The 124,520-nt window shown below is 41.4% G+C and overlaps 4 protein-coding genes across 7 annotated transcripts; 1 reads left to right on the plus strand and 3 right to left on the minus strand.

The window, feature by feature from the left end:
* Positions 1 to 5,034: 5,034 nt before the first annotated feature.
* LOC119028820 (sentrin-specific protease 5-like) lies at positions 5,035 to 14,552 on the minus strand. The gene is made up of 10 exons (XM_037115121.1): positions 14,412 to 14,552; positions 10,801 to 12,606; positions 9,828 to 9,933; positions 9,392 to 9,539; positions 9,166 to 9,213; positions 8,855 to 8,932; positions 8,263 to 8,400; positions 7,263 to 7,346; positions 6,853 to 6,903; positions 5,035 to 6,531 (listed from the first exon to the last, which is right to left on the minus strand). Exons 2-10 carry the CDS (start codon positions 12,320 to 12,322, stop codon positions 6,421 to 6,423), a joined length of 2,286 nt encoding a protein of 761 aa, XP_036971016.1. The 5' UTR covers positions 12,323 to 12,606; positions 14,412 to 14,552; the 3' UTR covers positions 5,035 to 6,420.
* A 289-nt stretch (positions 14,553 to 14,841) lies between these two features.
* Positions 14,842 to 63,377, minus strand: anos1b (anosmin 1b). 3 transcript variants are annotated; one of them, XM_037116109.1, is made up of 15 exons: positions 63,336 to 63,377; positions 44,175 to 44,222; positions 31,571 to 31,633; positions 30,710 to 30,917; positions 29,417 to 29,601; positions 27,709 to 27,838; positions 24,299 to 24,392; positions 22,877 to 23,120; positions 20,001 to 20,139; positions 18,482 to 18,718; positions 18,270 to 18,364; positions 17,297 to 17,459; positions 16,714 to 16,946; positions 16,120 to 16,263; positions 14,842 to 15,967 (listed from the first exon to the last, which is right to left on the minus strand). In XM_037116109.1, exons 1-14 carry the CDS (start codon positions 63,360 to 63,362, stop codon positions 16,123 to 16,125), a joined length of 2,007 nt encoding a protein of 668 aa, XP_036972004.1. In that variant the 5' UTR covers positions 63,363 to 63,377; the 3' UTR covers positions 14,842 to 15,967; positions 16,120 to 16,122. The 3 variants fall into 3 exon arrangements, with proteins under 3 accessions (XP_036972004.1, XP_036972003.1, XP_036972005.1); XM_037116108.1 differs by lacking the exon at positions 63,336 to 63,377 and adding an exon at positions 57,299 to 57,675; XM_037116110.1 differs by lacking the exon at positions 63,336 to 63,377 and adding an exon at positions 57,114 to 57,143.
* A 411-nt stretch (positions 63,378 to 63,788) lies between these two features.
* swt1 (SWT1 RNA endoribonuclease homolog) lies at positions 63,789 to 88,485 on the plus strand. Its single transcript, XM_037113963.1, has 17 exons — positions 63,789 to 64,129; positions 64,572 to 64,644; positions 66,588 to 66,661; positions 66,790 to 67,873; positions 68,025 to 68,154; positions 68,736 to 68,837; positions 69,170 to 69,361; positions 70,427 to 70,520; positions 70,980 to 71,209; positions 71,638 to 71,798; positions 71,913 to 72,051; positions 74,424 to 74,563; positions 74,677 to 74,810; positions 75,132 to 75,278; positions 79,273 to 79,339; positions 79,480 to 79,547; positions 86,499 to 88,485. The coding sequence occupies exons 2-17, from the start codon at positions 64,576 to 64,578 to the stop codon at positions 86,596 to 86,598; spliced, it is 2,931 nt and encodes a 976-aa protein (XP_036969858.1). The 5' UTR covers positions 63,789 to 64,129; positions 64,572 to 64,575; the 3' UTR covers positions 86,599 to 88,485.
* A 1,433-nt stretch (positions 88,486 to 89,918) lies between these two features.
* On the minus strand, positions 89,919 to 103,386 carry ivns1abpa (influenza virus NS1A binding protein a). Of its 2 annotated transcripts, XM_037113964.1 has the most exons (15): positions 103,178 to 103,385; positions 98,318 to 98,613; positions 97,998 to 98,131; positions 97,234 to 97,403; positions 97,051 to 97,126; positions 96,743 to 96,916; positions 95,481 to 95,606; positions 93,921 to 94,031; positions 93,230 to 93,371; positions 92,858 to 93,082; positions 92,352 to 92,473; positions 91,979 to 92,105; positions 91,710 to 91,841; positions 91,257 to 91,430; positions 89,919 to 91,108 (listed from the first exon to the last, which is right to left on the minus strand). In XM_037113964.1, the coding sequence occupies exons 3-15, from the start codon at positions 98,106 to 98,108 to the stop codon at positions 90,846 to 90,848; spliced, it is 1,953 nt and encodes a 650-aa protein (XP_036969859.1). In that variant the 5' UTR covers positions 98,109 to 98,131; positions 98,318 to 98,613; positions 103,178 to 103,385; the 3' UTR covers positions 89,919 to 90,845. The 2 variants fall into 2 exon arrangements, with proteins under 2 accessions (XP_036969859.1, XP_036969860.1); XM_037113965.1 differs by lacking the exon at positions 93,921 to 94,031 and having other exon boundaries at positions 103,178 to 103,386.
* Positions 103,387 to 124,520: the final 21,134 nt, after the last annotated feature.

The following is a 124,520-nucleotide window of genomic DNA, read 5'->3' on the forward strand; positions in this document are numbered from 1 at the left end:
CGACAATCATATGAGACTTCATTAAGTCTACCAAGAGGATATCCTCCGAAGTTACTGTCTTTTTACTATGTAAATCCCCTTTTGTGCTTCCTTCACCAGCATGGGTGGAGAGAAAGTATGTGTAACACCAGAGGGGAAGTTTGGACTAAGTGTCCACTTGTTTTGACGATCTCAGACCGGCGATGCCTCATATGAGCATCGGGTCGACTTTGTATTTCTGCACCAAAACAAGCAGCAGCGAAACTGCCCGGGGATCAGATCTTTTTCAACAATCAGTATATGAACGGGAGGAATGAATATGTGTCACTAACCCTGTTTGCGTAAAATCTCAAGGCAATTTTCTTTGTAGAGTATGCTACGTGGCTTCATGTCAAACGTGGTGTGTAAAGTAAATCACAAGACAAAAACCACCTCAAGCGAGCAGCAAATAAGAGGAAGTTTCCATAAAATGTCTTATTCACTTGTCTTCAAAATGTGCATCAAAAGTGCTTCATGGAAACACGGTCACTGTTTATATGATCAGCTGATTGTTGAAGGCCAAAATGACTGAATTGTGTATCTACTGTATCCTTTGACATGATTAAGTGATTTGGATGTCACATGTCTCTCGGGTCCTTCATGTACCTGCTCGTGTGGGGTAATGTTACAACTTTGCGTTTCTTCAGGTCAATATTTTTAACTCCAAATGGTTCAGTCACGCTTATGCTCTGGTTAGGTTTGGGCACAAAAACCACTTGGTCAGGGTCAGATGAGATAATGATCTCCCTTAGTAGAAAACTGTTGTGGTCGCCACAAACACAGCTGGAGATTGTACCAAGGTCTCCTTAAATTATCCAGTGGTTTCACTGGTATGACTGATACTGAAGTGGTGACATGAAAACACAGCAAGTGATGTTTTGTGTACCTGTTGAAAACTGAACTCCAGGAGCGTTTAAGAAAACATAATCATTCTGTGTGCATTGCTGGTTGTTCGCTGACTATAAATTAAGCAAAGTTGAGACTTGGACACACACACACACACACACACACACACACACACACACACACACACACACACACACACACACGCTGTAACTGAATATTCCTGTAACTCAATCTGACTTTCTCATCATTAAATCCTTATCCATGTTTTACATAACTACTTCCAAAGTCTTATATCCACGCGGAGCCTTTCGGCTAATAGCTGTGATTAGTGCATACTTCCTGCTGCACCGACCTCGTCAGATCTTCCAGACCGTCCATCTCTCTTTCTCATCCCTTAATCTGACTCCTTCAGCACTTACTATATCCATCTCAGTGTCTGCTTAATATCCAAACGCTCCCTGCTCTGAGCTTTACTCTCCCTTTCTGACCTTCCTTTCAACCTCTCCAAAATAAATCCCTCTGTTCGTACCCACTTCAATCCACTCCCTCTGCCTCCCTCCCCCCTTTCCCATTCCTTCTCTGCAGAGAAGTTTCACTGAAACTAATGAAAGAAATCAATCATCAGCCCCAGTAATCGATAAAATAATCAAGGGCAGTTGTATGAGTTGATCTGTATGAGTAAGGCTCTTGCAGCTCTGAAGGAAAAACTGGTCCGCTTCCTTTTTCAATACAGTTGTTCAGAGGGGGAACCAAAATGTTGAGGCGCCAGGTCGAAAAGTCCTGCAGGGCTGCTTCGACTGTGTGGACTCATTTAACGAGCTGACTGTATGGCTGCATCACTGACTGTGTGACACCTGCTAGGCAGTGAAATGCACGACGGGCGCCTATGATAGGGGTAATAACATAATCTGACAGGATGGTTTTACCTCGAAGCAGCTGCCAGATGAGCTGAATCGTTTTTTATCTGAGAGTCAATACTTCTATTCTCCTTTTCTTTTCCCCCTCCATGGACGCCATTTCTGTGATTTTTCCAAGTGTGCTTCTATAATGGACGTGAACGTAAAATTATGATTTCTTTTTTGGTTATTTTTTTGCATGCAAGAACTGATTTTGCACATCTGCTCTGTTGCTGGCTGCAAAGACCGGCATTTCAACATTAGGCAACATGAAACCACAGGATATTTTTAAAAAGATGAGGGCAAGATCACAGAAATGTCCCCACAAGGGGATATCTACTTTGGAAAATATTCATGTAAGTGTGTGCAGGGTGTACATACAAACTAAGCTAATGGGGGGATGAGGTGCAGAGGGAGCGAGGCAGAGAAACACAGGTGGGGGTAATGAATGGAAAAACAGGAGCTGGAAAAAAAAAATTACAGGGAAGATGGAAGAGCCGATGAAGGAGATGTAGTGCGGGTGTGAAGGGAAGGCAGGCCGAGGAAGCACTCGGGTAACAGGGCTGGGCTAATCAAAGCAGACGCAAGACAGCCGTGAAAGGGAAAATCAGGCTGGTGAGGAGCAAAACAAGAAAACAGGAGGGAAGACGGAACACTGAAAAAAGACAAAAGACAGCACAAAAACAGAAAACACACACACACAGAGCAAAGGTACCGGACAATGACAGCCGGGGGGGAATACAGTGCTGCAGCAAAGGAGAGTTTTTGAGCATTAAAGCATCTAGACCTATTCTAGTAGTGACCTGTAATAAATTTATGAACCTGCAAATATGCATCAAATGTCTTTTTTAAGTGCAACAGGGTTTTATATACAGACTTCAGAAAGTTCAGGATCAGATCAGAGAATGTGCTCTCATGCTAAAGCAAAATCTGCCCCAGTTCCAAAAACACGAGGTCCCCCTAATCATGTGCTGGATGCAGCTAAGATTCTCTGTTGGATTTGAATCTTCCTGGTTACAGTGAACAGGGTCTAATAGTGAGCCTCCTGTCAAACCTCCGTCCACATGGACAAGCGGAGCAGTTCCATCAAACGAAGCCCCGAAGGACCTGACATGACTGTACACTGTTCGGAGCAGGGCAGAATTGTCTTCGGGGAAGTCATTAAAATCTTGGACATGCCTCTCAAGAACCATAAACTTGCTAAAACCTTTTACTGTTACAGATTCACGGTGCCCAAAACAAAAGCAAGGCATGCCAGAGACTCCTCGAACAGACTAAATGTTTTAATGTAATGAGAGATGGCTCCAAGCAGTTGGCACTTCACCCTGTAGCACTTTACTTCGACTCGTTCTTTACTGTTATGCTTTTAAAACTTCAGTGCAACTCCGAGTCAGTGGCAGGGGTTCTATTTATCATTAGTGATGACTTTATTTTGGCCTTGCTCAGTTATTTATTTGAGTTTTATTTTGGTGTCATTGTCCTATTTGTGGGATGTTTTAATACATTTTGTTTTATTTGCTTTTTATGAGTATTTATAGCACTGGCGGCAAACCAAATGTCCCTTGGGACAATAAAGCTGAGGTTGAAGTTGGGGGCTCCAGACAGATAGGCATCAGATAGACCGGAGGGATTTTTTTAAAAAGGCAGACAGTGGCCAGTGCAGTGAATCCCGGCCAACTCTCGCACACAGGAAAAGCAGCTTTCTCCAGCCTCTTATCAGCTCATCCTATTATAGTTTCCCCACATTAGAGAGATAAAGCAGAGCTTAGCAGCACTTAACCTGCCTGTGTAGAGCTCAATTAGATTTAGGCGGGAATGGAAGACGGAGACACCCAGTACTGCACGTCCTTCTCACCATTACAGCTGAACCTCCGTGATGTTGCTCAAACCAAAGGAGGCATGGCTGAGTTCTTACATCAGTGGTGCAGCTCTAAAGATCAATATGGCACTCGGCTGGTTGGTTGGTTGGTTGGTTGGTCAGCTTTGGTCCACAGACCTGTTGGATGGATTGATTTGAACAGACACTGGCCGACCCCGAAGGATGAATCCTTATATGACTTTGATGAACCTACAACCTTCAATTTAACCCCATCATCAGGTCAAAAATACGAATCTGCCACTCACTGGTGAATGGATCTGACTGCATCAGAAACCATGCAACAGTAGCAACTTATCAATCACACTGGCCGCGCCCAAAAGCATGCCCAGCTCGGCGTTAGTAAACTCTGTGTACACAAACAATGTTCTCAGTGCTCGTGTTCATGCGCAGAGACCCTGGTGATACGACGAGCAAAGTTTCATGTTGTGTCGAGCCTTCTTAGTGTTTTAAAAATAGTGATTTTGATGCTATCGCTAATTTGCCCCAAGCACTCCCACTGAAAATTAGTTTGACCCAAAAACGGAAATACAGTAAATCTTTAAAGTGCCTCTTTCGTCGTAATTATGCTTTTACACGAAGGTTTGACTCATATATAGTTGCATTTAGGTTGCATTTTGGCGAGAGTTTCACTTTAAAGGTCAAAGAAGCCTGTGTTATACTAAGTATGATATCAAAGTACATCATCCATCCCCCCCCCGGTGTCCCTTCTGAAGTGCCCTTGAGCACCACACTGAGCCTCAATCCTGCTCCTGGGCCACTGACATTTGTATGACCTTGTGCTGTGGATGGACACCAAGAAAATAGTAAAAGTTGACCATGCCAAGGTGATGATTGCTGATATAGGCCCCCCTCTTGTGGTAAATATATAGTAATACAGCATGAATTAGGCCCTTAGCTACAGTGCACTGACACTCCTGTTGACCAGTTGAGATGCTTTAAAATTTTAATCACCGGCAAATGCAGAAATTTGAGCACAAAAAACTAAACTTGTGATTTCGATGCACAGATGACAGAGGAGAGAAGGAGATCTATCAAGTTACTCTCACACATCTGTAGAGGAAGGGAAGATTTTAAATTGAAGATCCCTGCCCTCATCTGCCAACTGTATATACAATGAGAATTTACTGTATATCCCCCCGTGTATTACTGATATCAGAACTCCTCTCCTTTCTCATGGCAGGGGCATTCATGTATTTTTTTTTAACTGATTCTGGCTCTCAAGAGTAGATATATAGGAGGAACAGGCACTCCTGGATAAATGTGGTATAAAATGGTGATAAATGTGTAGTGATAAATCAGAGCATGGGACTTGGTTTGAGGGGATTTTTTAAAATTTGGTTAATCACATCAGCACATTGCTGATTTAAAACTAATCAAGGAAAAGGCTGCAACAAATTTCCCAGCAGTATTGGCCTTTTAATAACAACAATAAAAACAGTTCAGAAACAATTGTGGTTTTTAAGCCAAAGCAAGCATGTACAGTAGTAGGCTGGTAAAAGTACAATACAATCTGTAAATACACATAAGTGAATATAACAACAAAATCCTGGTTGGACAGAAGATTTAATCAAAATAACTGAGGTCCACTTGGTTCTCCGTCAAGACGCCACTCTCCTGTGCTAATGCATCCATGTGAAGAAGCAGGCCTCGACAACATAAAGTCACCATGGATAAACTCCTTGGCTAAAATCAAAACACGGTGGTCTTCGTATCAGCAGCAAGCTTTGAAGCTTAACATGAAACTTACCATCAAGCATGAGAGGCTAGTTCAAACTCAAAACTGATGGATTCAAATGTAAAATATTATCAAACGATGACTTTCAGCTGAAATGGCTGGAAAATGCTTGTGCAAAACCTACCAAAAGGATGCGATCACAGCAAAACAAAGAAAAAGCATGGTGGAAAAACTGGAATTTTTTTTTTAGTAGGAAATTATTTGGAGTAAGGAATCAAAAAAAAAAACCTGATTCTTTAAACAAAAACTACCTTGAAAAATTATATCCCTGTTTCAAGCCACAGCCGAAACGTGCCTGTACGGTGGTCGAGCTTCACCCTGCGAGGCAGCCAGGGGTAACATGATCGGTACATTCAGATGATTCTCTAAACTCTTCAATGGGTGGGTCTCTAACCGTGCAAATATCTGTAGTCCAAGAGAACATACCAACTCAAACCTTCAAGTTTTAAGTGAACAGTTGGTCCACTGAATCTCACATCCTAGCATTATTAACATGTTAGAAAACACGCATGTGACTGTAAGAATGATACTGCTGTCCAGCAGAAAACTAACTGTTAAAAATGTCGTTCAGATTAAAATGGCCATGCAGGAGGTAAGGCCACTCCATTTGGGATGGAAGGTCCGTCCCATTGGTCCAGGCTGGTCCAACACCTGTGTCTTCAGTCCAAGTCAGAGCTCCCCTTGTGTCCTTAAAGGTGGCTATTTGGCCATTTGGTTGAAATCCACTGGGGATGGTAAATGCAGAATGCAAAGCAACCTGAAGGGTATGGGTCCAGCATTTTTTGTGGGTCAGTAGAGGGGGCCACATCAGTAGTTCTTTGCATGTTTGCAAGTAGAATTCTGCTTAGCTACAGACTATTATTGAGTTTCAAAAGTCACCAGAAATCCAAGTGACCAGCCACTCAGCTGTCAGTCCGACAGGCAGTTTGGGCTCCCTGGAATATGTTGTCTTAGCTTATGTAACAGGCCGTCTGGCAGACTTGGACAGACCATCTCATGTAACCCAGCAAAAAGTCAGTGAGAGAGGGCGACCGTTATTGAGTTGTTCAGTCGTCGAGGCGACAGTCACACAGCTCCTTGTAGATCCGCTTGCGGATGCGAGGCATGTCCTCCTGACTGAACAGCAGAGGCTGCTTCACAGACAGACAACGGCAGTACTGACAGACCAAGACAGAAAAGACAAGCAGTGAGGGAAAATGATCCACAACCACAGCTACATTAAATGACAGAATCTTCTCTCCGGTATCTTTAGCCCCCCTTAGGGACCTGAGCAAAGATCAAATTGTGTCGAAACCCGGGGCAGGAGAGCCGCTGGAGACACAGCTCCAGTTTATTTATTTTTTTCTGCCAGGGAACAGACAGATAAAACAAAGACAGGAGGCAAACAGTGACAAGATATGGGGCAAATAATACGAGAAATCGGTGATGAACAAAGGGGCGGAAGACAGCTGTAAAGGTGGGAAAGAGTAATGTCTCACCTCGAGGACAAATACTCCACAGTCGCTGTCGTTTTTCTGCTGAGGAATACCCTGAGGAGTCAACAAGCCACAGTCAAGCAGGGAGCCCCAAAAACAAAGAGACTGTTACAGCTTTAGGACCGAACAGTTTACGTCTCTATGTATTTACTGTACCTAAATTCAACTGTATTATATGCCTGACTGTGATGTATTGTCCAGGGTTCATAAGCTGATTGAAGTTAGTCCAACTACAACAGTAACAACTAGAAAAATGTAATTTTGCTGTCATTTGCATTCATGTACAACGTTTTCAGTGTCCTGCAGATATGTTTTATGAGTCTTCCATTTATTACTATCAACTTCGTAATAATACAGCAGCTTCCACTTTTACCATCTGATTAACATCCACTGTGCAAGACAGTCAGCGTTACCTTGATGATGGTGATCTTCCAGCCTTTCTGAAAAGCTGTCTGTTTCTTTTCTTTGGCTTCAGACAGAAGGTACTTCATAATGTTCTGATAGAGAAGCACACACACACACACACACACACACACACACACACACAAAGCTGTTGGGTCAGCTATAGTAACACTCTGCTTGATGGTTTCTACTTGTTAATGGTGTCGTTGTACTGCTGGTACTGACTTTTCTTCCACAAAAACCTTAAGAGGAACCTCCTTATTTTGGGTCAATTGTCCAAAATGGCACATATTTGTAAATAGCTAATTATTTTGATGGAAGGGAACTCAAACTCAAGACTGTACAGTCGTCTTTATAGCATAGCTATAATATATGGAGATAGTCATAGTATTGAAACCCCTGTGACATTCAAACTCTTTCAAGCAACATTAACAAAACACAACAATCAACAAGAAATTTCTCTTTGAAGCATTAATCAACTAAATAACTATCACCATAATTATCTGGTTCAATACACCTTAAGAGGAAAACCTGAATTTCTACAGAAACCCACTGGTACATTCTGACTATTTGCTGTTGCTGACATCAAACCATAGACTGTATAAAAGAAGTGGACGTAGCTGTCTGGTCTGATAAGCTAAGACAATGCTGAGGGTACTTAAAGCTGCATTCTTTCCGATGGCCAGCAGGGGGTGACTCGGTAAGTACTTAAGTCAGTTTTTGCTAACCAAGCTCCTCCGCGGCTCTACCCTCTCATCCAAATATGGTCACTTCTGGCTCCAAAACACCAAGCTGGTGATAAGTCAAAAATGTGGTAGTTCACTTCACATGGGTGATGTCACAATAGCTATCTCCACTTCTTTTACACAGTGCAACAAACTGAGAAAACTGCTGATGTCATGATGTTGATGAGTGGTCTTTTTGTCTCATATTGTTTGCTTTACAGAGATTCAAAATATAATATTCAGAAACAAAAAACCTGAAGACTTCATCATGCACAGAGGCACTCACATCTGTTGTGTGTCTGAAGACGATGCCTTGGCTATCGTAGTAACTGATGGTTTTGGTTGCCATGGTGACCGTGATGAGAGACCAATGGATTTCTAAATGGATGGGAATTAGCAACAGCCACTTGGAGAACAGGTCAACCTGAAATAATTCAACAAATTAACATACACACCAATTAGAGATCAGATTATCAGAGAGATATAGTTTTGTGTGTGATGGATACCTTCCAAAAGCCACAATTTGCAGGATAACAGATTTATCAGCATTTCAGTTTGACGCTAGATAATTATTTTACTTCCTTTACTTGCACAGCTCTCTGGAAATGGTGCTTTTAAGAATTTAGGAACAAATTTCACATGACGGATAATTAATTTATGTAGTTAGCAAACTGAATTACGACTGTTTTCCCACCAAAAAAAAAAAGTGTCTGGCAGTAAAATCTAGTTTCCTGCTGCAACTAAGCAACTGCTACTTTTGAGCCCAGATTCTGGGAATCAAATTAAAAGCCAGAAATGAAAGTGCAACTGTGATTTTAAGGTTCAGCTGTTGGAAAACTGTCAAAACCACTGAAAAATAATTCAAACGTCCTCCTTACTTTTTTAGTCCATCTCTTCACGCCTTCATAACCCTTGGCAACCAGCTGCTTGTGGAAAAAGCTGTTGAAGAAATGAACCTGTGAGAGAGAGAGAATAAAAGCATTACCGCATTACGCCATCAAAATGTCATGTATCTGTTAAAACACAGCAAAAACACCTAAACATAGCTATTATCTCAACAGTCTTGAAACAATACATTTGTTAGACTTCTGCAGTAATCCCTCTTTTTAATTGTATAAATTAATTTCTATATCATTTCAGACTGAATGAAAAATCTGCATTTCAAGCCTACAAACACACCCTCACTTACCTTGTGTTGTGTCGCCTCCATGATGAGTTCTCCGTACATGTTGATGACCTAACAAAGAGACAAGTTTCATGAAGACTAACCAATATCACCAACACTACTAATGTGGTATTTATTCTTCCTAATTATTGATGGATTCAAGTTTTGAAGTACATTTCTTATTAGAAGGCTTGACAGACTGAGAAGAAGTGTGATGGAGGCAAGAAAGCCTCTCATTCTCCTTCCCTACCTGGTCATTAAGCCAGTTCTGTTCCTCCAACGTGCTCAGGTCCTCCAGGCCCAGGGTGTGTTTGTTATACGTGACCATGAAGCATGCAATAGGAGCAGAGGCCAGCCCTGCCCTGTACCGAGTCATCTCCTTTTTGATGTCAAGTCCACTAAAACAAAAACATCACAAGGAGAAATGCAGGAGAAATTTTAGACAAACCTCTAAAATATGTATCATCTCCTCAAGGACATTTAAGAGAATATGACAAATAAGGAAAAGGCATTGCCACAGGCTCAAGGATTAAAAATAACACTGAAAATAAAGGGAAGGATGCAAGTCTTTCACAGAAATGAAACTGCTAGAATGTACTTACATAAGGAGCCTTCTCGTTATGCTCACAGAGAGTCTGTGGCTGAAAATAAACATGAAAACGGACTGCGGTTGTGTGTATACTAACGTCTGGCTGAGGTCAGAGTTGCCTTTCTTCTTCAGGTATTCCAGGACATCAGTCTCACTGAGAGGAATGAAACCGCCGTACTTTAAGTAGAAGTTCTCAAGAAACTCTGAAAGAGAGGAAGTGAGCATCACTGAATCGAGGCGTTGTTCAGAGGTTGAGCAGTTTTGTACTTCTGATGTTAAAAGTCAAATTCACAGCACTGATTCTGAATCCTTTGTTGACGATTAAAGAATTTGATCATGTCAAGATTCTGTGCTTATAATTCTAAGCATTGTTACATGTTGCAGACTTGAGTAATTTATACACTATGATATCTGTACATACTTCACCACTTAAACAGTTTAGGCTTTGTTTGTGTCAAACCCGCAGTTCTGTTTATTTACTTGACCTGTAAATCAAGGCCAAGAAGAGACTGTCCCAGAAGAAAAACCCCAAACATTAATCAAACATGACAGAACTAAGTGTGTGCAGGGATGGGCCTTGTTTATTAATGCCGTCTTTTGAAATTGTAAATAAGAGAAAAAAATCTGATTCAGGAAACATGCAGAAACATGCAGACAACAGTTAATACCCATGTAAATATGTTGTTGAATCAGGGTCGATCTTAAATTAGAAATCCGTCCTGGAAGCTAAAACATCTATTGGCGCCCTCGACTATTTGTTTTGTGCAGATAAAAGTGGAACTGACCATGAAATTAAAATAAAACGTGAGAAAAATTTGTGCATTTCATATTGAAAATGGTTTGACCACAGATACAAGTTTAGATCAAGTCTGTGTATGTAAACGAGGCCAGGTGTTTTATGAATGTCATATGACGGAACGCATACTCAACACATATTTCTGTCAGTTTGTGTGTAAAAAGACCCCAATTAACCCTGATTTATTGTGCTTGGTGTTAACACAGTGAGCTGATGATAACTATATTCATGAAGAGGGACACACTAGTGTTGTGACTTTAAGATCACATCTTACCATGGATCGTATCAGTGAGCTGCTCCAGGCTTTCTTCCTCATCCTGCATCTTTCCATCAACATTTCCTCCAATTTTGCCCAACACTTCTTCCATCTGCTCCTTCTCCCAGGTTCCAGGCTGACAGTACAGTCTGTGGTCCCTCAATGCCAAGCAGTGCTGCATGTTGGATACTGAAATAGGGCCCTGGTGTGAAGGAACAACCGCAGCCAGACGAGTAGTTTCCACCTCCATAAGTGAGGCGCAGTGGTCCTCATTTTTTAGTGTGGTGTTGTTTCCGTTGGACAGAGTTGCTGGTTGGGACACAGAGTCTGTCCTGTCAGGATTCTGGTCCACCTGCATCTCAGAGTCGAGGTCCTCAGTAGATCCTGACCTTGAAGCAGGACCTGACTGTCCATTTTCCACTTCACTCATGATCAGGTTGTACTCCTTTGTGTCCTCTTCGGGTTCGGTGTCAGATAGGTTTACAGTGTCTCCGTTTCCAAATGGAGATTCAACTGTGGTAGGGACAGTCTCCTCTCCGTGGTTCATCTCGGCAACATGGTTGTTTGCCCGCTGCACTAACATTGACCGAGGTAGGCTGTATGTTCTAGAACTGATGAAAACACCGCCTAAACCTCCCCTCCTTAGTCCACCTGTTACCTCTGTTTTTGCTGCAGATATTACTCCCACCATTCCCCTCCCTGCTCTACCTCTACCTCTAACTGCTGGTGTTCCTCTGCCTGCCATTCCCGACAATCTCATCTCCACATCCCTGCTGTCACCACCTCCTTTCCCACCAGCAGCCCCTGAACCCTCTATCAACATCTCCTCCTTTTTCTGTGCATCCTCTTTCTCTAGTGCAGCAGAGTTCCTCATTGGTCCATCCTGCAGGGAGACTGTGACAGGGAGGGCAGCAGGTGTTTGTGACCGAGTATCAGCCACCACTGCAGTTGTTTGCACCCTCTCATTACTGTTGTTGTTATCCTCCACTTCCTCCACTGTCTCCTTGGTCAAATCAAGGTTCTTGACATAGTTCAACTGGCCACCCGTTTTCCTTTTTGGGGTGTCCGGGAAGTCACTACAAATCCTCCCTCTCCCTCTACCCTTAACTCTCCCCTTCCCTCTGCCTGAGGTTTTGTCATTGTGTCCTTTACTGTTGGGGCCACAGCAGTCACAGGCCTTAGGGGTCCTCTTCCTGCCTGACGAACGGCCATTGACGATGCTTTGAGCAGGGGTCAGTGTTGGTGTCGAGGACTGGGCTGACGCTGGGCTTGAGTTAGTAGCAAGTACTTTTGCTGGAGTTTCAACATGTGGCTCTGTACTGGCAAGACTCGGAGTACAGCGCTGGGTCAAGTCTGCATTGGAGGTAAGGTCTGTGGTGAGGAATTTGGTTGGGGTTTTGGTTAGGTCCTGATCTGTGATATCTCCAGAAGGGGGCACTAGAGGAGCTGCTTGTAGAGGAGGTGCAGTAGCAGGAACAGTTAGATGAGGTGATGCTGATGGTGTTGTTTTCATTGGAGATGAAGAGCCGCTGTGAACCATGACGTCCTCTTTTGGCTCTTCAACCCCATCCCCAACTCCCCCTTGCCGCACTCCTGTCCTCTCCTTTCCTTTCCTTTGGTCCACTGAATTTTAGGTGCTGAGGTTTGTTCTTTCCCTGGTTATTATTTTCTGAAACTTCCTTCCAGGTTTCTTTTGCCGTGTGGAAAATAAATGGTTCTCAAGCCTTTCCCACCATGGAGGTTATTGATGATAACAGACTAGAACATGGCAGGTAGTGAGTGATGAGTAGACTCTGTGTGGAAGAGTATCACCACCATGGTCTCCTTATTAGAGCAAGTGTGAAATGTGACGAGGAGAGGAAGAAATGTGAAGAGAGAATAAAAGTCAATGGCAGAAATGTTAGTGAGCACCGCTCAGCTAGCTATAATATTTCATTCCTGTGGTTTAAATCGTACAACGCAATGATGTAAAATTAGACAAGGTGGGATTTTAACTGTGGTGGATAAAATAAAACTAACATCCAAAATCTGTCTTCAGCAACTTAATTCTGATGTCTGTCTACTTCACCGTCTGAGACCACTGCAAATATGTCAGTTCTGTGTTAGGATTTCTATGTTTCAAGTTCATCTCAAAGACTTGCCCGTAAAAAAAGAAAAGAAAAAAGGAAGTCAGTATTTTCTCAGCCCCCTGCCAATGGAATCAGTTAAATGTTCATAGTCCAAAAACATTTCTGGAGCTCCAGAGAATAACAGTGTTACAGAATTCTCATAAACAACTGAAATAGATGGGGACGTGCTCTTAGATGGGGGGAAAAAAAAACAAATATCCCAAACTGATTTGAAAAGAAGTTATTTACCCCCCCTTTAAAGCCAGAATCATCACTAGTGCACACTGTCTGAAGTGCATGCAAGATCCTGGCATCGCGTTGAGGGTGTAAATAACAGATTTATGGATTTCTAGGGACTTGATTTATGCTGGACCAGCAGTACAAAGTTTTTTTGGGTTGTATTTTAACATTTTAATACAAGTCTACGTCTGCTTCAGCTGTTAAAAGAGAATGCTGTGACACTGCTAATGTGATTTTCTGGAAATGTTTTGTAGACTGTGAAACTTCACTCGACTTTCCCATCGATATGAGGGTGAGTAGACAACAACTGAATCTTCATTTTTGGGTGAACTCATCCTTTGACATGTCCCAATAAGATTAATTTAGATGTGAATATCTACAACATTAAAAGTGTTAACATGTTAACATGACACTGTCACTCTTTATTTGCTGCTGACTGTAAAGGCAGGCCTGTGCTTACTAAAGCAGTTTAACCGGCCAGAAGAAAACATTAACAACATATATGTTTATCAATAATTTTTCCTTCTGCTGAGACAACATTCATCGACTGTGTGAGACCAATTGCAGAACTGAAGTAGCAGCAACAGTAATGCTATCTTCAATTAACAGGTGGATCACTGAAATGTTACACGATGAGAACAATCTTTTTAAGTTTGTGACAAACTCCCTCTCTGCATAATGCACGTTTACAGAGTTTCACTGTCATGCTGTGCTGCTCATTTTTCAGAGCAATTTCAATGTCACCTTTTAAGAGATGTTTTTACGAAACTCACATTTAGCTAGCGTTAGCAACATGGCAGCGACATCTGACAGCCACTGAGCTCCGAATATTCAGAGTATGTAGATAAATTAGTAATTAGCTGCTTTGCTAGTTATCAGCATATCTGCAGGTGTCCACCAGAATTCGCACAATCAATTAAGTTATTAAGATAAAGACAAAGTCCGTTAGCTACGCTAATCTAAAACTGGACAGCGGGCTACTGGAGCATGACCACACATCGTTTGAGAATATGACGTACTGTCAGATAATTTAACGAAGTCAAAAATTACATATGCCAAAGTTTTGCTTCAGTTAGTCATCTTCAGCTAGCTCTGCTAGCTAGCTGAAGCCAAAACATAGGCGAAAACACAAAGCAGCGACTACACACATTTCCTCCATTTTCAGTAGGAAGTTGGAGGCGCCTACACACAAAAAATGAGCTGCGAATAGGTATTATAAGAGATATGGCGGACAAGCCAGAAGCATGACGAAAAATGAGAAGAAGCAACATAATACAGTACCTTGTTGAAGAAATAACAAACCGAGTTTCGTCTAACCACGATTTGAAGAAACAACAATCCAAGTTGTCGTCGCTCGTTGATTACGTCACGGCGTCGGGATCAGCTTCGGTCGAGTCCGGATATTCCCCGAAGTAACCTTGAGGTTCCTCCTAATATCATTTCATCCATCCACGCAACATCGCAGATTTTGATTTTGTAATGGGCAAAAGGAAAACTTTCAGATATATACCTGCTTCACTTTTTAAGTATCAATTTGCTTGTGTTTGTATCGCCCTCATAATGTCTCTGTGTTGCCACAGCAAATAAAGCAAGTAGCTGATTAAGAGAAGGAGAACAATGGCATCTAATTCAATACATAGAGTGGAACATGGTCTTATTATTACATTATAACTCCCAGATCATCACTGACACAACACAGTTTTTTGATAATCTTTAATTACAAAAGTCTAAGACAGAAAAAACAATAAATAAAACTAAAAGTCAAAAAGTAAAGGAATTAAGTACAAAAGTATCAACAATAAAATGTCAAAAAAAGGGGGTTACATAAAGAGAACATTAACATGATAATAACTGGTTGCCTAACACCAGTAGTTTCCAACCTTTTCAAAGTAATGCCATTACTTCTGTAAAACAAAGAAATTTACCAAAGATTTAGCTGGAAAACTGTGTAAAAATGTCACATATCATTTAGTGAAATGGGGGTGCCACTAAATAAATGAATGTTGCACAAGGTGCATAAGACAGATTTGATTGAAAAATGTGCTTTGAAAAACATACAAACAAAATATTAAAATATATTTGAGCTTATTTCGAGGCTTCAGCACACCAATGAAGACCCCAAAGATAATGCAACAGATTATGCATTGATATTAACACAGTCTGATGCTATATATTTCTATTTGTACATATGGTCAGTGCTATATTTTCTCTACTTGCATGATCAAAAACAATACATAATATGTCTCTTTACAAGTGTCACCTGGCTCCAGTGATGTCAGGTGGTTAGAAATAAACACCAAACATTTACTGATGCAGCCGTGCAAGGAGTCTTTCATTTCACATACATGTCTTGCAGGGCTGCACTGTGGCACTAATGCCAGGAGGAATCTTGGAAAATGCTGCATAAAAAAATGTGGTTTACAGATACATATTACACTACCAGACTAAATGCAAGTACCTAGTGTGGCATCATGTACAGGTACAGTTATCTTCTTTACAATTTGTACAAAAACAACATTGGATGGACTGTAACATTTGGACGATTGACTGATTAGATGAATTATTAATGTTTATTTCCAGAATAGCAAGTCTACAACCTCCCTGATGTTTGAAAAGTGATAAAAGTGAAAGAGAAGCAGGGCTGTCAAACAGAGTAGGACACACTTGTGAGTGATCCACTTTACACAGAGGAACTTTCTTTATTTTTCCAGCGTTGGTCTTGTTTTCTGCAGCTGAACTGCAATGAAACCATGTTGTGCTGTGGAAGACAGTGGAGAAGTGGACGTAGATAAAGAAGACTGTGCTGCTGCAGGCGGTGACAGCGGCAGAGTTTGAGCCTGGAAGAGAGGATCAGGGGAAGTAAGTGAGCAAAAGATAAAAACATTGTATTGCAGAACAAATTGTGCTTTTTATAACGTAAAGTGGCGTAAAATTACTTTTTCATAGAGCTACACAGAAAATCAGAGTATTGGCGAGAAAGCATAATTACCTCTTAAAGTGTGGCATTGAGAGCTGGGGAATGTATGGTCTTGGAGACAGCAGCGCCTTTGCTGCCCCCTGCTGTTAGTACCTGGAGCTTCAGCTGGTAAACACTGTCAGCCTGAAGACCCCGAACAGACACCGACCGCTGAGACTGTTGACAGCGAAGCACGGTAAGTTCACAGTCATACACATACACTATTCTTCCCTCACAGTATATCTTAATTTAGTAACACTGATGAAGGATTAAAGGGTATTTCTGGTAATATTCCATATTATTCTAATTTTCAACAAACGTTTTACATTATTTGATTTCCATGCCCTGTCTTTGTCAACATAAACCATAAAAAAGTGGGTCGTGATTTTATACTTTGAGATTAAAAAATGCTGAATAATCTTCTAAAACAGCTGGTTACTGTCATTCTTAGCAAACATTACTCAAACAGGAGTAAATAGCTGAAGACTACTTTCACCCACATTCACCCTCATTGATGTGTTTTAATACTTTTGAAGTAAGATATCAGGATAAGGATAAAAAACACTATTTGGTATCAATTATATATGTATTTTCCACACAATGCTGAAATCTCTCCTCATGTCTCACCGGTGCAATTGTCTGCGTCTGGGAGATAAGTGTGTCTTCCAGCCTTTCTGTTGTCGTGGTAACCCCTGATTGCAGGGTCCAGGTGAACTGGAACCCCTCCACAGCTGCCGGATCCAGGGCCTGCTGGGACATCCTCCAGCGAAGCGTCATGAGCAGGGTGCCGTTGATCTGATGAAAGTCTGTCGTCAGTCGCTCTGGACGCAGTACCACCTTCCTGCCCGACAGGAGGCGCTCTGACACAAACAAAGGGCAACAATATTTCCCTCGGTTATGACAGAACACTTTTACAGACCTGCTGTCCTAAACAGTCAGTCAGAGTTCGATTAGGAAGGCTGTCAACTGAAGTGCATTTAATAAGTAAACAATAAGCATGTGCTAACATAAAGTGTTTCATTGTATAAACGAATGTATGCTCAGTTTTTGTCATCATTTTTAGGTATTACTTTTCCACCCCCCAAAAAAGACAAGAGAAACACTTCCCTGCACACTTTTAGGGTCTTGTATGATTAATAAAGATCAATGGAGTGTGTGTGTTAATGTAAATGGGTGCACGTGCAGAGGTGTGCATGTGTCTTATTCTTACCCTCTGTGTTGCAGGGCAATGCTTTGCCTCCTCTGACCCTGATGGAGGAGCATGTCGGGGTCGTAACCCAGGCAACAGCCTCTGACCCTGGGTCAGCCTTCAGTGCCACGGCAACCCGGTACTTACAGGCAAACAGCAGCCCTGTGATGGTGTGATGGGTGCCCTGGAGTGAGAAAATTAAGTCAAGTTAGAAATAAAAACAGAGACATTACAGTGTAAGCTGTACACGGCTGGTTGTTAAAACCGACGTATGACAAGGCTCCTTAAAATATACATATTACCTCGACTTTTGTTTGGGAACCTGTCTCTTATGAGCAGCTCGTTTGCTCCATGTTAAAATAAACACTGCCGCCTGAAGCGGTACTTGGCAGCTTTGTAGGTTGGCGAGAAATGGCTTAACCGTTTAAAAAAGGCTGAACTTCAGCTAACAGAAATCACAGTCAGTGACCTCAGCAAATTGCACACAGCACTTTGATATTTATCAAACAACTGGGTCTGTGATCCCTTCAGATAAAAGGTTACCACTGGGACGAGATCTAACGTTGGTGAGTCCAGTTCATTTTGTAAACTAGACTCACAGAGCTGCGGGCAGGCATCACACAGCATACGCTCTACCAGCCGATCCTTTAAAAAAAATGTGTCCCCTCTGTCTCAGTTTCAGTTCATGATTTGTTTTATTTAAAAGAGGCATTAAGTTGCTATTTGTTTTATTTAATTTTGATGACACGATTAATGGTCGGTGCTCATTGCTGATGTGATTCTGCAAAACGCATCCTCAAAGATGAGTCGTTTCAGTCTCTGCAACACTCGCAGGCAGACGATGGCAGGGAGACAAAGTTACACACAGACAGCAGATGAGCGCATTCCAGGCGGATCTGAGTTATGGTGATGAAATCTGATCTCTGATACACACATAACACACGATGCTCATATAAAGGGAGACAACTGAACACAACTTCAGGAGTAGTTTTACCTGCACAGCTGTTGTTCTCTCTGTGCTTGTGAAGTTAGCAGTGCAGGTATGTGGACGCCACCGCAAAACATATGGACCAGGGTGTCTCTGTCTGCCTGTGAGGTAGAAAAAGTAAAGAGAGAGATTGACACACAATACATAAGTGATGAACAAATGTTTGAGTGTTTTGATTCATTAAGTGCAGTCGGTAAGTAAGTAAGCTGTCTACTCACCATGGTTCGGCCACTTCCAGAACACCTTGACCTGCAGCTGGTCATCGTGGTAATGTGGGGCAGCCACCTCCAGTCGCAGGTTGCCAGGGGTGACGGGAGGAAGGAGGGATTCAGGGTGAGGCAGAGAGGAGGAGTGGGGGAGGTCAGAGGAAGAAGACAAGGAGGATGAGACGGAAGGAGAGGAGGGGAGAGACGATGAAGACAAGGATGAAGGGAGCTCATTGGAGAAGTCTTCGCCTTTGGTGGAGGAGAGGAGAGGAGAGGAGAGTGTTACCATTGGCCGATTTAAAGTTTTTCTTTAGATTGTAAAACGTGGAAACAAACATACCACAATGATATTAAATGGGTTTTTGTGTCTGTCTTAAAAAAAAATAATAAATAAAATAAAATATTCAACAATTTTTTGTTGTACTCCTACGATAGCTGCTCTGAATAACTGGCAACATCACAAAAACACATCACATGAATGATTGGCTGTTTGAAACTTTTTATATGGCATGTCAAGTTTATAAATGTATTATATTGTGCTGGGAATCATAATGTGGGTATGAGAGTGCAGCTGGTAGCAAGCTTTCCCGTTCATTCATTCACTTAGAAGCACTAATTGGCTTTATCTGGCCTCACTGACCCTCATTAGCATTGAGTGAAGCCAGACCAATACAGACTGTGTCAAATATTAATACTGCTAAATTATAAATGGCAATATGTTCCATATAAAATTGTTGGTATGTGGTTTGATAATTGAGCTGCAGCTGGCTATAATCCTCTGCTGGGCTGACCGACAGGTCACCTATAAATACCTCTGTTGCCTGGACGACTATTAACATCACCACTTTCCACAGTATGTGAGTGTTTAAACGGTACAGCTGTCGGGAGGCAAAATATGCTGACAGTCAGCAAACGCAGCAGCTCTGACTAATAATAATGTATGGCTCTGTTAACGAACGGGTGCTGTGGACCATACATACAGTGTGTACTAAAGGCACAGCAAGTTAATGTACTGTTTTTGAAGAAAACAGTGTTCTTGAGGTAGTCTCTATTTGAGGTAGGGTTACTTCAGGAGTCTTTAGGTGGCTGTATTGTTGAATCACAGGGACACAAACAGCACAGCTACAGTTTACACTACTTGTGCAATAAACCTCTGTCTACTGAGCTTTATTTATAGCCTCTTATTTTTATGTGCAAGACAAAACTACAAAAAACCTACGGGGTGTTGATGCCCTCCTAAAAACTATTTATTCACTGTACATGTATCTAAAGACATGATCATACAAACTGAGAGCTGGATTCATTGTTTTTAATGAAACTGCAAACATTTAAATTCCAAATAATTACTCCTAGCGGTGAACTACAGCTGCTGTGATAAAGCAGAGCTCATCCAAGAGGCTTGCCTCCTAGATGGAATGGAAACATCTTCAGGAAATTGAAAAGGTCCAATTGCCTACAATATGGCTCTTAGAGTTAACATGACCAGGATGGCTGAGAATCTTCACCAATCTATTATGAAGAAGATATTTACCTGTATGAGTTATTGTGGTGAAGACAATTTGGGCTCTGGGACTTTTCAACCTCTTCTGACCCCAGTAGGCCACCGTCTGGACCGACAGGAGGTAGGAAGTAGCAGGCAACAGACCCTGCAGCCACAGCTCACACTGCGCCTACAACACATCAAAAAATGAGAAAATGAGAATCATCGTTTTATTTGAACGGTGGTTTATTTCCTTCTTCTGTCTGTCAGTCTGACAGCACCAAATGAAACCAGTCAGCTCTTGTTAACTTGTGTGAAAAACATCCTAAAATTCAATCACCGCTGTAGCCAGCACAGTTACTGCAGCCATCTTCACCATCCTTCCTATCTTCATCATCATGCTGAGTGTTGTGTGTGCCCTGCGCTGTGACTGACAGTCCCAGACCTGTTCTGCATTAGCCCACTGTTTGACTGACAGCTCATTAACAGGCTCTTAGTCAGTCCGGTCTGTCTATCTGTGTGGATTCGAGCTAGTCACAACAAAGAGATGCTCGGACGATAACAAGTCTGCATGTGCGTATGTGTGCGTGTGTGAGTGTGGCTCTGTATGTGTGTACACTTAAGACAGAATGAGACAAAAGCAAGTTAAAAGCAGTTTCTTGGTGACCTGCAGACAAAGTGGGGTTGAAGTATTTCCATTACGCTCGAGATAGACAAAACATATGGTCTGCACAGCTGTGTGTGTGTGTATTTGTGACACACATACAGTGAGAGAAGCCTGGATTTCTATTTTGGAGTGTAATGTCAGTGGACATTATATATAAGAAGCTGATGTATATTTAAAAGCACTGATTCAGCAGAGGTTTTTTCCATGTTTGAGAACTTCCTCCAATTTCCCCTTTTTACTTCAGCTTTAAAGGCTTAATCCCTTCAGTCCTGCATACATTCCTGATTGACAGGATATAAGCTTTATACACATCTAGGGAGTGTATTATGGAGTGCTAATGGAGAGCAATAAAATATCAATGCCCTCCGTAATATGGGAACTATTCTCGACAGCGTAGAGATGTTATTCTGGCTCCCTGTCTACCTGTTGTGATGCCGCTGCTGTCTCTCCATGTGTGTCTAGATGCAGCTGCAAGTAGGGAAACACTAGTTAGGGGGCCTCATTTAAATTCCAGGCCTCCCAACCAAGCAGAACAGAGGAGCAGACTACAGATAAATGGCTCCACCAGGCTCAGTCTGGGATCGCCATCACTATTTAGGATAGCCAGGTCCATATGAGAGCACTCGCATTCAAACCTTGAAGCTCTGATGTTTATGTTTTTAATTTTTTAACCTCAGAGCTGAACATTTGGAGTGCGTGTAAGCCGAAGGATCCTGAGCAAAGGGAGATAAGATGTTCAGTCACTGCACAGGCAATCATAAGTGTTGCATCAAAGCTGTAATATCTGCATTGTTAACTGTGATTATGGGTATTTTGCTGCTGATGACTGGACTTAGGTGCATTCTGAACTTATTACATCATCCTCGCACCTATAATCATAATAGTAAAATCCACCCTCTTAACTGTTATTGTTGTATTAAATATAAAGCCGCTGCATTTCTCAAGAAGTTCCTCCATGAATTGAGCAACAGCAACAGTTCCATCTATGACTCTGTAGAATAACTTCACATCCCGTCATTCTCTTCTATGGTAGCTGATACGCCCCCTCACTACTGCCCTCAGTGACTGGCATGTTGTCAGTACATTCCCAGATGCTTCGACTTAAGTTAAACGCGTTATCAGAGCGCACGAAAAGCCACCCCTCTCGGTTGTAAGTCAATCTACATGGCTGAGCTGTTGTGTCATTTCACCGCTGTAAAGGCCTCACTCTAACAAAGTTATGTCCCATGAAGATAATGGTATGTCTGTCTGACTGAGGAACATATGCACACAACGTCTGCAAAAGTAAGAGGAAAGCGGGCCCAACAGTAATGTCCGGGTGAGTATGTCAAAACCAGATCTGAAGTGGTGAACATTTTAAAATAGTTTTGGTAAATATATCAGCATGTTACAAGATGAAAACCACATCTAGAAAACCTTGATTATGTTTTACTTCGCTAGTGGGATGTAAGCTTTAAGTACAAAAGTTTAGCAACTATGCAGAAAAGCAAAAGCAGTTTTTTTCATTGCCTCATTTCTGATCATTTCGGACATTTTCTCTGCCTAATTCCTGGATGCAGGTGGTTTGGCAGGACATTCGTTAACTTGAGAATCCAGTATTTTTAAACCAGGGCCCTATATCTACATGTTTTGGTGTGTAAATATTTTATACTTTCGTGCAAATATGGGAGTGTGCAAGCCTATTGACAACGTGAAGAAATCACAATACAATTAGATATCAATTCTATCAATCAATGCTATACAGCGAATGTTGAGAACAGCATGATTGTAGTCATCCAAATGTATTTAATCTCTACAGTATTTCCTTTAATACAATGTAATTAAAGTGTTAAAACATGATTTTTGCAGAAAAAGTATAACTTCTACATTAAAATCCTTAAAATGGCAACTATTCCTTCTCCCTAATTTAAATGATAGCAATGCAAATATTTTTTCATTTAAAAGTTTTACTTCTGGACAAACTTCCTACTGCACTGTTAAGTCCATTCTCAGTATAGCTGCACATGAGGCTAAACATTTCCACATCACACTTGTCTATGCTGAATGTTGGACCAGGATTGGCTTCCAAACTGTTTGGGATGTCACATATTGCACACAGAGCAAATGTACACTTTCAGCACTGATTGTGAAAACAGCATTTTAGTGTCGACGTCTGCACATTCATCGTTCTGCACAGTGAGGCTCAAACATTCAACAGCAGGAACAAGAGGAAAACACATATTCTAGACTGAAGGGGGAGTTTATAAAAATGTTTCCTTACCCCCTGAGTCACTCTGCTGTTGCTCTCCTTTTTACCCTGTTCCGGTGTGCGTGACTGTGCAGGGCGTGTGTGCATGTTACTGTTCACTGTATGTGTGTGTGCATGCAGAGTGTGTGTGTGTTTGTGCACTGCGTGTGCATGTCGAGGCATCCAGGTGACTCTGTAGTTGTGGACTGGCAGGTCTCCCTCTCTGGGGGGCTCCCAGCTTAATAAGACCGCCACTGTGACCCTACTTCCCCTCGACCTGAGGAGAGACAGCCGCAAGTCAAACAATGTCACAACCTGGATGTAAACAAATTCATGGTAATGAAGCAGAAAGAAAGGCGCTTCCTCAGAAGTTTAGACGGAAATGTTTTATAACACTTTGCAGCAAGTGGCAATAAAACAGATTAAATACTTGTGTTAAGTGTTGGGTTAGCTATCCCTCATTTATTCTATATCTGTGCAGTATAGCCTCAAACATTTATGACCATGTTAAACAGAAGCTACAATTTAAATCCTTACCTCTGTTATTAAATGTGTATTGGAATTTCTCTGCTGATCCAAGACATGGTCTGAACTTTATATGACCTTGTTTAGCATTACTGCACATAAATAGAAAACACACTGCAATATATGATTGGACAAGGATGCACTGTAATTTGCATCAGTCGGATAACGACTATCCGCCGGACCACATTTTATGACTAATTGCCCACATCTGCAGCCTGCAGCTCTGAAAGAATGCTTAGCAACTAACCCAGCAAGGAAAACAGCAAAGAAATTAATCTATTTAAAGGGGACTTACAATATTTTTAAACATGGGCCTTATATTTACATGTTTTGGTGTGTAAATGATTCATATTAGCCAATGGTTTTGGAATTGGACCAGCAGATCTCACTGGATGAGTGGACCTCTGCTGGGAGCTGCAACACAGCTGCACTGGCTGCAACACGATCCTTTGGGGCAACTATGACTGTCAGAGGGACGTCCACTGCAAGTGCTTGCCCCTGACAGGCTGAGGTTGTTATTCAAAGTGTCTGCCAGCATTACAGAAACTATTCCAGAGAAAATATTTTTAAATATTTTTTTGTAACTAGAAACACAAGTCTCATTCAAGGAAGAGTCTTGATCTGAAATGTCGTCTCTCATCTAGATGGTCAAAATCAGTTAAATATTCAGCAGTGACAAGGGAAATCAATCCTTGCAAGCAGCTCATCAATATTCATCTAGTAATTGTTTCTGTAATGTTTTCAGACACTTAGAATAAAGATTACATTGCAGCCATTGCAGCTGTGTCACGGCTGTCATTTGAGGAGATCTACTAGATTATAAAACTTTTGGTAAGTACGAATCTATTACAAAACATATAAACGTAGGGCCTAGGTGTAAAAATACCAGAATTCCCCATCAACCATCTTTAATCTGGTGGGATAGCCTACCTTTCTGTGAACTGTGCATCTGGTGGTGAACCCGTGTAGTCTAAAGTCTGGTTGCTCACTCTGACATTATTTGGATGTTCTGGAGGTGAGGGGTCTGCAGAAAGAGATGGTCAGAGAAAAAGTTGTCAAGAACGAAATGGCAGAAGTTACCATCAAAATAAAAAATGAAGCTTGTTTTTCAGCCCTGCATGTCTCCACCATAAATATATTGCATGCAGACAGCCGGACAGAAAGAAGTCTGCAGATCATGTTGTTTGTCATGTATTGTCCCAGTGGCAAGGAAACATTAAGACTATATGAAGATTTTGTGAAGACTGATTGAGGTTAGTATAAGTATTCCCACAAAGTCCAGGCCGTACACCAGCTTGACTGAATTGTCTAATAACTTGATTTTAATGTGCTGCAGTGGAGAAAATATGGAAACCATTCCGGGGGGCTAATTTCCTCCTGGTCGTATTCAAGTCTGCAAAGATAAGATTAGATTAACAGCATCAAAGCTGAGCGATACCAGAGAGCCTTGAAGCTTCCATTTTCAGTAGCTACCACAACACAGACCAAAGGCGACCACCACTAAGTTATTGTTGCCTCTGAGATTAAATCCGGAGGTCACTCGCTCTTTCAACACTGGCTCTGTATCTCATAACAACCTCGAACCCCAGCCCTTTATTTGATTAAAACTACAAAATGCATCTGATTAGGACTACAACCCCCATGGCAGGCCTCCCACAGGCCACGGACAGCGCTTGGCTGACCCAGCTGCAGAGATCAAAGTTAGGGCAACATATCAGGGCTGCAAGACCTGGCCTGCATGTGTGGTTTTCCTTTGGACCAAGATGGGTGTCTCTCAGTGCCAACAGTAATTGAACCAAAGTCGTTCTTCTCCGAAGCCTTTTTCATTATTTGCATCTCCCTCAATCAACTAATTCCAGTGCATTGTTTCATGAGATGAAGACACAAAGATGAGTTTTCAGATCCAGACATTCCCTCCTAATTACTGCTGGCAGGTCGTGTGCAACCCCAACATCTGAATGAGCAGGAAAAGAGGATTTTCAAATTCAAATTCTCTCTCTGGTTCAGATCAGGTCACAGTGGAGAAACCTCAACCATCCTGACATCTGCCAGCTTCCTGATTTGTGACCCCTGACCTCCAGCCCCTGACTAATCAGCCCAATGAACTGGAAACACAAGACTCTGACTCCGATCAGATGGTATTTAGAATGTCAAAGTGTGTCTTTAACCTTTAACCCCAGCCTCAAATATGTACAAAGGACACACATGCATATATAGACACACAAACTTAAAGGAATAATTCAATGTTTTTTGAAGCTTTCTTGCTCCAAAGGTGAGAATAGAGATTACACCAATAATTGAATGTTACTACTCAAACACTATACTAAAGTACAATTTTAAAGTCCTTTACTTGAGTAGCTCCACTTTCTGCTAATTTGTAGTTCTATTCAACAACTATTTTGAGGGCAAATATTGTACTTTTTACTCCACCATATTTATTTGACAACTTAGATCCAATGGTCAATCGACCAATAGTATACTGTGTAGATACATATTAATAAATGTATACTTTATTTGTACAATTGATACTTGAGAAAATGTTGGGCCAAAAAAATTACTTTTGACACTTGCATATTTAATATTAGATATTTTAAGAGTTTTGGTCGAGTAATATTAGCACTTTTACCAAAGCAATATTTCATCTTTACTTTTACTTATCATGACTTTTAGATACCACCCGCATTCCTGTCTGCTGCACATAAGGCTACAGTTAGCCAGCACCCAGCTAGCATAGCTTAAAAACACTCAAGTGTGAAAACTACAGTTTGTAGTTTCTGTGAGGCAGGTTTTAAACTGGTTGCTTGCTTGGTAGCCAGCAGTCAACTAGCCTAGCTTAGCATAAAGAGACTGGAAGTAGGGGGGAAACAGCTAACTTTCCATTTAAATGTAACAAAATCTGCATCTCAAAGCATACAGGAGGAATTGAGTTTGCCCTCAGCCTAAAAACAACAACATCATCAACATAATAATAACAATAATAATATTAATAACCCACATAAGCCCCTGTATAAAGCACAAACTGTAGCTTTCACAATTTGTTATTCATGCAAAAATAAGACAACCGGCTACTGGTTAAAGCCTTAATGTGGTGCTTCTGGTGGGTGTTACAAGTAACCTTAGGCCACTGACATACACACTTCTCAAATCTGAACTACAGATCAAGCAATCTATTTGGTTGATCCAGCATCTTATCTGGAAACTTTCTCGAGTGTGGGTTTACATGTCAGAATAGTGACACTATTTCCACAAGTGATCATCTCTCAATCTCTCATTAAGTGACTTACATTTGCCGATCTTATAATCGTCCCATCTGTTGCACGGATAGAGTGTTTTTTTTCTTTTGTCAGTGTTTTCTTTGGCTGCGTGTTATAACCTGAATCTTCAAGCACAAAAACAGACAATTTTTGTATTCACTTAAATGGGAGGAAGCCTTATTCTACCTTTAAAGGTCATGAGAGTGGCGCCAGTCTTTTCATCTAACGCTCAACAATAACACCAATGAGATTTTTTCACAAAAGGTCCAAATGTTTCTTTAACAAGTTGCATATTATCTAAACTCCATTAGAAGGCTGAAGAGTTTGACTTTTGGTGTTTTGTTGAAGACGGTGGAAAATGCTATCTCAGACACCTCTTCATAATCTCCCATAAGTGCTCAATTGATAAAGAACCTTTTTCCAAAGCTCAGTCCAACCTGAAGTCATTATTCACATACAAACATGCTTTAGCCAATCCTGGCAGGGGATTCATATCACTAGCCAATCCTGGCGCAACACCAATATGACCTAAGTCTGCTAAGCATTAGAGTGAGGACCTCCTACAGTGCGTGTGTGTGTCTGTGTGTGTGCGTGTGTGTGCGTGTGCCTGTCTTACTCTCACTTTCACCCTCTCTCACTGACCCACTCCAGGGATTTCACTCTGGCACTAAACCGATGTGTTCAGTATATGCATGTGCGTGTCCGTACACTACAGTATGTGTGAATATGTGCTTGTGCAGTTATGTGTGTATTTTCTGTTTCCTGTCCGTGTTTTATGGACTGGCTGATGGTTCTCCTGCTGTGTGTACCTTATCCATCAACCCTGAGTGAAAGAGAGAGAAAGAACAGGGAAGGACAGGAAGGGAAGGGTTCCTGAGTTTCAGACGCTTCCTCAGAGGGGTGTAATATCTCTCTTAAAATGACACAAATGGAACGCAAGAATCTGTGTTTTGCTCAGTGTCTCATGACAGAATATCAAAATTCACAGACAGGTTACGGGAACAAGCAGAAGGAATCATCACTCTCTGAGAAACAGTCATAACAGCCCTCTGAAGAAAATTAGTGCATGTGTTCAGGCTGCTTTACCTTTACTGGAGATGTAGTGTTTGCTGGGCGTGGTGAAGCCTCTGCTGCCGTGGCTGTTGATGGCTGCGACTCTGAACTGGTACCAGCGCTGAGATCTCAAGTCTGACAGAACCACGTCCTCAGACAGGGTCTGTCAAATGACACGAAAATACTTTTTGTTAAAGATTTTTGTACAGATTTGAGAGTGCCATGAACCATCTCATCTATCTTGGCTAGAAAGCAAATATTCATACTTTCTGTTTTCATTTCTAAAGGAAAACAGGGTCATAGAAACTGGTATGGTTCGTGCATGTCCTCGACAGGAGGGCTCCACAGCTGATCGTTAAAACCGATCCAAGCATCATTGGTACCCAAGCTGCCCATCTCCAAGCATCAGTTATATTGGTGAGGTGAGATGTCTGCACAGAGCCCAAAGTGTCAGCCCAGCCACAGCCTGTTCACCCTGCTACCATCTGACAAGAGATCCACAAGTATCTGCTGCCGCACCACCAGACTACGAGTAGCTTCTTTCCTTAGCATGGGAGACTTTTCTTGTCCTCCACAGTCCATCATGAACAATTTGTTTATATGACTTTATTATCAATTACCAATTTGTTTGTATCATTGTTTTTTGTGTGATTGCAGCTTACAGCTAGGCTTTTGTAATTTGTCTTTTGTTTTTACATTGACAATTAAATTAATCCTATGACTTGAAATCACAGTTATTATAATTATATTTAGCTATAGAAAAAAGCTTGTTTAAATCCAAACAAACCTTTTCCGTAATGTCTCACAAATTCATGTCATATCTTCCTTCAAAAAGGATGACACAGCCTGGTGTACTTTTACACATATAAGTTTCAGAGTCAATGAGCTGGAAAGTCAGATGAACACAGTCAGACTGGAATCCCGTCTGATAATAGTAAAATTCAACAATTTGCCAAAATTATGGTTAAAACTGCTAAACATTCACATGTTTTGTCTAACTGACAGTGCAAATGTAATCACTGCTTAAAATCTACTCATCCACACACACACACACACACACACACACACACACACACACACACACACACACACACACACACACACAGACACGAGCTGCCATCTATTTAAGTCTATAATGAGCGTTCAGTCATTCAGACTCAGCCGGTGGAACGACTGTGGCTGCCTGTGGTTCCTTTTTAAGCTCTGCTTATTTACCTAACCTCACACAGGCACACACACACGGACGTACGGTGCACACACACACACACACACACGTGCAGATGTACGGTTTACCCTGGCAGAATGGGAGACTGGCTGGGGTGGAGAGGTTTAGACAGCAAGGCAGCAGACGGATGAGGTGGAAACAGAGTCTAACATCCATCTCCATAGCTGAGAAGTTTCATCATTCGAGGCAAATTGAGAGTTATGAGGTAAAGATATGTTACAAACTTTGTGGCTGTGCTCCGCTGTTAAAGGCACAGGGAACCATCTTTACAGCTTCAGTGACTCATGGGACGTTGGTTTCTTCTAGCAATTAGCCTCCTGACATCAACAATACTGTACCACAGCTAATACCTCCCAATAACATAGAGAGGGCGGCATTAACAGGATGATAAAGTATCTCTCCACAAAAAAAAAAAAACAGTAAACAGTCACTGTACGTTTTCAATATCTCAAGCCTCCAAAAGATCAAATAAGGATGAAGGATAAAAGGTGAGAAGAGGCTGGTGAGTGTAATTACCATGGCAACGGTTGTCCATGGAGAGGCGTGGTCTTCACTTGGATGAATCCCGACGTTCCAGCGGGACTGCAGCATGTAAACGATTGGCTCCACACTGATGTTGAACTTTGACACCCAGGCCACCTTCACATGACCCTCTGAGTCCTCCACGAAGCTCATCTCTCTGCGGGGCTTCAGTGGAACACCTAGTGGAGAGACAATTTCGCCAATCAATCAACTTTGCCCAATCTCAGCCACACAGGCGTCTGAGGCAGTTTGCCCTCCTGTCTAGATCCATGCAGGCTTTAGCTGGAGCTGTTAACCACGCCAGGGCTGTCTGAGGCTTCAGATTCAGTCAGGCAGGCAGTATTTAAGGATCTTTATTGCATTAAATTCCATTTAATTCATTTAGCAGGCACTTTTGACCAAACCGACTCACAATATTTACATTTAAACACCATAGGAACAAGCTAGATGTCATCAAGCACTGAAGGAAGATCCATCCCAGAGAAACAACTCAAGGCCTGCTCAGTGTTTTGAGTACTGCAACAAACACTGGTGGTCAGTCAGAGCATATCAGCTAACAGTGAGTCTGTTATGCTTGTTTTTTTTTTTCGCCTTTCCTCCAGTGTTTTCTAGAGGTCCTTGTGCATTTAAAAGATCTTAAAAAAGGTCAAAGTCCGCACCAATAGAAACTCCTCTCTCCCACAGAGAAACACTGATCCACACTTTGTCACCATATCACACATTTGCATGATCTAGTTTGGCACATAGGAATTGTTTTAGCGCAGCTGCTCTGTTGTGTCTAGTGGTGCTGGCTCAGGTGTTTGTGAGCTGACCAATCAAAGCAGACTGGGTATTTGGAAGGGAGGCCTTAAAGAGACAGGAGCTTAAACATAACGTTGCAGACAGAAGGGGAATACCGTGCTGCTCATTTTCATGGCTTTACGGGGAGGAAACCCTCAGAGATGACAGAAAACGGGTTGAGAGAGAGAGGGAATGTCATGCAGCAAAGGGCTATAAGTCAGATGCCAACCCTGGGCCGCTGCAGCAAGGATAAAGCCTCTGCACGTGGGTCCCGTGCTCTACCAACTTAGCTACTGGGGCACCCATGTAAACCTATTCTAGTAGTAACCACATATAAAATTATGAACCTGAAATGAGCATAACTAACTTTGATCTGCCTGTTGTCATGCATACTGGAACAATGAAACACTCTTTCAAACTATTTCCATCAGCTTAGCAGCCACCTATAATAGAGCCCACAAGAGGTTATAAACAAGTCCTAACCAGCTGCGAGGAACATGCCTTTACCTTTATATAGATTGGCCGGGGCTTGGCAAGTGTGTCCACAGCCATTAGAGCAGCATTTTCTGGGGGAGGGACAATGCTGGTCCGAGGAACAGCTCTCCACACAGGCGGCAGCAAACCCAGTGGCTCGCTGAGGCGGAGGGCAGTCTCCCTGACGGGACGACCTCAGAGAGGTCAGAAACTCCCTGCTGGTCACACACTCTGTCTGCTTCTGAGGGAAAGAACAGGGGGGAATTGTTATTACTACAGTTGACACATAACGGAAATAATACGTAATGTATGAACACACACATGAGGGCAGAAAAACACACAGAGGAGGTGAAAGTGTTTCCTTTGGTAAACTTCTGCTGACTTTTAAGGCAGCTCTTGAGATCTGGTCTGAAAGGGGGTGCATGTGTGTTTAAACATGTGTGTGTGTATGTGTGTGTATGTGCGTGCGTGCGTACATGTGCGTCTCTCAGTGTCTCTGCACATGGCTGCAGATCAGCAAAAATGTAAACACAAGCTTTAGCTAATAACTCTGAATTACACTGTGTTCCTAACCAGCCAGCCAGTCATCCGTCCAGCCAGTAACATGCTTCAGCTATTGTGATGAAACACTAATCTGAAGACCACAGCGACTGGCTTCACAAATAATCATTTAGGGGCCACACACACAAAATACACTCAAAAATGTATACGTTTAAGAGCTCACAAACATGTTATTCATAACACAAGCTTTCACAAGCACACACGGGAATGCTCGGGAAAAAAAACTGCTTCACAGTGCCAGCAAAAAGCACGTTTCTGGACCGGATGGAGTGACACCGCCACCGAGGGTGTTGTGACTAACACACACACATACACACACTCTTTCTGTCTTACCTCACAGGACTTTGGAGAGAGAACCTTCCTGGTTTCCCACAGATCTTTGCACGGCTGGAGGCACTACACATAAACAAAAACGAAAAGAAATAAAACACGAGTTTAGTTTACACTTTTCATCACACGTGAGCAAAAAACTAAATTTGTGCATCAACACCTCTTGGTTAAACATTCCTTTAAAATTGCCATATATTTTGTTTTGATTCACAACAATTGTGAATAATCATTTTCACATCACTATTTCAATTTCAAATCAAAATCCAAATGATACGACATTTGCTTTTCTACAATCTTAATCAAAGACCTCGAAAAAACAGTTTGATTCTATCCACTCATATAAGAGTGGTCTCAATCTTCTACACTCTACACTTCAACTCTACGACACAAAGCAAAACTAAGCATATTTCCCAAATTGTCTGACTTTTCCTTTAAATAGCTGGGGAAAAAAACCTGTTAAAAGAAGAATAAACGACAAAGCGACAGCAGGTTTTAGACTAAGCTTTTAGCATTCAAGCAGGTAGGGAACACAAAGAAACACATACTCCTAAAAGCACACATGCACACACTCATCTGGTTTGCCACCTCAGTGAACTGGTGAATGATGGCTCTTACCAAATTAAAACCAGACAACATATAAAAACTGTGGTTTCACCCCCAACCTCCTCCCCCCTGCTCTCCCTCTCCCTCTGTCTGTCTCCCTCCATGTGCCTGGCTTCAATCATTTCTACAATTTATTCCATCGCACTGATTCCAGGGGAACAAATGGAATCAACAAAAAGCCATAAAAGCTTCATCTTTAAACAAATAAAGGGCTACTGTTGGATGACAGAGTCTCCAAAAGCTGCGTTAAAAAGGCTCATTTGCAGACTGACGACTATAAATATTCCAAATGTCAAGTGTGGGCTTTTAGGGTTATCATCCCACTTGAGCACCGCATTTAAGACCACATAAACGTTCATTTTATGTACAAAATGAAGTGCAAATACTACAAAATTGTCACTGGAACTGTACAGCATCAACAAACCAAAGCCAGTGAAGCCACATGTGCTGGTTTTTAACCTCTGGGACATAAAATGGAGTCTCAGCGAGAAGCGTGATAGCTGTTTAATGTTGTACCATTGGTTCATTAGATTCAAGTCATGGAAGAAAAAGTTTTGAGTTAGCTTAAAGTGATACTCCACCCTGAAATCTCTCCGTGGAGTATTAAACACTGATCTGTAGGTCTGAAATGTGGGTGTAAGATGGTTGTAATTTGTTGGAGGAACGGAGGCTGTGGTCAGCTTAGGTTGCTGTAGGTTGCAATGGATTCCAACAGTGATGACACACCGGAGAGAAACTGAAACTCCTTCTATACTGTTTATCAAGATTATCACCACGCTTCACAAAACATACGTTTAAACCAATATCAACACACATCTGTGTTTTCTAATATTTTTTCTCGGTTGTATAAACTTTATTTGTGGGTACTGCAATTATTTCACACTCTTTCACATACTGCTGATGAACAGGAACATAAAATAAAGTTTGCTGTCTTGCTGTGACATAATTTACTTCCCTCTGTCCTCAGACATTAATCTGTAAAAGCTGGATAAGCACACATTTGTATTATGCAACTATGAAACATAGAAGTTTATGCAACAGTTTCATATATAGTGTCTTCTGAATGAGTCACAGGTGGACTGTGGTATGAAATTATGACCAGATGTACGAGTCAATGCACAATACACATCTAGAGCTGCAGCGATTCCTGGATTCACTGGTTAGTCAATTGACAGAAAATTAATCAGCGTATATTTTGATAATAACGTGATCATTTTGAGCCATTTTACAGTAAGAAATGCTGACAATTCTCTGGATTCAGCTCCTCAAATTTGTTTTTTAAAATGAATATGTTTAAGTTTTGGACCGCTGGTTGGACAGCACAGCACATTGAGATGTCGCCTTGGGCTCAGGGAAATTGAGACTGAGCATTTTTCACCATTTTATAACACTTTATATACTGAGCAATTAATCGAGAGAAAAAAATGTAATGATGAAATGAAAATGATCATTGGCTGCAGCTTACAAACATCGTATCACATGTCAAACAGGTGCCAGAATGCATAACTCCATCCATCCATCCATCCATCCATCCATCTTCTTCCTCTTATCAGGGGCCGGGTCGCGGGGGCAGCTGTCTGAGCAGGGACACCCAGACTTCCTTCACCCTGAACACCTCCTCCAGCTCTTCCGGGAGGAGCCCAAGGCATTCCCAGACCAGCCGAGTGTCCTGGGTCTTCCTCGGTCCCAAAGTTCATGACCATAGGTGAGGGTAGGAACATACTGTAGATTGACCAGTAAATCGAGAGCTTCGCCTTTCGGCTCAGGTCTTTCTTCGCCACGACAGACCGATACAACAACTGCATTACACTCAATAATGCAAAACTCATTGAAGAAAATGTGATAAAACTGATGTTGAGTTGATGCAGTCAGTTTGTCAGCTTGCCAATGTGGTAGCCAGGTGTGGTCTTTAAGGAAGGACAGCAATGATGTGCAGCTTTTTTTTCATTTATCTACATCTTTTACAGGACAGCAGAACAGAACAAGTGTTATGATACCTCATTCAAAAGATACAATCACTGACCCCCTCTTTTTTTATTGAACAGACCCAACACCCAATCAGACAAAGCAGTGTATAACCAGAGTCCTTTTGGTAAGACAGTAAGTCCACAAACACAGACATTTCTTTCCTGCAACTGACCCAGACTGTGCACAGCTACTCAATATAGCCTCAACATGAGATATAGCCCGAGGACAACACAAAACTCCAGTAAGAATAAATAAAAAATGTGCCATGAGTATAACAGTTACATCTGAATCAACCGATCTACCAGGTGCCAGGACAAATGTAGTCAGACATTCCCTCTTTAAAGGCCAGAAAGGAGCCCAACACTCCTTGTTTGACTTGTTTGAAAATATTCTCTCCCCATTACTCATTTCAATTTAGCTATTACTTTCATTGGCCCAATCTTTTTCCTTAAAACAGCGTGGCGCACTCGCAAAGTTTCTATGGGCTTGTCACATTAGGATCCATTAAAACTGCAGAGCTGACCGCAGCCATTGTTCTCCCTGAACAAGGAAATTACAAACCTTTTACAGCCGCCTTTGAAGCTTTTGTCTGTAAAGGATACAATTTGAGAGAAGTATCACTTTAACTTATTTTCCTTTTCTCTCCTCTGTAGGTTAATTATGCATTCCTCAAGGAGTCTGGGTATGAGGAGACAGGGAGATAATACAACACACACACACACACACACACACACACATACACACACACGTATACACGCACACATAATCACACAGCATTGTAACCAGATCCTGAAGTGTGATGTGTTTCTTCAAGGAACTCTCGTGGGTCTCTTCACTCGACCATGTGCTGCTAAGTTGTCAAAATCTCCCCCAGAAACACCTCACACACACACACACACACACACACACACACACACACACACACACACACACACACACACACACACACACATCCAAACCCTGCCCACTCTGCACTCCCCCTCTTCCTCCACCGCCACTTTGATCAGTTACAGACATGTTTAATTTCTCACTCCTCTCCGCTCCTCTCATCCTTCATCCTCCCCAATTCCTCTCTCTTCCGCCCTCTTCCTCCCGTCCCTTTCTATAATCCTCTGTTGTTTTTGTCTCCTGTCTTCACATTATCACTCTTTTTCTTCTCCTCCTGACCTCTCATCCCTGTGCTGCCTTCCTCTACTTCCTTCCTTGCCTCAGCTCAACACCTTTCCTATCCTTCTTCTTCTACTCTCCAGCCCTCTAAGGCTAAAACTACCTAACCCACTGAAGGTCACAGGTGAGAGCTACCCAGTCTGGAGGTTTTGTTGTGGTTAGAGGCACTCGTAGAAATTGTGCTTACATGTAAATGTGACACTCTGGTACATTCATCCTGTTATTAAACATAGAGCAGTGTAGCTAGAGTGCTCAACAAATCCAAGTAAATCATCATAATCAGGTGAAGGAGTTGTGTTCCATTAGCACTGAGATGATTTTTATCAGAGAGTAGGTTGGGTGTTGTGGTGAATGGAGGTATGGGATGCACACTATGTAATTACACTATCACAGGTTTGAGTCTTTTTCCTGTCCTTGTCTCCACTGGGTGTTATCCAGTCCAAACCCCAAAGACCAGCATTTATTATTTTACATGGTCAATAGAACAGCAGGGAGAGAGAGGTGGGGGGGGGTCAAGGCTAATAGATTTAAGATAAAAACACTTGTGATGTGTAGAGGGTACACACCTTACACTCTCAAATATCACCTGGATGTTGTAAATCACTTAAAGCACCCGCACTGTATTTGTGTAACAGGAGCTGAGAGACGGACGGACAATTTGGCCTTGAAGGCGACATGATGAGTTATGTGTGTGAGAGAGACACACAGCAGAGGTCAGAGATGTTACTGTTTAACACACCAACACACTGTAACAACAGTGCCCAGATTAATGACCATGTACGTGTCTGTGTGTGTGCACAGTGTGCACTGGTGCTCCTCAGATATCTGAATAATAATCAATCACACACACATACACACACCTTGTCTCCGGGGCCCCCTGTGGCCTCCCCTGCTGTTTTATGGCCTCACCTGCCACGATAGAGGGATGACAGCCACACTCAGCAAGAGGGAGGAGAGGAAATGGGAGCGGGAGGGGAGGAGAGATGCGGTTTCGGAGTGGATAGAGGAGGGAGAAGAAGTGAGTGTCAGTTGAAAAGGAGAGAAGAGATGAAAGACAAATAGTGAAACAGGTCCAGAGAGAAGGTGGAGTGAGAGAGAGAGGGAGGGAGACAGCGACAGGCCAGATGTGCTCACTCTCCACTCACAGTCACCAGTTCAGTGGGTGCAATGTGAAAAACTATTTATGATAATTTATGTATTCAGCTTGTCATCAGTTCAGAGCTTCGTTTCTATATTTTCTACCCTGCAGAACATATGTGCAGCATTCAGGACTGGATGTACTATTCTTTGATTTTTTGTGCCAAAAAAGAACAGCAGCACCGATATCAAACATTTTAAAATGCTGTTTTCAGTTCCGTGAATAGAGAACTCATCTACAGCAACCTTATCTTTTTTACATAGGAAGTCAGAGTAATTTAACTGTTAATCCTTGGCTATACAAGCTGATACAATACAATTGTGTACAACCTGCAGTGTTAAACGTTCAACAAGGAAGTTCACCACGGGCTGCCAGAATCAACAAAATATTGAAGTCCCTTATAGCTTCTTTACATGATGTATCAATCAATCAATCAATTAGACCTAATTAATTGAATCCAGCTCTCTGTCCTTGAAAAATTAAATCCATAACAAGCAGGTATCATGGCATAAGTCCTATCCGTGGAAGCATTTTTAAACATCTTTCTGTAAATTTGAATGAACTGTGATGTCTCCATGAGTTATAATCGTGGTGGAAAGGTTAGAGCTGTAAAGATGTAGCTATGACTGCATGCCTCACGGTGGTATCAGCAAGTACATCTCTTGAAGGTGAGACCAAATTTCAAATAAACCTTGTTGCAATAAAATACTTTTTTTCTTCTGTAAAAAGCAGAAAATAACTTGAAAGTAATTTTCCACCAGCGTTCCACCTTCAGCTATTTTGAGAACCAGAAAGCTCTGTCTGAAGTGAAGAACAACATCCTCTTCATGTTTTCTCCTACAAAGTTATTCAGCAGATTTCCTGCGAAATCTGACCTGGTGGCCGACATTGTAACATGCAGTCCAGTGGTTGGTGTCAAGTACTGAATGTGAGGTTAAAGCTGTTTTTGTAGAGATGATTTGTTGGTGCTACAGTGCTACGTTCACCAGTGTAACACTGCCACTGTAAACCGCATATGCTGTATGTAAGATGGATCATTTTTTTTCAAAATCACAACATGTTCTGTTCAAAGTCTAGATTAAATGAAAGTGTACTTTTATGCAAAATGAGTTCCCACAGAACATCTCCGAGGACATGAATACGATTTTAACTACTTTTTGAATAAGCACACGCACACACACGCACACACACACACACACAAACACACACACGTGCATATGCCGTAGGTATACACACTCACACACTTCAGGCTTTGTGGTAGATGAGTGAAAAGTAGCGGAACAAATTCCCCAAAATCCCTCTGAAAAGCATGTTAGACTTTAGCCAGACCTTTGGAAAAACATGAAGACCAACCAGAGCTAACTGAAGCCGGCGGCTTGTGGGTGGAGAAGAAAGGCTGAAGGAGCGAGAACAGAGGGAAAGAAAAAAAGAGATCAGGAGGGCGATCATCAAGACAAATGCTTGGAGATAGCTCAGTGGTTAACTTCCTCACCTCTCAAACCACATGTGCCCACAGTGACTGAATTCCCACCAGAGCTTTCTCTCCCTCTCTTTCTCTCCCTCTCTTTCTCTCCATTTCCCTTAATATTATTTTTCTGTGCTTTGTCTCCATCCAAACTAAAACTACTAAAAGATGATGACTACTATATTTTGGACATATAAAGGAAGAAAGTATGGACAAGAATGAAATGATTATGTTGGTACAGTACCAGGTGGTGGACAAACTGCCCCATTTACACGAGGTCTGTGAACATTTCAGATGGTAAAATAAAAAATAAAAAAAACAGGATCGGATCTGAGAACCTGGTATATTCCTTCAAATGCCCTGCGAGCGTGAGCTGGCATTTCTGACAATATTTTTGACAGAATTGGTGGTTACGGTGAAGTAAATGTTACAATTTCTCAACCAGACATTATATTTAAACACCGGACAAGTTTGAACAGCAGAGGGGATGGAAATGACTGTGGGAAAAGGAGGAGAAAGAAAAGGAATTAAAATTGATGTGTACGGATAGAGAGCTGGTGTTTGCAGCTGTTGAACTGGGTAATCCAAATGAATGACTGAGATACTTTAAAATCTAAGGAGGAGTGCCCGATTGTTGAAATTCAACATATTCCCCTTCTATCATTTCCGTCTACCTTTTTATTTTAACAATGCAATTAAAGGGTGGCTAATCTGTTGATTTTGGATCATGATCGATCTTAAGGCACTTCACAATGTCCTCTCTCCACTATTGTCTCTTAATTTCACATAACCTTGTTGATGAGCAGATATGTGCTAGGTGAATAATCAGAGTGGCTCTTCCTCTTGGGTGTCGTATTGTAAACACTTGCAATATGGTTATTTCAAATCCGCTATAGCCAACAGGGCATTTCAAATGAGGCAAGAGTCAGCAGCAAGGTGCTCTGCTGGAAAACACGTATGATGAAGCAGGGCGGTTTGGTACACACTGCAGTAAGTGTTGAACCAAACTGTTGTGTTGAAGCTCCAACTTTAATGTATTGTTCTTGAACTGTGGGCGGAGATCAAAAGAATAAGATTGTGGATACAAGCAGCTGAAAGAAATTTACTTTATGGTTTGTCTGATGGCCACCTGGACATCCCAATGGATTTACAACAAACATGTGCGACAGGGAGGGAACCCGAGAGGAAACCAAGATAAGGAGGGGTTAAAAAGACTGCATATCCCGTTGTGTGTGTATATGTGTGTGTGCGTGCGTGCGTGCGTGCGTGCATGCTGAGGATCCGTCATTGCCAGGTAGGGAGGATAAAATGATTCAGGACAACAGTCAGCAGCGGGGGTAAGATGGCAAGCAAGTGAGACAAGAGACAAATGTCAATAAAGAGGAAAGACTTGCACCAAGTTGAGCGAAATTTAGAAGCATATTTCTGTTTCTTGGGATCCTGTTTTATCCATTTACAGTGGCGACCTGAGCAGGTGGATGGCTTGAGGGAGCGCAGGAACAAGCGACACACGTCGGGTAGGGGTCATATGGCACCGGTACCATGACACAAATCCCGCAGGAAACTTAGACACTCCCATTTAAAATGGTTTCACCATGACAATTGGGAGATTCAGGGGGGAAATAACAGATTGGGAGCACAGCGGGAGGACGAGTTAAAAATAGGGAGACTCGCTCGAAAATTGGGAGTGTTGGCAGGTATGGATCCTGAGGGAGAGGGGTGGAACAAGACTTACTCCTGTACTCTTTATGCAAGAGCCAAACAGCCTCTAACAAACTGTATGTATTAAGACCATAACACATACATGTATGTACTTAGTTTAGCAAAGGTTGACTCAAAGGAAGGGTAGTTTAGTTCGCTCAGTTACCCATTCAGTGTCTTGCTCAAGGGACACACTGTCATGTGGCCAAGAGGCACTAGGGGTCGAGCCGGCAACCCTGCATCAGTTTCTGCAGCTCTGCCTCCCGAGGCACACTGAACTATTCCAACTGCTATTACAAGTAATCTGAAGCTCTTCAGAGCAGATTATGAGGAATGAGGAAAAAGAGGATGATAAGATGAAGAGCAACAGCGACTTGATCGCTCTGCTCCTTTGTTCTGCATCAGAACTGTTTGTTAGTAGACATCCCGCTGATGCACGCACACCTGGTACACATTACTCTGTCTACTCTGTGTGTGTGTGAGAGAGAGAGAGAAGGAAAGAGATAAAAGAAGGAGGAGATGGACAGATGGAGGAATTGAGTGAGGGCTGTAGTTCAGTTTTAGAGAACTCCCATGTGTGTTTCCATGAGAGTGAATTCACTGATGATGTGACACGAACCATATGTGTTGGGGCAACATCTGCCCTGTGTGTGTATGTGGGGTGTGTGTGTGTGTGTGTGTGTGTGTGTGTGCCATCACTAGAGAGGCTGTTGTGTAACAAAGGCGCAGATAAAACAGAATGAAACAATGCTAACCTTTATCTATCGTCTCATTTCTTTCATGTCTGTTTCTCCTATCCTGTTTTATTTGTACTGTTAAAGATGAGTCATTTTAGAGAAATGATGCTTTATCCTTTGTTAAATTCTTCTTTAAACATTCATGTATAAATAACTGTCTCCTTGAATGAAAGATTTCATACAGTTTAGAAGAAGAATATGTCCTCGCAGAGTATTTGAATGACGAACTTTACAGTCACATCAAAATTTATATTCACTTTTTATATCCAAGTTATTCTGTTTTTTTAACAACATGCTCCTGAGACGCAAAGACTATAAATTATGACAGAAAAGGGAATTGAAATATCTGAAAATACTATATCTAAATACTTGTGAAATAATGGATTGTTGCAAGCTTTCAGCTTCTTAAGTGAAATCGATGACATGGGAAATTAAATAAATCCCTTAGTTTCACAGCGCACCATTCTGTGTGTGTGTGTGGGTGTGTGACTTGAGGGGACAGATTGACTATGTGTTACAAATGTTAAAACTCAGTGAGAACAACCTGGTTCAGCGCCGCTCCAAGTCTGAGTAAGGACCCAAAGAAAGGAGTCAGGGGGAAAGTAATACCAGTCCCCAAATTATTCTGTAAAAATCTCTGTCAAAAGTTATTGAGTGTGTTACGCTGCCAAAAGCCTTTATGAGATCCTGCAGTGGAATGTAGGCTGAGACACATTTTGTTAGATTTGCCTTACTAATGGCTCTAAAATTGGGTTTATAAACATATGAAAAATGTAGCTCCCCAGAGAGAAAGTCTGAAAATCAAACTGCGCAGGAGAGTGTTTTTCCTCAAACAGATCAACAGCTCAGGACCAGTTGACTCACTACAACCTCCCCTCTGACTCTCAGTCTCGTTCTCTCTGCGCACAAAATGGTCCAGACGAGGGCGAGAGTATTAAACCATTACAATGTTTTGATCCCGAGCGATATCGTCCGGTACACGGATTAACAAAAACATCAGCAGTGAGTGCCTGGTCAGATTTGATGCTTTTTTTTTTGTAATTTCTCTTAAACTGTACTATATCCAGAAGTTTCCTGGGGAAATTAACGGGGAAACGTTTATGGGTGATACTGCCAGTGCTCGGCATAACTTCTGTAAGCAACGACGTATGATGACGGCACTTTCAAGGCTAAAGAAGCTTTAGCTAAGTAGGCTAAGCAATTATTTTAGTATTAGTAGCATTCACTGGATGTATTTGCTAACATATAAACTTTCATGAATGAATGACAAGCCAAAGCAATCACTCTGAGTGCCGAGACTTTTCATGTAAAACCACAGGTGGCCCATATCATGGTGGAGGTAGAACAAGTAAGAAGCAAGGAAAAAGTCAGTTAATCATAGTTACATCTTGTGGGAACCATGAATGATGTCTGTACAAAATACGATGGTTATCCATTCAACACCTTGGATACCATAGATATTTCAGTCTTCAACAATGTGGTGAACAAACCTAAGATAAGATAAGATAAGATAACATGTTCCGTTATTGATCCTCCTTGGGAGAATTTCACATGTAACCTACAAACACTGCCATCCTTTGTGCCGCTAACCTGATCTAAATATTCAAAATGGACCGACCGTCCATCTCTCTGTAGTTCATTGTATCCCGTTGTTGGGATCTGTGCTTCTGGTATCAAACATGTTACCAGAACAATGTAGAACAGAGACAAGTAGAAACCAGGGAATATTTGTTGGCCTAATGAAACAATAATAAAGTGGACTGCACTCATTGTTTAAAGCTCCCTAGATGCACAATCAATAAAGAAAATAGCAAGGCCTAAACATCTCCAACACATCCTCCTAACAAATACACACACCATGGGAGCATTCAACAGTGTTGGACCTCCTCCACTGTATAATTCATTATTTTGACTAATCTTGGCAATTATTGCTCAGGACTGGAATATGTGTTTTTCTGTTCTAATTTATTTTTGTTGGCCTGCTGCGGTCACTCTTACAAATTGGGCTGTAGCCACTTTCAACAGACTGTAAAACGGTAAGAATTAATAACTTTGCTATTCAAACAAGCAAGAAGAGACACAGCGTATGTCTGTGCAGTATCAGGCTGTCTGAGAGGGAAAATTGCGGTTTACACAGCGTCAGCTCCCACTGGCCAGTTTCAAAGACTGTTGTTGGACGTCGGTTACAGAATAGTGCCACACTGCATTTACACATGTACAACATCAAGACATAAGCCAAGGTAGTAAAGTTAAGACATGGTATTAAACCTGAAAATATTTTCCGTTCTCAGCCTGTTTCTTTGTTGAACTCTAAAAATCAGGAATAGAAACGAAGGAAGGGAGAGAAGGAAGGAAGAAAGGATATAGAAAGGTTTGGTTAAGGTCAAAGGAGCCGCGTGTGTTTGTGTTTTTTCTGCGACATGGTGAGGGGGGTTACGTAAAGCTGGAAGTTGAAGTCTGATGTTTTGCTCAGTGTGGTATCCCCTGCAACGGTGGGAGTTTTTTTTTTTTTGGGGGGGGGGCAGGCATGCCCTTAGCTGTTGTTGACATTAACCCCGGCTGACCTCTATGTGCACACACTACTGATATACGCACTATACGGGAGGAAAAGCTCTCTCTCTCCCACGCCTGTTGCTTTGCTTTTCCTTTTTCCGACTGTCATGTGAATTTGTGGCAAAGCTTAGAAATGTTGCCATAGGTAAAATACGATTCAGGTGTGCTCTCAGCTGGGATGAGGCTTTTAAAATGGGCCTGAACCTGAACGGTGAGTTCAGAAAACACATCAATAAGACACCAGACAGAATCTTTCAAGAAGTCGTTAATACTGAGTAAGTTAAGGTCAGGAAGTAAAAGGTCACGACGGACAGATTATTCTACAGACATTTTGAAGCTGCAGGTTACAGAGCATCAGTATCGTCTTATTTTTATATTACTGCAGAGGTTTTGATGAGATTCTCATCTTTTTAGCCTTTTCACGATCATCTGCATCAAAATATGGAGAATCAGTTTCTGTCTTGTCCACGTCTAAAAACACCTACAGTGACGTCCAGAAATCTGTAACAAGCAGGAGCGGCTGCAGAGTGGACCGACTGGCAGCTAAAAATACACCACATGGAAACTCCTCTTCAATCAAACAATGAATTAGCATGCTCACACACACACACACACACACACACACACAGTGAACCCTTCTGGCAGGCAGTGTTAAGTGAATAAACAGGGGATATAATTTTTGCTCCAGGGTGGAGGGATAATGGGGATATAGAGGAGGACGTTATTTTAACTAAAAACACAACCTTTGCTATTACAGGAGCCGTGCGGTGGCTATAAAGATTCCATACCCAAAGAAAGAGAAAGACTCTCTCTGTCCCTGTAACAGTCTGCATTGCATTGTACTGCTGTTTTGTCTGTTTGGCCACTTACTACAGTAAGAAAGACAAGATTGGTTCAAATCATCATCCATGCATCCACTTTAAATCGAATTTTGCATAAATGTTACCAAACTTTTAAAGTGATTTTTAAATCAGATTTGATCAGTTGCAGTTTTTATGATCCAGTGATCATTTAAAGTGAAGTCCTGGCTGTCTTTATTCAGATATGGCATGGTCTCGTCAGCCTGGGGCTGTTACCACCCAAGAAACATGGCCAACTGTGTCAGAGTTACTGTTACTCTTTACTGCAGCAAAGATCTGGTTTTAGGGTTAACATTACTGTTGTGAGGTCGGGGTGAAACACAGGGTGATTAATGTTTGGGTAAGCCTTCTGGGAAGTCATTACAATGTCTCTGGAAATGCAGCGGTGCGAGTTTGTGTGAATGTGTGTATTTACCTGCGCGCAGCGTCTGTGGTTTTCACACCAAACCAGAACGTGGTCACTCTGGAAGAGACAGAGAGGATGAGGAGCATTAACACAAACACACACAGAGGAATAAATCTCTCACAGACAAATCCTGTGTTTGACGCATTCTGCCCACATTCGACCCATTCATGTGAGACTGCTGTCTGACAGAAAGCAAAATATTGTCAGGAAAAGGTCAGTGACCAAATTGATTCAGACAGACACACACTCAACCTTTCTCTTATTTATATAATTATTCTCAGGGTGCAAAATGACTTCACACACTGTGTATGTGGCTTCTGAACCAGACAGAGGCCACGTCACTTGGTGAGATGTATGTTTTCATGTGTGTGTGTGTGTGTGTGTGTGTGTGTGTGCGTGCGTGAGATTGTGTGTACATTTATTGTGAAGTGAGTCAAGACCACCAGTAAACATGCTGCTATAACCACTGTGACTGAGGAAGACGTCATCTCATGACCACAGGGACAAAAATACAGATTAACCAAACCAAACCAGCCTTGTGTCCTTAAATCTCAAATTGTTTTTCATCCACATAAAAACACCACCTGAAGGATCTTTTGTCACTATTACATCATGGCAATCAATCTGACATCATTACCATATACAATAATACCAAGTTCAAGACAACTGGTAGCCTCTATGTTTATGAACGTCTGATTATTTTGATTATCAATTAAAGATCCAGTGTGCAGTTAATGAAAGTAAAAGAATAAAGTGGACATATAAAGGAAGAAAGTATGGACAAGAATGAAATGATTATGTTGGTACAGTACCAGGTGGTGGACAAACTGCCCCATTTACACGAGGTCTGTGAACATTTCAGATGGTAAAATAAAAAATAAAAAAAACATAATAAAGCAATTTTACACTTATGACAACAATACGAAAATAATTAAATACCATTTATGCCAATGGGTCTCCCTAAATTATCCATGCTTGCTCATTTTCAGGTTCATGATATTATTTTGGCCAACTAAATCAAAAGGTTTACATGCTTTAATGTTCAAACTCTGCAGATGTGTGATATGGTGACATAGTATGATGTCATACAGTCACGGAATTAAAGACGAGACTACAGACGAGGTGTGTCAGGAGAAGTGTTTTCTGTGGGAGGGACGAGCTTCTCTTGGTGCGGACTTTTTAACCTTTCAAGATCTTCTACATGCACAAGAAAATATTCAGTATATACAGGTCTAAAGAAAGTAAAGAAGGAATATAATCAAATGTGGATGATATCACTTGTTTCCCGAATCCCGGATTAAAATTTTAATTTTAATGGTTAAAATCCAGACTGAAAACCCTGTCAGCTGTTTTTAACTTGAGAGATGGAAAGACAGTTAGTGTGGCAGAACTGCTGCTCTTCCCTATGAAGTGCTGTGTCATCCTCAGCACAATCACGATGCCATCCTTCAACAGCAAAACAACTATTAGACTACTGGTGTGTGTGCATATGTGTTGAATATGTGTGTGTGTGTGTGTGTGTGTGTGTGTGTGTGTGTGTGTGTGTGTGTGTGCCAATAGGGAATAGATGTGTCTCTAGTGTGTGTGTCTGTGTGTGTATGTGTGTGTCATAAGCCCTCTTAACGACTCCTAAACCCTCTTCTAAGCGCGCTGTATTTAGCCTGAACCAAGCTCATCTCCTTACACACACACACACACACACACACACACACACACACACCGTTTTCAGGCCTCCACCTCTAAAAGTAGCCTTTGTGCTTCTGTTATAATGAGGCTAAAGGGGTTAGAGTTGGGGTAACAGTGCATAGGTTAAAGGTTAGAGATTAGGGGTTAAGGGCTTTCACGGCACACAAGGTGCTGAATTGACTTGTTCACTCTTAACATTCAAAACAGATGCATATTGACAACTTTGATAAAATAGCTGCTAAAGCAGCTAAACAGGACTTTGAAGTGAGAGGATGATGGCTTATTTATCTTATGAGCCCTGTGGCGATGCTGCATGTGGCGACTAAGAGAATTCACCATCACCAGAATAGCTGAGGATCTTTATCGAAGTAGAGGGCAAAGATTAAGGCCGTGACATACTTTTAAAGAAGCGCTGCAGGGATAGTTTGGTTAAAAGCTTCTTTCAGACTGTAAGGCGAGGAGGCGCTGCCCCCCACAATTTCTGTAAACTTCCAAATCTGACAAGCCATCAGTCACGCTGGCCTTCTGCAGAGACCGGTCATTGAGCATATGTGTGAAAATGGTCAGCGCTCCAAGTTCTCCTCAAATTTTGTTCGCCTCATTCCTCTCATACTCTCACCCCTGATCATGTCCACTGCTACAGCTGCACACTATTGCCTCGGTTGTACAGCTGCTGGGAGCAGTGAAGAAGTGGTTAGTTTTTAACAAAGTTCTGAACAAATGAGCAAAATCTCACTCAGAAGCGCTGTCTGTGAAACTACCTGATCTTGGGTAAAAATGTGTCTTTCTCTCCAATGCTGGTATAACTATATATAAGTAAACGAGTATTGATCGGGTGGACACCATTGGTTTAGCAGTAATCTGTACTAGCTGTTGAGGGAGATTATGCTTGGGCTACTACTTAACCAGCCTCCTATACAGATAGATGAGAGAGAGAAGAAGAAGAAGAGGATAGCATTGGAGCATTAAAGTAATGGTTAAATCTCTGATGAATAGATTAGTCACAGGTCTGTAGGGAGGAACGGATGAAAAGAGAAACAGAGAACGGGTGTCATGGTATCACTACAGAGACTGAGAAACATCTTCCTTGTCTCTCTGCACACCTCTTCCCTCCTCTAATCCCGTTTTAAAGACACATTCTGACTAAACAAAACTGACAACGCCCAGGTGCTACCTATTGCATCATAAATGACCATGTCGCCATGGATACAGGTCTTATAATAGCAGTGTAACTCACACAAAAGCAGGAGGCCCTTGAATTTCTCAAACATCTAAGCAGCTGATACAGCTCAGAGGTAATCACACTCCGCTTCTACCGATCCTGACAGAGTCGTGAATGTTAAACAGACCCGTCTCTCCCTCCACATTTTCACTTGTGTATTCTGGATCCACTGGTAGTTTATCCAAAAGAAACATGAAACTGTATTTTTTATGACCTGGTCATGCTGTAAACGGGCTGTATGTCCAGGTTGGTGAAAACATTTTATAGGTTAAGGTGACATTCTAAAACATCTGTCATCATACAATTAAAGGTGACCTGTGATGTTAACTTCACCACAACTGGATGTATGTACATAGGGTTAAAAACCCTGTGACTGCATTTCCTTCCTCATAATTAATTTGGAAATCAGTTCAGTATCAAATCGGTACAAATCAACATTTTGAGACCTGCATCATAAACATTCCCTTTTCCACCAAATTAGCTCTCAGTCCTGAACCGGATTACATTCAGATATCAGCAGATAATTGTGGTCAAGGATGTATTATCAAAAGAGGGCTTTGCACCTTTTACACTGACCTGAAAGAAAACTGACTCACCCAGTCAGGTTCCCAGGTTAGGTATTTATTAGTTCTTTCTAGGAACCAACTTTTCTGGTTCCAAATTGATGTAATATTGGTCGAAATGCTCCAAATGGTTCAGAGTTAGGTACAAGAACCAGATTGGACTGGTTCCATGCTGGTGGAAAAAAGGAACCTGTGTGTGCAAATGCAGACCAACAAAACTAAGATCCACTCAAAAGGATTACTCCGTAGCACTCAAAGTGGTCATAAAATTCAAGAGGGTCCCTTTAAGATACGTAAGTGCTGCACAACTAGCACCCTGGGGTGCAGCAGTGAAAGAAATTTTTCGGCATACGTTTGTGATGGTCAGTGAATTTCTGCAGGGTTTTGTTTAAGATCAACTGCCTGGGCCTCCATCAGAAATTTCCTGCATTTACCTGAATATCCTTCCAACTGAATGTGCCTGTACTGGTTGAGGTTTTATGTGTGGTGAGCTATGATTGATGATGATTTTTTACTTGACATGATCAAAAAAATCATATTGCTATCATTTTGACATGTATTTTATCATAATAAAATGTAATTCATGATTAGTGGTGTAGTCATTTTTGCATCAAAGTTTTCATTTCCACCCAAAAAACTAATCATATCACAATGATGTGGCTTTTGTTGAGGTCTGCAAGTAACAAACATGTCTTCTTATATTTGAGGAACTGGATTTGTGAGGCCTGGACATCTCAACTGCACTCATTAGAATGCTGTTTTGTCACACATTTTTCTTCTATCAAAAGAAAAAAAAAAATGCAGTTTCAGTGATTTGGATAGCACTTTCATGTGCAGTCCCACCTGATTTATTGCAACCCTGTCCATGTTACTCTGAGTAGAAGACTATCTAATCACTAACCACTTGAAAAATATATAGTCCCTGTCTGACAACTGTGCAGTGGAGCAAAATGATAAATCGATTCAACAGAATAAAGAAAAAACGAACCAAAAAAACTACATGACTATCTGTATTAAGTCTAAATATTTCGCTATGGTTTAAATATTGTCTCCTGACTTGCAGGATGCATTACAATTACGTGAGGTCATTTTCCGAACTATCCTGCTCTAGCTGCGTGATATGACACCAACTGGGTTTGAATCTTAATCATATCCTCATTAATCATAATCAAATTCACAGAGCAGTCCTAATTAATTCGCAAACTTCCCAATTATGTTGATGATTTCCAGTGTCCGGTATCCAAGGTATCCAGTCAAAAACATTATGATTTTTGTGTTTGGCAACGTCGCTCTGCTCTGTCCCACTCCTAGATGCTTAATTGAAGTAAGTTGAACATTTGTCCTCCAGGAGCAACCCCTCTCTTTCTTTCGGAGGAGAAAAAACAGATACAGAGAGCAGGAAAAGGACAATGCACACACACACACACACACACACACACACACACACACACACACACACACACACACCCTTTACATTTCCTCTTCATCCCTCTGCTTATACACATCCAGAACAGCCTCCTTTGGCCTGTCACTCTCTGCCTTTCATTTGTACCCTCCAGCTCTTCCTCTCAGAGACCACATTGCTGCCAACTCCTGTAAAAATGACCAGAGAGGTTTTGAAAATGATGGTGATGATATACTGGAGATGCTCCACTCAAAGAACTGAGGACGGTGCAGAGGCCAGTTAAACATCTCCAGATTTCCACCGAGGAGATATAAAGCTGCTTTCCCCCCTGCTGGCCTCACATCTTCATCCCCTCTCTTAATCTTTTTCACGCTCCCTTTCTTTTTCTGTCTCCCCTTTTTTTCTGCCACACACACATCAATGCACACACACGTGGATGAACACATACACAGACACAAATCCCAAGTCAATTTCATGCGACATATTTGCTGTCAGAGCCAATCAGGGCAGTTTAGATGGGCCTGTGCGCCGTATGGCTATTAAACGGTGGTCAGAGTGGGGTTTCGTAGGGTCTCGGAGTGTGTGTGTGTGTGTGTGTGTGTGTGTGTGTGTGTGTGTGTGTGTGTGTGTGTGTGTGTGTGTGTGTGTGCGCGCGTGCGTGTGTGTGCGTGTGTGTGCGTGTGTGTGTGCGGCAAAACAGCTGCACATGTTGAAAAAGTCGGGGAAAAAAGAGGAGGATTGGAAGAAGGTGGCTGGAAGAAGAGAGGAGAAGTTGGATGTGGGAGGCAGGGAGGAAGTTGAAAGGACAGAGTGAGGCAGACAAAAGAAGGTAAATTATGGAAATAAATATTAGCTAATAGGAGCAGGGAGGAGGCTGGCAAGGAGTAGTGGATACTAGTTGTGAAACAGGACGCAATAAATTTCGGTGACTGCTGTTCGTCTGGCTGGAATTTAGTTTTCAGAGCTGTTGTATTGAAGGGAAGCCAACTTTTTAAAGTGTACTTTCATCCACAGTGGAGGAAGGTTTTCAAATGCATTTATCGTGGCATCGCACTTTTGTTGATGGATGATTTTTAAAGGGAAAGTCTGGCATTTTTCAACATGGGCCCTATAGTTTTGGTGTGTAATTGACTGATTCCAAAACTTTTGTGAACTACAAATCATTTACACACCAGAATATATAAATACAGGGCCCAGGTTTAAAAAATACTGGAATTGCCCTTTAATACCCATGTAAAAGACCTACAAAACTCTTTGGTCCAAATGCTTTCGCGCATTTTATGTTTCAAGCACCACAGTCTTGAAAACATCCTGCACACTGCTGTTGCTCCAGATATGTTAATTTTACTGATGTTTCGGTCCCTCTGGACCTTCCTACAGGGTGTCGAAACGCAGGTTCATTGGAAAGTATCACTACCTTGTTTGGATGCGTGAATATCTTCTTTGAGCAATATAGTTCATGCACTGAAAAAATTCTTACGCAAATGCTCAAGAGATACTTTGCATCAAAATATCAAGAGAATTTCACTTCAGCTCACTTTATGATGCATGACTTTGAACAAAAAATGTGCAGAAAATCCCATTTCAATTTTAATGATGGATTACCACATGGCTGGATTTCATACTAACAGTAAAAATCGCAGGGTCTTATACTTTTTTCCTATCATGGGATCCACAAGAGAAATCTGCCTGAGACACGAGAGACCCGTCAGAAACAGGACTGACCCAAAGACTGAGAAACACTTGCACTAAAGGACTTCCACATGGCTCTGACGGCTGCTGAGTCCACAGTGATCACTGCTGAAGAATAACAACCTGATATTACTGGATGCAACAGCAGGAAAGAAGCTCACACACACACACACACACACACACACACACACACACACACACACACACACACACACACACACACAAACACTCACATAGAAACATGCACAGTCGACATGCACACGCACAGCTGCACACACCCTTCGGTGTTTGAAAAGAGAGTGAGATATAAATCACACTTCTGCCAGATGCAGCGATAAAAAGTGAGTGTGTGTGAGAGAGAGACAGAAGGAAAGAGTGTGTGTGTGTTCATATTGTGTGTGTGTGTGTGTTGTGGTCAGTGTTTTGCGGTGGGGCGCAGTAGAAAGTCTATTTAACACGAGGCATTAACTCTGCTAATCATACCCAGATGACCAGAAGCAAATGCAGCCACGGTGTGTGTGTGTGTGTGTGTGTGTGTGTGTGTGTGTGTGTGTGTGTGTGTGTGTGTGTGTGTGTGTGTGTGTGTGTGTGTGTGTGTTGTGTGTGTGTACGTGTTGTTTGTGGGAGTGTATCATGACTAACTTCCACTCAACACAATATAAAGTTCTTCCAAAAAAGCCCATGTTGAGGTCTGAACTTTCCCGACAGAAGCACCCAATTAGTGCACGTGTGTGCGCCTCTGTGTGTGTCTGTGTGCGCGCGCCCGTGTGAGTATGTGTGTGCTTCCGTGAACGTGTGTCAACGTTAGTGTTTGCGGTGCCCCACATCCTGTAAACAACAAGCGTCACAACATAGTGGCTGTTATATGGCCCTGAACCTTGCCTCATCCGATTATTACGTCGGCATCCGTCTGTCTGTTACGGTTCAGTTCCGACAGCAGCGTAAGGAAACTCTGTAATGTAAATATTCTTAAGGATCAACGAAGGAAAAGTTCAACATTTTAGAAAATAGGTAGATAGTTAGGGGAGAAGACTGATACCACACACATCCTCGATGTTTTTTGTTGATTTTGTAATTTATTCCTTTTTTTGCAAATGTGTGCATGAAATCTTATTTTTACTTTTTTTAAAGTAACTCTAGACTTGCTCTAAGTTAAGAGTTTTTACAGGACTTACATACTGGTGGCTGGGCTGTAAAGACAAGTTGTTCATTAATTTCCGAGTGCAAAATTGATGACAAGCATCAGATGAGCATTGACCACTGCTATCATCGATGTCGTCTTATTTGCCAACAGGCCGACGGCACTCAGTAAGGTGAACATCGGCCAATAAATCTGTACACCCACTTGGCAAATTGTTAATTTTTAGGTGGAAAGTCCAAGAAATAGTCTGACCCATAACTCACTGTCATTGGTCATTTTAGTCTTTGGTTTTTGTATATTTTAAACAAATTAGGTATGAGTAGGGCTGGGTACCGAGCTTCAACACTTTTATGGCACCGCCCTAATTGTCTCGATACTATCGAGTATAAAAAAAAAAAGACAAAACTTAAGGATCTCATCAGGGTCACTTGATAAACCTGCAGCATACTTGCTATGCCAAGATCTAATACTGCTGGTGATTAGCTGTGTCAAGGCATGCAGGAAAAACACTAGGTTACGCCCAGAGATGGGGCTCACCATGTGTACCTGCAATTAGATCTTTTGTTATAACAGATTTCGTAAAATTGATATAGAATAAAAGCATTATTCAGGAGCCAGTATCAAAGTAAAGGTATCAGTATCAGTATCAGTTTCAGAAACGGTATCTGTAATTTTCTTTTTACAATAGCCAGCCCTAGATATGAGTTGATTTACCAACTTTATGGGAAAAAGAAGGGATCTGAAGGCTCAGGTATCAGATATAATATGTCGTCATGGTTTTGATGTGGTTTTGAAGAGTCTTTCTATCTGACTCTTTCTCTGTAGCTGAAAGAATAAAGCCGCGCCGCTCCAAGCTTTGCCATTCCAGCTGTGATTTACTGTTGTGGAATTTCTCGTCCTGGTTTCAGGTGAGAGTCGCTCCTACGCCTCCACAACTTTATCGCCATCCATCCCTGGTTCTGCTGATCAAATGACGGGGCAGTCACAAAGCCGCAGAAAGAGCCTGAATCTTTATCTCTGAGGTGGATCAAACAAGCCTTTGTCTCCCCGCCTGTCTCTCTGCCTACCTGTCTGCCTGCACGTCACTCCACTTTTGAGGCTGTATATCAGTTTTTCAGCCCGTCTGTCTTCGCGTCTGTTTGTCACACCTGTCTGTGCGTCTACCTGCCCGCTCACCCTGCCTGTCTTCTCGACCGCGTCCGTCTACCTGCCTTTATCTCCCTGTCTGTCTCCATGCAACCTGACCTGCCTGTTGTCTCTGGTCTTTTTCAGAGCGTGACTGGTTGGCTGACCGACCTTTGGGCTGATTAGAGTTACCTACCGCAGAGCAGCTGGGGCACACATGCACGCACACACACGCATAAACATGAATGCACAGGCAGCTCATTCAGCCTCGCACTGGCCCTCGGCCCTGGCTCGAACCGCTAACCATCCGCTCATCAGCACCACAGACTTATGAGTGTTTAAGACGCGCAGTCTAATCTGATCTACTACGTGTGTGCACAAAGATCCAGCCTGGGCTGCACTTTTTTCCCTTATTTTTAGGAGTTTACATCAAAGAGGAATTTGGGGATATGACAACATACCAGCATATATATGCTCTTGTGTGCACACACAAAGAGCTATAATTACACTATTACACCATACAAGGGAAAGTAGTGGAAAACCCAGAGAAGCAGCAGAAAGCGAGGTGTAAATAGAAAACTGGTGACTCACATTCTGGTGGCTACACACTTAGCCACACACACACACACACACACACACACACACACACACACACACACACACTGAGAGAGAAAGAGCCAAAAACACAGGGTTCACCCACATGAAGCCAGAGGAAGCAATATGTGTGTGTGTGTGTGTGTGTGTGTGTGTGTGTGTGTGTGTGTGTGTGTGTGTGTGTGTGTGTGTGTGTGTGTGTGTGTGTGTGTGTGTGTGTGTGTGTGTGTGTGTGTGTGTGTGGTGACAGAGGAGGATGAGTAAAGCTCCATTTGCCCTCACTGATGTTATAGTTACTGGAGATGTTATCAAAAGGGTATTTTACGTTTTATGTTCTTTAAATGAATGAATGCTCTAACACACAGTCTCTCCCACCCATTCATCACTCTGAGTTCTGCTGCTTCACTGTCTGTCCTATAATAGGTTCAGGGAGTGATGTTGTTCCCCAGGATGTGGCTGAGAGGAAACTTGTTTCCTTGTTTGCTCAAAGTGTAGAGGCTCTTTTTAATTCAGTATAACACACACAAGTTTTCACTGCCCCTTTATATCCAGAAATGTTTCTCCCAAGTCAAACATTGACATGGCCCTTTCCTGTTTGTCACTGTCCTGGTAACTGGTAATGGTGTCATTGCCGAGTTCTTTTTCTTATACTAGCTACTAACGATTATTTCCTTATTAATCAATCTGACTGTTGATTTCTCCATGAGTTGATTTGATGTCTATAAAATGTCAGAATGTGATGAAAAATTCCCGCCACAGCTTTCCAGAGTCAAAGGAGACATTTTACAAGACAAAATAGCATCATCATTTAAGTAGTATCCTGTATACTGTAATCTGAAAATCAAAATAGTTGCTGATTAATTTTGTGTCTGTAAACTAATCAACTAAAAGCAAAAATTCTTTTAATAAATCTTGTGATGTGTGGTTGTATGAGGTACTTATCCCTCATCAATGTGTTACCTGCAGTAGATGACCATCAGCTCTTCCCCTGTGTGGAGTAGCACCAGCAGGAAGCAGAGCATTGTACTGCTGCAAATCTAACCAGCAAGACGTTCTTGACAAAGTGTCGGCTATGTTTTGAACATTGCTGGCGCTTCACGTGGCTGAAAAAACAGACATATCCTTTGGCAGTCCATATTCCTGCACACAAGAGCAGGTGTACCTGCCACACACCATATTACGCCATAAACACACATATCGGAAGTCCTCGAAAACCTGTTACTCTATTTTTGGTGCCAGTATGGTTTGGGCTATAATAAAAATGGGAAAAGGGGAATATTATATGTATTATATATTATATTATATTTGTTTAAGTACAGTGAACAAGTGTGTAGACTAAATGTGGTTTTCCCTTTTCTTGATTCTGGGATATTTTCTCCACAGATGGCTTTGTCTGTTTGAGGATATCAGAAATGTGAGAAAATATTCATCTAAACACAACATGGATATCAACTAATGCCACAAGTATGGCAGAAAACAAAGCTGCATAAGAAATTAAAGAGTTGTAACAGGAAGGAGTGCAACATTTTGATATTTTTTACAAATCAAACCTGATCTGAAAATTAAGGTTTGACCTGTTTTCTATGTCCCAGTGGGTCGTTCTCATTTCCATCACTGCTGTTTGATGCTCAACATCTGACTACTGCACTCCACTTCATAAAGTTTAAACCAAATGTTCCCTTTCTCACACCTCCATTCCAGAAACCACACACACACACACACACACACACACACACACACACACACACACACACACACACACACGCATGCATGCACACACACACGCATGCATGCACACACACACACACACACACACTGCAAAAGAGTCATCCAGGGGCCACCCTCATTACCCAATGCACAGGTGCGGGGAGTCTATTCTAGATGGACGAGGACCAGACCAAACCTTTAGTTTTATACGTGAACATATGCAAACCCACACACACACACATATATATACATTCACACACTTTCTGCTACACACCTCAGAGCCACTGGGGCTAAACTCTGTGGTTAATGACTTTCCCACCCACTACACAGCATGCACATGTTGAAGCCGTTAACGATAAGTGGCTTTTCGAACTTGGTAACGTCCTAATGTCCCCGTTAATCTCACATTCCTCACTACAAAGGGCCACAGAACATGGGCCAGCGATTTCACTGAGATGAGTAATTTTGTCAACAATTGTAAACCAGAAACCAAAGTTCTTTCTTCTGGGCACCTTTTGCCTTCCGAGCGCTGACACAGGGTGACTTCAATCTGAAAAACTTCCCGATGAAAGCCACGTTGGACACAACTCGCCGTTTCACACGGTTTCCTTGGATTAATTATTCAGGCAGTGAGTGCTCCACTGTGCTTTTCTGCCCTTGTGTGTAACAACACCTCTTAACTGATCTAGAAACACTACACAACATGGCATTGTGAGGCCATTGTTTCTGAAAAGACTGGAAAGAATGGAAAGACTTGTGGAAAGATTTGGACGAGAACCGCACAATTGTGCATTTCTCCAGCAGGAAGCACAGCTGTGACAGAAGTGACACATCTATGACAGCGGTCGGTGTTGACGTTTATCTGATGTGGCTTCCTCACCAATAAGACCGGAGCACAAGATGTTTCTGTCTTTTTTTTTTTTTTTTCATGTTTTCTGTGTCTTAATAAAGTTTCATGACGTAATTCGCCTCAAATCACCCAGAGTTCCAGGGTGTGACTATTTTGGTCGTGCATGCACCCAAAAATCTGTCAAGTAAAAGCAAACATTTGTGTGTAAATGAATCAAATTAAAATGTATTACTGAATTATGAGCTAATGCACCCAAATAGAAAAGTTGGGCGGACAAGTGCGGCCAGCGTGAAAACTCAGTCTGGAGCCCTGTCATTTCTGTTCATATCACACTTTTGTATCTTCCAGTGAAACATTTCAGGGTGACGGGCCACTATGATACTAAAGGTCTGCTACGTAGTTTTGGGGAAGAAATCTTAATCAGAAGAGAGCGATCCTCACTGACAGATTTTCTATGTCTAAACAAACTAAATGAACAAACTCTCTTTGTTTTCACAACTGAATAAACCGAATAAACAAACTGGCCTTAAAGGACAACACAGTTTCATACTGTTTCACTATGTGGCGGACCCTGCCACATATCTAGCTTCAAACAGTGGTCCGGGACCTTATTTTCCTCTGAGAACAGCTTGTTTAGTCAGTACTGGAAAAGATGAATATTTTTTTGTATTTGTATTATCACCTTATTAATAATTTAAATATCAAAATTCTCAGTTTGCCTTACACAGCGCCCCTCTCAAGTAAATCACCTGTATTCTGTTTGATAAAATAATAACATTAAGCCAGAAAATCAGGACAATTATGGCTTTTCTATAGAGTGACTGTTAAAGGTATCACAAAAAATATAGCTGAACTATCTGGATCAAAACTGTAAAACTGCAGAAAACAGCAGTCATGCAGCTTTGGAGTCATAAACTGTCTAAATTTGCGCAACCCTGTATTCATTTCCTACAGATTACTCACCGGTGAGCGACACATTCATGCGTCTAGCATCGAACCCCTCAGTCGTGGCTGTCTGTTCTTTCATTTTATGATTATCTAATTTATTCTGTACACACCAGTGGTCGTGTGGACCGCTGACCGGAGGTCAGGTTTGACCTCAGGCTGGGTAAACACTCTTGAATAAGACACAAAGTGGTTCTAGGTACCTGGAGGTGTCTGAAGGCAGCAGTGAGCTGGGTCATGTGCAGAGTAAGGCACCTGGACGTGCATCTGGCGCTGTTGATTTTCTCCTCCACATCCTCCTGCTCCGGTGAACTCCTGCGGCCGCGAGTCACCGCCAACACCGCGCACAAGAGCACCAAACCGGCCCGACAGGCTGACATCACACCGGGAGGAGAAGAACACGAAGGCAACGCAACCGCGGATATCAACGACTTTTCTTGTTGCCCGTGTCCGCGGCTCGTCAGCGTCCTGCTCTCGCGACTCTTTTAACTTGAGAATGAACACATGTGCGCGCCGCTCCTGCCTGCGCGCGAGCTGAGCGGAGCAGCTCTACCCTCCTCGCGGACACTCCCACCGCCGCCGGCACAAGTGCGGCCACGCGGCGTTACTGTCGTCTGCACCCGTGAGCTTCTTATCTTCATCCTCTGCACCTCTGCGATGCTCATCACTTCCTCCTCCAGTCGGTCGTCCAGTCACCATCATCATCGTCATCATCACCACTTTACCTGATTCACCTTCACCATCATCATCATCATCATCATCACTTTACCTGATTCACCTTCATCATCATCATCATCATCATCATCACTTTACCTGATTCACCATCATCATCATCGTCATCATCACCACTTTACCAGATACACCTTCATCATATCATCATCATCACCACTTTACCTGATACACCTTCATCATATCATCATCATCACCACTTTACCTGATTCACCATCATTATCATCACCAATTTGCCTGATTCACCTTCATCATCATCATCATCATCATCATCATCATCATCATCATCATCACCACCACTTTACCTGATTCACCTTCATCATCCTCATCATTATCATCATCATCATCATCATCATCACCACTTTACCTGATTCACCTTCATCATCATCATCATCATCATCATCATCATCATCATCACCATCAACACTTTACCTGACTCAGGGCAGATACTGATTATCAGAGACCAAGGAGTCTGAAAACTGATATTTGGGGCCAATATTCATTTTACAGTAAAAATGAAACACTGCGTCAACATTTCAGCAACCGGCAATGAAATGAAAAAAGTTCAGTTCAAGTGCTGTTCTTCAGTGCAATTTCAAGGGAGCTTTACTTGAGTGTTTCCATTTTGAGCTACTTTATACTTCCTCTCCACCACATTTATTGTGATAAATTACTGCAGAGTTACACGTTACTGTGCAGATTCAGAGCACTCAGTGTTTATAGGCTGTTAACTGTGATTTGCTACCAATCAGATAGTGTTGTGGGTGGGACATTGTGTGAGAGGTAGTTGCATGTCCTGTGTAATCCAAGTCTCTGGAAGCCCCAAGATCCCAAACTGATTTGAAAACATGTTATTTACACCCTTTTTAAACCGAAATAAGCTGTTTAGAGCCATTTTAGGTTTCGGCTGCCGGATTACACAAAATCTACTGAACACCTTCTAAATTGTCTTCTTTGTCTTCTCTTGCTCACACATCATCACATCATCTTCATCCAACTCATTCACTAACCTTACCTCCATCATAACGTTGATCTTCATTATCATCATTATCACAGTCATCATCATATTTACCCTCGCAGCCTCACTTTCGCCTTCATCATCGGATACGTTTTCTCTTGGCTCATCTTTATTGTCTTAAAGGTGCATTATGTAGTTTTGGGGAAGAAATCAGTAGAGAACCATCATCAGTGATTTTTTTTTATGCCTAACTTAACTTAATAAACAAACTCTCTTTGTTTTCATGACTGAATGAACTGATTAAACAAACTGACCACAAAGGACAACACAGTTTCATCCTGATTTACTTTGTTCTTATGTGGTGGACCCAGTCAACTTTTTAGTTTTAAACAGTGCTCTCGTGACGTTATTTTCCTCTGAGAGCAGCTTGTTTATTCAGTCATGGAAAAAAAGAATATTACATATATACAATTGTAACTCATTAACATTGTAAATATTAATAATTACCATCTTTCCTTCCATCATCATCATCATCATCTTCATCCCAAATAAACAGATCCACATGGCAACTAAAGCTCAAAGCGTTTTGAAAAATCAGTAACGTTTTGCTGGAGATCAAACTGCCGCTCTTGATCAGACATGAGGAGACACAATGTGGTGAAGTAAGAGACGGCATTTATGCCCTAATAGTTTGCATGGCAGGCTATTGTTTTGGACCCATTAACACTTTACTATTCTGAAAAACAAACTTCCCTTTATAGTCTGTGAATTCTCTCCAAGGGTATTTATGAGAGAAGACTAATAAAAGGGCATGTATTAATGGGAAAGAGACCTGAAGAATGTGTTGAGGTAGGTGTGTGTCACAGAGCCAAGCAGTGTGTGTTAGTCACCACCACTTTTCACCAACAACTGCAGCGCCATGCAAGGTTTATTAGATCCAGGGCCAAGTCAACATGTTTAGGACACATGGTTGAAAGCCTAGTTTGTCTGTATAAAACTGTGACCCAGCAGAGGAGTCATCTCTGCTGGCACTGAGATGTAGAAAGAATCACCTATGTTCTGATTTAGGGAATATGGCAACCTATAAATAATGAGTACTGGCAGGACTGTTCTTGGCCTTGCAGTGGAAACCATCAGTCTGTCATGCAGAGAGGACTGCACAGTGTAGGTCAGAGTAATAGTCTGGCCTGGTGACCTAACTCCCCCACCCTCAAAAATATCTAAAAATATCTAATAATCTGACTGTATCTAATGATTATTTTTGTATTATTTTGTTTTTTAAATGCCTGATAATTTCCCACAGCTGACACTGATATTTGTAGATGGCAAATCAAAAAAGAAAAAATGACTACAGCAATTATTCATTATCAAGAGTGTTGCTGATTAAATTTCTGTTGGTGGACTTACTGATAATTAACAAATTGTTGATTGATTTTCATACATGTTTTGATTATGAAGTAGTAGTAGTAGTAATAGTTGCTATACTATGAAAGCATCAAAACACTCACTCCACATAAAAATACACACATCCTGTACTCAAACTGTGCATGTTAACGTGTTGTGCTTGGGTTGTGATGTCACAACTATTCAGTCACCACCCTCAGCCACGCCCCTCGGCAAGGCCATGATAACAATACACTGGCAGAGCTGTCGCGAGAAGATTGAGCAGTGCCCGCTCAGGCCTGTGAATGCTGACCAATCACAGCAGACTAGGCGGAGCCCTAAAGAGACAGTCATTCAAACTGAGCATTGAGACAGAGGGTGAGTAAAGGTGCTGCAGCAGTGGGACAGCATGAGAAAACAATCTTTAACCTTAAAGCATGTAACATTTCTAGGAGACACCATGAAGGTTAGAGCCAAACAATGATCAGGGCCTCTGGCCTCAGTGTGGACATGACTTTTGAGGAATTCAACTAAACACGATATTTCCTCTCAGATTCTTTAGTTCAAAGGACTTTCACAGGCAGAGAAGGATTTCCAGTAAAATAGCAAAAAACTGACACAGTACATGTAATTATGTGTCGGAGAAATATTTCTTATCCTAATAACTATCATGTGACACCCTCAGATTCATCTCGGGAGTAACGGAGAGGCTCTTATCGACTGACATCGTGAATGCAAGAGTCAAAAAAAAACCAGGCCTGGACTTCATCATGATCTGTTCAGAACTGCATCACTACTACAACAAGAGAGACAAATGTGAAAAGGTGATGTACACTGAACGACACTTGTATCAGTCAGTGTGTTCAAACATGTGTGTGTGACCTTAAAGGACCTTGGCAGTGCTTAAATCGGAAAGCATAAAATCAATTCTCACACACATCCATACCACAACCTCCTCTCTCACGCACACACACACACACACACACACACCCAGATGGACACACAGTAGTTGCCCATTATCTAAATGACTGAAAGAATATTTTCACATTTTCGTAAAACACCCTGCTCAGGTTTCTGAATAAACCATTAGCGGAGCAAAGACCCTCCCCAACACATACTCAAAGATCACACAGTCTCACACACACACACACATGCAACAGAAGCGTTCACCGTCTGTCCAAATCTGCTCGCTGATTGAAGCCAAATGTCTTTGAATTGCATGGAAAGAGAGAAAAGAGAGAGGTAAAGTGGGATAGATAGAAAGAGGAATGGAGTGAGAGACACGGAAAGAAAGAAAGAAAGAAAGAAAGAAAGAAAGAAAGAAAGAAAGAAAGAAAGAAAGAAAGAAAGAAAGAAAGAAAGAAAGTCTGACAGACAGATCTGCAGCTAAAAAAAAAAAAGCCAGAACGTCAGCTGTTAATCAGTCAGTAGAAATCACTCAGAAGGCAACTGAACACCAAACCGTCTCTCTTCTGTTCAGCGTAACTACTCCTCTTGAGTATGTCAATGCTCCCTGTCAGCGCGCGTGTTTTGTGAAGTATGGATAAAATCAGCTTTGTGTGGCTGTGCTGTCTAGTCTAATTCTCACAGAATGACATAAGGAGAGATTTGTATTTGTGTAATGGCTCTGTTCCTTTAGTGTTCGCAGACAACTCTGAGTTTCATGATCCGTGCTGGTAAAAGAACCTCTACTGCCAAATGTGGCCCTGTGATGATGAAACCCCCTGAGCTGATCTGTCGGACATCTGACTTCATCGCAACATACCACATAAACACGTTTTAAAGCCCACAGAATTAACCATCTCTGTGAACTACAAAACAGAGTCTGTTTCCAATCTTTAAGTGGACTCCTTGTGTATTTAACATGTCACTGATCTAATCCAAACTGTGTCATCTGCTGAATCCCAATCCGTTTAACTGCCTCTGTCACAATTCGTACATGTTGTTATCATTCCAGCCCAAGATTATTGATGTGGTCGGAGATTATTCCCCCGCAGCTGCTACTGCTCACAGCTCATCTGTTCGTCTTTCTGATTTTATTTCACCTTCAGAGCCTTCCACAGAACTGTTTGTCAAGCTATGGTCCAGGGACCCACAGGAGGCTCACTGTGAATGCTTGGAACAGTCAGTGTACATCACAAGCAAAAGATGGCAGGGTGTTCCTGTAAAGGGCTGCAGTGTCACTATGTGGAGTAAAACAGCAATTGCAGTTTTGTTTCATAAAGGACTATACTGTAGAAATTATTGGTCTCGTGGCAGGAATCTGTAAATAACTCTGTAATTTGGAAATGAACTCTGTATTCAGTTGCTGTAGTATCAGGCGGAAGAAGTATATTGATCCTTTACTTACAGTTATATAAGTACTAATAACACGTAAAATAACACATAAAATACTTTGCTACTCTGTTTGCAGGTCTTGGGGAGTACTAGTGCATATATGTGAAAGACAGTAGTATAAAGCCTGTTGTGGCTCCAGAGGAAGCTGCATGTTATCTGATGAACTGCCTCCAGTGATGTCACTCAGTGGGTTAGTAGCATAGTGGGTAAAGTTTTGTAAAGCAGTCCACTGGTCTGACATTACCTGTTAGACTCTTTTATTGTTGAATCTGCAGATCTTCAGTTTTTTGGGAACAAACTCACAACTCTTTTCTTTCTGACATCTTCCTCATTATTTCTGATGTCATTTAATTTGAATTTTGAATGTCTTGTCATGTAATTGTATGCTCCTGCAAAGCACTATGGGTTGTACTGTGTCTGAATTCTGCTGTACAAACAAACTTGGTCAAAATCGACACACAGAACCACAGATACTGCCTTTGCAGTCCACCAATTCTTCTTCCTTTTCAAAACCTGGTGTCTACATTACCCAGTGTAGTGAGTAAACATCATCATAAAAATGGATGAAAAGCACTCAATGCAACAAATTGCCCCCCTGTGAATGATATCATCAGGCTATTATTCCTTATGCATTGATATACAGCAGGCTTTTACTGTTTTTAGTTTAAGTGGAGCTCATTTTGAACTATTTTGTACAGGACTGCATCTGATGATTACTTTCATTATGGATTCATCTGCTGATTATTTTCTCCATTAGTCAATTGATTGTTTGGTTTGTAAAAAGTGGATAAAATGATCAAACAGATGACGTGAGAACGAAGTATAATACTCACCTCCAAAACGTGGTGGAGCGGAAGCATTAAGCTGCAGAAAAGGGAAATATTCAAATAAAGTACAAGTATCTCGAAACTGCACTTCAGTGAATTCACTTTTATCACTGAATTTGACAATGTCAGTGTCTTTTCTATATTCTACCTCATATAAAATTAGTAACTCGCTGCATTACTCTTGGGTTGCTGTTAAATTTAAGGTAAGAAGTTTGTTCCTGGGAGCAGAAAACTACTGACTTCATTGCTACAGCCTTCAGACGTGGTGTAACCTTGCTGATAAAGTGTGCAGCTGTGGTAGAGAACAGTGAGAGTGTGTCATGAGAAAAGGTCAAGAAGACCCACAGGTGCTCGCTCCCTCCCCCACGACCTTGTGCTGTCTCCTCCTCCCTCTATGAATGCCCACGTTTGTCTTCAACTTGAGAAGACACACGTCTTTTCACGCACTGTGCATCTTCTCCCAGCACGGCGCACAAAAGACGCTCCCGAGGAAAATTTTGCTCGTCACAAGAATCAAGTCCGCGCCCTGTCTGTCCGAATGGTGGCGGTAATGTAGCAACCGGAAGAAGAAATAGTCGCCGTAGAAGAAGAAGAGGCGGAAGAGAAGCGGATGTTTTGGAAAGCAGTCGGCTTCACTTACTTAGTTACTTGACTCGGATCTACACGGCTAATCCGACAAGACGTGATTTATTCCGCTGAATTAATTTACGCGGACCTTTCAGAGGACAAACAAGACAGTCAGCCTGTACTGCTGTGGTCTTCTTGGTTTTAATGAGCTAATGTGAGCGTTAGTTTAAAACGTAATTATTCAACTTACTTTCTGTGGTTGTGTGGTGAATGTTTCCTTTCAGTTTACAGTTTACATTCTATTGTGTTACCTTATAAATTAGTTTGATATGGATATTGCTAAAACTTTGTGTAATAGTCATGTTTGTGTCATTACACTGCCTCTGTGTGTGTCATGTTGCTGATTGTAGTTTTCACTTTGTCAATAAGTGTCTGTGAGCGTACAGGTGCCTGCTAGCTTTGTAGACATGGCATTTAATCATTTAATATTCAGTGACATTCACATTTCTTAGTCTTTCAGTAAGAGAAGTTTGATTCGGTTGTTGTTAGACATGGCTAGCTCACTTGTTACATCTACTTCGAGAGCTAAAGAAGGTCCTGATGATCAACATTGATTGTGCTTTTAGTTGTTGGGCCCCTTCTGACCACATCTGCTATTTCATATCTCGCTCATAGGAAAATGGGTAAAAAGTCAAAAAAGAGAAAACGCAAGAAGTTGTCGTCATCCTCAAGTGAAGAAGATGAGAAGGTGAGGAGGCATTCAACACTGTTCACTGTTGTCTGTAGGGGCAATGTTCTGATCACATTATATATTATATAATATAGCAAAGATGTGTCTTTTTTATCTTAAATTACAAGCTGCCATAAAACAGACATTTTTATTGGTAACAGCCACAGTATGAACATCAACAGACTGCAGTAATAACTACGTAATCTCGTGTAGTTCTGCAACTGGCATTTCAAATATTGTACATTACTGTCATGGCAACTGAAAATCAGTCGCATCTCTAGTGCAGATGAGAGTTGGTCAAAACACCAAGTTTGACCCAATATTTCATTTCTAGAAGGTCTTTATTGCTTGCAAAGCCTGAGTCACACACCAGCAGCACATAGATGTTGACTGAAGAGAGGCAGTCTCTCCTTGTAATAACCCAAAACAAGAATGCATTATTCCAATCATTTCATCATCCGCATCATGATACCCAGAAGACTTCTAATACGCTTCAACCATTGTTGTGTGACATACGTCAACCTATTCTCAGAGCACAGATCCACAGAAGAGGCTTCAAAAAAAACCCTTCAGGTTGAACTCCTTACCTAAGTTCCTTTATGTTGATTTACGGCACATTTACCATATACAATACATGCATACATCCATTCATACTCTGGAACTAGATTATTATCATAAGACAGAGCTCAAGTCTGAAGCCAACAGACAGAAGTTTTCACTTAACAATATAGATAAAATGTTATTATGGATGTAAAGTTTCATATGTGTGAGCAACATATCAAAATAATAAGGGATATGTGAGAATTTTTTTCTCATAGTCACTCTGACAATTGTTTTTTCTCAATCATTCAATTTATAATTTTCTATAGAATGCCAGAAAATAGCTACAAATGTATATGCTAATCCACTATAATTAGATTTGGAGGGGTTGGATTAGGAGTTGGAAGCATGAAACCTGTGTACTTTTGCTCATGTATAGGTTTGAATAATACCATAAAATATATATAATTCAAGTTTCTATTGGGTTCCAAGTCTGTCAGGACTAGGGGCTGATCAATATGACTTTTTAATGGCCAATATGGATATTAGAAATCAGTGTGACTGAAAACCACTATTTGGGGCTGATACTCATTTGCTATAAGAATTTAAATCTTTGAATCAAAATTTTCGAGTACAATTTATTCAAATACTGTTCTTAAATCAAATTTTGGGGTACCCTTTACTTTCTCTCCACTACATTTATTTGATACATTTGTTACTTTGCAGGTCCAGATTATTCAGTATTTATAAGCTGTAAATTGTGTCTCGTTACCTCTAAGATATTGTTGAAGGTGGGAAATTGTATGAGAGGATGTATCAGAGCCAACGTAGCACATTTTTAAATTAGTTTATTTTATCGGCAGTCAGACAGAAAAATTGCAGAGACTGATAATCAGAAAATGCTCAGTATCAATCCTGATAATCAACCAGGGCTGATAATTGGTCTGTACCTATTCAAGACATGACATTTTGTGAGGTTATTATAAAGCATTTGTTCAAATTATAAGACTTTCTGTTTTCATTCCTTTTAGGATCATTCTAACTAATAATAATAATAATGATCATAGTTATAATTACATAGAATTTTGTTACTGTGAAACCATGATGTTTTCTGAGATGGTTCTCATACTGTGCATATCTTGCACAAAAACTATAAGCGACACATTCATTTAGCTTTTTTGTCTGACCAGTAGTCCAAAACCTAAAATGACATTTGAGAAGCTGAAAATGTTCGGCGTTAGTTTTTGAAAAATAACTAAAACTGATGAATCAGATATTTAAATTTCAACTTTTTCAGTCTCACTGTATATACTGTCATATTGGTCTGTATGTTTTCTGTCAGCAGGTGTTTAATCTGTACTCACAACAAGCTGTTCAAAAGGGATTTGATGTTTTTTTTTTTTTTTTCTCCATGTTTTCAGGAATCCAAGGAGCGAGATGTTACCAGAAAATGCAAAAGTACCAAGAGGGAGCCAGATGGAAACAGACACGAGAGGTTAGATACAATACACTTTACCTTTATAACACTTAATGCTGATAATGTTTAACTGATCATCATTAACTTGGTAGATGTGTTTTGAATTAACTACGATTGCAATGTTTTCTCTGTTCTTCTACATTTAGCTCTGCATACAAACAGGAAAACTCTGCTTCTCCTACCATTAAAGATGTCTTCCAAAGCACCCGTCACATTAAAAAGCCTGTCTACAGACTGCCAAAGTCACAGGCAGAAGACCGGAAACCTGTTAATAAGGAGGAGGAATGTACAAAAACAAAAAGTGTCTCTGTGGCATTCCATGGGGAAAATTGCTCTAGTAAAGCAAAACATGATATTTCAGGGAAATGTTATTCTGCCAGTAAGAGCAGGACTGTGGAAAGGGAGTCCTCAAAACACTTGAACACCCACAGTGACGTTAAAGTCCCTCAGAGACCAGAGGGACCGTCTAAAGGCAGCTTAGATGAAACGTCTTCCCAGAGGAGCCAATCCAAATTAAAAGAGCAGCTAATGAGTCCCTTGCCGGTTTCTGCTGAACAGAAACAACAGAATATACCGAGGAGGAAGAGCAGCGCTGAGGAGACGCCAAGGACGGGAAAAGACAGCGATGCTATCAAGACCAGAGAACCAAGCAAGACCTCCTCCATCTCTAGGGATTATGCACGGCAGCAGAGAATAGAGCTTGTCAAGGAGCGGCGTCAAAGGCATCCAGAAATTAACCTTAAGGCCAAATCGAGCCACTGTACACAAGCAAAAACTCCATCCACATTTCCCACAAAGCAATCTTTCACTTCAACCAAGCACACTACCTCAGTTAGCAGCTCAAATGTGGAGAAGAGTGCAATTTCAATCCCAGGGAATGTCACATCGGTGTCACAGAGCGCAACTAAGTCATCATCTGCTCAGCAGCAAATGCGACCACTTGTGTGTTTTAATTTTAAGATACCAAAAATTCTTCATCCAAAGCCCATAGACAGCACCAGTAAGAATATAAAAGCTATCTCTACAAACATAAATCTCAAACAACAAACTGATCTTACAAACTCTGGGGCCTTAAAGAGTGAGTCCAAGCAGGAAGCTGTCCAACAAGCTCATAACCGTTTGGATGTTACTCCTAGTTTTTCATCTGAAGGACAAGATAAGAAGTCATCGCTGTCAGGCCAGCAGCTCCCAGCTACAGTTGATGCAGTCACCGAACCGTGGCATGATGAGGTATTAAAAAGCATAATGTATTTCATCTGGAAAAGTCATTTTTATGATCGAAAAGATTGTTTTTTGGTCACCTTGCTTAACAATATATCAGTCTTTTGTTGTTGCGATGGTTCAAAAGTCCAAAGTGAATTTCAAGTATGTTTTTCTGTAGATGCAAGTGGTTGAAGAGCTTCATCTTGCCCGCTCTGAGAAGAGACTGGAGGTGAATGTAATGGAGAGCTATGGGGAACTCACCTGTATGGACATAGACCCTCTGGAGGGGATAAATGCAGACGCACACTGTAAGTTTTATTGTTTTCTTTCGAGGATGGGAAAAGCAGAGAGATCTTCAATGTTGTAAACTCATCACAAGTGTAAGATATAAACTCTTTGTGAAATGTTGTCTCAAATGACCACATGTTCAAAATTATATTTCTTGTGATGGTCTAAGATTTGCTAATTTGAAAAACTTTTGCTTTGCCTGGAAACTACATATGAAGATTAACAACTGACTTGTCACTTTATGGCAGTTTAATCTGTGGTTTGGTTCTGCACCAAAATTAATTAACCTATAGAATAATCTAGATACTTAAATTAGATTCTTGTCTGGTTTCTGGACTGTAGTCTCCCAGTATAACCTGGAAATTTGTGAATTTTTAATCAAACATTTTAGATGAAGCGTAGCCCCACAGAAGTGTATGAAAAAAAACATAACAGTGTCACATAGAAAACATATGTTGATAGTGTTATGGCATTTCATTGTGGCATATAACCCACACAGGGACTATACTCAAATTGTGCTGGTATGATTTGATGTATTTTATTTGGATGTTGACTTCAACAATGAAAAAAAATCACTATACATGAATTTGTTTTTTTACAGGCAAACAACCCGCTCAGCAGGACTTGATCCTTGTTTTGGACACCAACATCCTCCTCAGCCACCTGGATTATGTGAAAAAGATGAGATCTCATGGCCTTGGAGGTGTACAAAATGATTTTTATGCTTGATGTTTCTTGTGCAATGATTTGGCCATTTCATATGCTATATGAATTGTATTGTCATTATAGGAGGCATTCAGTTAGTTTACACTCCCAAGCTTGTCTAGGTTTAAACTAATTGTAAAATGTTGTATATCAATGGTGGCTAGACTGTTAATACGGAGAGGAACCACTAAGATTTCAATCTAAAGAACATGTCAAGTCCTGACACAATGATATTTTTTGTGATTCATTTTTATTCACAATTAAATGTACTTGTAAAATATTGATTCGTAACTACTGTACTCTCTTTCTCCCCACTTCATGGTCTCTTAGTCATGGGCTTCCCTGTGGTCCTGATCCCCTGGGTGGTGCTTCAGGAGATGGATTCTCTAAAAAGAGGAAAAGGCCTGTCAGGTTCTGTTGCCCACCTGGCCATCCCTGCCATCTCGTACATTTACAACTCGTTGAAGAACCGGGAACCTCACCTGTGGGGGCAGTCCATGCAGCAGGCTGCCGCCAGCAGCAGTGAGTGCTGATTTTAAAAAAATGTTTTTTTAATTGCGTAGTGCTAGTTGTCAAATGTTTATCGTCTCCAAAACCTGTCTATGAGCCCATATCAGATTAATTCCAGGGATTGTTGGGTGTAATCTAATATAAATGTCAACACTGGTTACAAAAGAGCACGCACGCACAAACATGACGGAAACTGCAGGTGGAGCAATAAACACTTAAAGGAAAACTTTATGCTTTTCTTTGTGGATATAAGCATCAGACTTGGAAAAAAAAAAACATATTTTATATCAATATTCCAATTCTTATAATTGAATTATTGAATTCAAATATGCCTGCATGGTTTTTAACATAAACTGCTGTTTTTTGTGGTGTATTATAGTGTTCAAGCTGTGGGAGATTACAGCCTGCTATTACATTAATTAGTAAATGCTTGACTCTGTGCGCCACGTGTGCACTACAGTGGCCTGCATCTCATTCACTCACACACACACACCAGCAGCAAAGAATGCCCAAGGACACTTTGGCATGGGGAAACTGATTAGTGACCCGCTGTACCTTCTGAGTCACAGCCAACCCAGCACTGAACGTAAACACCAGGTGGCACTATCGCTGAGCTGGTCCTCCTGAATTCATCTTCAGAACATACAGTATACTGAGTGCATCTCAAGGGCATTTTTCACCTTTGCATGAGGTAACCTACTGCTTAGCTGTGTATGATACAGACCAGACATTAATTTTTCAATAGTAATAGGAGGGTCTCTTCAAGAATGTATGTGATTAATGAGAAATGTTTGACTATTTCTAAGTATTTAGGAGCACATAAAACCACAGTGTGTAGTGTATCACGAGTGTATCACATCCTGTGTTCTTCATCTTTGAATCCTCCTCCTCGTCTTTAAAAGACAAAACTTCATGCTGCGCTCTGTTGCACAGTACTGTGCGTTAACACGCTTACCATGAGCTCACAGCATCATGAATTAAACATGAATCTTTGTCTTTATATGGGCCGTCATGTTTCTCACTCTTTCCTTCCTCTCCCTCTCTCTTCCTCTTCTCTTTGTACTTCCTTGTCCCCAGATGGTCTCAGTGCTGAGAATAATGATGACAGAGTGCTGCAGTGCTGCCTGCAGTACCAGAGTCTGTACCCAGAGTGTGCTCTCATCCTGTGCACGTGAGTTCCCCCTCCCCCCTGCATATACTGCTGCTGCTGCAGAGTGTGTGTCCTCTGCAAATAATGCACATGCATGTGACTATGAGTGGGTCCAGCCAGATAGTTCCAGTTGGGATGAGGGGGCCAGACTGACTAATTGAGCAAGAATAGATGTGCTGAGCAGGGAATTTTGAGTTCAGTTCAGGCCTTTTTTGGCTTGCATAGTGGAGTGGCCATTGTGTTGATTCACCTAATTTTTCTTTTGACCTATTTCTTTGTCTGCCACTATTTACAGATCCTGTTATTGCCAAATTAAAGGAGAAAAATAGTGGGCGGACATTGCATTAGTCAGATACTTGTGTATGCTGTGTTACCAACCAAACCTCCCACTCCAGGCTGCTGCAAAATAAATGTGACTGAGTTGTCTTAATGTTGTGTTATCATTGCCACATGAAGTCTGATCCGCTCTTTTCTTCATAGTAATGACAAGAACCTGTGCAGTAAGGCCCTGCTGAGCGGGGTGAAGGCCCTCAGCAAGAATGATTTGGAGGTAGAGGCTAGGAGATCTGCACATGGCTTTCGTCCTCTGCAAAACATTAAGCCTCTCATCAGCCCTCAGGTCTCATCACCAATGCTGAGCACGAACTATACATCAGTCCAGCCTCACAGTCAAGAGAGAACAGGCCTTTCTGTAGGACTCACAGAGAAAGGTGAGCCAGGGATTAATGTGTTCTTCTTGCAAAACAGGAAATCACTTGGCATATTGCATCACAGTCTACTAGTTCACTGCACACGCACTTGCCACGTCTGTATGTCGCTTCCAAGTTTACTTTGCTTCACTCAGTCTGTATTAGGTGTTCAAGTTAGGTAACATTATAACAGTTTTAACATTAAAATAACTGACAGAGAGATAAAAATAGAAAATAGAGTTCTGACCGACACACACTCACAGGACCGTTGGTAGTACGCACACAGGCTCCATTACACATTTGAAGTATACAGCGGCCATATTATCTAGTGTGTATTTTGTGCTGACATATGTTTATGTTCTTTCTCCCGGTACACAATGAAGCGTATCTGTTTATTTAGATCTGTTTATTTTGTGTGTCTGCTCATACACAATATGTGTGTATTCCAGTTATCACAGATGACAAGAGGCTGAACAAACAAGAGGATGAACAGAAGACAAAATGCGACGTGAGCATATGTGTTTCTGAACTAGAAGACTGCCTGCGAGAGGTGCTGTCTGATGTGTTAGAGGTGGAGATGAAGGCCGCATATGAAGACCTCTGGTTAGAGGTAAAATTGTGTTTTGGAATTTCACTATTGGTTTTAGACTATTTTAATCTGGTTTACAACAGATGGGCCAGACTGTTTATGTTGGCTGTTCGCTGTGTCTTCTTCGGTTCACAGATAGTTTATCTAAAACCACCCTGGACTCTTCAAGATGTGTTGCGCTGTTTGAAAAAGCACTGGATCGCTGTCTTTGGGCACATTGCCCCTCGCAGGAAGGAGCAAACTGTAACAAATCTCATCAACTTCTTTAACTCAGGTATGTACGTTTGTAGGTCAAAGCACTATTATTTATTTCACTGTTTTTCAGCAGTCTTCTAATGAACAGAAAGTCAATTTTGTTTGTTTAATTATATTTTACCCCAGTTAAAGATTTACTGTTTTGTTTTGTTTTTTCTGTAAAAATATATTACATTTAAACATGATACATATAAACATATAATACAAATATGATACGTAAAACAGATGAGAGTCATCATCTGGTCAGGTAAATGTCTCTAAAAGTAGGTTACTGTAAACAGTCTTGTCTATCTGTTGGCCAAAGTCCAAACACAGTACTGTGATGCAGTGAACAGTTGTTTGATAATTTGAGAAATATAACCCAAATACCATAGACACTAGTATAAAAATGAAAATGTTACCCTGTGAGGAAATTAGCCACATTGTTCAGACAGCTAAATCAAGTCAGTTAAGAAATCAGGTATTTGAGAAAGCCTGATGACATCATATACTACAGATGCAGTATTTGATGTCGCTTTCCTCCAAGCTGATTTTTGCCGTCTAGATTCTGAGAAAAACAGTAACTGTAAAAACATTAATACTACAATTGATTCGAGAGCATAAATATTTATTTCTGTGAAAATGGCCGGGCTGCGCTCCCTGAGGTGTCTGAATGCAAATGTATTCAGTTGTGTCGATGTGCTGAGTCACGCTCCGGATAAAACCCCTACTCCACTGGGGGATGATGATGCCTGCCCTGCACTGCGCTAGAACCCTACAGAACTACATAAAGAATCAGGTCATCTGCTAAAACGGGACACACAAATGTGTGTCAGAAAGCTGCTGAGTCGCCTACTGCAGCAAATTCTTCTTCTGGATCTCACCACTGGATCTAATTACTTTATGCTTACAGTGCTGAGTCCGTGTGTGACTGTCTCAGCATCTCACTCAGTCTCTCTGTCCACCTGTGCGAAGGGGGCTGCTACAAAAACAACACAATACTTTTTAATCCTTCCAAGAATGTTAATAGCTTAAACAGCAGAGTTTTGCCCTGTGTATCCTTGATACACTGGCATGATTTTGGATTCCTTGGTACCACGCAGCCTGGCTCTTTGCCAAAGCTGTGAGAGTAGGATGAGGAGGAGGAGGAGGAGAGGAGGAGGAGGAGGAGGAGGAGAGGAGGAGCAGGGAAGGAAGGAGGGAGGGAGGGATAAACTGTACATGAGAACACAGTCTAGGAGTGGAAAAGTACTGCATGCAATTTTCGACTCTCCCTTGAGCGGGCAGCAAGTGTGTGTGGCTATACTTGTGAGGACAAAGCTTTTACAGCCTCCCAAAAAGTGACTGAGTTTTAGGTAGGAAATTTAGGTCAAGATGAGGGAATGGTGTCACCCGTCATGGGACCCAGTTGATTTATGACCCAATGCAGGTCCAAGTTACATGTCATAAATACCAGGGCTTCATTTATATATCAAGAATGTTCTTCGATTTGTATTTGAACTTCAGGTTTCGGATCATTTTCGACAACGTGCTTCTGTTCGATTCATAAAAGATGCTGTGCATAAACAACCTTTCTTAAGCAGGTTCTAAGAATCTCATTTGTAGTTTTACACACCTTTGATCTGTAATTCTCAAAGCAACTTAATCTTATGGCTCCTGCTGTTCCCTTACATAATGCCGGCACAAATGAGGGTTTGTGCAGGAACAGTTGACTGAATAGTCTGCTGACAAACAAAACCAAACGCACATTTTTGGAGTGTAACACGGCAACTGAAATACCCCTTCATAACCATCATTTACATTATTTACACATCAGCATCAGCCAGTACTGATGCTGATGTGTAAATAATTGAGATTATCAAACACTTTTTTTGCAATGATCACTCAAACGCAGTTATCAAACAGAAGATTTGTAACAGAAGCAGGATATTTTATAGTTTAACATTGATTTTATAGAGATAGAGTAAACATCAAAGGGAATTTAACACTTACCCCAAGCATTTTTTTCTGCATTATATTCTTCTTATAAATGTGTTCATGTCAGGCCATGTCAGACAAGATACACGCTAATACAGATACATGTGTGATGGGCTAATATCGGCCGATTCAGTATAGCAAAATTAAGTTGTTTTGAACAGGGTTGTGAAAGTCTTGGAACATATAATTGGACACAGGCAACACACATACACACACACACACACACACACACAAAACCACACAAGCTCACAGGCAGTCAGAACTTTGTCACCACAGTTTCTCATCGCCTGGCTGTTTTGTTTTCCATCTTTGTCCTCACAGCACTCCTCACAAGGTTACATAACTAACATAACTAACTGTTTTATAAATTTACTGTATATGCATCGACGTGCACACATCTGGTGGCTCAAATGTACCCCTCATGTGTTTACTCAGGTAATACAGAAGAGCGTAGCGCTACTTTAGCAGCCCTCCAAGAAGCTAAGGAGCTTGTGAAAGCGTTCGGAAAGAGTTCGAGCCGTGTTGCCAGTGCCTTCTCTGTCATGGACGACATTTTCAATAAGCTGCAACCACAGGTCAGCCAGGGGCAGGTTTTGAAGTTTGAGAGTATTTCATGATCCACTCCGTTCATGATGATTATGTAAATGATGTAAAGATATACAAACGTTAAGTCTACGTGTGTGTGCAGGGTGAACCTCCCGCCAGTGATGTTGTCATGAACGATGACGACGATCAAGACAAGCAACCCACGTCTGCTCAGGTCTCTCACCAGGAAGTGTGGGCCCTGTTTGAGAACATCTGGACTAATGTGTGTCAGATAAGGTGGGTTTGATTGATGCAGTGCTGGGATGATTAACAGCTGAGAATGATGTATTTTACCATTTTTCACAAAGAAAATGCCTTGATTATCTTAAAGGAGCAACACTGTCTTTTTTTTCACTTAGACTTCACGACAACATAGATTCAAAAGTCGGCGTATTCTGGTGCAAAAAGATCCCGTGCCGTACAGTGAACAATGTCTCTTACAGTAGACAGCAGAACATGATTCACAGGAACGTGAACGACACTGTTTGATCTGATATTCATTATGTTATTTTTCCACTCCACTGACCCCGAGGGTCATTTTTTTCTGTCGTGTTTCAGCTTCGAAGTGTTCAAAGCTCTGGGCTTTGACCCTCACACTATGCAGAGCGCTCAGCCAGTGGGAGGCCCTCCGCCACCACAGGATGCCTTGGACTGTTTGCACAAACTGTCCTCCATGGTCTCACAGCTGCTCCAGGCCTTCAGCAGGTATCTCGGCCCACTCATATCACTGCTGTCAGTCTGCACACACAGACGGACATTCTGCTTCTCTGCCTTTCAGCCGCTGCAAACTCTGAGTCAGTTTTATACTCAGTTTGATCGCTTGTGGTCGTGTTTTTTATATTAACAATGAATCACATGACAGCTTGCATGTGAAGGGAAGTCTCTTGTGGTGATGAACGCAGAAAGAATTACCACCGACTCTGCAGTTCCTATCAGTGCATTGTTTTAGTGTCCAGCCGGCAATTTTACTGTTTTGTTTCACTCACTGGTCTCATAGTTTTGTTTTTGGCCACAGAAGGCAGCTGTTTTCTGCAAATAGGCTTTTAAAACCGCAACTGAAGAACCAGAGCTATCCCTCCGGAGTTGGAGGAAACCAAAGTCATAGCTAAAAGGATTTAATTTTGACGCACAGCACGACTTCAAATCAACAATAACGTTGCAAGATGTGTAAAAAGGTCACTGTTTGCTGCCAAATTTCAACTTCAAAGGTGATGATATGTCAGTTTACACTGCTTTGTTCCATAGTGCCCAAGTGTCAGAAAAGTCAGTTGTTGCAGGTTAAAGCTTGTACATGGCATCATTTTGTACTACTCTCACTTGCAGCTATTCCTTGTATACAAAACATAAATTTGATTGCCATGTAGAAACTGTATCCATATGCAAAACACACATACTTAATCTTTGGTGGGCCGAGCATTGCAGTTTGAATAAGTTTCAAGAGCGTGGGACTTGAAGCATGTGAATACGTTTAGAAGAAAGAAGTCTAAAAATAAGTTTCAGGCATCCATGTGGCACCTTGTGCAACACGCTTCATGGCTATTTTGTCCATCTCTAATCATCATCATCCCCACTTGTCCATCTTCACTAAAATCCTCTTACATGACCTCCCTCATCCCTTCATAGGTGTGTCTTAACTTTGTCTAGACAGCCAGACCCTCAAAGAAGCCCCCTTTAAACTGTCCTTCACCTGTCCTCAAGCAGCCTACTTACTGTGTCCTGGTTTTGCGTGTGTGTGTTGTATGCCTTCATAGATCTTAGGCCTTACTTGGCATGTAGCCAAGGCCCTAATCTGCTTGACCTCGTAGCTATGCCTTATCACCTTTTCCCATGACGCAACAGACAGCTCCACACTGTAGTCACGATTTCTCAGCGGACCTTTGAGGAGAAAAATGCTAACAGTCACCCCTGGTAGACTCTGGAAATATTTGTGCTTGCTTGCCTTTCACATCATCCAGCAGTCACAATGTGAATCACAGAGGCAAAAGAGCTAAGCTGTTCTTTGGTTGAGTGTAATGAGAGATTTCCACAGTGAAGAATTGATTGGCTTGGTGTCTGTGGTCATCTGCTATTGTCTTTGATGGTATCACCGTGATCGTCAAGCTACTCTCAGCTGCTTGCAGCCACGTCGTTCATCTTTTTAACCATTAAGTTGCCGATGATTCGCATTTCTTTCTTGGCAGGTGTAAGAGAATATCATACAATTCACAAATCTTTAGAAAGATAGGTACACTTGATTTATGTGGTTACTCAAGTGTTCCAACTATTTCTGTCCATTTCATTATTTTTCAGTCTCTTTTGCTCTCTCTCTTTTTTTATCACATACAGAAAACATCCCAACATCAGGCAAACATAAGGTTCAGTCTGAGTCCAGTACATTATTCATTACCTGGAGGGGATTCACTGTGACATTTGGCTCTTTGAGGGCAGGGAACAAAAGACTTCTGACATCCAAATGTCAGAGTGTCTGGTGATCCCTCTGTTTCACCCATGTGTCTCTCTGAACTCCCACTCAGCAGGTCTAAAAAATACCAATATAGAAGTCTTTTTTTCTTTGAATGTGATGTGTTCCTGAAAATGACTTTCAAGTTATTAGACCATGAACTCCCAAAATTAAATTGGCATTTTTAATTAGTGTGTCACCTTGTTAGTGCATCAACAAAGACTGAATATTTGAGGCATCAGCTCATCACTCAGCTCTATAGTAATTCCCTGTTTTTTCCATGCTGTGGTTTTAAAACTGATCACAATACATGTGATGCTTTATTTTCGATGTTATGGGTCCGCTGTTCTCTGATTTGTTGTCTTGCAGTCCGTTGTGCTCCACTCTGATTCTATAGTACACTTAAAAAACCTTAAAGCACAGGAGCTGTTTGATCAATTAAGAATGACGATAATAATTTCTGTTGAACTACTAGACAAGGTTGTTTTTAGGTATTCAGCTCTGTAATGGCGGGAGAAGGAACGGATATTGATGCTTAAGTCGTGCAGAGTTTTCTCAGCTCGGTGGCTATAAACCAGACAGAACAGGCCTCTCAGATCACGAGGCAGTAAACCCTCAAGTGCACTTTATTACCACTTCAACCCTCTAGGCCTCTATGCCTCCTGTTTATTGTCTTTGCCAGACAGTATTTGACAAATACGATGGTACTTTATTATCGGGTGTTTGGTTATATCTGAGAGATGGATGTTTTGATAAGATAGCATGTACTTACTGTGTGGAAGGGTGTAAGGCTATATTTTTCCATCATTTTAATGTTGTTGCTGTCTTGCTACAGAAACCTGTGCACCTGTAGCTGCTCAAGTGGGTCTTTGTGTGATGTGAATCAGGCAGAAAAAGGGAAGTGTCCTCAAAAAGTCTGTAGTTTTTTTGCGTGTGGAGCAGTGAGTGTGAAGACTCTGTTGTTCTGACACTGATATCAGGTGCACCATCAATACCGCATGTTTTCTCTGCACAAAAACTGCTTGACAAGTTCTGCCACAACTGCATCCTCTTTCAAAAGCAGATTCTTTTTCAGTTCTTCTTTTTTTTTTTCTCAGCCGTGTGTGTGTGTGCGTGTGTGTGTGTGTTTGTCTTTTTTCAGTTCAGTGTGAAAGTACGTGTACATGGATTGATTTACCCTTCTCTGTGAAGCACTGACTGAATTTGTTCAGTAATGTGCACATTAATATGTGCTACACAGGTAAATTTGACTTCACTTCATTTAAATGTTTGGCTACAGGGGGCAAAACAACTCATATAGGTGTTCAGAGCATGAATAATTGGTATAAAGTGCCATCATTGTGCTAATTCATGTATGCAGTATAAACATGGAAGCTTTGCAGTATTCTTTAAAAATAAGTGTTACCTACAATGCAACAATTTTATTTGCAGGAATCCTGGTACATTGTGCATACTTATGTGCGCCCATCTTTTGCACCGCTCACATGCACATGTGTACTGGGCTGCTCTGGTACAGTTGCCTAGGAGACAGCCCAGAGTCATTTTTACATGTTGGAGCAGAGCTATGATTCATTCTATACAGGCTGTCTCAGTCCCTCATTCTTCTCTTTCTGTGGACACTGGATATGGATAATTTAGCACTCTGCTCCTTGCCATTGTCTGTTCCTCATTCTTCACTCCTTTACTGTCCTTACTTGCTCTCTTTTGTTCCGCCTCTATAATGAAGTTCTTGACAGTGGTGTGTGTGCGTTTGTGTTGTTTTGCATGTGCGTTTGGGTGTGCGGTGACGGAGGAATGAAAAAAAGAGAGCGTCCAGGTGATGCGTAATCATTTTGTTTACAGCTCGTAGTGTGTGTACTGTAAACATGTGCCACAGCCTTGCATGTATACTTACATCCCATCAGAGTATTTCGCATACACGCTTTAGTATGATGTCTTAACAGAAGTGGTTCCAGGGTTGGTGGTAGAACTTTTAAATGCATCATTAAATGTGTTCTTTGAATGGTGTCAGTAGGTAAGAAGTTATTTAGCTCTGATTCACTGAATAAAAAATGAATTAAAAAGTATGCTGACATGGGTCGTCAAATGTACTCAGACAGCTGTTAATGTACCTGTGCCAGGTAAAGTCTATGTGTGGGAGTCACAGATAAGCAAATGTTAAGGCTACGCTACGTTGAAAACAGTACACCACTGCAACCGTACCTGAAAAGAGAAGTCACCTCTCAAAGTTGATTTTTTTTTTTTCTTTCTTCACGCCAGTGTCCTGTCCTCAGCGCCTGGTGTAGAGGACATCCAGACGCTGCTCAGCATCATCCACTCTAATAAGGTTGGTGCCATTTCACAGTTATTGCTATAGAATTAGAAGGGTACCATCTGATTAAAGTCATGTGACCTTTTTTTTCACCACACCGGTCTTTTTCTCTCATTGCTCATTTTCAGCTCAGTCTCATATGTATTGTGTTGCAGATTGTTGATGTGGATTCCAGATTCACAGCCAAAGACCTTCTCGATTGTTTCTCACAACAAGACTACAGGTAGTGCACACACATACACATACATTATAATGATAATTGTGTATATATTATTATCATTATAATGTCATTTCATTATTTTAAATGCTTACTTCTTTCTTTTTGGTAAATCAGATGGATGTCATCACTGAATTCACACTGTCACGACTTTTGGAGGTCTTAATTATTACGTTCAATTTGAATCAAGTACGTTTTAACATTCAGGACAAGCCTAGAGCACATTTTAGCACTTTCCTCTGGAGGTTAAGCACATTTAAAAGAGTGAAATAGAGCCAGCACTGCCTTAATTTGACATGTACTCCCTGAATCTCGCAGCCACTTTGCTCTGACCAATCAAAACGCATCAAACTTGCCCACTTTGTCTAAGCATGCCCAGGCAGGTATGTGTGTTGTTTATCCGGCGTTATGACCACGAATCTGTCATAAGAGCCGTCCTCACTGATATCCCCCACGGAGCTCTCACAATAGTGGTGACCATGTCAACAATTCCAAAAGTGTGACGCTTGTAATCAAGACATTTCTTTGAAGGGCTGTTAAATAATATCAGTGCATTTGTTACCTATACAGCTTATAATGGGACTGTGATGCCCCTCATGCAGTAGCCTGGATCCCAGTTCAGTTCTTTGTCAGCTGTTGAAACATAATCGCACACACATTGTCTTGTAGGGTCAGGATTTATGAGTTAATGATGGTTTTGCACTAAGACGTCTCTTTTAAGTAGAAGCAGGAGCGAGAGACAAATGTCTAGCAACCAGATGACTTTATTTCAGATCTGCTCCTACATGGACTCCCATAAACGCTAAAGTAAAGGAAGAGTTGAATTACCAAGATTAGCTAGGATCACAGCTGAAGTGAGTCATAACTCAGGTATCGTCTGTCTGTGATCTTAAACATCTTATTTTAATCTGTGGCTTTTATATCATTATTTTTAACTTGTAAATTATGAGTATCTTTAAAAAGGAAGGGGAGTTCCAAGGATATTAGTCAAGGAAGTTCCTAAGACTGATTTCCCTGGTGTTTAAACAGAAGGTTAAACTTCTAAAAGTATGAAAATACTCAAAATTAAGCAGAATTTAACCTGTATGGTTAGACATTCTCTGAAAACAACACTTTCTGATGAAGGCTTGGTGCTTGGTGTTTGTTTTTAAGGTGCAACATGATCATGCTGTGACAGTAAAACATTTTGATAGTTTAATAGAGAATAATCTCTTTGTAGAGTTTGAGTCGCTCTCCAGAGAGCACCTCTCACAAAATTCATTGGATTCCAGGAAGCACTGCCTTCCCTTACATTTTTAGCATTACTAGTATTTCGTGTGCCAACCGATGAGGGTAGCTTTATCGACTCACTCATTGTGCCATCCCTGATTTGTATACAGCACAAGAAAAAAATGTGCTAAGTTTAAGACTACATATGAACTTCTACCCTTTCTCTGACTGTCTTATATGACACAAAACTTAGATTCTCGTGTCTGTCTTTAAACGAAATGTTATCACATACAAACAAACATTTATTATTGTTAATCTTGGCTGGGTTCTTTGTCCTAATACGACGTGCTTGAACAGTGTTTGCCTATGCTACAACCGATGTTTGGGGATTTGTTAACAGCTGGGTAACGGATACACTGACTGACATTGTGGGCTGGTATACTTCTTGTTTTTTTTTGTTTTGTTTTTTTTTATTCAAATGTGAAATATGATATCATTTAAATGCCATTAAACTGGTTAACATTTGCATTGCTGAAATGATTATTGGTCACAATTTATATATATATACGATCAAGAGAAATTGAATCATTAAAAGTCTGGTAAAAATGTATCAGTACAAGTCTTGATTGGATGTAACGCATTTTTTTGACACTTTAAAGACCGGACAATAACGAAAAAATTAAAACAAATCAATGTAAAAATATATTACTTGATGATATAAGTAATGGTTTGTTGCAGCTCTTAATATTTGTCTAAGATACATTTAATTTTGTACCCACAGTACCCTAAACGTCCGCAGCAGAATGTGCACAGCAGAACAGAATACCTCAGTCCATCATTATATGGTTCTGAAGCTAAATTGCTGCTACATTTATGAGTGTAGGTTGAACCCAACAGTTGCCATGGAAACGAGTCCTATGAATTCGGCATATTATGTATTTTCCGGCCATTAAATGTCCTCTCTTGATGCCCCTGCCTTCTTACTGATGATTTCATGCCCACATACAAGATATTGATTTTCATGAAGAGAATAACTGTTTATATAACGCTTGCTGTCAATTGTTCCTTTAGAAATCACCGGAAAAAAATCAGAATAAGTGTTGTGGATGTTATCACTATATATGGCCAATGATTAGTTTATTAAGATGGCCATTAAGTATGAGCAGATCAGATATAACCATAGGTCTATTTAGAATTAAAGACAACATCTGCTGTATCACTTTGTGGAGGAGCTTTGCGGGCACTTACCGGTCACGTCATCCCAGCTTTTGTTTCAGCGGATCAGGTATAGTTAAGCTTACTGTGTTGTGAACATAAATGTTTTATTCATTACATTCACTGTGAAGGGATCTAGGCCTTTACTCGGTGAGTGCATTATGCTTGGTGTTTAATATTTGATTCTGCGTTCATCGCCGTGGTGTGATGTCATGAGTTATATAAGGCCTCAGGGGAGGCCCTCTCCAGGAGCGTTCGGTCACCGACAGGCTGCTGCTGGTACAAGTGGGCTTCAACAGCAGATAAGCTGAGGAGTTTTGGAGATCAGAGGTTTCAGATTAAAAATTGTACTCTGTGTTGCTCAACCTGCTGGCCGTTATGATTAACATTATAGCATTATCAATGTACCCTCAGTTTAAAAATCCACAGATGTAGCTGTAAAATCTCACGCTCTTACTCAGAGTCTGTGACTGAACTGTCTGTCTTTAGATACTTTGGTCATTTATATGCATGTTTCTCAAAGGTTTTAGCGGTTAACTTGCTATATTTGTAAGCATTGTTGCCGTATGCATACAGGAAGGGAGCTCTAATGTGTTTTATTCGTAAGGGTTCAGTATATGGAGCTCTCTGAGGAATGGTCAGCAGCACAGTTTTTGTTGTGAAAGACATGCAGGGTCTTGTGTGTTAATAGAGGTGCTTCTTAGATTTTGATTTTGAAGAATGAGAGGGAGTAGAAAAGAAACCAAAACAACACACTGTCGTTTTCCAATTTCTGAGATCAATTTCTCCTCTGATACATTTAAATCCATTTGAAAATGCAGCCTTGCGTCCCCTCCACACGGGTGTCTTCAGGTTTCTGCGTTTTTTAGTGGTGTTGTCTGAAGGCGAGGGGAGTTAACTGTGTGAGTTGGATTTGCCCGATATTGGAAAAAACTGATATTGTTATATTTTGGTTTCTGCAATATACTGTAGATGGTGGTATGAATCATCGCCAGATACCTTGAATAGCTATATTTGGAAATGATTGAATAATGGCGAGTGATGCAGAATAATAAAGAATGACTGTGATTGTTGGTTTGCTGTGCATGTGGAGCCCTGCATCAAAAGAGCTGTTGTAGTTTTCCTTGTGACTTCTGAGCATGTGCACATTGCAGTAACAATGCTGAAAAGATATATTGTGCACTGTTGACCTTTTTAACACCAGGGCTCTTTTCACCTGTGGATGTGTTAACAGTGATACTCGGTGGCTACGATCATTTACAAAAATCAATGAAGATGAAGGAAAACCTTAAAATGATTGTCTTTGTACTGCTTTAAATCGAGTATATGTCAAAAGGGCTGGCAAATTATCACATTTCGTTTAGTTTTCTTTTTTTGGCAGCAGAGTGGTAGCTTAGCTTTCATTGAGAGCATTGCCTCAGTTCTAAGATATGACCTCTCTCTGATGTTGCATGTAAGTAAAGTCAAGCTCACGTGTTAGCATCGGTGTTGAACTTGCATATCACTTCTTACGTAATTAACTGACTCAGACACACAACCTTAAACACCGGCTCCTCATTCAAAGCGGTCACCCCTTGCAGCTTTATCTTACATCATAATATTTACACATTAGTTTTATGTAACTCGTCAAACAGAATGGCCAGGGGGAAACGCCGGACTGCTGTTTGATAAAATTAAGCAGTCTACAGAGAAGAGTACACAGTTGAATCAAAGAAAGCCTGCAGCCTCGCATCATCTCTTTCTGTTAAAAGCTACGCAGAAGAGAAACTAATTGGTATTTGATGAGACAGATCATACATTTTAAATGAAAATAGAATTACGGTAGACAGATACAAGCTTTTTTTTCCATTTTCTATTACATAATACAGCTTAAGTATTAAAAGTGTTTGATCATTTACTCACTTGACTGCATCAAAAAAAAAGCCCTCGCAAGTGTTTGCATGTCAAACATTTATGAGCAACCCAGTGCCACCCTGTTATCATTAACTGGCTTTCCTGCACAAGACTCTCTGTAGGACTCAGTCTCATTTGTAAGGTCAGTGTTTTGCTTTATGTATTTTTACACATTTGCAAATGGAAAAAAAAACTGCCTTTGTTTTACCACAGCATCAGACTGTAATAAGATGACAGCAGCAAAACCATCTCAGCTCCATTTTTGTGCAGTACTGTTGATGTTAAAGCGTAAGTTCATCGAAAAAAAGGAAAGTTCGGTCATTATCTGCTGACCCTGCGTCGATGGGAGGACAAGTGAAGTTTGGTAGTCCATAAAACATTTCTGAATCTTTAAAGCAGAAGAGTGTGGAAGTAGATAACTTGCTTTTAGAACAGTGTAGGTTTGGGGAAGAAATTTCGCACAGAAGAGAAACATTTTCAGTGATGGAGTTTTATGTGTCTAAGCAAACTGAACAAACTCTCTTTGTTTTCATGACTGAATAAACAAACTGAGCTTTAGGGACAACACAGTTTCAAACTGTTTTTCTTTGTTTATATGTGGCGGACCCTGACACTGTTTCAGATTCAAACAGTGTTCTGGGATCTTATTTACCTCTGAGAACAGCGTGTTCATTCAGTTTTGGGAAAAAAAAAGATTTCCGAGTTTGTTTTATTAACTCAGTAATATTGTAAATATAAAAAATGTGAGTTGGATATATTTCTACAAAGCCGGTACCCCTTTGAAAAAGGATGTAAATAATGCCTCTACAAATCACTTTGGTATATCTGGGCATCCAGAGACAAGCTATATGGAGCATGTTATTAATTATTTATTTTTTTGAACACACTTTGAACCAACTCCCCAGCTACTTCAGTAGTTGAAAATGCTGCAGCTTTTTCACTCTGAAGCTCCACAAAGTGTTTTGTTGGCTTAGAAACTCAACTTTCTCTCCACATGGGATTCAGGAGATAATGAGTTTTGAGGAAAGTTATCCTTTAACTTGTGCATAATGGCAAAATGCTTAAATCCTACATTTGATTAAAATACAGAAATAGAGAGAAAATCTCAAACATATACAAAAGTCCAACCAAAAACACAGCTTATATTTCCAATAATAATCCATAATAAATGGTGACCTCCTGCACATTTCTGCCTGCTATCATTCTTCGTTTTCTTCTTATATTGCGTCGGTGGAGACGATCCATGTGTCCATATTGGTTCGAGAGAGAATCTAATTAGTGGCTCTCTGTTCAGCTTAAAAAAGGATTGGCTCGAGGATGGCAGCAACGTATCATGTGGTTCAGTTCAGTGCTCCTGGGGATGTCCATTAATTACCTGTCAAACAGGCTGTTATGTAACTCATAGAACAGCCACTGCTCTCCCGTGCTGTGTATACATTGTGGATGTGGGTCAGTGACATTCATGTGCGTCACTGACTTCATTGAGAGATGCTTCATGCAACAGCTCGGCGTGACCGTTGTGTCACACTATTGAGGCAAACGCATTGACTGGCAGCCTTTCACACAGTCCCTCTGTCCGCGGAGCATGCTGGAATGCTAAACCAGATGATTTGTGGCAGACCCCAAAAACATTCTGGAAGCAGACAAAAACTCCCATTTCCACAGGTTATGAAAACACGCAGCTGCACTATTGGACGGAGAAGGGGAAGTGGATGGAAGGATGTAGGGTGAAAACAGGGGGGCGGCGACAGCCAGCAAATCCTGCTCTTTCTTTCCTCCGTCTCTCCCCCGGCAGTTACATAACGTTCCAATGGAAACAAAGCAGAGGAGGAAACAAACAAGCAACAGGCTCCCTCAGTGTCTCCGCTGCTAAGCAGCCGTTGCCAAGTGTGTAGCCACTTTGTGCATGTGTTTGCACTCACAGGGGTGATCACTTGTGGGTTTTGTTTTTGCATTTGTTGCTGCATGCATGTATGTCGTGTTGGGGCCAGAAAAATGTAATTCAGCTGGAGATAACGTGTGCGTAAATAGCTGCTATTGAGAGCCGGGGCTTCTGGAAGCTGCAGCACCACAGAGGCTCTTTTGTCCGTCATGAACATTCTGTCCTGAACATTATCAGCACGTAGAAAGTGTGTGTGTGTGAGTGAGTGTGTGTGTGTGTGTGTGTGTGTGTGTGTGTGTGTGTGTGTGTGTGTGTCACTCGGGTCCATCCACATGGTCGGAGTTGTTACACAACTCTCCATCGGTCAATTCGTTGCGAATTTTAGAGCGTTCCGCTGCTAATACAAATGGATTCTTGTGGTATGAGGAACACTGAGCTAAAACCAGAGTGTGTAAGCTCAACAGAAACAGAAATCACTGCATCTCAAATCATTCCTGTGGCAAAGCGTAGCTCACCAGAGAGTCTGTATATGAGAAGTCTTGACACCTGTGGCACGCAGTGAGGATTCTAAATATCTGATGAGGCAAAACTATTAATTACTAATAACTATGTTGGTAACATGTGCAAACAAACCCACAACTGTCCACCTGAGTCCAGCCCACTGAAAAGACTGAAACTCCTCCAACTGTGGCTTGAAATGTTTGAATACTAAAGTCTTTGAATGCCTTTGTATCTTAATTTATTTCTTGTTTTCCCAGGGAGAGGCTGACAGTTGGAGGGAACCAGTTAATGGAGCTGAAAGGGGCCCTGGATCGCTGTGTGGGGATGACGGGTCAACACACCACCTTTCCCACGTAGCCCCGATTGGACCAGAACCAGGAAGTGTGCACATCAGCCAAACAGACGCCCTGAATAAACTGATTACTTGAAGTAACAATTGTAAGTTAAAGAGGCGTCTGGTCATACGCAGGAGCTGTTTACCTTTTTTTTATCGTGTACACAAATGTTACCCGTGACACGGTTGTTGTTCCGTTCCCTGAATGAATTGAACCTATGAAGGTTCTCCATCGTTCTATCGTTTACAGAGAATGACCTGACTCCTCACAAGAGGCTCTTTTGCATTTCAGTTCAGTGGGTCTATGAACATTTATTTGCATAGAAAATGGCATTTTTTTGTCAGAAGGGATTTATTCATTTTTTTCATAGTTCAGTTTATCAGCTTTTGAAGTGCAATTGGTGTAACAAAACATTTATTTTGTGATATTTATTTTGTGATATTTTTTGGGCCTTTATGAAGGTGTAATGTGCAACAGTGTGTGAAGGTGCCCACTTTTGTTATGACAATGATCAACTCTATTCTAATGTCTGCTCACCATTTTTCAACCCAGGACCTGGTAAGCAGTTGTTTCCCCATTATTAATGATCGTTCAACTTCAGTTTCAGAAAGCTCATTGAAGCTTCTCACTGGTCTTAAAGGAAATTATACATTTTGGCAAATAATCTGGCAGAGAGTTAAATGACAACAACAATATGATTCTCATTGAATCTATTAGATATGAAGCTCAAGCTTGGAGACAGTTAGCTTAGCTTAGCCGGAAAAGACTGGAAGCAGGGGAAAAGAGCTAGTCAAGCTCTGTCCAGATTTTAAGAATGACCATCTTTGATCTGAAGTTTTGTCTTTTTTTTCCAGGCAGAGTGACTTCTGAGAGTCATGTCGTCACCCATGATGTTGATTTTTGTAAACAGACGCCTGTCGGGTCATGCACATGTTATACCAAAGAAGATCAAAAAATTGATAATTCCCGGCTGAGAATTAGACAGCAGGTTACATCTTTGAAGATATTTTTGTGATCTCACTATCCAAAAATTTTAAAAAGGCTGCGGAGGTAACGCTATGTGACGGAATCACACAGCAATGTATGGAGTGCTGAAGTCACAGATGACTTCTGGCCCTGAGAAAGGCCAGCATGTAACCACCATGAACCCAAGCACTCTTTTTAACCATTTGGTTTTTGTACAGATTAATTAAACGAGACCTAACGTGGTAATTTGTGAGCTTTGGAGGTCCAGGCAGGTGATTTTTGTTAGACAGAGTCAGGCTAGCCATTTACCTGTTTTCCAGTCTTTGTGCTAAGCTAACTGTCTTCATATTTATCTTACAGATATGAAAGATGCATCAGTCCTCTCACCTAACTTTCAGCAAAAATGTCAGTAGGTGTGTTTCCTAAATTGTAGAACTATTCCTTTAAAGAGAGTCCAGCGAGACACATTTTTTCAGCTTTTAAAAACTGATCAATATTGATTCCAAAAATTCTGTTTTAAATCATATATCATATATCGTTTTAGACTTCCCACTTACGAATGTTTGGTTGGACATCCAGCAGACTATCGCTTGAGCTTCTTGTTTTTCAGATGATTTTTTGAAAGCCAAGATTGTCCAGGTGGGCAGTCTGAATATCTATTCTATAATATACAGAGTTTTTTAAATATATATGTGTGTGTGTGTGTGTGTGTGTGTGTGTGTGTGTGTATATATATGTATATATATATATATATATATATATACACACACACACACTTTATTCTTGAATGATGGGACAACAACTTGAATCCAACCAGGGAACATTACGTTTTCAGCATACTTGTGGTTGAATTTTAAGTTAAAATGTAAATAATTTGAACATGTTAGATTTTATGTGAAAAAGTTAAATATTTACAACACAAAATTAAATATTTTGGTGCATATTTTCTCATCGACATCATTTCCTTCCTCCACTGATCCCCCAAACTCGTTCAGCCTCAGTAATGTTGCGTAACTGCCGTCCTTGTGGTATTTCCTGCCGTTTTTAGGAGAGGCTTGGCCGTGCAGTACAGTAACGAGTGCTGGCAGTGTGGGTGCATGTGGCAGCATGTGTGTGCATGCATGGTGACTAAGGGGATTAGACTGCTCGTGACACCAGCAGACAGAGATTACACCTGCTGCTGTGACACACAGAGAGGCTAAAGCATCAGACGTCATGCAGTGACAGGTGGAGGGAGGGGACAGATAATGAGCAGGACTTCCTGTCTCAGTACATCATTTCAGCTTCAGACACTACGAACCAGCTCTTATTGAACATTTTGTTTGTCTCAGACATTGAGTTTTTTGTTCCAGACATATCTCATTTGTACCGTCTTCATGAATTTTAATGCACACTTAATTTTTTCAGTCTGTGCCAAAGGAACTCTTGTGTTATTTCAAAGCTTGCCTTGACCGAGAGGGACCCGTATCTGCCTGTCTTCAGATACTTATCAAGTGCCTGGCTAATGTGGAACTGCTTTTATCTAAATTTCTTCATCTGAAAATTCCCTTAATTTCCTCAGGGGAACATGTTTTATCTCCTCTTAGATTGTTGTCCATCAGAAAGCTTCTGTCTGAATTTGGTTCCGAGTGCTGGCTTTATATCATGAGTGAACCGTCTGCATGCTTAACTGCATTTACACTTTACAGCACGTTCTGCCTTTACTTTTATTAATTTAACACTTCTGTGATTCAGCCTCTGCCTTCAGCAAAAAGAGGAAGCCAGCAAAACTTTCTCCCAATTAATTGTAAGGGTGACAAAAGTGGAAAACTAGAGGACAGGCAGACTCATCAGTGTCCAAGTCCTTGATTCCTGTAGCACGTGGCCCATATGCAGCTTTTTTTTTTTTTTTTTTTAGCCCCCCGTGACTGTCAGGTGCATCAGAGATTATCAGAGGCTACCTTGTGAATGGGCACAGGGTAGGGATTTAATAAACTGACTGGCAGCCGGTGATGTCTGAGGTCATGCAGATGTAGCCAGGCTCAACACTCGCAGAATGACGGCTGTCGTTCCCTTCCTGCTGAGGTCTGTATGCCAGCTTAGTATAATCTCTCCTAAAAGACACTTAGAGGAGCAGGGAAAAAAAAAACCTGGCTTACTGTGTTAGTCCCTGAGGAAAATGGTGGCAATGAAAGCTTAGACGGCAGTGACCAGCGGACAGTAATTACTCAACGTTAAGAGCAGGATGAGAGGGAGACGAGGTGGCTGCAAAGTCTAAATTTAGCACCCGCTTCATACAACCATAAGCAGACGTCTCAACACCGGTAAACAGTATTTTCAGTTTATGCCCAACATCACTGAGTAACATACATTTAGGAAGAAGGTCGAAGACAAAAATCAGATTTAAATGATTTATTAATTAAGAAATGTTACAAATGTGATAATTTTCTCGCTTTAACATTCCTTCCAGAAGAATCTGCCAATGCCTGACACTTTAAACACAAAATAAAAAGAAAAAGGATCTTCAGTAAACTGCATCTCTACGTACATCAATTAGTTAAATCACAATAACAAAAGTTTGGTTAGCAGAAGCAAGGTTTGTGCGTTTGTGTGGTGCATGTGCACAGAAAAATTAACTAAAACTGGCACTGGTTAGATTCATTGACTTAAGCTGTCTGCTACTACTTTATTTTTATCAGTAAATCAGCAGTGTATAAAAAATATAAAAAAGGCCATCATTTAAGATTCAAAAAGCAATCCAGCTTGTTTAAAATGACACAAAAAGCCATGACAGGTGTTTATCAACTCGCACTCTGAGTAAGGCTTCAAACCACTGACCTTTAAATATGTGAGCAAAATTACATTTCCACAACAGAAATATTCTTAAATAACAACTTGCAAAAGTCAACTGTCACCACTCCATACTGCCACATTCCAAGTGACCAATAACTGCGAGCTCATCTGAAAACCCTCAATGAAAGTGACAAACTCTTCAACTCTGAGAAAAAGAAAAGCACTAAATGTGTATTAAATGTTGGCATATGACAAAAAATGAGGAAGAAATAAAAATATGTACAGCACGGAAAACATTGTATGCAATATGCAAAGGCGTCATGTTGCTTTGGGCAACAACCCCTCCATCCCCAATCACCAATTATAAGCCAGTCTTCACTGAAGACCCCTCATCCCAACAATCCCCACCCCCACCCACATCCGCTCATACACACACAGAACATCACGAAACACGATTACGTCACTAAGCCTGTTAGTTTGGGAAAAAGGTGAAGCACTGTGAAACTCCCCAACCCCCCTGGCTCCCACCCCTCAGTCAGAGAGGGGAGACGGGGTCTTGGTGCAGTCGTTCCACTCGTCTGTCTCAGGGTTGTACACCTCCACTGTGTTGAGGAACTCGTTGCCATCGAATCCACCCACGGCGTAGATGGTTTCACCCAGCATGGCAACACCCGCGTTGCTGCGGGAAGATGTCATGCTGCCCAGCATCCTCCACTCATTGCGCATGGGGTCGTACACCTCCACACAGCGGAGCGCGTGGGAGCCATCGAAACCGCCAACGACAAACAGTTTGCCTGGACGGAGAGAGACGTTCGTATCAACATGATGACTCACCCAAATTCCACATCATTGATGCACTTATTTTGACAAGTTGCTGAAGTCAGTTTTGCATTTAACATGCTTTTGAACCATGCAACTGTTCATCTGTGGTCATAGACTCACCTTCATGGACAGTAACGCCGGCCCCCCTGCGAGCCACATTCATGGGGGCTACCAGGGTCCAGGTGTTGTTCTCAGGGTTGTAGCGTTCCACAGTGTTCAGGCAGTTCCACGACTCCGCCCCTCCAATCACGTACATGAAGCCATCCAACTCACACACTGCTGCCTGGTGCCTCCCTGAAAACAAATTTGCTTATTGGATACGACTTTCTAATTTCCCCTCAAGTGGCAAATATCAAGTCCACCAGCTCCTCTGATACAATTTTGTCCTACATTTGTCTGATTCTTAGAACATAATGTTCTCTCTGCTTTCATTATCCAGTGTCCCAGAGGGAATAATTAAAGCTTTACATGAAAGACATACTGGTTAGCTCTCTGAAGAAGCTTGAGGTTAGATCATGTTATCTGTATCAAGGTAAATATTCTGAGTGTATGTGGGACTGTGTGGACACGTACTGATGTTGAGAGAGGCACAGTTGGACCAGGTTTTGTTCACAGGGTCAAAAGCATCACAGTTCTTAAGGCCCTTCTGCCCGCAGGGGTCTGACCCTCCCACAACGTAGAGTTTGTCGTTCAGTGAGCAGACACCTTTAGATTGAGAGAAAAGGAATGAGCGACACAAAGCAAACTAGCCTGAACAAAGAGGCCATTCTATTTAAATGTTTTCCTGGAAAGAAATTAAAACTAAATAAATTGGTTAACAAATCCCAGCAGAAAAGACTGACCTGCATTGCAGCGGTTTGTCCTCAGTTCTGGCACTTGAGCCCATTCGTCAGCATGTGGATCGTACCTCTCCCCGCAGCTCAGCTCATCAGAATGTCCGTTTGATCCTCCAATCACATACAGCTGACCCTGCAACAGAGTCATTAGATGATCATTCATCCACCTGACACGCTTGGTTATATGCACTTCAAACCTACTGACAGAATAGAGAAACCCAACTATTTGGACCGAGAATGGGTTAAGTGTGCAAGTATTTGCACAAGACAAGTAAAACCTGTTCAAACACTTGATATGTGCCCTCCAGTGCCATAATTCAAAATGTCACTTTATTGTAGAGTCAATAAATCAGAGATAAAGACAAATAATAAACTGTACCATGAGAACAGCCATCTGGAAACGAGCCCTTGGAGTCCGCATGGGAGCGATGAAAGTCCAGCGGTCCTCTTTGGGGTCGTAACACTCTACGGTCCTCAGACACTCCTCTCTGTTGTAGCCTCCTGCAGGAAAATAAAGATTCATTAAAGTTACAGAGGAGCTCCAGGGTCCGACATTTTCCTTTACATCATGTTCAGCAAAAAATATAGAAAACCTTGTTGCTCAGATTCTATTATTTATCTATGGTCAGCCTTCAAGGAGAGTTGGATTATACCAAATGAGCTGTACAGAGCATTTGTTTGTATTGTTTTCAGTTATTTAAACAAGTCTAGTCTCACTCTACAGCTGTTTAAGAGAATGCTGCGATGCGGTTTTGTTGTGAAGCTCCAGAAATGTTTGTAGACTACAAAACCCGACTTTTTATCCACAGGGGGGTGAGCAGATCATGACTGAATTTATTGCCAGGTGAACTGTTCCTTTATTACTGGTTACTCTTGTGTTCTAACCTGCTGCGATGAGTCTGCCGTTTAGAGCAGCGGTGCCCAGGCCACAGCGAGCATAATGCATGGGTGAGAGCGGTTGCTCCTCCAGCTCCTCGGGCTGGGCCTCAAAGCTGAGGCTCTTCATCAGGCAGGGGGTGGCAGAGGGGGAGGTCTGAGGGCTGCTGCGACCGTGCAAGAAGATCACACACAACACACTGTCCAGCACAGCCAGACACAGGTAGGTGTTGTCTAGGGGTAAGATTGAAGACTGTTAGACACTTGAGGGGAAAATCATTTCAGATTAAAATCAAGAGTCTCTGATGCCATCTCATTTCAAGAAAGACCAACATTTCTGATTGTACTGTAACAAATCACATGTAGCTCATATACACTTACTTGTGGTCTTCTCAGAGGCGATGTACTTCCACTCTCTCCTGGCGGTCTGTTTCGGGGCATTTGCTGCTTGGTTGGAGGGCGACAGGCTTCCTGAGGAGCTGCAGCTCATCTGTCTCTGGGTGCTCTCCCGAACGGGTTTCTTCTGCAAGAGCACATCGCAGCTACAGAAGCCAAGCTTACACCACAGGCCCACCAGTGGCCAACACCAGCTAATCATTCTCCAAACACTGTGATCCAACTGGTCTAATGTAGACGTGACACAATGACATCTCACGCCATGTGAAGCCAAAAGCACAGCACTGCAAACTACAGTCTCAAACCACGCTGCAATCAGATCTACAGCACGCAGTTACGCCACAACCCAAAGAGTGGGTAAAAAGCTGAGACTACCACCACGGCCCACACTAAGCAGGTTGAGATTAGCTTAAAAATCTAAATATGGTTTTAATATATGCTCAACAGCAGAGCCAGGCAGGCGTCATAGCTCAGTTCTTGCCGATCTACTGGCATCCGGTTTTACATTCTGGCTAAATTGTGGCATTTAGTAAGCCATTTCTACCTTTAGCCAGGCACAGGCTGCGTAGTATTTTTATGCATGGCCAGGCACACGCTGTACAATAAAGCTACACGCTGCCAAGCAAAATGTGGTAGAGACTTCATTACAGTGAAGCCGGCACAAGCTGTTGAGTACCTGCACAAACTGAAGGTGGTCCTCCTCGCCACCAAACACCTCATTGTGCGCCTCAATCAGCAGCCCTCCATCCACCAGCTTATGGTCAGGTGAGTAGTACAGCGTTTGCACCTGAAAGACAAACAGGAACAACATACCCATGTGGCTGTCTCCATGGCAACACACTGAGAGGGAGGGAAAGAGGGAGGAGGAGGGGAGCAGTGCTGTGAAGAGGAAGATGGGGGAAGGGATGAAGGATCGGCTCTTCAATCGCTTGCATGGAAAGCTCCCTTTAAAAAAAAGACAGACGCTGCTGCCACTGCATAGAGTGGGTTTAGTGTTTGAGCTCAAGAAGGTATCCGAGCATGGCTCTTCTTAATTTGCATCTAAAAAAAAGAGGGAGCTGGTGAAGAATGAGAGGCTGCATCTGGAAAGATCTTCAGTAAAGAATGAAGAGGAAACGTTCCCCTTTCCATCTCTGTGGCTTTAAAATGGGTCCTCTAGCTGAGGAGTTGGTCATTGTGACGGTGGCCATAACAGGCTGTCAAATCCAGATGACTTCAGAAAGTAGTTCTATTGTGCCAAGGTAAATGTAATTATTACCCAATAACAGATTCAATCCAAGAGGAAAATAAAGCATAACCATTCTGTTGAGGTAAGATACAACGAAAATATGTGCTGAAGTCACACAAGTTGCCCATCTGTAGGGCAGATTTTCAGAAAAAGAGAAATTTGATGGAGGTCCATTCAAGTCCAGCGAAATATATCTATACCGAGCAAGGAACCGTGCTTATGTGCATCCATTTTCCGTCCAATGCCTAGTGGTTTCTTAACTGTGGTGGAGGATATGTAGAACTGTATGAGAATGTTGCATGTAGTAAAGGGGCATTCAATTAGATGTATTTATTGCTAAAGGTTTGTGTTTTAATAAATGCAGAAATGGGATGCATCTGTATATGTGGCATGGACAGATGGGAGCACAGTGTTGCTTGGCTGCATAGAGAGGCTGCTGAGAGGCAGTAGTGCTCCTCTCCTCCCTCTATTTTCTCTGACTCATTACCCTGGTGGCTCAGTCCTGGCTCCTCAGTCTGGTCTCCTGCTGCTGCTAATAAACCTACAGGAGAGATAAATCAACGGGGAGGAGTGCCTGTTAGTGCTGGAGCAACAAACACGCACCTGTTCAGATAGTAAAGTGGCACTGAGACAGTAGAATCAAGGGTCAGGCCTTTGAGCACCTGTGTTTTTGTGTTTCAGTGGAGAGGACTGTAATACTCAGACTGGGTTGCATGTAAACCAACCTCATACCCAAAGGAGAACAGTGGAAACAAAACAAGAGCAAACAGCAGCTCTTTTTGGCTCACCTCTAATTTGTAGTATGGTTCAGGGGTACAGAGTTTCTTACTGCAAAAACCTCAACAAATCAGAGGATAGAGAAAACAACAATCCTGACAGAGCAGCATGACAGTGGCATGCCATTTCTATTTCAGCCCCCTTAATGACTTCTTAACGTCAAGAACAGGAGGGGTCAGAGGGAGGGGGAAGTTCAGCCTGAGAGTTGAGACTGCACACCGCGGTACTGACCTCCTCCATAAGTCGTTCCAGTTGGTCTCCATTCTCCCAAAGGCTGCGCTGCACCCAGTTGAGCACCTTTGAGTAGAGCTTGCCATTGCTGGGCAGGGTCAGGTTGTCTTCTAGCATTACTTCTAACTGTAAACACACAAAAGGAGAATGAAATGGGAGTTAGATTTACACACAATAGGAATAACGTGACGGCTTAATTGAAGAAATTAATACCATGTCATTTATCTCTCACTGGAAAACTTGGATCTGATTGGCTGATAATTCATTTACCTGGTAATTATATGATTCATTGCCAGTACAATTGCTTTTTTTTTTGCCAGTGACAGGATTCACTTTAGGTTCATATCAAGTTTCTCTGGAGCCACACACACAGCGCTCATAAACCAGGAGCCATTGTTTTGTATTGCTTTTCTACATTAATGTCTCGTCTTTCAGCAAATTCTTAAACAACTTTTGTTGCTCGTTATTGTGCCCCAAATAAAACATGGGCAATTAGCTAATGGGCCAGACTGCTGCCAGTGATCAATATATCTCATAATGATCAATACAGGTTGAGTCTGTGGTTCACTCACTTAATCATTCAGAAAGCCTCAAGGTATTAAATTTATAATGACACAAAACTGGGAAAGTAAAAGCAAGTCTTCACATTTTTGAGGCAGCAACACAAGTTTTATGTATAACAAACAACATATTTCATTGTCATATTAAAAGGTTACCGATTTATTTTTTATCAGCTTACTATTTAAGCAGTACACCCAGTTAATGTATAAAATCTAATGTCCTAAATTGGCCAAGCATAATGGAGACCAGCATGCATGGTAGCATTCCAGTCCACTGTGACTTCCTTTTATTTATCTGACCTGCACAACTTCAACCACTTATCTTAAAAAGTTCCACGTGCCGTTCTAATTTGAACAAAGACACCCACCCCTGCTAGGCCTTACTATTGCATACGTTCTAAGGCCCCTGCCCTTAATATATTCTCAGACAGATTTAGCAGTAGGAAAATCTTTAAAAGGCACACTTTCATGCTCTAAGTATTGTTAATCCCATGTCAAAGTAAGAAAGGTAAAAATACAAAAGCTAAAACCAGCATGACCTATTCAGCTGCAGACCTCCAATGCTAGCTAGTTATAATGCAGGAGCAAAGGGGGGCAAAAAACTCTGCCAAATCATTAAGACTTCCTGGTACAACTTAACAGACTACAATATACTTGGAGAGAACATTTATAAAAATTGTGGCATTAAATGTATCTATGTACCTTGAGGCGGGGAAGTTTGAGGAAGTCCTCCTGTTCAGAAACTTCCAGTAAATGGTCTTGGATGAAGGCGTCCACCTTGGCCAAAACTCTAGCATCTCCCATAGAGCTGGCAAAGTTACGAAAAGAGATGGCGTTCTGGGAATCCATTTTAGACAGAAGGTAGTCACCACAAATCTGTGAAGTAAGCAGGACATGTTTAAGTTGATAAAAAAAAGTCATGTTATTTGAAACCTGTGGGATTCATGTGTGGCCAGAATTACAGCTCTATGGAATTAAGTGTTATCAGAATGCAGATGAGTAACACATACCTGTTTGACTCGCTCCATCTTGAACCTTTTGGCTGCAGAGTAAACTTCCTTTACCAATTCCTTGTCTGCCTTTAGCCTGTGTTACGCACACACACAAAACAAAAAAAGTGGTAGTCAATCATTTAAAAGCAGAGAATTTTGCTGTGATAAGTTCAGAGGCAAAAGTTCAAAGGCACTACTAACTGGGCAGTATAGGCATAGTTGAGCAAGATCTCTACAGCCTCTGGGTCCAAGTCTTCAAAAGTGACATGTGACACTCCATGAGGCTCATTGTCACTGTTAAAGATCTCAAACAGGTAGGGACTGCAGCAAGCCAGAACAGCACGGTGTGCCATCAGCTCATGGCCACACACCTAAACAAATAAAAGAGAAAAAGGCAACAATTAGAATGTGCACAAGTTTGTTAAACGAAACCTGTACAAAACCTACATCTGTGTTGTGAACGGCTAGAAGAAAAAAAAATCATAATTTGTGTATTAACATTAAAGGGAAATGAAATAAATAAATCTCAGACATCAACTGAGAGAATATTAATAATCAAATTGATAGTTATAATAAAATAGATTGCCTCATGCCTCAATTCCTGATTGGCAGGCCAAGTCTCTTAGAGGTCTATTATACAGACAGTGGGAACATGTTCTCACACTTGAGAAATGAGAACGGAATCATAACACTCAACAACAAACACTCAAGTAAATACTCAAATGTTTTTTCTTGTTTCAAAGTTTGGCATGACTCACAAGTTGAACCGAATAAACGCCATTCACTCAGACCTAGTGAACCATTTTGACATCTTGTGCATTTCAAACTGTTGGTGCCGTCCATAATGTCATTTAATCCTTTATAGTGCATGTCTTATATTCTGCAGAATGATTCAGTGGTCTCTCTGATAGTGTGCAAGTGCAATGACCTATGTGTGAGAGTATGCACATTTGCATTTGTCATACCTGCAGTCTAACATCACAGAACTGACCACTCTTTCTCAGAGCGTTCATTTTGGCCACGGTGGAATCCAGGAAACTCTCATCCTCAAATATCAAATAACCGTTTGGAATCATCTTGGTAAATTTTGGTGGTATGCCTGTAGAGGAAAAGCAAAAAATACATTTTTGTTCAATAGAAATAATAATACTCTGCATGCTTGTCTTCTGAACTCTGTTCAACATTGTAATAGCTGGCTGGTTTTATTAATTGATGACCAGAGAGAGGATTAGGATTAAGTGCATTGTACTTTATAATCTGTCCTGTGCATTAGTCATGGCCTTACCTAATAAGAAGAATTTAAATCCAGGGAAGTACCACTGTTGAGAGTAGAACAGGAACCAAAGGTAGGCAATTGGCAAAGCAGACTGAGTTCACAGCGAAGCCCAGGTCTTCTTCAACCAAGGAGAGGGATGGGAAGATGTTAGAAGAAATGCCAGTTGACTAAACAGGCGTGAGCAGAAGGGAGAGGGGGAGCAGCCGCACGGACAAACTATCAGGCTTGAAGCGACTGTAATCAAGTCCTCGGGATCCCGTTGGCTATAGACTTGTACGTATTCTGTGTTGGTCATACATTATAACCTAGAAGAAAAAGAAAAGGGAAAAACATGAGTTTTGTTACATGTATAAAATGAATTAAAGTCAACAGCTCATTTTCAGATTGATTCCGCCTGCTCTTGGCAGCCATGCAATGCTAGCACAAGTCAGCTCCACGTGGTAAGTCAAGGCAACCTTGCACATGAGGTGGTAGTTGAGTACTCTCTCTTCCACACACTCTGTATCCTTTTCACAAGCCATTTTACAACACTCCCATACTCCCCACATGCATACAACATTCAAAAGTAGACAATCTGATCACATCTGTCGCTTCATGTGAGATTATCCTCATTGAATCCTGGAAGAAAACTGGAATTCAGCATTTTATCTCAGTATTCTGTCAGCCCATACAGAATATGTGGTAAAGCTCATGCCTTGGATTCTCTCTTACAACACCCTCTATTTCTAAGTTCAAATCTCCACACATGCTGCTACGTTCCACCAGTCCAAACTAGACTGTATAATCCATCTCTTGCCTTCAGCTCTGTATCCTCTCTCTGAAGCAAGGCCACTCCAACTCTATCTTATGTGACATGCCCCTTTGGCTGGCTCCTCCCTATAGGGAACCTTCCACTGAAGCACTGACCTATAAGGAAAACGCAGGTGGGAACAACTTGTCACAGTGTTTCCACAGCAAGTCAGTTGGTGAGATACAGTGACGGGTCACTTTTCTCAGTGAATCTGTGGACCGCACTATGAATGCTGGTTGGCTAGCATAGGTATTCCAAATACCATGTAACCCTGGCCCACGCTAGCATGCCGCCTCCAATGAAGATCATATCCAATATCTTTCTGTTTCAAGATATTTTATTCCGCTTGGTAGGCGTTTGAAATTCACTAGCCGAAAAGCCTCAGGCTGCCCAAACAAAACAAACACACACAAATCTAATGTGTACCAATGAGATTTTCACGACAAAAATTAACACAACTGACATAGCATTTTAATGCCTAACCACTTTACCACAATGGCAGCTGCAGCCTGAAGCTCAGTTATAAATGACACTGCAATTCAGACAGTTTTATCACCATCCCATATGGAGAGAGAGGACAAGACAGACCTCAGCAGCTGCCCCATATTCTGAAATTGTATCCACACTCCATGTGACAAGGCTTTCCTGGGTAGCCCAGCTTTGTGCGAGTGTTCGTATCCAATTCACATGCAATCTAACTCATTAAAAAAGGCTGTGATTTACTCAACTGCTGCGCATATAATGTTCCTGTGACTCTAGATGCTGCCAGCAGCATATTTAAGGAGCAGCATGTGAATCATTATGCAAGAATTTTTGCGAGTAAAAGCCTCTAATTTGTGTGCAGAATTCCCAACATAAGCACTAGTGAATGATGAAGTCTTTTAACAGGTAAAAGCATTTGACAAACTCCTCGTCAGGTACACGGTCAAAGTATAAATCTAAGAATTAATATTAAAAGTAGCTTTCAATAAGCCTTATCTGGAATAGTTTCAGGTCTGGTTACACTAAGCACAATCCATAGCTAGACTTCAGGCAAGAGCGTTATCTGCTAGAATGATACAGACAATGTAAAACACAGCCAGGCTGACATTAGAGCAGACAAACTGCCTTTTGTACGCTGCTGAAATAATAGTTGTCTTTTCCACAGTCACATGGTTCCAGGAAAAAGTATAAAAACACAATCTTGCAAACCCAAGGCCATGTGTGACGGGTACCGAGATAATATTTTTCTGCGACATTTTTTATCAGCTGTGAAAAAAAACAGTGTGTGCTGTATAACACATATGTGCAATCTGAATTCATGAAAAAGTTATTTTTTGTTAAATTAAGACTGCCTTGAGCCATGCCTTTTAGGTAAATAATTCCTTTAATATAAGTAGGCACTTGCATGTTGAAGTGCCAAACAGCAGGTTAAAGTAAATCACCTGTCATTTAGGTGCCAACATGTTACACTTCTGGATTTAACAATATGCAATGTAAAGTCTTGCATACCAGTCATCTGAAAATGCCATCGATCCAATGTTTTAAACACCCACACGGCACAACTTCATGCAACAACCAAATACTCAAATCCACTGACCTACTAAACTCAAAACAACGCTGCACAGTGTGAATTTAATAATTGCAAGTCAAGTATTAGAAGGACAAAAAGGAGGAATTATGTTGAGAGCGGATTACTTAGCCTCTTACTCAACTGCTTCAATCTGGAGTTTGGGAAATGTGTATGAAAGGCAAATGTGTAAAACTACCAAGACCGCTGGGAACTGTGCCAGAGATTGTATGGGGAAAGCACGAGCACGGTGGAACATGCTAGAAAATAATCTTTCTGTATCGCACAAAGCAGCATTTACAGCAAGTCTGGCATTGAAAACTATAATTCACGCTTTCGGCGTGTGGATGGAGGGAACGCTGACCTAGTTTTGAGTCGTTATGCAACATCTGGCAGAAGACTCCTTGTGAAGGCTCAAAAGCTCAACTCCTCCACACTGTTAGGTCCACCACACTCACCGTTGCATTGCTTCCCTCTCATCGCTCACTTAGACCAACACTCTCTCAGGCAAGCCACACCCTCTGCTCGCTAGACAATTCTTTAATACAGAGGCCTCGTCTTAATCACAGCTGTGATAAAATAATTATCTTCTGGTTATGGATCAGGTTAGTGACCAGCACTACAGGAATTTGTGTGTAGACCAAAAAGCCAGGCAGACTTGGTGAGCTGTTGTTATATGGGCATAAACTTGAAAACCAGGAAACAAAAGGCAGAGAACAAAAGCACAAAAGAGAAAGAGTGAGATTGTGCGCAACTTTCTCACAAAGGGTAAATCTGAATGTATTTTCTCTCTCCATTTTTCCATCCGATTAGTCAGGCACAAAAGTGTAGTTCTGACACTGAACATTCAATGCTTGCTAGACAGCCCTCCAGTGGTGAAAACGAGGCATTGCTGGATATTTCACCCAGTGTTCTGTGTGGAAAATTACCACTTAAAATTTAACTCGTACAAAGGAATCCCATAAAGAGGTGACAAAAAAATAAAATTAAGCTGGCAGCTATCATTGTACTGGTTATGTGTTTAGAAAAATACTAAAAAGAAATAGTACAAATTATACATTTTATCAAAGCAGTACCAGACTTGAGATACTTAAGCACTTAAAAAAGATTCTACAGAACCGATTTAAAAAACGAAGAAGTGGTCAAATGTCTGAGAAATCAGAAAACCCCCGGATTCAAAAACTACAGCTCATTTCGATACCAAGGAAGTTGAAAGGAGAATGTCTGTTGGTGGCCGCTCAGACAATAAGAATGTTGCATGTTATATATATATATATATATATATATATATATATATATATATATATATATATATATATATATATATATATATATATATATATATATATATATATATATATATATATTCCAAATTCTTTTTGGAGCACTGTATGTAGGAATTTCCCACGTGGTTGCCGGCTACAGAAACGGATTAGAGGCACAGCAGGTCATATACTACAATGACATATAGCAACTGAAGCACTTCAGGAAATCTGAAACGTTAAGAATCGGCTGGACAATTTCCTTTAACTAGAGAATCGATACAGTACAGCCAATAAGACTCGGTGCCGACAGCAACAGTGACGCGTCAATGTTATGTCGACAGTGGTCACAGCCCATAAAATCTGACACAATATGGCACTATATAGAGGCTGAGTAGAGGACAGAGTGTACCCATGCTAGGTTTAACACTTTGCCATCCCCCCAGTGGGCAAGTCTTCTGATTGGCCATCCAATAGCTATCTTATGTTTGTCTATTCGCTGCAAAGCAATGTCATTAATCTGCCGTCCTCCTCCTCCAGTAGAAAGGCTAATGTACCGGAGCCATGATGCCTGGCGATGAGCCAGAAGTCATATAGCTAGTCTGTACATAGAACCTGCCCCCAGAAACTGGGTCAGGAACGAGAGCGTCCCAGGAATCTGATTAACTCTAGTTTTTCATGGATTAAAAACGCAGACAACAGACACGCTTTAGCCTGGAAGGGAGGTAGACATCCAGGAGGAGTGAAGCAGCGAGCAGCCTCCAGAAAGATGAAGAGCTCAGGCAGGCTCGGAAGCTAGAGCGTGTTAGCCTTCTAACTAGGCAACCTGCTGCTTAGCTGGGATGGGGAGCCATGAGACAGCCACGCCGGCTCAGTTAGTGAACTGAACCGGAGCCATGTCGAACACATTCGGTCGTTTGCCTGTGCTGATCAAGGCGGGAACTAGTTCAAATATTCTGTTATCTTGAAATACGAGCTAGTTTAATATCCGCATCGTTAGTTAACGCTAACGTTAGCTTCACGGCGAAAGTGGCGGTTTGTGTGACGCTGTCCGCGCCCGTTACAAGACCCGTTTCCAGCAGTTTCCAACCACAGCAAAGACAATGGCCCACATTGCCATTAATTTTAAGTGGAAAATAAAAAATAATAATGATACACACTAGTTTTCACTGTAACCAATGACAGATTTAACGGTTTCCCCTGAGACACGTTACTTGACAAAGACGTCAAACAGCACAACGAAAGAGTAAAAAAAAAATATATCTTACCTGAGGCGTTTGACAGCAAACGATATTAGACATATTTAATGCGAATTCAAAGTTGTTTGGTTCGGCTTAGAAGAAAGACGCAACGCGACTACAGGCACGGCTTGTGGGGCTGGCGGTAGCTGGGTGTTCGCTCTCTGTCGGAGAAGCACGTCCACACTCACTCAGGTCTGGACTGGCTCTGACGGAATGGCCGGCTGCTGACGGGGAACGGCGCGCGCGCGGCCGAAAAAAGACCTGAGCGACTGCCACGCCACTTGTGACGTAATCGGCGGTGGGCGGCCCTTCAACGCCTACTCCTTGTGAGAGTGATGAAATCCAGCATGTCATTAATACAGTGTGTGTGTGTGGGTGTGGGTGTGTGTGCGCGTGTGTAGATCATACAACATGTATGGTGGATACAACAATCTAAAGGAAGTACTTTTCCAGGAATTATTATTTAAAAACCTTTTATGTTCATGGTACAATTTATTTTATACACTGACAGTGATGGAAGAGCCATTTAAGGGAATTAATCCTTCACAGCAAAACAGCATTGTCTAAATAGGACATAATGATTAATACTTTGATTCAATGTTATACAATGTGTCAATGGATTATATTTGCTGATGCATTTACTGTCTGTGTGTAAGGCATTTGCATACCTTCAGCATGCATCTGATAGAGTGCAAGAACAACTTAAGCTTCAACTCATCTGTAATGGAGATAAAACACGAATGATGTTCTTTACCACTTCAAAAACAATAAGATCAGCATTGTCTGAGAACCTTATTAACACTAATAGAAACCTGGGGTTCTTAATCCAGCACTGTTAGGATTTTACTATAGAAACAAGTCTTGCTTTTCTTTACGTGTGAAACAGAAATTGGTGGAGTCTACCTTTTGTCTGTTATTGATTATGGAGATGTGTTGTACATTAATGCCCCTGCTCATCATTTTCACATGATGGATAGTGTGTATCACAGGGATCTTAGATTCATTACATTCTTGGCCATAGATCTGTAATCTCAATGGGACTAACCTAGTTGGATAAAGGCTAGATAAAATAAATAAATATGTTGGCTAATCAGCATTTTCATGTCGGTAATGATGGAACTTTTTAACTTCTTTGTATGTGGGATAGACCAATTATTGCTCTGGCTGGTTATCGGGGGCCTTTATTTAGTATTTTTCCAATTGTTGATATGTGTTTTTGTGTCTGATTACTGTTAAAATAAATTAATTTAAATTGGAATAGTTTTTCTCTGATGCAACACTCTTTTTTGTCTGTACCCACAGCACTATCTGATTGTTTACACACCACAGGCAAGCCTCCAAACTCTGAGTAATCTGTGTATGGTTTATTTTTACAGTCTCAGAGTAAACAGCATTTTCATACTGTGCACACTGGACCACTGAATAACTTGCAAGGAAATCTGAAATTAGTCACATTTGTTTCCATTGATTAATTCAAGGGCATCATTAGAAATGTGGTGAATGAGGCATGTGGTTGTTTCTCATTTTCTTCTGATTTTTTCTGGAAATTTGTAGATCACGCTATATATGCTGCATTTTAATGTGTTGTGATTTTGTACGGCTGCAACTTTGGCCAGCTATCTCTTGTAAAAAGAGATTTTGATTTCAGTGGGACTTCCCGGTAAGATTAAGGTGTATAAAAACAGTTAATTATTTTTATTTATTCTTTTTATTGTTAATTGTTTGCGTCATGGAAGAAAAAGTTCTAAAATTATTAGATTTTAGAAGTTTTGAAGTAGTTAAGTTTTAAGCTTAAAAGTAGGCCCAAACCTGTCTATGAATGAAGCCTAGAGGGAATGGCAATAAAAATGGCTAACACTAAAACCACTCATTGCACAGCACATCCAACTTTGATGAAAACCCTGAGACCTCGACAAGCAACAAAGAAAATGAGACAGACAAAAGATGAAATCAATAAGGAAAAGAGGTGCCACAATTGTGAAGGCATACTGAAGTGTTAGTGTTCTTGATTAAATGTATCAAAGTAATGAATATTCAACTTTGCCCTCAAGTGCAGTGCTACAGAGCAGGTTAGCTACCAAATATTCCTTTCTATCAATAGGATCCTTCAACAGGTTGGATGCTGTCTTAGTTCAGTCCAGATCCACTTGTGAAAGTGGAGCCAGCATTGCCTCTCTGCCTTTTGCTCATCGTGTCTGTACCGAATTCTCAATTACATTTTATGTCTTCTGCATTTTGAATGCATAACCCATTCAATTTAAGCTGCAACCGTGGCAGATGTTCTTGCCCTTTGTGATATTCTCCTCTCCGTGTGTCTATGAGTGATGACAGCTCACCGGTATGAGCGCTATTCCATAAGTAGTTTGATTTCAATTAAGAAGGAACATCCAGGCTCAACCCTCACTGCTACTGCACAGACGTCATCTAGCGGAAGAAGAACTCATTCACCTGACTGAATAGCTTATTACTACCTCAGTACGTCAGTAATTAGATTAGGGGATAAAGAATCGCTTCAACACTGGTGTATAAGCCAGCCTTCCTTTGTATCTGCATGAGGAGTGAGGAGTGTGTGCATGTCTGTGTTTTCCTGCATGTGAGGCTGTTTGTGAAAGCCCGGCACCAAATGTAACTCAGTGGCAGGAGCACAAGCCCATTTAGCCATGGCCTTAAAATCACACTGACCATTGTGCTGAAAACCACAGTGATAACAAGCAAAGCCAGGGGTCCAGTAAACGCAGATTAGGTTTATCAACACAAAGTAATCTCTTCATAACACCTCTTGTGTGGGTATTGTTACCCCAGCATGTTGTGCTTCCATCCATGTGCGGGTGACATTCCTGACAAGGTTAGAGGAGTTATTGCTGGCTCATGCATGGGCAAGAAAATGAGCGCCTGCTTTCCATGGATGGTCACCTGTATCGTATTTCACCTCTATTTCCTTTTTGTAGCTGTGGCTGTGGGTGTGTGCTCGGACTGGAAACCGACCAGTTTTAAGGTCACATCACCACGGATGTTGTGAACAAAACAAATGGAAATGAGAGACATACGCTTCATGCCAAAAATATGCTAATGCAAATTTAAATGTAAAAGCCTGCGGCTGGTATAACACTAATGGCTTTAATTCAAGAATTACTGTACCTAGCTGTGCAAACCCCAAATCAGCACAGTTCTCTCCTATAACTCAACATACCTCTTTATAATCACTAAATTTTGCCTCTGCAAAAGCTCCTTTGGGACGTCTGACTTCAGCATTATCTTGAATGTCTGCAAAGGTGAATGAAGATCCCTGGCAAGCAATCAGTCCATCTCCTCAACACAGCGTCTGGAGCCGCAGACAGGCAAGTGGTGATTACAGCTGATGGAGTGCAGCCAACGGTTTCAGCCCGTCTTAGTTTCTTACGGAGGTGTTTTTAAGAATTGGATTGGGATCAGAAAGTGGGAAACAGACTGAAGAAATTGACAAATTAAAGTGGTATTCAAAGGGATATTTCTATTTGCCTTTGTGAGAATTAATTCTGCAGGCAGATAAAGAAAGACAGGGCACAGCTGCCTGTGAAATATACAATGTTCAATTGTTGCTGCTGATTGCAGTTATCAGATTCTTAAATGTGAGGATTTGCAGTTACCATCAGGGAGGGTGAGGTGAGGGTTTCTTCACCTTTGCTATCTACAACTGCACTCTTGAGGGTCTGTAAATCCTACACACTGGACCTTTAATGACCAAACATGTAATGTGTCAAAAAAAAAAAAACATTAATTCATTAACTACAATCTGCATATAGCATACAGACGCCTGCAACGGTGCTGCAAACCTACCCAAAAAGATCTTCTCACTGTTAAAAGCACAAAATAACACCATCAGGAACTTGAATAAGATTATTTATTTATTGTTTATACTGCCTCCACTACAACGCTGAAACACGCACATCTGTGTTCTGAAAGTGTACTCTGAAATGGATAAAACAACATTATAATGAATAAAACAACAAATAATGCTCAGAACAGCGCCAAACTTCAGCAACAGAACAAATAGGTTCTCAGCACATAGTTCGAGGCATCATACGTCTGCTAGCTTAGCCGGATTTCTATTGTAAAGTGAACACAGCTCACCACTCTCCTGAAGCAGCTTCCTGTTGTGGGGAAGTCCCTGCGAGTCGATTACCAAGTACAGTAAGAAATGCTCAATTCCGTTCTTTTCCCTGTCCACTCTCGATAATAACTCTTATAAACTGGTAGGCAAGAAACATATGAACTTTGATTGCATATCCATGGAGCAATAATCATAAATTTTCATCCTTGAGCTGCGGAACTCTACTGCACTTGATAATCAATGAGCAACATTTGAGCAAACTTGATCTCTCGAGGGAGGGGGGGGTCTTACTCTGCGTCACGGTGTGTTAGACCATGGCTTAAATTTACACTGGAATATCCCTTTAATGTGGCTCTCTCCAGTCATACATATAGACAGGCAGGTGGAAATCTTCAATTAAAATCTTCGCCCCGCTGATGTTTTTATCCCTGACTTGTTATTACTGAATCGTGAATCAGCTGCAAAAACCAGCGTGGGTGTGTATGTTGCCATCGTCTAATTCCGACACAAAGGAGACGGCCTTGGTTTTGCTGAGTCATCTTGTAAACTCTGCCGCCCCCCTCATTCTTTCATTCTTCAGAGATTTGTTCAGTGAGGCTGCATAAATGTGTTCTGACAAGGACACTATGAATATTTTAGGTATCTGGGCCCAGCAGTAACACGTGGCTGCCACTGCTGTGTGGAAGCAGTTGAGGCGAGCAGGAGGCTTATGAAGAATTTAGGGTGACACTGCAATGTTGCTTATTTTCTTTTATAAGAAATACTTAAATGCCAAAAATGCTGCGTAACATGCGACAGCACAGAGCTTCTTTGTCATCATTTGTATTCTGTACCAAATAAATACATCTTCAGATTCAGATTCAGACAACGTTATTAATCCCACCAGGGGGTAATTTGTCTGAGCAGCTTGCCTCGCATACATACTAAACCATACAGTAGCATGTAGATATAGAGATAGCTAGAAGAGTAAGAAATACATTAAGGATACAATTCAATACAATACAATATGCCAAGGGGATCAGTGGAATAATGAAATAAATAGATAAATATAATAAATAGAAGTTAATGAATAGTTTGATCATCAATTAATAAAATAAAAAAACAGTAAAATCAATAATAAAAAAAACCCATCTGCATAGAATTTAAAACATGACCTGCAGAGGAACTAAAAGATTTCGATTAGAGAGGAAAATGTTGGTAAATCAGTTCAATATATTGTATTGATTTACTGACATCTTCCAACTTGTTTTGCAATCCCAGCAGCGTGGCACATACTTCAAAATGTTCCTGCCCTCCAACCCCTCTCTCCAGGGCATGGAAAAATTAGAACAGCACCACGTGAGTGTGCAGTTACACAGTCCTCTGATAAGGTACTGATAAACTGTGAAAGTCATTAAGTTAACCTTCTTGTTACAGACCAATCACACTGACGAAACAGAGGCAGTGGGTTTTTTGTTGTTTCTAGCTCAAAGGTGAGGGAATGTCAGGTCACTCTAGTTTAGTGGCATACCTTATGTGAAATGGGACATCACACTACTTACTGAAACTCCAGAGAATGATGATTATTTCCAAAGAATCCAGTGTGTAATGTTTTGTTAACACAGATATGATCTATTCTCCTTGTTTTTTTTCATCCCGTCTCTTAAAGGCACATGGCAACTGGTGTAGAAACCAAGTATGTTTTTTGGGTGCCTCATGATAACTCAGTCAAAACTTATTAACATCCAGGTCTCCTTCCTAATTTTAGATGTCAGCTATATTGGTCTATAGATATTAGTGCTGCAGGGATGATGCATTTTTGCAGGCTAACCCATAAGTTAGCATCACCCTGGTTTCCTTTTTAATATAACATCCTTGTCGTTCCCTCAACAAAAAGGCCTGTGTTGATTTTTCAGTTGGATTTTTGAAGTATTGCAGAAAATAAACTCTGTGGTAAACACAAGTTTCTGATATTTATTTTGTTCAGCAAGATATCATTCACAGAGGAACACCACTTCAATGATTTTTTTAAGCATGAATGAAATCGCCAGAGGTGCAAAGCCGATGTTAGCCTACAAACTACTTTGCGGTCACAGGACTTCCACGTCACCACCTCTCATCTTTTTACTATATAATACTTTACATACTTAGATGCGGTAGTAATTAGTTGAAGTATAGATAGTGTGTTGTAGTGTAGTGTGGTGCTCAAACAGCTCATTTGGGCCTCAGTTAAGTAAGAATCAACCCATGAAAAACAGATTTAAAGTCAACTTTTTACAGGCGCTACGATGTCAATTTGAACCGGCACCATTCTACAACCCATGAAAATAGGCAACAAAGTGAGCTATCAGTTACAGTTAGATGATAAGTTACGGCGAACACCTTGTGCTGTAACTGATAATTGTGACCATGCACGTCCACAAAGGCTCACTGTAGTCTTTCCCACAGAACTGTGCCAGGCTCTCCTCTGGTCCCAACGGGAGGAAGAGTCACAAGAGTGTCACAAGATTCGAGCTTTCTGTCCCATTTAAGAACACAGGGTCCCTCTCAGGCTCTCTCTTTTCAAACCCTCCACCCTCCTGTAGTCGGTGCCTCTCTTAGGAAGTGGGTCAGTTCAGTGAGAATAGAACACACACACACACACACACACACACACACACACACACACACACACACACACACATGCACAATCCAAATCTTATTGGAATAAAAGACTTGATTAATGGCACACTGAGCTGCTGTCTTGATCTAGTGTTGCATTGATCTCCCTGGAGGGAACACCGGCTTCCTGTAAATGTACTAGTAGTCTGATTAACTCAGAAACAACAGCCTGTGTTTTGGTTAGAGTACTGGTGTTGCCTCTCTCTCTTATTTGGCCAGAAGGTTTCTAATCATCTTCGTTAACAAAGGAGTATCAATAATTCAATAATCAATAATTATATCAAACTGGCACCGAAATGTGAATGTAAATTTCACTTGTCCTATTTGCTCGCTCAGGTTTTTGGAGTTGCACAAATCAATCAGGGGACTGCGTGACACCATTCACATGTGACTGTTAGCCTTGCACAGTCACAGGTTGGTTCAGAGGTCAAGATCCTTGAACCCTGTGTGCATCATGTCTTGCCTCAGACCTCTGCATTTACACAATGATATGGCACTACCAGCCTCATCACATCTGTCTCAGCCCCTTATCAAGTGTGAAACATCACAGATAACCACCACTGTCCCCTACAAAACAACAGCTGGCTCCGGGGTAAATTAACGCATTTGTCGTTTGGAATTTGCCTAAGCTGGGGAAATTTTACATTGAAAAGATAACAAAGGAAAACAAACAAGCACATTTAAACAACCAGTGGGATTGGTGCAGGATCACAAAATACCTGACATAGTAGTCCGAGTAGGAGTCTTGTGGTCAATCTTCATGAAGCAAATAAAAGGTTCTTCAGACAAGAGCTATTCGGTGTATGGATTTCTCCCTTTTTTCTCCCTTTCAACAGTCTTATTTTTCATGTGATAATGTGATTAGTACATGTAAATTGTTATAGACTATTTGATTAAGAGAGTTGGGCAGTGTGTACAAGAAATGCATGTGTAAAAATATTGCCTATAAAAAGTATTCTCCAGAGTGTTTAAGTTTTTAGGAACCTGTCAACAAGTCAATCAACTAGCAGCCTCTGGGACACAGAACTGCTCTTTGATAGCAGCACAAAAAAAGAAAGGTCACTTCAAATAATCAATTCAAACATATCACATCACCGTGTAATGATTTATGCAGTTGCTGAGGTAGACATTTGTGTATTCATGTGAGCGCGTGACTTTGTTTGATTTGCATGTAAATCATTGGATGTAACGCACACGATCAGACAAAACATGTTCTTACATGGTGTCCACGCTCCTGACCTTAGACAGCACTGATTTAAAGGCGTGCAAATCTGTGGACTTGCACGTGACAGATGTTCAGTCCTGTGCAGATAATTCCAGTCACTCCTCCACTCCTCTCTGCCTCTCTCATCTCTCTCCTTTCATCCTGTGATTCTTCCCTCTCTTTTTGTGAATAGGGCTTGTGCCTGAAGTGATGGCGATTTGCTAGATGCTCATCTCTTTGAAACATAAATAACATCACTCATCCTTTTTACTCTTTACGTCACCAGCCCATCTTTTAATCTGATGCTGTGTCTCACTGAGCTCTCGTCTCTATTTCTTGCGACTGTTAAGTCAGGATTATCTCAGCTGAACTCATAAAACCTCATACATGTTACACAGAGCCAGCAGCGTGTGTCGTCGGAAGGAGTAACATTGCATTAATAAAGCTCAGTATCGGTGACATCACATGGAAGCCTCAAGTCAATACTGCAGGAGCAAACGCATCATCAAAGAAACAAATGTTCACAGCTAGAAATGGATATAAATTATTTATAATGGAATCAACATCACAAGACTACAGTTTCTCTGGATTCCCACACGCACAGCAGATTCCTCTGGGTTTTATTACTTATTTACTTATTTACTCCCGGACAAGTAGCTGGGTGGAGAGAGGACATCAAAAACAAAATAGAGAAGCGAACATGGCAGCTCCCCTCTGCTTCTTAAAATGGAATCTGGAGCTCAACACAACCTCAAGGCTTTCATCGTCTCTTGATCTTTTCCCTCTATGTTTAGACTGTTTAGACTTTTACAGTCACAATAGCCGATGTGTGAATGGTTAGTTCATCACCTCAGTACACACAGTATTCCTAATCCCTAACATCCTAACCGAGGTAAAGTACTAGCCAAAGAGTAACTCCACATTAAAGTGTGTTGAGAGGTTCTACTGCATTATGTGAAAAGAAGTAGTTTGATGCCTTCTGTGGTAACACAATCCCAAGAATGATTGCTGGCTAAGTATATTTCTGCATTTCATAACTGACATTTCTTTATGTTGCAACTTAACGTACATTGAGGTTTCATTTTAAATCTCTCTGTTGTCTGCACTGGGCTTAAGCTCTACTTAGGTTTAGACATTAAAAACATGTGTTAAGGGTCAGGAAAATGTCATGGTCAGACTTTCCATGAAAAATAGCCACTAAAAACACTTGGAAATGGTCCAAAATGTTCCCACAGACTCCAACTGTAGTCACCTGTTCGTCTTGTAACTTTTGATAACACCAACCAATTCCTCTCTGCTACCTGATGTGACATTCCGCAAACAAGCATATCATGTAAACGTGATACGCCATGTCTGGTGCAAATGTCAACCCTGGACATATCTGTGGTTTGCAGAAACGTTAATTGCTGACATGATATCCTGGTGACTGGGGCTGTTAAGGCTCCAGAAGACGCTGCATTGCAATCTAATAAATAGCCTCCATTGATGTCACTCAGTGGCTAAACTACACCGTGGGTAATGTCCATTGGTCTAACACTGCACTCTTGTAACACTTTTGAACTCATGGGCAGTTTAAAAACAGAAAATGATCAATATCTGTACAGCAGAACCAGAGATGTCGCCTTCTTTATTCCACACATTTGTCTTCCTTTTCAAATACTGGCGCCTACATTACCCACAGTGCAACTGTGCCGCTGAGTGACATCACTGGAGGCAGTTTATCAGATTAGACACAGCTTCCTCTGGAGCCACAAAGTGCTACTTACTACTTTTTTCACATTTGCAGAAGTACTCACCATGACCTGTAAACACACTTTACTGTGTAAAACCGGTGGAGTAACCCTTTCAGTTCCTCAGGGTTTAGTTCAATTTGATCTGCATTCAACTTTATGTGTTAAAAGCCATAAACCTCACTCTGATACGCTTAATTGAATTGAACAGACTGTATCTTTATACCCCGCCTAGCCTTCGTTTTTTAATTCCTCTGTGTCCGTCTTAACGAGAATTTAATATCTCACAGCTTTTCTCGGGACACACTTCAGCCATGGTGACAGAGGGGTGTTGAGAAAAGCTGCCAGCAGTACCTAATTAGTTGTGTACTGACGGCCAACTCATCACGTAACAAGCTAGATAGCAGCATAGGGAATAGTGTAATGACACACATCAGTGTTGTGCACTGCTGACAATAGTAGCCAGCAACCTGTTTGTTGATAGCTTTATCAGCAGCTGTTTGATAATATGTTTGCAATATAGACATCTCTGTTATCAGCACTGATTACGAGGTTTTATAAGTCCTCGCCAATCTCATTTTAATGGCCATAAAACCTCGGACAATAAAACATCCACGTCCTTCACTAGAATAATGATTTGAATAACCATGATGACAGTTTAAACATGCTGTGAGATACTTTGGATTGCCACTGCGCACTAGGTTAATCCTTATTCTGTGCACAGTCAGTGTTGTTCGGAGGGAATTTCTCAATGTCTAACTGAGCCATTTCCTCAGAGTGCCAACAACTGGGGCTTAAAGTGGAGCTGCTGATGTTGCAACAGGGCTTTTGTGTGTTTGACCTGCTGAGGGGGTTATCCCTAAAAACAGGTGTTATTGAATTGTGACCCAGATGATATCACACTGTAGGTCAAACTTCAGTAAGTCGAGGCCGGCACACACATTTCGAGCAAATGCATATATCTGTGTGCACTCAGTGGCTCCTGGCTATTGGTAATTTTCTCTTTAAGCGGTTTCACTTCCAACCAGTGTGCTTCCAGGAAAGACACCTTACTTTGACCCCACATTCATCCAGTTATAGCCAGATTTATTGGCAACTCACACCACCAGTGTCACATGCAGAACTTTGCTAATCCAAGTAATTACTTTACAAAGAAATCATCAGTGACACAAAAAAAATCGGAATCATTGTTTACACAGACTGATTGTGGATGATACGCAGTATATCTTATAATCCAGTCATACTGGCTGGAGCTGCATCGAGGTTCTGTAGTGGCTTATTAGTATCTATGTTGAACCTGAGATTCATCCTTATCAGCTCAGCTGTCTAGGTCAGGGAGCGGAACTTATTATTCAAGGGTACCACGATAAACTGGAACATTTTAGTTTTTCTACTGATTAACAGGAGAAATGACAGAACACAGAGTCACAACGCTAGTTAAATAGTGAGAGCGCCAGAGTTTATTGGCAGTATAAGTAGGTCTGGACATTTGTAGTCATGTCCTTTCGACGGCCGTTAACCTGGATACCTCCGCCAGGGAGGCTGTGTTTTGTCGCATGTCCGTTTATTTGTTTATTTTGTTGGTTGGATTGTCAGAAGGATTACACAAAAACTACTGAACAGATTTCCACAAAACTTGGATGGAGGATGGGTTGGTATGGAACCAGATAAAAGAGTGACTGAGGATTATTTTGACTTTCTTTAACACGGTGCTTTTTTTCTGGACTTTTTTTTTTCTTTCATTTCTCAGTGAATGATGTATGGTCTTGATGAAAAAATCTGGCATACTTAGGTGCCTGGTATGCAAATCTGGTGAGCTCAAATTATGGTGAGACAGTTTTGGGTTAGAGTTAGAGTAATACAGGGCTATAGCCTTCGATGTATCCAGTGCCCAGGTCAAGCTGATTAGGTTCCATCTCATTAGGTCCAGATCTTCATCATTATCCTCATTCCATCACCACCACCACCAGTGTCAAGGCTCCATCAGAGTCTCCTATCACAACTTCACCATCCCTCTTAAATTACAGTGGACATGATCGGGCCTAATTGCCAAAGACTCATATTTCTTATCTGATGTGCATACTGCATTCATTGGAGCATGCACATCAGATAAGAAATTAATTATTTAATCCAAACACAGTCTCTTTTGATTGAAACTGGATTCAGCCATTCTAGTTCCTGCATTCATTTGCTTCTTTAGATCGAATTTGTGCAGAATTTTGATGGTAAAGAGAAAATAAGTAATTCTATAGTTGGGCACTATTTTTATACCTGTAATATTTGTGTATGCTTCACGCTTCCTTCGGTGTTCGATGCCTCACAGAGAGAATCGGTGAGCACATTCACCAACAGCAATCAAGTTTTTAACCTTGTTGACCTGTTTAGATGGTGTTATATAAGGAACCTTGTCAACTTGTGCAGTGGAGCATTCCATCTCATTCACATAACGTAGCTGGGAAACAAGCTGTTTTCAGATGTCAGGTCTGCAGATGTGGCTTATCATCTGTATTTTGCATTCAGAGCTTCCGAAGTTTAAAAAAATGCAGGTACATTCCAGCTGCTGTGGAATGGTGGGTGGGGCTAGAGTCAGAGTGAACTTGCGTGTCTAGAGAATTATTCACACCGAAGCCCTGAGCCAAAGGAGATGTTCGCCACGGGCCAAGAATGCATTTGCACTGGCCCTGTTGATGGATACGTGGTAGTTCTTTCACAAAAGTGGATACGTAAATACGCCACACACTTTTTCGTTCGTTTTACGAACTGCTTTGTCGGTGTAGTCTGAGTTAACAGAGGGTTAGCATTCTATTTGAGAGACATCAGCTACAGAGGTAAACACTGGCCCTGATGTTTCCTGTTTAAATGCAGAAGCATCCCAAACAGAAGCAGAGACAGCGGCCTTGATCATGTGTCTTGCATTCTCTGCTCATTCAAGTACATAATGACGACCATGTGCTTATCTTGTGGAAATTTTCCTCAGATCGTCCTCCATCATGCTGTTGCGTTAGTCAAGCAGCAGACTGTTTTATCATCGTCACCTGTGTGTTTTTTTCTAACACTGTTATGGCACCAGCACCAAATGTCAGCAGGCATATTCCACTGTGACAGACCATAATATTTACTTTAGAAACTGGATCATAAGACATCCGTGGCTGTCTCGCTCTATATCCATATGAAAATATGTAATTGAACGTGGCACAGCAATACCTTGAAATTGTATTTAGGGAAAATAACAAATTCATGAGTAATAATAGAACATTCTGCACGATGGTACACAATTATGTTGTACAAAATCATACAAAATTGCAAAGACTGTCTTGAAGAATTGAAAATAAAAAATAATGATAAAGAAAAGTTTCATCAAGGGTCACACACTTTGATTGCTATTCCTATTTGTTAACTGATAAATGTTCAAGTTTGGCCATATGGTTCAGTGTTGAACCGTTTAAACTACTGTTGATTATTGAAAAATTTTAATTGCATATGTAAAATGACATGCATGCAGCATGCAAGTAAAAACTGAGAGGTCAGAAGTTTTTTGATTTTATGCTTGTGCTGTAGATATATTGATTTGCAACTGCTTCTGTGCCTCCCATTTGCCTCAATGTCACATTCCAGAGTGTTGATATTTTGACCATGATCTCATGTTTTGGCCAAAAACAATCACTCCACTTTACAGAACTATCTCTGGCATTCCTAAAGGTCTCACCGAGCTGTTTTCATGTTAAATAGAATGACAACAGGGCTCAGTGTGAGACTGAGGACAGGTCACAGTTTTTAATTTAAGCCAGCTGGAACGATAATGTTTGTCATCACTTCCTTCTCTGGTTTGGAGATAGGGGATTATTAAAATAGCATTTGTTTTTCCCGATCACGCTAAGTTTATTACATTTTGGTGGTTTAGGAGGAAGAATTCAAGAAAACCACTTTTTGGATTGGTTGAGCTAAAATGGAAAATTTCAACCTCTGACTGCACCACACATGCGGCATTGATGACTGGAGGCAGAGTAAATAACCCTGATCTGTTCTCTTTAAGAGTCAACTCAACCTTGCTCAAAAACAAACAGTGGATTCATGGAAATTATTTTTGAATAATACATTTCTAGTTGGATTTGATCCAAAGGCCAGAAAGGTGCATTTTGTTGGAGAAACAGCCTTAAGCAAATTAAATATACTTCCACTGACTGCTGGAGGAAGCTGACTGCCTTTGACGTTTTTTTTTTTACTGAAATCCCTTGTGAAAACAGTATCGGACACCAAATTTGATGACAGTGATTGCTTATCAGAAAACAATGAGACCGACAGAATCCAGACTGTCAAATGTCATTGTGCTTCAGGCCAATTTACAGAGGAATGTTGCATGACCACAAAATGCCTTCCTGTGAGAAGTATGAGATCATCTGGTGTGCGTGCGTGTGTGTGTGTGTGTGTGTGTGTGTGTGTGCGTGCGTGCGTGTGTGCGTGCGTGCGTGTGTGCGTGCGTGTGTGTGAGAGAGAGAGAGAGAGAGAGAGAGAGAGAGAGAAAACTAATCAAACTACTGGGTTAATGTTTGCCATGGGTCCTGACTCGAAGTTTCATGCGGTGTGGTTAGGGACACTGTCATTTTATGTTCTCCGTTGACAACTGTAACCACTCTTCCTTAAGTAAGATGATGTCTGAAGTCAGAAATGCAACACAGAGTTTCATGATACAATGTGTCATTTATATTATTTCATATTAAATGTTTATGCTCTATCACACAAGATGAGACTGTAAAATAAGGTGATCATCATCACTCCAGTGACCAATACTGGAATGATGGAACTCAATCCGCCGCAGCAGACGCCCAAGAAAGGTGTTTTGTTTGCTCCTGAAACCCAGACAGGAGGGAAAAAACTGTTTGTTCCTCCTGTCACATGTCAGTGTGCCTTGAGCGTCACATTAGCCGAGGCATGTGCTCTAACTGCCTGTAATGAGCGGTGTTCACAGTTTGCATAGTTTGCATCTCTTTATTTTGACAGGGGTTATACTGAGAACCAATGTCTCCTCCTACATTAGTTATGAAAAGACAGATGAGATTAAAATGTGTTAAATAACTGTGTTTTACTTAAATGTCATCTATACTGGCGTTACAATACATTATACCATGTCAATAAAACACAAATAATGCTTCCTTGGTGGATAAGATTTTGGGTACTCATGCTGATTTCTAATGACATTAATTACAAAATGCTGTGAGAATCACTACATTAACAAGACGTACTGACACTAAGGCAGTCAGAGAAGTAAGTGAGAACTTAACTTGTCCATAAGTGACAGATTAACGCCATGAGCACAAGACATGAATAAAATGTAAACATGCACGATATTTAGATATTTTTTCTTTACTTCTCAGTGCTCCTCCTGCAAGGTGTCTTGCATGCTCTGCCAGTTCAGAAATGAATCTTTGCCTTTCACTGATGACTGATGACCCTGAGCTGACATACGGTGCAGCATCTCTACCATGAAGGGAAGACTCAATATGCTGACATCAGTGAAGGAATGTCGTTGTTGGAGCAAAGTCCACCTTTGTTGTCTTCTCTTTGTGCCATGCCAGGAATTATTAACTTTTTCTCAGAATTTATTCTTTTAGAAAAAGCAACAACAAACAAGAGATACCAGCAAGTGACACCAACCTGCATACACACACCACAGTAAACACACGCACTCACACACACACACACACACATCTGACACACAGCAGCAGACTGACTGCGACAACTTGCGGTGACCTTGTCGATATGCTTCTCCTCACGTATAAATCTGCTCACTAGCCTACATCGGTGTTGCCATGGTGACGTGTATTATTAACCTGAAGCCTGCATGTGAGTTTCGGTGGTACCATTGAGGTACAGAGGGGGAATATCAATATGTCTTACAAGGACTGTACAGTATGTAAAGTAGGCTACTTCCACGTATTTTGCAACATTTCTCATTGTTTTTGTTAATAGTACACTGTGTCAGTGCAAAGAGCTCTTTCGGGGCTTGTCAAGGTCCTGTAATAGGTTTCTATTTTACTGACAAAACAGACCAGAGCAGCATCTTTAACAAGGGAAAGAGATCTTTACCCAAAGAAATACATGAAAGATGTGAAATGGTTTCAGGTGCCATGTAGCAGAAATGCTGCAACAGTTGAATAATACCAATGAAGTCTCATGTCTTTTGTCTGCTGTCTGCCGCATGCCATCTCGTCTGCTTAGAATCCTGTGTAACTATATCTGTGGAATTCAGAGCATGCACTGCATCGTCATTTTAAAGTGCCTGACACTCTTTGATGTGGTTGGTCGATCATCCTGTACATCCTTGATCGCACAGACATTGTATGTAGTGTATGAAGAGTCCATGTCGTAATGTATCTTAGTAGCCTCTTTGAGTTTGAATTTGTTTCATTTCTTCATGAATGTGTGTGATGTTAAAGGGCTATTTCTTATTCTACGATTCTGTGGAAAAAAACTCTCAGTAGTGGTGTATTCCACTATCCATTGTAGAGTATAGTAATAAAGCGTTACAACATGGCTGACACTTCTGTGGGGAGGCTGTAGGCAAATATGTGGTGGGAGCTCACACGGTGTCCAGAGGAAGAGAACACGTCCCTCCTGACTTTGCTCAAGAGAAGTCATGTAAAGATGAAAACAGTTTTTGAAACATTGAGATGAGGCCTTGGTTTGACGTGACTGAGCAGATGTTCCAGGCTGGAGATTGTTTACTGTCTGTTCCACCGTGAAAGACAGTATTTTCAAACATGCATACTTAGCAGTTTCTACCATGCTCTTATGTAAGACAAACATGGAAGAGTCAGCTTCCTCAAGGCCATGGGAAGTGAAACGTACTTATGAAACCTGTCTATTTTTTTGACTGATGTTTCCTTTGGGGGGAGGAGAGGGTGCATTATGTCCCACTGTATTTCAACACACAAATATGTACACATACACACACACACAAGCGCGCACACACACAGACACACACACACACACACACACACACACACACACACACAGCATGCCTGTTGCACAGTCTCCTGTAACTGTGAGAGACTTTACTGTCAGGACATCAGCTGTGATTATAGTGAGATACGGTCAAAATGTTTTGAGAAAAGTGTTGTGCGGGAGAAGATAAAGTCTGCTTTCCCATAATACTTCAGAATGTGTGCCTGTGTGTGTGTGTGTGTGTGTGTGTGTGTGTGTGTGTGTGTGTGTGGGTGGGTGGGTGGATGTGGGTGTCACTGAGGAATGAGAGCTGCCTACATGACAACATGTCAGTTTAAATCTCAATGGCAAGAAAGAGACAAAGTAATTGACAACCAGGCTGAGAAGGACATAATACAATGTCACTTGTCCTCCCACCTCCTCCTCCACTTAATTTCATTCACTGTACGTCCCTTCTCCCCCTCCATCTAACCACCAACTTCTGCAATTGCATAATTTATAGAACATCCCTTCTTTTTTGTCACTATTGCCCAGTTTCTGCATGGTATCCCTCTGCACTTCGCTCTCTCTACTTCCACAGAAACTCCCTATCACACACACACACACACACACACACACACACACACACACACACACACACACACACACACACACACACACACACACACTGTAGGTCGGAAAAGGAGAGGAAGGCACGGAAAGAAGGAAAGGAAGAACAATTAAATTGACAGCAGCAGTAAGGGTAAGAAGGATACAGGGAACTGAATGGAAAAAGAAGGAATCATGGGGAGATGAATGGAGTGGAGAGTTCAGCAGTTGTCTTCTCTTTCTACTCTTGTCTATTGTGTTCTGCCGACAGACTGGCAGACAGACGATTGGAGCGTGTTGGCACAGTTCGATTGGTCCACTTAGCAGAGAGCTACAGAGGGGATCTGTAACTACCCAGATAGAAAAAGTCACATGACTCACCGGAAGTATAGCACTAGTAGGTAGTATGGTATTATATCATCCTAACAGCTTTAGTATTTGAATCCATTTCCGCTGTGGGATTAAACTTGGCAGATTTGTGTGTGATTTTTCTGACAGATGCTCTGTCCCCAGAGAGCAGCAGTGACTGAGCGTCTGCGAAACACTTCCAGTATACCTGCTGGAAACATGTCAGCAGGGGAGCAGACCTCACCGGTGCATGCCTTTCCGTTCCATCTTGTTTGATCTCGGTTTCTATCGCTCTCCGTCTTCACCTCCTTTGTTTCCTCCATCAGCAGGTTCTGTTTCTGGTTTAAACGATGGCAGACTCCCTTCCTTTGTGCCTTGATGTGACCTTCATTTTTGCTGGAAGACAGTAGCCCACTGGTAGGCCCAATAGCATCGTGAAAGCAAGGTTTATAGGGAACCAATCGCAGATGGTGTTATTTTTATTCAGCATTACACTGTGCAATCAGCGTTCACAGTTTATGTTGTAGTCCACCTTACATCATTTCACAAGCCAATGGTGTCAAGACGAAAGTGTTTACTTAAATGTTTTTACTTAATATTTCTTCAACTTGCAAGTCTAAGAACTGGCCACCCCTTGAATTTGTGCTCATATCACCAGAGTAACCGCTACCTGCTGGTAACTGTAGCTGCTGTTAGCAATTGAGCTCCATTAGCCATGCAGTTAGCAGTCTGGTCTGGGAGCTTAGGGCAGCAGGGTGAGTGTTGGTGTTTATACTGCTAGCACAGGAGCTAGCGGGGTAAAAGTGGAGGGCTGGGGCTAGCTGGTTAGCATGCTAAATATGCTTTTCAACACAATAGCCTACATAGACATCGTAACATCCAAACATGTTATTCCTTTACTTTATCATTTAGTTTTGAATGTTTTCAACCTAAATACTACACCTAATTCATGACAGGCAACTTTTATCTCCGCTGTGTAAATAGTCGTGCAAGTACACGATTTGCCGGAAGAAAAAGAAACTGCATGCAGAATTGCATGCTTGTTTATAATATTCCCATAATTGGGACCAGGGCAGCCAAGGCAGTTACAGCTGCAGTCAACTGGAACAAACAGGCACCTCTTTAAATGTAAATGAGTCCTCAGAAGCTACTAAAGGTCATAAGTAAGTCATGTCCTTGCCGAGCTCTGGGCCTCACTGCTCCTCTCACTCTCTTTACTTTCTGACACACACACATACATGCACATGGGCTCACACGCGTGCACGCACCGTTCTCGCAGCGTCTGTGTTGCCAGCCTGTGCACAAACAAAGCGTGAATGAACATTTGATTATGTGATCGGCATTGATAGTAGCTTTGAGGGGAGGAATGTGCCGACCCAATGGCAGCCGAGGCCAGAGCAAAGAGAGAGACAGAGAAAGGTGCAGGGAACAATGAACTCTGGACGGATCCAGTTTGATCCGAAACTGGCGGATGGAGAGAAGCCCACACTGATATGATGTCAGATTTCAGATGTCTGTCAGTCACAACCTTTTTTATATTTTCCCCTTGATGTCTGCTGTTCTCTCCTCTGTCTTTTCACTCCCCCTTTCATTATTTGCAAACAAATTTCCGGACAAAAATAGCTGAGGAACAAAGCGATGTTTTCATCACTGCTTGTGTGTGACCGGTGTCTGAGTGGGTGAGAGACGGAGAGAGAGAATGGGGACAGTTGTTTGTGCACACAAATGCTGGTATTCATGCCTGTACTGTACAGTGTGTGTGCTTATGGAAGCGAGAGAGCCAGAGTGGGAGAGAGTGAGAGAATGGAGAGGGATTACAAAGGGCATGTGTGTGTGTCTGTGTGTGTGTGTGTGTGTGTGTGTGTGTGTGTGTGTGTGTGTGTGTGTGTGTGTGTGTGTGTGTGTGTGTGTGTGTGTCCGCAACCAGCGAGCCTCATTGGCCAGATGGGTTGTGTTCACTACAAAAGAGAGACTTTGGCGAGATGAGAGGCAGTAAGCTCAGGGATTAGGTCTGTTGGGCAACAGAGCACCAGGCCGCAGGGCATGCTTTCTGGTTGGCTTACTGGAAGGATGGAGCCCATGTGTCGTGTGGAGCTTGTTTAGGAGACTGAGAGACTGGTGTTTGTCCGCTACAGTCATATCCGTCCTGGTAGTCTGCATTCAGCAGCCAGCAATTAGCTTTTTTTTTTCCCAGCTACAAAAAACTACGCAGAGAGAGAAATCACGGGCGCACAGCTTGATGTCGTCCCCCTGACTCGTAAAAATGGCACATGGAGACAGATTATCTCATAAAATGATCACACACAAATGCAAAGCAGCCCTCACATAACTATTCTAGCACCAGAGAAATATTGTACTGAGAGCAATCGAGAGAGCGTGAGGCGGGGTTCTGAAGATGAAGATGCGACAGACAAGCAGTGCAGGCAGGAGAGGGTTATGAGTGTGAAGCTGCTTTGTGGCTTGAGTTTCTCGCTCTTTCCTTCCTGTCTTTACCTCAGCTCCCTTCCCTCTCAGAGGCTTTGTGCCCCACTTATTCACTGTCACAAAGGGCTCTGTTTATTAGTGTGGCAGAGACAGAATACATTTAGTGTGTTTCACTCTCATTGATCCTCTCTTTAAGGTCTCTTTCTCACCATGGCTTCATCTTTTACATCAACACATTATCCTAATGAAAGATAATAAATGAAAATAAATAGGTTATAATAAATGAAAAAAGACAGCAAAGGAATTTTAAATTTCTATAAGTTTATAAGCGTTTAGGGGCATAAATACAAGTGTATAAGAGTATGTTAGAGCTCTGTTGCTTTTCTTCTCCGAGCCGGGGAACAAATGAAATCCTCAGGGAAGGTGAATTGTTCATGGACTGCGAGACTGTTGTGCTGCTTATTACATGAGAATCTAAAGTTATCAAATAAACTTAGGGAGTAACAAGTGCAGTTTTTCTCTCCATAATGTAGTGTATTGGAAGTATAAAGTAGCAGAACATGGAGATACAGTGCAGTAAAAGTACCTTGAATCTGTACTTAAGTACAGTACCTGAGTAAATGTCTTTAGTTACAGTCCATCAGTGGAATCAGAGAGTGTGTAATGTCAGTAGAGCTACAATTACAACTTTATTTGTCTTCGTCCTGGATATTTCTTGTATAGAGGCAAAAAGCCAGTGAAACAAGACTGATCTGTGGTGTCCCTTTTGAGTTATGGAGCTGGTAATGCAAGATCCAGGCCTGTTGGACCGCTGAGGAAATCACTGATTGATTGTCTTTGGACAGATAATGTTAGGCTTTGAGGTCACAAATATCACATTTGTACAAACTGTTCAAGTTAGGATTTATAAGGTAATGTATCAGCTTTCTCCATTCAAGCAGATTATCAGGGGGGAAACGGACGCCAAACGAAACTTTCAATTGTTACCACTTGAACTGAATATCGCTCTTTAATCTTGAGTTATTGGTTATATCATGCCTTTGATTATTTATACTTTTATAGTCAAGAGGTTGTGAAGGCTTATTCAAATGTTTACTTACTGAAGTGCGTTACGATGTGGAAGCAAATGTACTAACTTCTAGTAAACTCGCACAATGTTCAGCTCTGTTTGCCCACATTCTGATAGTGAATCTCCTCGCTGCAGTTAGCAGAATCTGGTGTTTACCTTGAAAACAAGCCATAGCACGAGTGTGTGTGTGCCAGAGAAAAATATTCTTCCTGTTCCCTCTGTGCGCCTTATTTCCAAGGAAGGAGTGTTGAGTCACAACATCTCTACAGTACTTTCGCTTTTGAATGAGTGGGTCGTGTCCCTTGCTTGCCTACGTGGTTGAAAGACACTTACAA

The sequence above is a fragment of the Acanthopagrus latus genome, chromosome 11, assembly GCF_904848185.1.
Source record: "Acanthopagrus latus isolate v.2019 chromosome 11, fAcaLat1.1, whole genome shotgun sequence".
NCBI lineage: Eukaryota > Metazoa > Chordata > Actinopteri > Spariformes > Sparidae > Acanthopagrus > Acanthopagrus latus.

Coding starts and splice junctions, on each gene's coding strand:
- ivns1abpa (XM_037113964.1), bottom strand. CDS start 98,108: ATGATTCCAAACGGTTATTTGATATTTGAGGATGAGAGTTTCCTGGAT. Junction 95,607..96,742: donor TCAAACTTCCCCGCCTCAAG/GTACATAGATAC, acceptor GTGTGTTTACAG/TTAGAAGTAATGCTAGAAGA. Junction 91,109..91,256: donor CGGCGTTACTGTCCATGAAG/GTGAGTCTATGA, acceptor CTCTCCGTCCAG/GCAAACTGTTTGTCGTTGGC.
- anos1b (XM_037116108.1), bottom strand. CDS start 57,475: ATGTCAGCCTGTCGGGCCGGTTTGGTGCTCTTGTGCGCGGTGTTGGCG. Junction 44,223..57,298: donor CTGCCTTCAGACACCTCCAG/GTACCTAGAACC, acceptor TGTCTCTTCCAG/AGTGACCACGTTCTGGTTTG. Junction 16,947..17,296: donor ATTGCCCTGCAACACAGAGG/GTAAGAATAAGA, acceptor TGTTTGTGTCAG/AGCGCCTCCTGTCGGGCAGG.
- LOC119028820 (XM_037115121.1), bottom strand. CDS start 12,322: ATGGTTCACAGCGGCTCTTCATCTCCAATGAAAACAACACCATCAGCA. Junction 9,214..9,391: donor AGAACTGGCTTAATGACCAG/GTAGGGAAGGAG, acceptor TCTCTTTGTTAG/GTCATCAACATGTACGGAGA. Junction 6,904..7,262: donor GGAAGATCACCATCATCAAG/GTAACGCTGACT, acceptor TTGACTCCTCAG/GGTATTCCTCAGCAGAAAAA.
- swt1 (XM_037113963.1), top strand. CDS start 64,576: ATGGGTAAAAAGTCAAAAAAGAGAAAACGCAAGAAGTTGTCGTCATCC. Junction 64,645..66,587: donor CAAGTGAAGAAGATGAGAAG/GTGAGGAGGCAT, acceptor CCATGTTTTCAG/GAATCCAAGGAGCGAGATGT. Junction 70,521..70,979: donor TGTGCTCTCATCCTGTGCAC/GTGAGTTCCCCC, acceptor TTTTCTTCATAG/TAATGACAAGAACCTGTGCA.